This window comes from Hyla sarda, chromosome 12 (genome assembly GCF_029499605.1).
Source record: "Hyla sarda isolate aHylSar1 chromosome 12, aHylSar1.hap1, whole genome shotgun sequence".
NCBI classification, from domain to species: domain Eukaryota; kingdom Metazoa; phylum Chordata; class Amphibia; order Anura; family Hylidae; genus Hyla; species Hyla sarda.
Genome location: NC_079200.1, coordinates 65017113 through 65161291, shown reverse-complemented (window position 1 = coordinate 65161291; position 144179 = coordinate 65017113). Strand labels below are relative to the sequence as shown.

Here is a 144179-nt window from a genome sequence, read left to right as displayed (position 1 = left end):
TTCTTGTGGTTGACGCACCACATTGTGGCTCAGCTTATTACTGACCATATCGACAGTGTGACGTACTGGTCTCTGGCACCAGAAAGAAGACCAGGGCTGGGGCACAATACATTACACTGTCACTCAGCCCTTTACTGGCCATGACGGGACATTGCTGCAGCTGACCACTACCTGAGCCACAGTGTGACCCAGTGACCACAAGAAAAAGAGAGAGAATCTATGGGGATTCTGGAGGCCGCGGAGTGCGGCAGGAGGTAAGTCTAGTTTGTTTTTTTAATTGCCGGCATTCTTGGCAAGTTTTTTAGTTTTTTTTTATCCCGCAGTACTCCTTTAAGATCCGATTTGCCTTAGTTAAGCTGTACAATGATCTTGTTTCTCACAGATTATTTTTATTTGTAATGAATTTGCGATTGGAACAAGAATTTTATCAACTATTCCTGGCCAATGGAAACCAGCTCCATCATAGCAAATTGTTTTCAGATATATTGTTGATTTTCCCCAGGACATTACCAGAAAGTCAAAATCCACAGGCAACTTTATTGCTGTAGAATATCCATAAAACTGCAGAAAAATCTGTAATTGTAGATTGTTTTATAACTTTTTGTTTTATTTTTTAAGGACATCCACAGGTAAAAATGTTGTGGCAAATCTGCATAACTTTGTTTAGGGGATTATCATATGCATTTTAGTCATAATTGCTGTGGAAGTTTTTGCAGGAATTTGGACATGTTTGTTTACATACTATATTTCTAATGTGCTAAAAACAACTTCTAAATGATATTAACAGGAAACCTGTTGCTGTCTAAACAGCACAATTTTGTTGCGCACAAATTTGAAATCCGTGTTAGGCTGGGTTCACACCATGTTTTGTTAAATACGGTGCCCGTATATGGCTGGGAGGAGGGGGGCGGGGCTTAATCGCGGCGCCCGCACTCAGCCGTATTCGGAAACAGTATTTAATGTATGTCTATGAGCAGACCGGAGTGAACCGCAGCCTCCGGTCGGCTTCGTTTTCGGCCGTATGCGGTTTCCCGACCGTAGGCAAAAACGCGGTCGACCATGTTTTTGCCTGTGGTAGGGAAACCACATACGGCCGAAAACTAAGCCGACCGGAGGCTGCAGTTCACTCCGGTCGGCTCATAGACATACAATAAATACGGTTCCCGAATACGGCTGAGTGCGGGCGCCGCGATTAAGCCCCGCCCCCCTCCTCCCAGCCGTATACGGGAACCGTATTTAACAAAACGTGGTGTGAACCCAGCCTTATACAGATAAAAAGAGTATCAGGTCGCTCATTGAAGCCAAAACTATGTTTGGTAGCCAAAAACTCAATGGGCTAAGAGGCAGCATATCAAACTATAAATCTCTGCAGAAATCCTATAGTCAGCTTTGATTTTCTGCCATGGATTATCATGCAAATCCAAGTAAGATTCATTTTCCCCATAAATCTGTTGTGTGAACATGGTTTTACCATTCCCAATTCAAGTGGAAAGGCTAAAAAAATCACAGTTTAGTTAACCATTCTTCAAAAAGAAATAAAGGGGGGACGGACAGAGTAAATGTGTGTTATTTTACATTATAGAAAATAATCTTTTCATGTTAGTAACCATACCGACGGGCATTCCAATTAAACAAAAATTGGAATGCCCATGGCCAAATCTTTATGTTTCTGTCCAGCTTTACATATGAATGAGGCAGGCTCCTGATGCTTGGTTTATCTCTTTGTTTTGTAAGTGATTTGGCAGTGATGATCTTGTCATGGTCCCTCCATTCATATATCTGGAGCAGCTGTTGCTTCCATTTTGTAAACAGTTGTCAGGAGCATTGACTGTTTGGTTTTGGGGTTTGGTTATGGCTCTATGTTACAGCCTGTGGGCCAGAGATAAGCAGGTTGTATACTATAGACATGTATTGGTCACACCAGCAGGAGGTTAGTGACTATCCCCTATATAACTAGATGCCAGTTCACCCAGGGTTTGGTATCATGGTAGATATCTTTGTTATTATCTATTTCCCCACTTAAATAAAGGTCTCTGTTGACCACAATCAGTCTCATCTCTCTCTTTACCCACTCCTCTTTACAACCTCTCTTGGGTTTTTTGCTGTGTGAACAAACTCTATCAGATAAGGGGATAGTTATGTTTAGAAAGGCCTCACTGTATGGCACCGCCAAGCTGCACCTGCTGCCTCATACAACACAACGCTGGGGCCTCCACACAGGACATAAGCATCTCCCCTCAGCACGGCTGCAAGAAAGGAAATTTTGGCCTCTGGACAGTTCTGAAAACATTTTGCATAATTTAGCTTTGGCTAGACCCCCAAGCCTTTCTTCCACCCAGACTCCTCTATGCCTCGGTCAATGCCTCTTTTCATTCACTCATTTTTTATTTGAGGTGTCTGTGGCAAGTCGGAAAAAAAGATCTTTATTCTTTGGCTACTTCGCAGTGTCGGCAGAAGGCACATAACTTTACAGAAGCAACTTCCTTAGCTTCTGTGTGGGCTTTTAACCTGTTAAAAGAAGTCATTGTTGTCGCGCCTTTTAGGACAAATGATTCTCTTCTTTTTATTCTGTGGTTTGTAGGTGAAAGTTCTTCAGACACCGGGAAAGAGTCATAACACAGGGTGATTCAAAAAGGTTGGTGCAAAATATATTCTCAGTATTCATAACTAAGAGAGCATTACACAAATGTTTTAACATGGAAAGACACAGCATCTATCTAACTATCCAAGTTTTATCCATATACTACAAATGTACAAGGTAATTTACAATGGTGACACGGCAGCTGTCAAGGTGGTAGACTGACATGTGTCTTATTCAGTGATGGGTTGTCTCAGGTCATTCAGATCCTGTGGCTGAGGGGAGGGGGACGGTCAGATGCACTGATGCCGTGATGTAGCCCCACAGAAAGAAGTTACAGGGGTTATATCTGGTGATCGTGGAGGCAAGTGCAACAATGGTGAATCATTGTTTCTAGGAAGGCCAAACATTTGGTAGTGTTTCATTCAGGTATAGGCAAACATTCAAATTTGGAGGTACACCATCATGCTGATAGACTACATTTGGCTGACCTTCCTCTATCTGTGGCATAAGGCATACCTTTAACATGTCCAGGTAGGAACAACCAGTGACAGTATTCTCAGCAAAAGAAGAGACCCTAGACTTTGCACCTTCTCCCTGCACTGAATATGTTCCCTCATGTGCCCGATAAGGGCAACAGTTTTTTCTTGGTCCCAAATTCAATCGTTAAGGTAATTGACCTTCCCACTGAGGTGAATGGTAGCCTCATAGCTGAACACCAGCCTGTCAGCAAATTCATCCTCTTCCAATCGGCCCTGCAAGTCAATGTAAAAGTCACAGCATTTTTTATATTTTTTTTGTCTGGTTTGTTCTTCTGAAGATGATGTAATCTGGACTACGGCCTAGACATCTGCTGTGTCACCAGTGAAAATTACTTTGAACATTTGTAGTGTATTGAAAAAACTTGGATGGAATGTCTTTTAATGTTAATACATTTGTGTTATGTTTTTTTTAGTTATGAATACTGAGGCTACAAATTTGTATCATCCTATTTGAATCACCCATATTTATGTCTTTTCGGGCCTCTGAACAAACAATTTTATAGCCCATAAAATCAGATTTGTCCTATAGGGGTATTCTGGGCAAAAGTTTTTATCACCTATTCACTGGATAGGTAATTAATGCTAGATCGATGGGGTCCAATCACTGAGACCCTCACTGTTGGCCAGAATGGGGAAAGAGTCACTAGAAGCCACATTTACTAAGGCTTTTCCGAGCAGATTTTGTGGGGGTTTTGTGTCACATGTGTTGTGCGCCAGAATTTCCGACAAAAATTCCAAAAAACCCTACTAACTCTCCACTTTACTCAGTAAACCCTATAAATGGGCATGGCCATCAGGGAAAATGGCTGCAGCTCCCTACATTTTCACATTTTCAGTACAAATTTATTAATGTTTCCACATAAAATATGGTGGATTTGAGCTCTGTAAAACACGACAGCTCATAGCATGTATAAAAAAACGCAAAATGTGGGAAAAATTGCCAAATACAAGATAGAATAGTAAATACCATAGAAAAATTCCTTTCGGAAACAAGACGCACAAAGAAAACTACAGTCCACTCTTAGTACATGAGGCCCAATATTTCTCTTTTAGGACCTCTAAACTAAAAAGTTGGTTGCATTGTTACATAGTTTATAAGGTTGAAAAAAAGACCAGAGTCCATCAAAGTCCCTGCTGAGTTGATCCAGAGGAAGGCAAAAAACCCTCATACTAGAGGTTGCCCATGAACACTTTAAGACGGAAGTGTTTATTTCATATCCACTGTATGGCTATATAGTGGTGGTCTGAGCACTGGGACCTCAGTCGCTCAAGCTGCAAGACTGCGATCAATTGAAATCTGAATAGAATTGTGGTTGTCCATGCCTTTTTTTCCACTCTATTTAAAGTATATGGCACTAATGGAAACCAGTGTATAGGTGTTTATATATGGAATACCCCTTTAACTTTTAACCTTCTTCAACCAGAAAATTGATTACTGATGATTCTACAGAAATAAGCAGTTCTGAAGTGAATGGAGCCATGTTGTATCTCACACACAACCTGAGGACAGAAGGGAACTGCTGGAAAGAGGGCAGCCTGGCAGGGTTGACCTCTGGACCCGGGGAGAATCTGACTGTTTGGCTCAAAAGGTGCACTCCCGGAGACTTCAGATTTGTAAATCAATGGACCTGAAGAAGAATGTGTAGCCTTTGAAATGCAACAATAGAAATAGAGTCGGCACTGTAGTGTGGTCTAACGGTCCCCAGGGGCGTGACCAAGTGGAGAACCCGCGAAATGGGACCGTCGTTCCAAGAGCTTGGCCAAGCTCTACCTCCTTCCTCTTCCGGACCTTTACCTCTGTGTTCCATGTGTATCCTGGAATAAAGAAACCTATTCTTTGGCATGAAACCGGGTGAGTGCATAATATGTACTTTCTTCCTTTTACCTTTGAAACGCGTTGTCCTTGCTGTTAACTGCCAATCTTGAACCAATAAAGACGACATTGATTTACAAATCTGAAGTCTCCGGGAGTGCGCCTTTTGAGCCAAACAGTCGGATTCTCCCCTGGTCCAGAGGTCAGCCCTTCCAGGCTGCCCTCTTTCCAGCTGTACCCTTCTGCATCTGCACCGCTGCCTCAGCGGGACCGATGGCTGGCTGCCTCCCGATATTGAAGCATTTTCACAAGCGCTAATCAGTGTTATGCCTGCCCGCACAACACATTTAGGTGAGCATAATGTACATACATTTAAATAGCATCCCATATCATCTGGAATTAACTGCACTATCAGCACCACTTCTTCTTTTTTCTCTTCTCTTCTTCTTCTCGACAACCTGAGGACAGAGATGGAGCTATTTTTTGAAGAAATTAGCAGTTTTTTCCTAATCCTGGAAAACCCTGAAGGGTTTATTCTAATTACAAAAAAAGTTCAATACTAATCATTGAATGCAAATGGTTCACAGAAAAGAATCGTTTTAATGTTTTTGATGTTCAATGACGGGTAATGCAGTCTTGAAGAGAAGGAGACGGTAAAGTCCTGAGAGGCAGTCAACCATGATCAAGAATGGCGGTAACTGAATAAATGGTTAAAGAAAACTGGAGAATCAGAAAGAAATTGATACTCATCCAGGAAGACATTATACAGTCAGAGACATTGGACTCCAAATAAGTTAAGGTCATATTGTAAAAGCAGATTGAGGAGATCGAACAAACTTTATTCTACTTATGGCCCATCCTGGCTTTAGGTGATTTTCAATTGTTTTTAAAAGTAAAGGAAGAACCGGACATTTTTCTCTAATAAAGAATGCATTTTTTGAAGAAGAAGAAAAAAAGAAGTCTTTTTGCCAACTTTACAGGGATCCAGCATTGTTATCAGTGTTAGGAGAATAAAATTATTTTTTTTTTTTGCAGAAAGGAGGGCTATTGAGAAATCTTACAAGTAGCATTCCTTTGAATTTTGATAATAGACCCAAGGTTTGTTTGACTGGTTACATAGTTAGTACGGTCGAAAAAAGACATATGTCCATCAAGTTCAACCAGGGAATTGAAGGGTAGGGGTGTGGCGCGATATTGAGGAAGGGATGGGATTTTATATTTCTTCATAAGCATTAATTTTGTTCCAGGAATGTATCTAATCCTGTTTTAAAGCTGTTAATTTTTCCTTCTGTGACCAGTTCCTGAGATAGACTGTTCTCAGTTCACAGTTCTCATGGTAAAGAAGGCGTGTCGCCCCTTGAGACTAAACTTTTTTTCTCCAGACGGAGGGAGTGCCCCCTCGTCCTTTTGGGGGGTTTAACCTGGAACAGTTTTTCTCCATATTTTTTGTATGGGCCATTAATATACTTATATACGTTTATCATATCCCCCCTTAAACGTCTCTTCTCAAGACTAAACAATTGTAACTCCTTTAATCGCTCCTCATAGCTAAGATGTTCCATGCCCCATATTAGTTTAGTCACGCGTCTCTGCACCCTTTCCAGCTCCACAGTGTCCCTTTTATGTACAGGAAACCAAAACTGAACAGCATATTCCAGGTGAGGCCGTACCAATGCTTTATAAAGGGGGAGTATTATGTCCCTGTCCCTCGAGTTCATGCCTCTTGTGATACATGACAATATCCTGCCGGCCTTGGAAGCAGCAGCCTGACATTGCATGCTGTTCTGAAGTCTGTGATCTACAAGTACACCCAGATCCTTCTCTACCAGTGACTCTGCCAGTTTAATCCCCCCTAAGACATACGATGCATGCATGTTATTAGTCCCCAGATGCATAACTTTACATTTATCCACATTGAACCTCATTTGCCAAGTGGATGCCCAGACACTTAGTCTATCCAAGTCATCTTGTAACCTATACACATCCTCTATAGACTGTACTGTGCTACAAAGCTTGGTGTCATCTGCAAAGATAGAAACAGAGCTGTTAATGCCATCCTCTATATCATTGATAAATAAATTAAACAACAACGGTCCCAGTACAGAACCTTGGGGTACACCACTAATTACAAGGGACCAATCAGAGTACGAATCATTGACCACCACTCTCTGGGTACGATCCATGAGCAAGTGTTCAATCCAGTTACAAACTAAAGTTTCCAAGCCCAAAGACCTTAACTTACCTGTCAGACGACTATGAGGGACAGTATCAAATGCTTTAGCAAAATCCAGAAACACTATATCCACAGCCATTCCTCTGTCAAGGCTTCTACTCACCTCTTCATAAAAGCAAATTAGATTGGTTTGACAACTTCTATCCTTAGTAAACCCATGCTGGCTATCACTGTAAATAGGTTTGTGATAACTTACACCTAAATGCATAAAGAAAACGTTCATTCTGTCCAATGCAAACCCGAGTATGTTTTGCTATTTTGCATGAAATCTTAAGTCTTACTAAATGTGTGTGTGGGCGACCAAACCATTTCATTATTTCTGAATATATTAATTTTGCAAAATCAACCTTCCCCATTTAAACACACAAATCAGTGCTCTTTGCGCCAGTGTGGGAACAGATCTGCATAGACAGTGAATAGGAGAACGTTTACAGAATTTAATTGGTGCAATAATTGTAATAGCAATGCTTACTGTGAATACATAAGTGATTTAAGATTTTTGTTGAAAGAACATCAAGTATAAGGAGTTTAAGGGTATATAGTGTATAAGGGGTTCTAAGTAAAATGTACTTTCTTTCCCCAGTATTACTGGCTAAAACCAAACTGGTATACTGATCCTATGCACAAGAATATACCTACTATAATATTGCCTCTATGTACAACAATATAACTACTATAATACTGTTCTCTATATACAAGAATATAGCAACTATAATACTGCCTCCTATGTGCAAGAATTTAACTGCTATAATACTGCCCTCTATGTACAAGAATATAACTACTATAATATTGACTTCTATGTACAAGAATATAACTATTATATTACTGCCTCCTATGTACTAGAATATAACTACAATACTACTGCCCCTATGTACAAAAATATAACTACGATAATAATGCATTCTATTTACAAGAATACAACTACTGTACTACTGCCTCCTATGTCCTAGAATATAACTACAATAATACCGCGCCAAGAATATAAAGTGGGGCAACAAAGTATCTAGTCAGCCACCAATTGTGCAGGTTTTCCCACTTAAAAAAATGAGAGAGGCCTGTAATTTTCATCACAGGTATACCTCAACTATGAGAGGCATAATGAGAAAAAAAACTAATCCATAATATAACATTCACTGATTTTTAAAGAATTTATTTGCAAATTATGGTGGAAAATAAGTATTTGGTAAATAACAAAAGTTCATCTCAATACTTTGTTATGAACCCTTTGATGGCAATGACAGAGGTCAAATGTTTTCTGTAAGTCTTCACAAGGTTTTCAATAGAAGATGAAGGCCACTGTTGCTGGTATTTTGGCCCATTCCTTCATGCAGATCTCCTCTAGAGTAGTGATGTTTTGGGGCTGTCGCTGGGCAACACGGACTTTCAACTCCCTCCAAAGGTTTTCTATGGGGTTGAGATCTGGAGACTGGCTAGGCCACTCCAGGACCTTGCAATACTTCTTATGAATCCACTCCTTCATTGCCCAGGCAGGGTGTTTGGGATCATTGTCATGCTGAAAGACCCAGCTACGTTTCATCTTCAATGCCCTTGCTGATGGAAGGAGGTTTTCATGCAAAATCTCACTATACATGGCCCCATTTATTCTTTCCTTTACACAGGTCAGTCGTCCTGGTCTCTTAGCTGAAAAACAGCCCCAAAGCATGATGTTTCCACCCCCATGCTTCACAGTAGATATGGTGTTCTTTGGATGCAGCTCAGCATTCTTTCTCCTCCAAACACGACGAGTTGAGTTTTTAACAGAAAGTTCTACTTTGGTTTTATCTGACCATATGACATTCTCCCAATACTCTTCTGGATCATCCAGATGCTCTCTAGCAAACTTAAGATAAGCCCATTCGCCGAATTTTCCCCAAAAATTTGTTTCGGCCTGAATTTATTTCCGACAAATCAAGATGCTGGCCAGATTAAAAACGGCTATTTCTAAGGGGTCTATGATCAATGGGGAAGCTGATTCCCTAGTCCGTAATGGGGACAATTCATCAGACAGCACAGAAAGGATTCTGAGCAAGCTCGACTGGAAGGCAATAGAAGACATGGTGGCCAGCATCAGCAGTTCCCAAATGTAGCTGGCAAAGGGGAGGGAGATCTGCACTTTATTTTATCCATTTGAACTTTGTGCCTTAGAAAGCCACACCAGATAAAATGGATGCATTGTGATCAGTCAGACCATGACCAGGAGAGTCATATGGGGAAATTAAAAAAAAATTGCCAAAACCAACACAGAAATCATTAGAAAATTCCCTCTATAGTCCTTGTAGGAGATTTATTGAAACTTGTGTGGAGGAAAAGTTGATCATAGCAACGTATCAGATTGCTTCTTTTATTTTCAAAAGGCCTCTGAAGGGTGGGGGAGGCGATCTGATTGGTTGCTATGGGCAACTGGTCAGCTTTTGCTAATGTTTTATTTTTCTAAAAGTATTTTATTTTATATTTTTACCTTTCTTGTCAGTAATTTATATTTTATGTAAATACTGAATAAAGCAAACATTTTACAGATAAAAAAAAAAAATGCTATTTCTAGCCAGAGAGCCTCAATAGGGGTGTAGAACACTTTGCCTTGCTGTAACATGCATATTGTGTATGCTGGGTTAGTGAAATAATACTGTTATTCTGTATGACAAGCAGAGGTGTCATTATTAGAATCACTGTCGCAGAGCTGCACAATGACAGAGCCTGGAGATGGCATCAGTATGAGGAGACCATATAGTGGCTGAATGACACAGCGTGGAGGTGGCAGCAGCATGAGGAAAACATAAAGTGGTGAAATGACACAGCCTGGAGTTGGTGGCAGCATATAGTGGCTGAATGACACAGCCTGGAGTTTGCAGCAGCATGAGGAGAACATATAGTGGCAGAAGGACACAGCCTGGAGTTGGCGGAAGCATGAGAAGAACATATAGTGGCTGAATGACACAGCGTGGAGGTGGCGACAGCATGAGAAGAATATATAGTGGCTGATTAACACAGCCTGGAGTTTGCAGCAGCATGAGGAGAACATATAGTGGCAGAATGACACAGCCTGGAGTTGGCGGCAGTATGAGGAGAACATATAATGGCTGAATGACATGGCGTGGACGTGGCGGCAGCATGAGGAAACCATATAGTGGGTGAATGACACAGCCTGGAGTTGGCAGCAGCATGAGGAGACCATATAGTGGCTTAATGACACAGCCTGGAGAGGGCAGAAGCATGAGAAGACCATATAATGGCTGAATGACACAGCGTGGAGGTGGCGGCAGCATGATGAGACCATATAGCGGCTTAATGACATGGCGTGGAGGTGGCGGCAGCATGAGGAGAACATATAGTGACTGAATAACACAGCCTGGAGTTGGCAGCAGTGTGAGGAGAATATATGGTGGCTTAATGACACAGCCTGGAATTGGCGGCAGCATGAGGAGACCATATAGTTGCTCAATGACACAGCCAGGAGTTGGCAGAAGCATGAGGAGAACTTAAAGTGGCTGAATGACACAGCCTGGCGTTGGCGGCATACATGAGTCAAACATATAGTGGCTGAATGACACAGCCTGGAGTGGGTGGCAGCATATAGTGGCTGAATGACACAGCCTGGAGTTTGCAGCAACATGAGGAGAACATATAGTGGCAGAATAACACAGCCTGGAGTTGGCGGAAACATGAGGAGACCATATAGTGGCTGAATGACACAGCATGGAGGTGGTGGCAGCATGAGGAGAACATATAGTGGCTAAATGACACAGCCTGGAGTTCGCGGCAGCATGAGGAGACCATATAGTGGCTGAACGACACAGCCTGGAGTTGGCAGCAGCATAAGGAGACCATATAGGGCTTAAAGACCCAGCCTGGAGTTGGAAGCAGCATGAGGAGAACATATAGTGGCTGAATGACACAGCCTGGAGGTAGCGGAAGCATGAGGAGACCATATAGTGGCCTAATGACACAGCCTGGAGTTGGTGGCAGCATGAGGAGACCATAAAGTGGCTGAATGACATAGCGCGGAGGTGGCGGCAGCATGAGGAGACCATAAAGTGGCTGAATGACACAGCCTGGAGTTGGCGGCAGCATGAGGAGAACTATAGTAGCTTAATGACACAGCTTGGAGTTGGCGGCAGCATGAGAACATATAGTGGCTGACTGACAGCCTGGAGTTGGAGGCAGCATGGAGAGACCATAAGGTAGCTGAATGACACAGCCTGGAGGTGTCGGAAGCATGAGGAGACCATGTAGTGGCTGAATGACACAGCCTGGAGGTGGCGGCAGCATGGGGAGACCATAAAGTTGCTGAATGACACAGCCTGGAGGTGGCAGAAGCATGAGGAGACCATATAGTGGCTTAATGACACAGCCTGGAGTTGGAGTCAGCATGAGGAGAACATATAGTGGCTGAATGACACAGCCTGGAGGTGGCAGCAGCATTAGGAGAACATATGTGGCAGTATGAGACAGCTTGGAGCTGGCATCGGCATGAGAACATATGGTGGCAGAATGAGACAGCCTAGAGGTGGCATCAGCATGGGGAGAACATATGGTGGCAGAATGAGATAGCCTAGAGGTGGCAGCAGCAGCAGCATCAGGAGTCCTGAAAGTGACCCGGTGACAGAGTGGTGAAGTGGGTGACAATACCAGTACTCAGTGACAAAGGTGGGTGAAAAAAGAACTTGGCATCAGATGTGTGGCATCAGGCGGGTGGCAGGATCAGAATAGTAGCTGAGGCATGTAGGCAGAAGAAAACGGTCTCCTTTGTAAAAGTGTTAGTGTGCAGAAGTAAGTATTGAGGATATGCATTACGTAAAACTTAACTTTTAATAATTAACACCATGTGCCACCTACACCACCAAGTATTGATGTGATGCAAAGACCTCTAAAAGGTGGAAGGGAACAACGGATTGTCCATTGAAACCGGTAGGGGTAAAAACTTCCCCTGTAAGGCCCTACTCTCCCATTATTAATTCCCTTCTTGGCATGTGTTACTCTCCCTAAAAAGGGGGGCCCACACAGGAACCTGTCCCTATTTCCACCTACAAATACTGCCATTTCCCAATGGAAATAGGGATTGGTTCCTGTGTGGGCCTGCCTTTTTAAGATGACTATCACTTTCCTCGAAAATGTGGAAGGGAGCAACGTATTGTCCATTGTAACAGGTAGTGGTAAAACCTTCCCCTGTAAGGCCCTACTTTCGCCCTATTAATTCCTTTCTTGGCAATTGTTACTCACTCTAAAAAGGGCGGCCCCACACAGGAAACACTCTATTTCCTCCTAAAAACCCTAGGAAATGGCAGTGTTTGTAGGGGGTAATAGGGAGAGGTTTCTGTGTGGGGCCACCCTTTTTAGGGCGAGTAACACTTGCCGAGAAGAGAATTAATAATGCAAGAGTAGGGCCTTACAGGGGAAGTTTTTACCCCTATCGGTTACAATGGACAATATATTGTTCCCTTCCACCTTTATGAGGTCTTTGCATCACATCAATACTTGGTAGTGTAGGTGGCACATGGTGTTTTTTGCACACCTTTCCTTTTGTTTGATAAAAAAAAAAAATTGGGTACATATATTTTATCCTAAGAATACAGTAACCCCCCGACATGAGATGGCCCCGACATATGATCAAATCGACACACGATGGCCTCTCGGAGGCCATCGCATGTCGATGTCAGCATCGACATACGATGCTTTTATATGTCGGGGCCATCGCATTAACTGCTATCAGACAGCGCAAAATGCTTAAGCTGCTGTCGGATAGCAGTTTAAGCATCCCGGACAGGTTCACTTACCTATCCCCGCTGCTCCGGGTCCACTTCGCGATCCTCCGGCGTTTTCTGCATCTTCTCCGGGGTCCAGGCCTCGCTTTCCGGCGTCGTTATTGCGTCGCTGCACACGCCATCCCGGCGCCGCAACGTAATAACGTCACCAGAAAGCAAGGCCCGGACACCGGAGAAGATGTGGAAAAAGCCAGAGGATCCCGAAAAAGACGCCGGAACAGCGGGACAGCATCGGGAGCCCCTGGGACAGCATCGGGAGCGGTGAGGACGCGGTCCGGAGCGGCGGGGACAGGTAAGTATAACTTCCTATACTTTACATTGCACAAATCCCTCAACATACGATGGATTCGACAAACGATGGGGCGTTTGGAACGAATTACCATCGTATGTTGAGGGACCACTGTATTATTAAAAGTAAATTTTTACATAATGCATATCCTCAATACTTACTTGTGGTCTAATGCGGATGAATGTCTGTAACTGGGGAGCAGTGCCTTAAATCTGTTTTGCACTATCCATATTTGTGAAGTGTTGGTGTGGCACCATGGTCAATCTACTCTGATGCATCAAGTATTGGTGGGTGGAAATCCTGGCTGATCCATGCCTGATTCATCTTCACAAAGGTCAGTCTCTCCACATTTTTCATGGACAGATGAGTTCTCCTTGGGGTTACTATGGCCCCCACCACACGAAACACCCGCTCTGATTGCACACTACTGGCCGGGCAGGATAGCTTTTCCAGGGCAAACCCTGCTAGTTGTGGCCACAAATCCAGTTTGGCTGCCCCCACCTGCTGGTTCAGGTCCTGCTCCAGGTCTACCTGCTGCTGATGAGTTGCTTCACTATGCGGGTGAAGAAAGCTACTCATCAGTGACTGTAGACTCAGGCTGCTGCTGATGGAGTTGGTACTGCTCCTTCCACCCCACCCCTCTCCAGCAGCCATGGCAGTGGAAGGTGAGTGCAAAGGGCCCCCCAAGTCAGACCTGCGAGAGGATGGACGATGGCGCAGATAGGCATCGGCCAACTGACTGCGTAGGATGTCTCTGTAGTAGGTCAGTTTGTCCTCCCTCTAAGTGGGTGTAAAAAAGGTCCCCATTTTGTGCCAGTAACAAGGGTCCAATAAGGCGAAGAGCCAGTAGTCCTCTCGCTACCAAATGGTGACAATTCAGTGGTCACTACGCAAGCAAGTGAGCATGCATTGTGCCATTTGTGCAAGTGACTCGGAGGGACTCCCTGCCTCCATCTCCATACACTGCCACGGTGTGTCTGGGTCCTCCTTCCTCATAACCCTCTGGCTCCTCTAGCTGCTACTTCTCCTACTCTCCTGTCAGATGACTAAAAAAACGGCCCATCTTGCGAAACCTAAACTGTGCTCCACTGTGCCCCTCCCCCTCCTCCTCCAGTTCAGCCCCCACATGGCTCATGTTGCCGTGAGATGTGGGCACCATGTCTCCAGTGCTCTGAGCAGCCATTGTTCTCAACACGCATTGTAGTAGATGAAGCAGTGGAATGACGTTGTTCATCCCATAATCCTGGCGATTGACTAATAATGTGGCTTCCTCAAAGGGCCTGAGCAAACGGCAGGTGTCACGTATGAGCTGCCACTGACATTGAAGTTACACAAGGGAGTCCCCTTATCCACTTGGATCATCAAGAAATTGGTGACGGGTTTTCTCTGTTCGCATAGTCGGTCCAACATATGGAAGGTGGAATTCCAACATGTGGAAACGTCGTAAATCAGACTATGTTAGGGGTATGCAGTTCTGATGCTGCAGCTCAAGGAGGGTGTGCTTTGTGGTGTACAAGTGGCTAAAGTGCAACGTTTCCTTCCCATTGTTAGGATGTCTTGTAGATGGGGGGAATACTTCAGGAGCCGCTTGATAACCAGATTAAACACTTGTGCTATGCAGGACGCATGAAATGAATAAGGAAGAAAAGAACAAAAAAGGGGGGGCAGCGCCTTTGCTTAATTCTGTGCAGTAGGATCCCAAAGTTCCCTTACATAGGTGTTGTGCTCACCTGAGGTGAACCTTGGGTTCATGTATATAACCCCTCCGTAATGGGGTACAGATGTGGGATCTTGAGCTTCAGCCTGCAATTTCTGGACTGGTCTCCTTAAAGGGGATCGGTATGGCATGAAGACAACTTGTATGGCAGAAGAAAATTTTCTTTGCACTGGCGCTGCTCTCTAACGATCGCTTTCAGACATCAATCCAGTATTCATGTATCAAATGAATTTTATTGACACATTAAAACAATAAAAAGCAATAAAAACTGTGCAAGACGCATTTCAGGAGTAACTTCTCTCTTTTCCATTGCGGAGGGAGGGAAAACTTGAATATTTTTTGAATGGGTGATCACGCACTCACGAGTATATATTCAAGTTTTCCCTCCCTCCATGGTCTCAAAGGTGCCTTTCTGATTGGCCAGGATTTAATAGCTGGCTCCCTCCTGATTGGCCAAACCAATATAGAGACATCATACGCGACCGTACATACGGTAATTGGCCAGTTTAATGTTTCAAACACATCCCGGGTAAACTACCATTGGCTGACTCCCGAACATGTGATCCAACAAAGCCAAAGCGGGTTCACGTACTACCATAGATGACGTCAGCTGCAAGCAAGCATCGTGATCGATCTCTTATTTTCATGAATGAAATAGCGGACAATTCAAAACACATTACAGAGTGCAACACGTCCAAGCCTCGGCTTCATCCCTGAATATTCAAGCCTCGTTTGGATTTTACTTAGTGATCTCTGATAGGTTTTTTTATGCTTCTATATTTTTTTGAAAGTATATGAATTGTGCATATATATATATATATATATATATATATATATATATATATATATGTGGTTTAATTATATTTATGTGCAAATACTCTGCAAAAGTGCTTTTTAAACCATTACATCAGTATCATCACATTGTTCATTTTGACCCCTGACCACCTCATTTAGCGCCAGAAATGACTGTATTTTAAATAGTCTTTTAATGGTATACTTTAGACAGCCTCTTTTACAATTGAAAAAAGGAGAAGTTACTCCTGAAACACGTCTTGCACACTGTCTTTTTATTGCTTTTTATTGTTTTAATGTGTCAATAAAATTCATTTGATACATAAATACCGGATTGATGTCAGAAAGCGATCGCTAGAGAGCAGCACCAGTGCAAAGAAAATTTTCTCCTGCCATACAAGTTGTTTTCATGCTAGCTGATACCGGGAGCTCAGGCCTCTCTCTGCAACTCCTGCTGCCACTCGCCCCTACTCTGCTGCAACTTCTGCCTGATGAATTTAGGCCTCTGCCACTCCTCTGTGCACATCCTGGCACTTATATGCCTGAAATACTTAGTGCGTATATGAGGGGAGTACAGTACGCTCCACTACTCTTAAAACAGTATTTGTGAACAACACCAGCTGGTGGGTACTTTTGCCTGGCCTTTAACAGTTTCTAGGCCCTTAAGACATTAACAGGAACAAAATAGCACACCACTTAGATGTATGTATGTGGTATGCACTTATGAGGGGAGGACATTGCGCTCCAGTACGCGTAAAACAGTATTTGTCTACAGCACCAGCAGGTGTGTACAGTTAGCTGGCCTTTCCCAGTATCTAAGCCCTTAAGACTTTAACAGGAACACAATAGTACACCACTTAGATATACGTATGTGGTATGCACTTATGAGGGGAGGACAATGCCCTCCAGTATGCTTAAAACAGTATTTGTCTAGAACACCAGACAGTGTGTACTTTTAGCTGGCCTTTCAAAGTATTTAGGCCCATAAGACTTTAACAGGAACAAAATAGTACACCACTTTGATGTACGTATGTGGTGTGCACTTATGAGGGGAGGACAGTGCGCTCCAGTACGCTTAAAACAGTATTTGTGTACAACACCAGCAGTACACACCAGTGCTGCATCACACAGTCGCTGTATACTACACCCAAAATTGCACTTTCTCTCTCAATCTCACTCCCTTCCCTATCAGTGCTTCTAGGCAGGATTTGGGCTTGAGGTGAATTGCTGCTGTTCTGGCGAAGGAGGGCAGAGGAACTTCTTGGTGCAGAGCGAAGTGAAGGGATGTTCGGGACTTGCATGCAGGGGCGTCCCACATAGCGAGTCCTGGAGCCGCCGTGGGCATAGGATGGGGAGTGCTCATGGCCGGACGGAACTTCTTCTTTTGTCCGCTTGAGACTTCCTTTGGGAGGAAGCAGATAGCAACGAGCATCTAGTCTCCTACCAAATGGACACAAAATCTCTGATTAGGGTATCCACAGCCAGCACTCTAGAGGAATCTGGTAGCGGAAGAGGTGGATGAGGATGAAGACCGTAGACAATAAAAAAAGGTAGAAGTCTTTGTGGAGTCTTTCTGGTTGTAGGAAAATTCATCCCAAGGCAGAAGATCAACCCAATTGTCCTGCTGGGCAGAAACAAAATGTCGCAGGTAGCCTTCCAGGACCTGATTAACTCTCTCCACTTGCCCATTGGATTGAGGGTGGTAGGCAGTCCAGATACATTTTTAAAAGAAAACAAAGGGCACACCAGAATTTGGAGACAAATTGCACCCCACAATGACAAATTTGTTGGAGAAAATGGCCAACTGAGGAGCTGAAGAAAATCCTGGCAAAGGAATGAAATGTGCCATCATGGAAAACCGATCAACGACCACCCAGATGAGAGTATTGTTACTGGAAGGAGGAAGATCGGTGATGAAATCCATTGCAATATGAGTCCAAGGGGCATCTTGAAAAGGCAAGGGCTGTAAGAGTCCAACAGGTCTTAACTGAGGAGTCTTGTTTCAAGCACCACAGCAGGTACAAGAACTGACAAAATCTGTGACATCTTGTTTGAGATGAGGCCACCAATAGTGATTAACAGAAAAGATTTCTTGATCCCAGAGTGACCAGCCAACAACGAGGAATGTCCCCAACAGAGGACACTACATCTGGGGCGAGGAGGCACGAACGTCTTTCCAGGAGGAACTTGAAGAAGAAGCTGGAGCTGCAGTAATAAGGCATTCAGGAGGAATGATATGACAAGGAGTGATATCCTGACCAACAACATCAGAGGAACGAAAAAGAGAATCGGCTCTAACATTTTGCTCTCCGGGACAAAAACGAATGAAGAAGTTGAATCAAGAGAAGAAGAGCGATCATCTTGCTTGACAAGGATTCAGCCCTCTAAAAGATGTTGCCATTCTTCTAAGGCAAGTTTAATGGCGAGGAGTTCCCGGTCACCAATAGAATAGTTTCTCTCCACAGGAGAAAAGGTCTTGGAAAAATAACTGCAAGTGATGTTTTGTCCTTTAGAAGATTTTTAGGTAAGAACTGCGACAGCTCCCACTGAAGAAGCAGAACAGAACGGTTTTCCACGATCTGGTCTAGAAAGAAGTGGTGTAGAAGCGAAGGCAGACTTCAACTGAGAAAAGCCCTCTTCAGCCTCGGGAGACCAATTTTAGCTGTTATTATTTTTTGGGGGTAAGGGCAACAATTGGGGCAATCAGTGAAGAAAAATGTGAACTAAACTGACGGTAGTAGTTGGCGAACCCCAAAAATCATTGAATTGCCCAAAGGCCTGAAGGACTTGGCCAGTCCAAAACAGCAGAAAGCTTAGCAGGATCCATCTGAAGACCTTGATAGGAGACTATGTAACCCAAAAAAGGAAGGCTCGTTCTCTCAAAGAGATATTTCTCCAGCTTGGCAAATAGACGATTCTCCCGTAGATGTTGCAGGACCTGGCGGACATGAACACAATGAAGTTTTAAATTGGAAGAGAAGACCAGGATATCGACCAGATAGACCACCACACAGGTATACAATAAATCACGGAAGATGTCATTAACAAATTCTTGGAAGACTGCTGGAGCATTGCATAGACCAGATGGTATCACTAGGTACTCAAAATGGCCGTCTCGGATGTTAAAAGCCGTCTTCCATTCGTCAACCTCACAAATGTGAATTAGATTGTATGCTCCGCGGAGATCTTATTTAGTGAAGATTCTGGCTCCACGTAGACGATCAAAGAGTTCTGAGATCTTATTGTAATTTTATTAAGTCCCCAGTAGTCAATGCAGGGATTAAGTGAATCATCCTTTTTACCAACAAAGAAGAAACCATCTCTGGCAGGAGAGGTAGATTTCTGGATAAACCCCTTTTGTAGGTTCTCTTGAATATATTTTTCCATATCTTCCTGTAAGGGCTGTTCACGGCCAGACGGAATGGCCCGAGCATTGGCCCTAGCAACGCCCGGGACACGTGTGTGGGCGTGCCCCGCACTGCGAGTCCCGGGACGGGCAGAAACAGGGGAGCGCTCACGGCCAGGATGGATGGCTGGAGCACTGCCCCTAACATACCTTAGTGGTGCAGTGTATTATACCAGTAATCTGCTGATCGCTGTCAAATTCTCTTTGTAAGGAAGTTGAAAAAAGTTAAAAGAATAATAAAAATAACATATAATAAAAAATTCAACCACCCGCCTCCAAAATGATAAATATATTTTTCCTTTAAATTCCCCTTTTCTACAGAAAACATGAAAAAAATATATATACACATATTTCGTATCGCCACACCGTCTCTACCCACACAATAAAATAGTTTCTATTATTTATCCAGCACGTTAAACAAAAAAAAAGTTTTTTGATTTATTTTGTCATTCAAACTCCCAAAAAATGGAAAATAAAACAATCAAAAAGCCATGTGTACTCAATAATAGGGAGAATAAAACAAGATTTCCAAAAAGATGTATGGACCTCAAAAGTGTGGCATTAAAAAGGACAAGTAAAACAAGCCCTCCATTAATGGAAAAATAAAAAAATAATGGTACTCGGCAACAACAGAAAAATGAAAACAAATAGTTTGGTCATTAAAGCCCTGAATATAGACCGGGGAAGGGGGTTAATGTAAAATTTAGAAAATAGAATGCCACCACTGAATGGTTGTGAAATTCTTCTTATGGCGTGTCAAGAACATCGACAGCCGTTTCCAATAGGGGTTGCCCCTTTAAAAAAAAAAAAAAAAAGGTTTTCCCGTGCTGACCCCCATTCTGCCTATGGTTGGTGCTCTGGTGATACATGCCCAGTGGATGCCGAGGCTGCTGATTGGCTGTGTTGGTCATGTGACACAGTGGGAGATGAGATGACATTACTGTGACACGGGGAGATGAGGGAACACTAATGACTGTGACATAAGGGGATTTGAGGGGACATTAATGACTGTGACACAGGGGGAGATGCTGGAGCACTAATGACTGTGACATAAGGGGAGTTGAGGGGACATTTATGACTGTGATACAGGGGGAGATGCTGTAACACTAATGACTGTGACATAAGGGGAGATGAGGGGACACTAATGACTGTAACACATGGGGGGAGATGAGTGGACACTAATAAATGTGACACATGGGGAGATGAGGGGACAGTGACCATATGACATCACGTAACATCTGGTTGTGGGAGGTCACGTGACGGACGGCATCATGGCTCCTAACTTTTTTTTTGCTAGCTCCTAGATTCTTAAATATTTCAAGCACTGACATAAGTCACCAATAACAATACCGGGTGGGAAAAGCTCCAGACATCCATTAGTGACAGTATGAAGTAATATGCACAGGGAAGATTTTGTTGTTTCAATATCCAGGTCCACCACTGTTTGCTCAAAAACACTGCTAGAAACTTCTCTTGACCTGCATACTGGGAAGGGAGTAACAGCCATTTCAAGATCACCAATGAACTTAAATAGGCATTGTCACTTGCAAAAAGTTTTTATATGATGTAGATAATAACATTATATGTACAGTATATTTGTAATATACACTGGTTAAAAAATTAAAACAAATATCTTTATTATAACTTTAAAAAATACACAGTACTTGAAATACTTGTAAAATTGGCAGAAATCTGGGTGGCCAGCAGAAGTTGCATATAATAATATAATGAAATTAATATAAGAAGGTATACCAAACTTGGGGTATGCAAGAAAGATAACAGTAACAATATATGCAAACAATTGTATTATCACACACTATAATAAACCTTCATAGTAGAGACAGTGTGTATATAAGAGTAATCCTATGTAGCATATATAATGGAAGTAATCAAGGGTGAATTCTCACCCTCCTCGCACACTCACCCATGCTGTGTAAAGTGCAATGCCTGCCGAAGTGCCCCGAGCGACCGCTTTCGTCTCTTCGAAAGTGGTCGCTCGGGGCACTTCGGCAGGCATTGCACTTTACACAGCATGGGTGAGTGTGCGAGGAGGGTGAGAATTCACCCTTGATTACTTCCATTATATATGCTACATAGGATTACTCTTATATACACACTGTCTCTACTATGAAGGTTTATTATAGTGTGTGATAATACAATTGTTTGCATATATTGTTACTGTTATCTTTCTTGCATACCCCAAGTTTGGTATACCTTCTTATATTAATTTCATTATATTATTATATGCAACTTCTGCTGGCCACCCAGATTTCTGCCAATTTTACAAGTATTTCAAGTACTGTGTATTTTTAAAAGTTACAATAAAGATATTTGTTTTAATATTATTGTGGTAGTTGACTCATCTCTCGGTATACAAGTAAAGTAGGAGTCACCCTAAATATATAGTGTCCAATGATTTAGTGGCATGTTATAGTGGGGCATGAATATGTATATAGCCTCACATCAACTGGAGTTTGTTCTAATGGTTAAAAAAGGTTTATATTTTTTTGGGTGAAAAGATGCTCTCTTGTCCCTGCGGCTATTGCCTGTTTGTCTCTCTGTTGAGACAAAAAACAGGAAGTGTGGGCTGGACAAGCAGGGCTCTGTGCAGAATACTGTCAATCAATCATCCTGTTGTGTGAGCTGGGGGCGTGTCACAGTGCCTCACTACACAGAAGCCTGCTTATGTACATTATATAAAAGGTTTTTGAAAATGACAATTTATAGGAGTTGTCCAGAAAAAAAAAATCAAAGACCGCTACCTTTCTGTCTCCACTTCGGGTAAGGTAATACAACTTGGCTCCATTCACTTCAATGGAACTGAGCTGCAGAATCACACCCAACCTAGAGACAGACAGGGAGCGGTCTTTGAAAGAAAATAGGTCTGTTTTACGATTCCTGGAAACCCCTTTAAACCTATTGACATAGATAAAAGAACGGATTTTTTAGACCACCAGTATACCAGCAAAAGCTCAGGGGGAATGCCATATAAACAATGTTTTACCATATACTCACAGCGGGCAATAAAAATAAAATATGAATGGGACCATAGCAATCCCAAGAGTTCTGCTGTGCAATGCTTAGCAAGGGGGTCATGAGACTTGAGTTCAACATTCAACCTTTAGACCACTCAAGACACAGCTTTTTTCAACTTCCCCATTTAAGATAGTGGACTGAATGTGATGTCAACACGTAGTCTAGAACTAGTCGATGAGGTTTTGTAGTTTGTAAGTTTATTTTTTCATCTTGGATACACAGACACTTCTGCATTGCTCTTATAATCTTCTGTAGCTGGCAGTATAATTAGCCTTCTCTGAAGATCCATACACACCATAGTCAACACTCCAGGGTGACTTTTTAGAAGATAGTGCTGAAATGATCCAACTAAGAACCTTAATAACTAACAGTTTCTAATGTATCGGTCATTATGGCAATGGGAATTCCTCCTGTACAAGCAGAGCACTTCCTATCACTGCAAAGAGTGGAGATGTCACAAAGAACATGCTTTCACTCGCTACAAACATTAAGTAGAGAGCAGAACACCGGAGAGTTTCATTGTACTAATATTGTTTATTGTGTTCTGTACAACATTTAGCCTTACCACTGTCTACCCATAAGCTGTAATAATTCCTAGAAACTCTACTCTAGCTGACATCATATAACCTCCAATTTATCTGTGATCCTAGCTTGTTATACATGACTTTAACCCCTCCATCTCAGGTTACAGTATATCAAGATGTACAGGGTATTTTTTAAAGGGGTACTATACAAAGGATAGGGGATAAGATTCCTGATCGCTGGTGTCCTGCGCTGGGGAGCCCCCTGATTTTTCATGCAGCACCCAGTTACCATCAGCCCCCGTTACGATCAGCCCCCGGAGCATGCTCCGGGTCTGATGACTGCCGATCACGGGGCTGGAGTATTGTGATGTCACGGCTTTGCCCCATGTGATGTCATGCTCCACCCCCTCAATGCAAGCCTATGGGAGAGGGCGTGACAGCTGTCATGCCCCCTCCCATAGGCTTGCATTGAGGGGGTGGAGTGTTACATCACATGGGGCGGAGCCGTGATGTCACAATACTCCAGCGCCGTGATCGGCAGTCATCAGACCCGGAGCGAACATGCTCCGGGGGCTGATGGTAACGGGGTGCTGTGTGAAAGATCACAGGGGTCCATAGGACCCCCGTGATCAGGCATCTTATCCCCAATCCTTTGGATAGGGGATAAGATGTCTTAGCGCCAGAGTACCCCTTTAAAATACTGTACATTTTTCATAACTTTTCATCTAGAATCATCAGAACTGTGTAAATACCTGTTGCTTAGCTCTCAAAATCTTGCATTCTTTTGTCCAGGATTATCACATTTCCTTACTTATTGTAATTCCAAGTTACAAAAAGATATTTGTGTCAAGTGGATGTTATATTGTGGTTATCTCTTGCATCATATTACTGGACTACTTATCAATGGATTTATGTTGCATATTTTAACCCAGGCAAATTTTAATTTGCATTTTTTTTTTGTTCCTCCTCGCCTTTTAATAGCTTCCTTCATTTCTCCATAATCTATACTGCGAAACTGAAAAAAAAAATTTTTGAGGTAAAATCTTAAAAAAAAAAAAATGCAATTTAGCAAATTTAGGTGGCTTCTTTTTTTACGCTATTCACCCTGCAGGCAAACTGACATATTGGCCCTGATTTAGTAAGAGTGAAGTGTAGTTTTCTTTGTGGGTTCTAATTCCCTACAAGGATTTTTCCATGGTATTTACCACTGCTTCCTCCTTCTTTTTCCTACATTTTGCATTTTTTACACATGTTCTGAACTGTAGGGTTTACCAGAGCTCAAATCCACAAAATTTTCTGTGAAAAAATAAAAATGTTGGGATTTCATGAAAATGTCAGCAACACACCCCTTTTTTGGGGCCACACCCCTTTCCCGGAAGTCACAGCCCCCTGTTTAGGGTCTTCAGGGTAAAATGGAGAGTTGGTTACGTTTTTAAATTTTTGGGCGCAAATTCTGGTGCATACACAATTTGTGGCACAATACACCAAATTCTTGTGCACAACCGACAAAACAGGTCAGGTTAGCAATGGTAAATCAGGGCCATTATCTTGATTCTTTAGATTGATACGATAACAACAATATCCAATTTGTATAGTTTCTGTCCTGTTTTACTTCTTATTAAAAAAAAAAATAAATTTAATTTCCATTTTCTGACCCTCAGAACTTTTATATTTTTCCTTATACCGGGCTGTTTGAGGGCACAGACTTTCTTATTGCTTTTTAATAAAAAAAAAAATGGAATGTTTGGTATTTTGGTGTTTGGTATTTTTTTTTATCATCATACATTTATCATTAGATGGCTCATACAGATATGATCCTACCTATGTACGGCATTGATCCATGAAATCTGTGGTCTATTGGTAAAGCCTGCCCTAGACAGGCTTTATTAATAATAGCAGATCGGCAGCCACAGAGGCTTAGGTAAAGCAATGAATTTCCTGGGTGCAATATCGGTACGGCCAGAAGATCTGACCCGCTGTACCACCAACGATGTTTGTAACCTGCTTGTAAATTACAGCAGCATGTTGGTTATTACTTGTGGCCCCTAACTACTGAAATCAGCTGGGGTGGCAGGGTATGGAGCAGGCTCGAGTCATGAGCCCGATCCATACACCCTTAGTGCCACCATGACAGAATTGAACTGCCATGGGTCATCAATAGTGTTGCTCGCGAATATTCGCAATTCGAATATTATTAGCGAATATCGCATATTCGCGAATTCGCGAATTTCGCGAATATAGCGCTATATATTCGTAATTACGAATATTCGTTTTTTTTTTTTTTTCTTCACAGTACACATTACAGTGATCACCCCTCTCTGCTTCCAGCTTGTGTGGTGTAAAGAAGGCTGTAATACTACTGTGAGACTGGCGTGCGGAAATTCGCATATGCGAAAATTCGCATATGCGAATTTTCGTGTATGGTAATTTTGTATAGGCTAATTTTCACATCTGTAAATTTTCGTATACGCGAATTTTCGCATATGCGAAAATAAAACGAGGATATGACGAATATGCGAATATTCGCGAATATATGACGAATATTCGTCCATATATTCGCGAATATTCGCGAATTCGAATATGGCCTATGCCGCTCAACACTAGTCATCAAGGTTAAAATCTTGTGTTGCAAAATAAAGTAGTGGTGCTCATTAGAGATGAGCGAATCGAAGCTGACGAACTCGAATTCATTATGGATTTCACGAAATATTCAATTTGCAACTGATGTGAATATCGCCGCGATTCTGTTGCGCAAATCGCTTCATTAAATTACATTTACTGCGTTCCAGGCTCCAGGGCATCTAAAATGGTAGATCCACATGTCGGTACATGGGCAAGGAACGCTGGGAAGGCGGGAAGGCAAGGCGGGAAGGGAAGTTGGTGGGATGCCCCTGAATCACATGCAGGATGCAGCCTATCAGCAGCCAGTCACTCCTGTAATGTCACAGCCCTATATATTCGGCAGCCATTTTATGGCTTGTCATATGCTCCATTACACTGCATAGAGATAGGATGGACATTGCTGTGAGTGTGTTATACAGAAAAGCTCATTCCAGCAGCATTTCACCTCCTAGTCACATCAGTGTTTCTGGTGGAAAGAGAGCAGTTTTTTTTTTTTTCGCTAAAAAGGATTTTATTGCAGCCATTAACCTCGCAGTCAGAAAGAAAGCTTCAGCATTGCATTACAGAGAGGGACAAATAGCTGTGTGTTGCCTCATACATTTCAATAAGCTGCCTCAACTTCATAAACCTTAGCAGAGGAGGCAGGAATAATTTTAAGCACAATGCTGTTTCTTTGTTCTACAACAACTCATCTGCAGATTATATTAGTCTGTAGATGGTATAATACCCAGCAGTCCATTCCTAATAGTCATTGACAGAGTGCCATTTTGTGTTTAGTACACAGCTTTTTTATGCTGCAGCACTGTTGTGTACTGCTGGTGTTTTGCTGCTGGTGCAAAAATACGTAGTTTTTTTAAGCGTACTGTACCACATTTTTCTGCCCTCATAAGTGCATACCACATACGTACATCTGAGTGGTGTACTATTTTGTGCCTGTTAATCTGTCAAGGGTATACATACTGTGAAAGGACAGCCAAAAGTAATTACTGGCTGGTGTTTTACTCAAATAATTTTTGAAGTGTACAGTAGCGTGTTTTTCTGCCTTCATATGTGCATACCACACACCTACATCTAAGTAGCTTACTATTTTGTACCTGTTAATCTGTCAAGGGCCTACATACTGTGAAAGTCCAGGCAAAAGTACTCACCGGCTAGTGTTATACTCAGATTCTTTTTTAAGCGTACTGTAGCGGATTTTTCAGCCCTCATAAGTGCATACCACATATGTACATCTAAGTAGTGTATTATTTTGTACCTGTTAATCTGTCGTGGGCCTACATACTGTGAAAGTCCAGGCAAAAGTAATCACAGACTGGTGTTTTGCTAAAATAAGTTTTTTTAATTAAGCGTACTGTACCACATTTTTCTGCCCTCATAAGTGCATACCACATACGTACATCTGAGTGGTGTACTATTTTGTGCCTGTTAATCTGTCAAGGGTATACATACTGTGAAAGGACAGCCAAAAGTAATCACTGGCTGATGTTTTACTCAAATAATTTTTGAAGTGTACAGTAGCGTGTTTTTCTGCCTTCATATGTGCATACCACACACCTACATCTAAGTAGCGTACTATTTTGTACCTGTTAATCTGTCAAGGGCCTACATACTGTGAAAGTCCAGGCAAAAGTACTCACCGGCTGGTGTTGTACTCAGATTCTTTTTTAAGCGTACTGTAGCGGATTTTTCAGCCCTCATAAGTGCATACCACATATGTACATCTAAGTAGTGTATTATTTTGTACCTGTTAATCTGTCGTGGGCCTACATACTGTGAAAGTCCAGGCAAAAGTAATCACAGACTGGTGTTTTGCTAAAATAAGTTTTTTTAATTAAGCGTACTGTACCGCATTTTTCTGCCCTCATAAGTGCATACCACATACGTACATCTGAGTGGTGTACTATTTTGTGCCTGTTAATCTGTCAAGGGTATACATACTGTGAAAGGACAGCCAAAAGTAATCACTGGCTGATGTTTTACTCAAATAATTTTTGAAGCGTACAGTAGCGTGTTTTTCTGCCTTCATAAGTGCATACCACACACCTACATCTAAGTACTATTTTGTACCTGTTAATCTGTCAATGGCCTACATACTGTGAAAGTCCAGGCAAAAGTACTCACCGGCTGGTGTTGTACTCAGATTCTTTTTTAAGCGTACTGTAGTGCATTTTTCTGCCCTCATAATTCCGTTCATCTAAGTAGTGTACTATTTTAAGCCTGTTAATCTATCAAGGGCCTAGATACTGTGAAAGTCCAGGCAAAAGTACTCAGCGGCTTGTGTTTTTACTCAGAATTTTTTTTAAGTGTACTGTAGCGCATTTTTTCGGCCATCATAAGTGCATAACTGCATACCACATACGTACATCTAAGTAGTGTACTATTTTGTACCTGTTAATCTGCCAAGGGCCTAGATACTGTGAAATTCCAGGCAAAAGTAATCACCGGCTGGTGTTTTACTAAAATACGTTAATTAGGCGTACTGTAGCGCATTTTTCTGCCCTCATAAGTGCATACCACATACGTACATCTAAGTAGTGTACTATTTTGTACCTGTTAATCTGTCAAGGACCTACATACTGTGAAAGTCCAGGCAAAAGTACTCACCGGCTGGTGTTGTACTCAGATTCTTTTTTAAGCGTACTGCAGCGGATTTTTCAGCCCTCATAAGTGCATACCACATATGTACATCTAAGTAGTGTATTATTTTGTACCTGTTAATCTGTCGTGGGCCTACATACTGTGAAAGTCCAGGCAAAAGTAATCACAGACTGGTGTTTTGCTAAAATAAGTTTTTTTTAATTAAGGGTACTGTACCGCATTTTTCTGCCCTCATAAGTGCATACCTGATACCACATTCCTACATCTAAGTAGTGTACTATTTTGTACCTATTAATCTGTCAAGGGCCTACATACTGTGATAGTCCAGCCAAAAGTACTCACCGGCTGGTGTTCTAGACAAATACTGTTTTAACATAGTGAAGCGTATTGTACTCCCCTGATATACACAATAAGTATGTCAGGCAGAGTAGTGCCAGGACATGCACAGTGGAGTGGCAGAGGCCTAAATTCATCAGACGCAGGCCGAGGTCGCAGCAAAGTAGGGGCGTGTGGCAGCCAGTGACGCAGTGAGAGGTCTGAGCTCCCAGTTTCAGCCAGCAGTCGTGTCACATCCGACACCCCCAGTCAACAGTCGGTGGGTTCCTCAGACTCAACCCTCACCTGGCATGGCCCTCATGCTTCTGCTGCCACCTCAATGCTCTGTCATTGTGCTGCTCTATGGTCTCCTCATGCTAATGCTACCACCTCCAGGCTCTGTCATTGTGCCGCCATATGGTCTCTTCATGTTGATGCTGCCACCTCCAGGCTCTCTCATTGTGCTGCTCTATGGTGTTCTCATGCTAATGCTAACTCCTTCACGCTTTGTCATTATGCCACCATATGGTCTCCTCATGCTGATGCTGCCACCTCCAAGCTCTCTAATTGTGCTGCTCTATGGTCTCCTCATGCTGATGCTGCCACCTCCAGGCTCTCTCATTGTGCTACTTTATGGTCTCCTCATGCTGATGCTACCGCCTCCACGCTCTGTCATTGTGCCACCATATGGTATCCTTATGCGGATGCTACCACCTCCAGGCACTGTCATTGTGCGCCATATGGTCTCCTCATGTTGATGCTGTCACCTCCAGGCTCTCTAATTGTGCTGCTCTATGGTCTCTTCATGCTGATTCTGCCACCTCCAGGCTCTCTAATTGTGCTGCTCTATGGTGTCCTCATGCTGATGCTACCATCTCCAGGCTCTCTCATTGTACTGCCATGGATACTGCAAAACATAATTAAGGTGCTGGTCCCCAGTTTCAGAAATTCCTCTGCATTAGGGTCTCTTTCAGGACTCCTGATCCTGCTGCTGCTACCACCTCCAGGCTGTCTCATTCAGCCACTATATGGTATCCTCATGCTTCAGCCACCTCCAGGCTGTGCCATTCAGCCACTATATGAACTCTTCAAGCTGCTCAAACTCCAGACAGTCATTCAGCCACTATATGGTCTTCTCATACTGATGCCCCCTGCAGGCTCTGTCATTGTGCTGCAATGTGACATGTGACTCCTTGTTAAATTTGGTCCTTTGTGCCCACACGCCGTGGCCCTGGACACAATAAAACTTGGGACTTAAAATATCAATTTCAAAATCCTCAATTTCAATATCTTAAATTTAAATAAAAAAAATCATCAATTTCAATGGTCTCCTCATGCTTCTGACAACTCACAAGGCTGTGCCATTCAGACATTATATGGTTTTCTCATGCTTCAGCCAACTCCAGGTTGTGCCATTCATCCACTATATGGTCTCTTCATGATTCAGCCACCTCCAAACTGTGTCATTCAGCCAATATGTGGTTTACTGATGCTGCTGGGCCTGGGCCTAAAAAAAAATTATGCTAGCACTAGCTACCATAAATCTTCAATTTAAATTTCAAAATTCATCTTTTAATCTTAGGGATTGTGAAGCCCTAGTTTCTACTCATGCTGCTGCCACCTCCAGGCTGGGTCATTCAACAACTATATGGTCTCCTTATGCTGCCAACACCTCCACGCTGTGTCATTCATCCAATATATGAATTCCTGATGCTTCAGCCACCTACAGGCTGTGCCATTCATCCAATATATGGTTTACTGATGCTTCAGCCACCTCCAGGCTGTGCCATTCATCCAATATATGGTTTACAGATGTTTAGTCACCTGCAGGCTGTGCCATCCATCCAATATATGGTTTACAGATGCTTCAGCCACCTCAAGGCTGTGCCATTCATCCAATATTTGTTTTACTGATGCTTCAGCCCCCTCCAGACTGTGCCATTCATCCAATATATGGTTTACTGATGCTTAAGCCAGCTCCAGTCTGTGTCATTCAGCAACTACATGGTGATGCTGCTGGGCATAGGACATTACCTATATATGTTTATGGTAGCACTACATCTTCAATATAAATGTCAAAATTTATCTTTTATTCTTAGAGATTTTGAGGCCCTATTGTCTCCTCATCTGCCTCCAACTCCAGGCTGTGTCATTCAGCCACTATATGGTTTATTGATGCTGCTGGGACTGGGACATTACCTTAAATTCCAATTCCAGGCTGTGTAATTCTGCCAGATTATGGTCTCCTCATGCTTCCAACAACTCCACGCTGTGCCATTCAGCCACTATATGGTCTCTCCAAATGCTTCAGTCACCACCAGGCTGTGCAATTCAGCCACTGTATGGTCTCCTCATGCTTCAGCCACCTCCAGGCTGTGCCATTTAGCCACTATAAGGTCTCCTCATGATTCAGCCACCTCCAGGCTGTGTTATTCAGCCAATATATGGTTTACTTATGCTGCTGGGCCTGGGCCTAAAAAATGTATGGTAGCACCATAAATCATAAATCTTTAATTTAAATTTCAAAATTAATCTTTTAATCTTAGGGATTGTGAAACCCTAGTGTCTACTCATGCTGCTGCCAGCTCCAGGCTGTGTCATTCAGCAACTATATGGTTTAGTGATGCTGTAGGGCCTGGAACATTACCTTAAAAGGTTTATGGTAGCACTAGCTACCATACAGCTTCAATTTAAATGTCAAAATTCATCTTTTAATCTTAGAGATTGTGAGGCCCTATTCTCTCCTCCTTCTTCCAACTCCAGGCTGTGTCATTCCGCCACTATATGGTCTCCTCATTCTTCAGCCACAACCAAGCTGTGTCATTCAGCCACTATATGGTCTCCTCATGCTGCTAACACCTCCATGCTGTGTCATTCAGCCACTATATGGTCTCCTCGTGCTGCCAACACCTCCACGCTGTGTCCTTCAGCCACTATATGGTCTCCTCATGCTGCCAACACCTCCACGCTGTGTCATTCAGCCACTATATGGTCTCCTCATGCTTCAGCCACATCCAAGCTGTGTTATTCAGCCACTATATGGTCTCCTCATGCTGCCAACACCTCCATGCTGTGTCATTCAGCCACTATATGGTCTCCTCATGCTGCCAACACCTCCAGGCTGTGCAATTCGGCCACTATATGGTTTCCTCATAATGATGCCACCTCCAGGCTCTGTCATTGTGCTGCCATGTGACTTGTGACTCCTTGTTAGATTTGGTCCTTTGTATCCACACACCGGGGCCCAGGACACTAAAACTTGGGAGTTAAAATTTCAATTTCAAAATCCTCAATTTCAATTTCAAAATCTTACATTTCAATGGTCTCCTGATGCTTCTGCCAACTCCAGGCTGTGCCATTCAGACACTATATGGTCTCTTCATGCTTTAGTCAACTCCAGGCTGTGTCATTCAGCCACTATATGGTCTCCTCATGCTTCAGCCACTTTCAGGCTGTGTCATTCAGCCAATATATGGTTTACTGATGCTGCTGGGCCTGGGCCTACAAATTTTTATGGTAGGACTAGCTACCAAAAATCTTCAATTAATTTTCAAAATTCATCTTTTAATCTTAGGGATTGTGAAGCTCTAGTGTCTACTCATGCTGCTGCCAGTTCCAGGCTGTGTCATTCAGCAACTATATGGTCTCCTCATGTTGCCAACACCTTCACGCTGTGTCATTCAGCCACTATATGGTCTCCTCATGCTTCAGCCACCTCCAAGCTTTGTCATTCAGCCACTATATGGTCTCCTCATATTGATGCCACCTCCAGGCTCTGTCATTGTGCCGTTCTGCGGCAATGATTCTAAAAGTGATGCCTGCATGTCATATTGAATAACAATGTTATTTCACTACCCCAGCACACTCCATATGCGTGTTAGAACAAAGCAAAGTGTTCTAAAACCCTATTGAGGCTCTCTGTAGGCCAGAAATAGATGTTTTTAATATAGATTTACTGTAAATAAATTCAAATCGAATCAAATCTTTTTGAAAAATTCAGCTGAATTACATTTTTCAAATGTTCTCTCATCTCTAGTGTCCATTGCATACAATCTGATTTTATATTTTTATGTTGGAGATGTATACTGCACCCATGGGTATAACTATATCCGAAGTCTTAACAGCTGCTACAGAGTTTGGGGTCGGAGGGCTGCTACTCAGGTGCAGGAACATTCAATTGAATTTACCACAGTCCCCAGACAAATATTTGGAGATGACTACACATTTTTTTATATGAGCAACACATTAATTATTGTTAAGTGCCTAACAATTCTACTGTTTCTGAATGATACATATTGTTTTGTATCCACCTATGAGTTCTAGTTTCAGACACATATATTAAGTGTGTGGTCAAAAATTGTAAGGTATTTTATGGCACACAATACACAAAAAAAAACTGGTGTTAAAATTAGTTATTGACAAAGTTTGGCACACGACCTGACAGGATAAATTTATCAAACAGCTTACACCAACTTAATAAATTTATCTAAAAATACATCTTGTTTGTCTGAAACAATGAATTTAAAAGGACTGGTAAATTCCCCCATTGTCCCTTTTAGTGGTGAGCAAACAAGCATCACTATATAATAAAGGACTACATTGGGATTGGGTTCCCGTGGGCCTTGCAGGACCCCTTAAAAAACTTGCAGGTGAGGGCGATAGTAAGTGTGTTGTGGGTGAGAGCACAACACTGCAGAGTGCTTAGCATACTCTGGCCTATTTCTTTTTATATTTATCAGCAAAAACATCCTTTAAAGTGGTACTCCATTGGAAACCTCTTATCCCCTATTCAAAGGATAGGGGATAACATGTTAGATTGTGGGGGTCCCGCCTCTGAGGACCTCTGGGCTTGCAGCTTCCGCGTTTGTGACATCATGCCCCCTCCATTCATGTCTATGGGAGGGGGCATGATGGCTAGTACATAGCCATCACGCCTCCTCCCATAGATGTGAATGGAAGGGGCGTGGTGGCTTGCATCGCCAGTCATTGGGCATGGAGTGGAGTTCGCTCCACGCACCAAATTACAGGAGTGCCGCAGCGGAGATCGTGGGGGTCCCCAGCGATGGGACCCCCGCGATCTAACATCTCATCCCCTATCCTTTGGATAGGGGATAAGATGTTTCTAGTGGAGTACCTCTTTAACCTGAAGAAACTTTTACTAAAAGTCATCTCACCCGACATTCGGTGCACGGCAAAGCTCATTGGGAGGAGTAGGGCACTAGAGTCATGCTGTGTGTAGCCTCTAGTGTCTGATGCCTGGCTATGCTCTCACTGATTCATCCTCTCACCATAAGTGTATATCTTAATGATAAGCTGGGTGCAGTGGTATAGTGACTGGTCAGTGACAGTGCTGCTCATGTAACCCTAAAGGTTAGGAGGACTTTTGACGTCAGTCAACTCATGGACCAGGCACACTACACAGATGCCTTAGGGGTGCACTATGCACTGCTTGACTGTACTCCTTATAGTGCCTAACAGTGCCCTGTGCAAAAATAATGGCATGCTACGTGTACTATACTTACTCCTGTATGATACTTGAGGATACCATCATATACAGTCTGAATCAAGTCCATAGTGCCCAACAGTGCCCTGTGCACACATAATGACAAGTATGTTATTGCGTGACTTATATAAATAACCTGAAATAGCAAATATGCAATTCAGGACCATAGAAAAGCTAGGTTTCACCTAGCTTTCCCTTCTCCTGAATGGCATATCTGCTTAGTAGAGAAACTACATACTACTATGACTAGCTCAGAATGGATGCTAGAATCGGACAAGATTGGACACACATGTAATGTGTAATGGGCTGCAATGGTCACAAATTCATCAGGAGCAGAAAGTAGCAGAGAGGATAAAAAAAAAAAAACTGTTCCGTGTAGGGCTCTACTGTATGGATTATTCTGTGTCCACAACATTATATATATATGCTACTATTATGCAACTCAAGTAAATAGTTTGCAATCCTACAGTTTAGTTTACAGTGATCATGGTAAGGTTATTTATGACTTTGTTATCGGATCCTGTAAATCTCAGTAATGCCCTTGATTTGATACCATAGTCATTGTTAGGTAACATTACATATTCTCACTGCACTGTAGTACCCACTGTAAAAGTAAATCATAAATAGCAGATGGTGACCTACTCCACATTCCCATAGGGAAATCATAGGAAATTTTATTTTGTTTGTGGATCCTTCTGAATATACCATCACCATGTAACAAAAAAGTACTTGAGAAGTTCTCATAGTCTATTGATCAGATGTAGTTATATATATATATATATATATATATATATATATATATATAAATTGAACCAATGTTCCATTCATTTTATTTGCTGCTCATCCATCTTCGAAGTATCCCTGTTTTTTTTTTCTTTCTTTTTTTGGCACTTAAATACTTTTTCCTATGTGTTCAAGTGAAAGCTTCTGAAAGCCATGCATGTAAATAATGAGTAGAGTACCTTAAAGAGTAAGGGATTTCTACAGAAAGATGTCAGAAAGGCAGCTTTTTGTCTATGCACACTCCAGATTTAAAGCATTATTTATTTTTCGTGACTACATTTATTTTTTATTAAAACCACAGGAAGCCCCATTGGCAAAGGGATATTGCATTCTTCACTAATCTTAAAATATATATCTTTAAAGGAAAATGCATGGAGCACCAGAGTAATGGAAAAGTTGAAAAAAAAGTTATTAGTTTCAGAACGGTCTACAAAAGTGACAGAAAAGAGAAAGTAGGTTCTAATAGAAGCAATATGGTGATGTGTTGTTCTCTGACATATTATGAGACAGGAAGGGTTTTATTTTGCAAAACTTTATTCTGGACAACAGAACACCCACAATGTCAGAAGCTGGGATGATAAGTTGGCTCTATTCTCAGAGTGCTCCGCCTTGTCAAGCCCATTTTTCATGGTGTAAGCTGTAAAACTCGCTTGCAGCAGATTGCATTAAAAGGTTTAAAGTGGCTGAGATTCCTGTGATAGGCAAGGGAGTGACTTGATTCACAGGACACTACTCCACACACCATCTGCTGCAGTTATCACTTGCCCCGTCCTCCATTCTTATTGCCAGTATTTCCCCAGGGCCCAGATCAGTCATAGATTGTCCCTCTAAATTATATTGTTAGCAAGAGGCTCAGACTGGATTGCTTCATGTAAGCTTTGGTCTACAAGCCATGGTGACCTCTGGACTGTGAAAAGAAAAACTTATACAGGAATTAGATCCAGAATAGTAAAAATGTTAACACGGAGGTAGCAACCCTTAAGGCATGTTAAACCTTAGACTGAACACTTAGTGTGCATGGACAAAAAATAAACAAAAAACTTTATTTATATATATATATATATATATATATATATATTTATATTTATATATATATATAATTTTTTTATTTATTTCTATCTGTTCTATGATATGTAGAACTGAGAACTTACAATTGAGGAAATTTGTCACATCAAACCTGTGCATTTAGATAGCACGTCATTAGAACAACCAAGCCGTTTCTATGGAGCCCTAATTACTGTATAAGGGTAGGGTTGCATGTGTCGTTTTTTGCTGCGTATTTGCTGCTGCATATTATCCTACCCATTCAAGCGGTAGCAAAATATGCAGCTGATTTTACTAAGAAAATACGCAGCAGTAAATAGACAGCAAAATACAGCACATCACCCTACCCTAAGGCTGTATTTCCACTTGCCAGTTTTTTAGGATACTGCCATTGCAGTTTCTGGGCCAAATCCATAAGTGGATCCAGTAGGAGAAGTATAAGTCCTTTCTGCATATTTCTCATTCCTTTTAAATACACTTCTGGCTTTGGCTCAAAAACTGGAGTGGCAGTATCCCCAAAAACCTGTGTGGAAACTTAGCCTAAGACTGTGTTTCCACTTGCCATTTTTTTTGTCATTTTTTTAAATTGCCACAGAATTTTTTTTAACCTAAGCTGGATGGATTTATACTTCCCCTTCTTCTAGATTCGCTTCTGGATTTAGCTCAAAAACTGCAGTGGCAGTTTTCCCCCCAAAAAAACACCAGAGAAGAATCTACATGGAAACCTAGCCTAAGGCTGCCATCATATGTGCCAATTTTATTGTAAAACTGCCACTGAAGTTTTTGAGCCAAAGACAGACCTGGATCCATAAGTTAGGAGAAGTATAAGTCCTTCCTTTATATTTCCCTTTCCTTTTGAATCCACTTCAGGCTTTGGCACAAAAACAGGAAACAAAAACTGCTGTGTGTTACAGAAGCTTTAGTAGATGAAATTGCTAAATAATGGGACTGGAGGGGAGGGGGTGAAAAACACAACACACAGCAGCACTGACGTATGAACACCCTTTGCACTGCTGACTAGCACTGTGGATTTACTTTGTAGGTTCTTTTACATAGTTTATATGGCGCAGCCGATAATGTTGATTTGGAGAAGCAAATGACTCCATCTTATTTCTGGTTTTACCACCAACATCATGGCCATGGTGCATCCCTACAAATTGCAATGAATGCACTGAGAAATAGGCATACTTTGATGAGGCAGAGACACATGCTAGTGTGAAACAGAAAAACAGGTCAACAGGTAGTATTTTTTGCATATGCCGTGACATCATATTTAGTGGCATGTGACTTGGCACAGAGCTTGAATACATACAATCTAAACAAAACATCCTGTATAGACCCATATTGAACCAAATGGTGGCATACAACATCATTGGTCCTATCTTGGCAGGTGCGGCTATAGCTTTTACGAGCTTTCACATCAAAGATTAGAATCCTCAGAATTTACCTATTGCCACCAAATCATATGTCTGCTTTCGGAAATCCTACTGCACTGGTTTCCAGTCCCTGTTTTACAAAAAATTGCTAAATTGTTAAACCTATTTTTTTGTAAGAAAACGTGGACCATCTAGGTTTGGCTTAAGACAAGTTAGCAAAGTTTTACATGAAAGTGAATGATTTCTTTACACGTCCATACTGGTAGTTCATGGAGAACATCTGAACATCTTTGTATTGTCTACAGTTGTCCTTGAGTTTGTCATCTGCTCTATAGACACACTATCGTAGGATGCAGAGAGTATCTTCCATTTGTCAACGTAAGGATCGGAATATAATAAAGGGCACTGATCTCTGTGTAGCATCTTAATTTCTGGCCATAAGAACACATCACCCAGAATGCCTAAACCATTGATACCAGGAACAAGAGGAATTAAAAGAGGGCTTATCAGACCTCCACAAACTTAGAATCCCACCCCAGACATGCCCACTGCCCTATTATCTCCCGTTCGTCTTTTCAACCCAAGGCCTGCTGAGCCAAATGACTGCATTCTCCATTCTTGCATTAATAGCTTAGCTTTGTTCCAATCAGCTATTACTTCAGCCACCTGTCTCCCCCTACAAAAACTTTTTTTTCTGCCTTTTTCCCCTATTTTATAAGAACAGGCAAGCAATCTGTAGAGATTGTTAGTTGCTCTCTTTACCATGAACTGTAAGAGTGCACTGAATGGCGCAAATGCCTTTTTTTTTCTTTTTCTTTTTTCTAACTTATTTGACATGGTCTGTATTTTTGGGTTCACAAATTCCAGCAATTTAATGTACTTTTCTTCAACTCTGTGTTGTACGTTTCTGCCATAAACTAATGCATCGTCAAAAGAGTAACACACAAAATACATATCGAATAAAAATAGAAAGTAAGATAAAAAATACAAAAAAATCCAAATACATTTCTAATATGCATTTTTACAATAAATGATTAGCAATTATTTTGTTTTGTAAACAAAAGTTTTTAGAATTGTAAAGAAAAGTCATAAATTATCATATATGTAAAATAAAAATAAATTATGTAGCAAAGTAGAATTTTTTAATGCAGTAAAAAAAAAGAAGCAATTGGTTATTACTGCGCCGATTTAACAACATCTGTTCAAGGAAGATATTGGCGTCTTAAATTAGTAATAAGCTCGATAAATAGGACAAGTTTTCTCCCTTTCAATTGCACCAAGTTGAAGTCTTTGTTCCATACATTCCTCGGTAACCCAGCCCCCAATCTCACTCCATATGGGAGGCTGGTGAAAGTGGTTCTCACAGAATTTTAGCCAGTTCACCCCAGCTGTGATTGAGATTTGGCAATGCATCCATCTGCCCTCTCAATTCAAAGGCCAAGCCCGACTGCTGCTTTTGATTCTCACCCCATAGATATATTTTCATTTTGTTTTTTCACCCCTTACTGCCTTCCATTACAGCAGCGTGGGACAGCACTCACTATTCTGATCTTTGACATGTTTCTGTCAACGGTTAGGTTTGGAAGGAACAGTCTGCTGGTTATTGCAATTGTGAATGTACAGTGCCCTGGAAAAAAAAAGTTTTGCCCCTCCCTCCAGATGTCCACTATTGTATGTTGTCACAATTAGTGATTTTGCCATTTTTTTGCTGATTTTACCTATTGACTTCAATGGGTAGAAAAATACTCGGCAGCAAATATGGCACATGTGTCCCTACCCTTAGGGAACATCAGTTCACACGTGCACATTCTGCTGCAGATTTTTCTACTCAATGGAAAGGAAATTCAGCAGCTGAAAAAAAAATTGCTGCAAAATACACACATCTGAATGTACCCTAATACATATAAGGGATAAATAAAACAAATGATGAAATTGTCAAAAAAAAAAAAGGGAATATTAGTAAATGTATACAGGTATAAGGTCAAATTTTTCCGTTTGTAGAATTTATACCAATTATCCCAGCAAACTGTTATATTTCCTTAATAAATATAAGGCTAGGTTCACACAGTGTATTTTCAAGCCATTGTAAAAATGCATCTATAAAATAATGGAAAGTTTCATGAGTATTTTTTAACATCAATGTGCTCTCTGTAAGTCTATGGAAAAGTGGTTCTCTGTGCACACAATGGGGGGAATTTTGTCACACCTTTTGTATAATAATATAATGTATATAATATAATACATAGCGTGTGACTTTTCTATGCATTAAATTGTTTATGCTGTTATCCATACCAAACTGTGTTTTGACTAAATATAGCCTTGTTTTTGCAGTAGGCACGAATTCATCACGTGCGACAAACGCATATAGTCCTTTGTTTTGTAGCACCATTAGTTTCTTTGTCGCATTTCTACACCATGTATTTTATGGTGTAGAAAAAAGTCTGTCCACAGAATACCGGTCATCACCTCATATTCAAAATACCGGGCATCCCCACACATAATCAGAATACCGGTCATCACCGCAACCTTCTAAGGACGCAGGCCGTACCTGTACACCTTGCTCCCACTCCCATACTATAATGTGGGGTCACGCGATGGCTCCGCATCATAGCGGGTCTGTCCTGGCACCTAGCTATTGCCAGGACCTGTGGCTAATACTGGACATCACCATTCATGGTGATGCTCGTTATTAACCCTTTAGACGTGAGGATCCAAATTGGTCACCGCGTCTAACAGGTTTACAAAACGTGATGTCCCGATCAGCTTAGGGCATGTGAGGAGGGTCCCTACCTTCCTCCTTGGCGTCCGATTGGCGATTTACTGCCCCATGCTCCATCCCTGAGATCCAGGCTGGAGAAGCAGAGCACCGATAACACTACCGACCCACCAATCACTACCCTGCTGGGGGGTGATTGTGGTGGCGATCGGGGCCAGCGGGGATCTCCTATCTTTGCCTGGCCCGGCAGGGGTCCCATCATGAGCGGGAGCGGATGCGGACAGGAGCGGTGGCAGCGTCAGAAGCAGCGGCGGCGGTGCATGCGGCAGGATTCAGCAGGAGGTGAGGCCTGTTCACCTCCTGCAGTTGCTTATCAACAACTCTCAACATGTACAGCCAAAGGGCATGCTGGGAGTTGTAGCAGTGTGCCTCCAGCTGTTGCAAAACTACAACTCTCAGCATGCCCTTTGGCTGTCAATGCATGCGGAGAGTTGTAGTTTTGCAACAGCTTAAGGCACACTGGTTGTGTATCACTGTCACGAACCAGCAGGACTGGTAGTGGATCCTCTGGACCAGAGAGGCGATGGCGCGGGCTGTACTGGAGGACCGGTTCTAAGCAGTTACTGTTCTTCACCAGAGCCCGCCGCAAAGCGGGATGGATTTGCTGCGGCGGTAACTACCAGGTTGTGTCCCCCAGTAACAACTCGACCTCTCTGGCTGCTGATATGGCATGGTACACAGGGAGAAGGCAAGAGCATAGTCGGACGTAGCAGAGGTCAGGGCAGGCGGCAAGGGTTCACAGGTGAGGAGACGGTAGCAACGGGTATGGCAACTGGCAAGGCAAACAACACAGTAGGGAACACTTTCTCAGAGGCACAAGGCACAAAGATCCGGCAAGGCAGGAAGGGGAAGGCAACTTATGTAAGAACGACAGGTGAGGAACCAGCGCACCAATTACCGGTGCGCTGGCCCTTTAAATTTACTGAAGCCGGCACGCGCGCGCCCTAGAGAGCGGGGTGCAGAGATGAAGGAGTGACGAGAGCCGCGCGCCGAGGAACAGGTGAGTCGGGCAGGGACGCGTCGCGTGAGCGGGACCCAGCCGCCACGCCAGCCGCGTCCCTGAAACTGTGGAACCCGTGCTCCCGGTCAGTGCATCTGACCGAGAGACGCCGGGATCCCGGGACTGAGGGCTGAGGCAGCGGGCGCTCCGGTCCGGAGGTAATGACCGGAGTGCTCGCTGTGACAATCACTAAGAGTTGGTTACCTAAGTGTTTCGCAACCAGTGTGCCTCCAACTGTTGCAAAAATACAACTACCAGCATGCAGGGGGTTCTAGTTTTGCAACAGCTGGAGGCACACGGGTTGCAAAACCCTGAGTTAAGTAACAAACTCTCAGTGTTATGCAACCAATGTGCCTCCAGCTGTGGCATAACTTAAACCCCCAGCATGTATGGTCTGTCAGTACATGCTGATAGTTGTAGTTTTGCAACAACTTGAGATTGGGCTCAATTGTCTATGGGTAATGAAGTTTATATTACCAATACTTGGATAGTTGCCTCAACCAGTTAGCATATGTTTTCATAGCAGGGGGAACTAGCTGGGTAGGGTCTTGATATGGTAGTGAGTCTTCCATCATCATTTGGATTTAATATGTTGTGCAGGGAAAGATGAGACATACGATAAAATATTTGCATACGTACATATATGTATTTATGTGTTTGTTTATTTTATACCTACTATATCCCGTATTAGGTATAATCAAAGACAGTGGGCCTCATGTACTATTGTGTTTCCCTAAATTATGTTAAAAAGGGATTTCACTCTATCTTTTAACAGCATGCGCATAACAAAGTTTGGCTTTTTTTTCCTGACCAATCAGTCAAATCCTTCTGCTCTTTTTCAAAAATGTAGGCGTGTTTTTTCACAATGCAATTTTCATCCTGTTGGCACGTTTGCAGGTTGTGATTTATCATGTTCAGGAGAGAGGTTTAAAAAGTTGGTGTACTTTGGCACATTTGCAATGCACCAGAGTTTAAAGATGTATTGTATTCATGCATATGATAGAAAAGAGAAAAAAAAAGGAGAGAAAGTTCATGAAGCCCTGTACACAACAGGAAACCACTAAGCTCTGCCCATGCTCCAAGTCGGGCCCGGAACAGAAGATACCAAAGAGGATAGCCAGAGAACCACAGAATGGAATAGGACCAGGTAAGTATTGTTGTCATCAGTGACACCTGCACTACCTGTTTGTAAGGAGAGGTTAGTGCAGGTGATACTGATGACAGATTTCCTATAAAAGGGTTTTCCCATGGACAAAAAAGATAGCTCCCCAGCAATCTCCAACCAGAGATGGCCTGGACGCTGAAATCAGCCAAGTCAGCTGTCTTATGCAATTTGAGTAGCTCCTATTTAAATTACTGGTTGTTGAGTAAATGGTGCAAGCCCCCAGAGTTACATAAACAACGTAGCTCCCAGGGCTATGCTATTTGCGCATCTCCCATTAATTTTGATGGAAGTTACGTAAATTGTATAAGACAGCTGACTTGGCTGTTTCAGGTTTCCAGATACTGTCCGGCAGTCGTAAGCAAGCTGGAGATGAATGGAAAGCCTTCTTTTTTGTCAACTGGAAAACACTTGTAATTGAAAACCCATAAATCCATAATCTATAATAATTCAAAGATTGTGTTTATTGGAGATCTGATTGTGTAAAGTTTTTCTCCTTTAAACTGGGAACTATCTCTTCTGGTCCCTCGAAACATGAATGTTTAACCAAATGTTCATGTGTTCTGAATGGAGATAGGGGGGTAAGCTGTTCCCTGGAAGAAAGAAAGAAAAAAGTTCAAGCTGTTGAAATAGAACATGTCAGATCCTCCTCTACCCCATCATCAAAGGTCAGGAGGCTTTGATACACATTAAATAATTGGTTGGGATTAAGCAGTCTAGTCCATGTTCCAAGTGAAATAGTGTTTTTTTTCCATTAAACAGACATACGTGAAAAGAGTGTGTGAGGGAGTGTGATTAGCGGTTTCCATATCCCCCATAGTTTTTAATGCAGAGAGTGACTACAAACATGGCCACTTATTCACTGGAAATGGGAATAAGGAATGTCCTCTCTTGCGATTAGTCCAGCTTAATCCCAATACTGGAAAGTTATAGGACTCTCCATGCAACCCTGGTATCATAATCATTGGAGCCCTAAGGAACAGGCACTTATGACTTATCTAGTTAAAGGGGTTGTCTGATTGAGAGATAGATAGGTAGATAGATAGATAGATAGATAGATAGATAGATAGATAGATAGAAATTGTTGCCTGCTAGGGTTTTAAAATACAGTGGTCCCTCAACATACAATGGTAATCCGTTCCAAACAGACCATCGTTTGTTGAAACCATCGTATTTTGAGGGATCCATGCAATGTAAAGTATGGGACAGTCGTCTACAACCTGCGGACCTCCAGATGTTTCAAAACTACAACACCCAGCATGTTGGCTGTCGGGCATGCTGGGAGTTGAAGTTTTGCAACATCTGGAGGTCCGCAAGTTGAAGACCACTGTTAGAGGAAGTTGTACTCACCTGTCCCCGCCGCACCGGACCGTCAGCGCTCGTCACCGCTGCCCGGGATGTCGCCATCCATCGCTGTTGCCACGTCCCCGGGGTGTCCCCGACACACCGGCAAGGCCTCTGCTTCCCCGGCATCCTTGCTCTCAGTCGCCGCCATCACGTCGCTATGCACGCCGCTCCTATTGGATGATGGGACGGCGTGCGCAGCAATGTGATGACGTCGATGGAGAGCGCTGACAATGCAGGGGATCCCGAAGAGGACGCGCTAGAGCCCCGAGGACAGGTAAGTGATCATCATCGGACCACAAGGGGCACCGTAAACGGCCATCCGGTGGCAGTTGAAGCAGTCTGCTCTGCCGGATAGCCATTTATGCGATGGCCCCGACATACAAAAGCATCATATGTTGATGCTGCCTTCAACATGCGATGGCCTCTGAGAGGCCATCGCATGTTGAAATTATCGTATGTCTGGGCCAACGTAGGTGGGGGGTCACTGTACATTAGACACTATACTCACCTATTTTATGTTTGCCAAGTTCAGCAATGCCGCTTTGGTCCTCCTTGCCACCTCTGTTTCCCACATATTCTCACCCTCTTCTACTGATGATGTCCTTGGGCACCCTGCATCCAATCAACTGGCCTCAGAAGTTGTCAGCACAAAACCAACACAATTGGCTGCAGCTTTGCTGAAGGGAAGTAAACTGAGGCAGCCGGAAGGACTGGACAACCCTTTAATATTTCATAAACGAGAAGGAAATAGTGTCTGTCAGACACATCTGGTGCTGCTTTTCATTTAGGACCATTTAGGACCATCCCATCACAATTTGTGTTCCTCAGGTAAACATATTTCTTTGGTTTACTTATGTGTGACATTTTTAATTATTTTTAAAAACTCAACCAACTGCACTCAAAGCCATTAACCCTGGATATACCCTGACTGTGGATATGGCACCATTCCGCTATCCCAGACACATATCCTAGCATCCCTTAATTGGAACATGTGCCTTTCGTAATCTAGGAAAGCAAACATTGATTAAATTCTCATGACAGCCCCCAAAAAATGAAAACAACGTATCTAGTGTGAGCTTCGGAAGACACAGGACAGAGGCCCTCTGAGACTATTACCATGCATCTGCTGAGTGTCTCCAGTAATGACATCTCTGGCCTATGTCACGTCCCTGCAACCCTACAGCTGCCATTCAACTTCTCCCATTCATCCCTCAGAAGTTTCTGCTCACAAAACAGATTGTGTGATATAAGCAGCATGACAGGGCCATAAGCACTGTAGCTGGAGCCGATCTGTGTTTACAGAAGCGCCGACTGGATATTTATATCTAATAATGGACCCTGGAGGATGTCATCTCACATCTGCTGGTGGGAGTCTATAAGACCTTCTCTAAAAACTGCAACCTCATGTAGCAGGTGTGGAACCTCCCAATGTGCAACCTGTTACAGCGCAGCATTTTGAAGTCTCAAGCATGTTAGTGTGGATGTGCCCTCTCCAGATGGAAAATGTTCACTGTTTCAGCTATAAAAACAACCATAAATGCAAAGACTTAACCCCAATCAGATAGGCCTTATGATTTTTATCCAGTTCCAATACTTATTCATGAGCCATGGAAAAATGTTAAACTAACAAAATCAGAAACAATTTCTGCCAGTGCTGCAACAGAGGAACTTTCTTATAGTTTCGGATACTTCAGATAGTTTCTCTGCCAAGCTTAAAGCACACGGCTACCCAAAAAGTGAAATTTCAGGCTTCGACTTTCAATCTCCTACCTCTACCTTTTCACCAGGAAATGTAGATCTATACTCCTGTACCCAGCCTACATGCTATATGGAGGGGGGGGGGGAGGGGGTATGTAGTCTCCAGAAAATAAATTTCACCATGAAATGCTGGCATAGTGCTGAGACAAGAATGGCCCTGTTTCTAGAAAAAAAAATTTTACCTCTATGATTATTTGGCCCTCTCCATGCCAAAGCTGTAGGCTCAAAAACAGTATAAAAATCCTTCAATGTAGATACCTTCAAGACAGTACCATACAGTAGATCCCATCTTTCTGAATCTCCATGGAGTAAAGTGGACCATTGGTATTTATGAAAAAGTAGGGGAGGGGTTGTCCAGGGGTAAACAGGAAGAAGACTAGCTACTGGGTGCTGTCAGAACGGAAGTGGTAGGGGATCAGGTACAGGTAATTATGTTGTTGTTTTTGCTGTTAGTCTTGGAATATACTCTTTAGGGTAGGGTCACACATGCCATATTTTACTGCGTTATTTGCTGCTGCATAAATCAGCAGGAAAATACCCAGCAGCAAAATACAGAATGTGTGACCCTACCCTTAAAGGGTACCTCTCATCAAATAAACTTTTGATATATTTTAGATTAATGAATGTTGAATAACTTTCCAATAGCATGTTAATGAAAAATAAGCTTCTTTCTATTGTATTTTTCCCGATCAGTCCTGTCAGCAAGCATTTCTGACTTATGCTGGAGTCCTAAACACTTAGAGCTGCCAGCCTGCTTTGTTCACAGCCAAACAGGCTGTGAACAAAGCAGGCTGGAAGCTCTGAGTGTTCTCCTTTGTGAACAAAGCAGACTGGCAGCTCGTAGTGTTTAGGACTCCAGCATGAGTCTGAAATGCTTGCTGCCAGGACTGATAGGGAGACCCCTAGTGGTAATTTCTTCAAAGTAGAAAATTAAATAGAAAGAAGCATATTTTTTAATAACATGCAATTGTAAAGTTATTCTGCATACATTAATCTATAATATATCAAAAGTTTTTTTGATGAGAGGTACCCTTTAAGCTGTCCATACACTGAGCAATGTCTCCTAGATACCTTTGATAATTGAAGCATCTCCTATTTTTTTGCTTCCTGAAAGGGGTACTCTGCCCTAGACATCTTATCCCCTATCCAAAGAATAGGGGATAAGATGTCTGATCCTGCCGCTGGGGACTTTGGCAATCTCTCCTGCAGCCCCTCGAGTCATCACTGCACGGAGCTAAGTTTGCTCCTTCTGTGATGACTCACGATAGTATTGGGACGTCATGGCTCCGCCCCCTCACTGTAAGCCTATGGGGGGCGTGGCGTGACTTGCATTGAGGGGGCAGAGCGTGACATCACAAGGGGCCGGAACCATGAAGTCCTGATAATCCGGTCCCTGTATCCTGAATCATGCATGACCCCCCCACGATCAGAATTTTTTTTCCCATATCTTTTGGATAGGGGATAAGATGTCTAGGGCTGAGTACCCCTTTAATGTGTCATGTTGTCGCCAGCATACACAGTTCTTATCACTTGGTTTTATTGTTGAAAATGATGAAAGTTTCTTCTTGAGACACTAGGTACTTCGAGCTACTAGAAATATCCAGTAACTCATCCTGCACAGAGTGAGTCTCAACCTGATTGCTGCTTTAAGTCTTGATATTGATAGTTTCTAAAAACTATTCAATAATTTATTAATTCTCACCAATAATAGTTCAATAATTCTCACCAAGTTGTTGAAACAAAAATTAGGTGAACAACTTATCTTTCGGGGACACCAGGGTTGAAGTCCTGAAAAATTTATTATTTCCAAGATTTCCACTCAATGGCTGGTCATGCAGGACTCCTGCTAATGGAAAAAGTGTTCCTGCTGTGGAAAAGGCGCAGGAACTCAGTCCCCACGCATTGCTGCAGGACTTGAGTCCTGGGGGACACATATCACCAAATGGGAGTTCCCATTGGCTGTTGCGGTCAACTTCAGACCAGCCCCCCAGCGGGATGGACTTACCAGAAGACAGAGCTGCCTCACCCTCATACATAGGAAGGATTTGTAACAAGCTGAACATCTTCGCCAGCTCAGCATCTTCTAATGCGGCAGGCCTCAGTCTGTATCAGCCAAAGTTAGCTGATGCTGATGGAAGATGTCTCTGCTTCCTCGTCAGATGATGCTAAGCTAGCAACGATGTTTAGCTTGTTGAATCCTACTTATGTGTGAGCATGAGGCAGCTCTCTCTTTTGGTAAGTCTGCTTCCCTTCTAGAGAAGTAATGTCCTACACTTTGATCAAAGTTGGTGGGTCCGTAGTCACCACTTCTTGATAAAAATGGCCTTGGGCCGTGTTTTCCTAGTTAAAGGTACAGGGCTGGGTTGAATATCTACACTGCCACTCTATTCAAACTGAATAAACCAAAGAGATATCTTTGGCAGTTCCTTTGAATTGTGCATAAACTGTTTCATCTTAGCAGGTGTCAATACCTGTGCTCCGGCCACGCATGGTGGCCGTGAGCGCACGGTCTCTGCTCCCGGCGGGTGCCGGGATTCGCATTGCGGGATGCGCCCGCATGCGAGTCCCGGCCCGTCACTTACCTCGCTCCTCTGCTGCCCCCTGCTCTTTCTCTCAGCTCCAGCGCGTGTGTCCCCATCTCCTAGGGTGCGTGCTGGTGCTCTAAGATTTAAAGGGCCAGTACGCCCATAATTAGTATGCACCTGAACAGCACATTATAAAGTTGTTGCACACACCACACCCCCTGCCGGATCTTCAGTGCCATTTGCCTGAGAGAAAGTGTACCCAATTGCCTGTTTGCCATACCCGTGTACCCAGACCTTTCCGCTACATTTACTGACTACGAACCTTTGCCGCCTGCCTTGACTTTTTGCTACGTTGACTACGCCTCTGTCTCATCCTCCTGTACCTCGCCTTGCCCAGTTACCTGTGTGGTCGAGCCGTATTGGGGGTAGCGACATGGGTGTTGCCTGCTGCAGCAAATCCATCCTGCTTTGCGGTGGGCTCTGGTGAAGACCAGCGGCACCTTAGACTCTGCTCCCCGATACCGTCCGAGCCATCAGCCACACAGGTAGAGGATCCACATCTTGTTCCATAACGCCCGCATCCAGGTGCGTGACAGCAGAGGCATTTGGGACCCCTTTTCTTGTGATTTACAGAGGTCCCAGAAGTCAGACCCCCAACAATCAGACATTATGGGCGCAGAGTTTGAAGGCTGTACCTGACAGCTACGAAGTACTGGGGACAGTTTATAAACAATAAGGGAGCTGACTGGTTCCCTTCAATGAATCTACATCTGAAGCTGGCGCCCAGAGCCCTGCACTTAGAAATCTATGCTAGCTCCAAGCTAGTGTCCATTTCTACTACAGTTCACACCTGTTATTAGCGTGAACTATAAAAAAAACATCTGGTGGGCTGTGAGGGCCCCACCCCTTTTATGCTAAGCCCTGCCTTCAATGTGGTGCAGGCAACGTAAACCTTAGCAGAAAATCACAGATTTTTGCGCAAATAGACTTTTCATATGCCAAACAAGTGGTGTAAATTGTTTAAAGGTGTTATTCACAATTCAGAAAACAGGGATGATTTGTTAAAAAAAAAACAGTGCCACCCCTGTCCTCAGGTTGTATGTGTTTTTGCAGCTCAGGTTCAATGAAGTGAATAGAACCAAGTTCTACCAAGGTGGGGCACTGTTTTTGGAAGAAATGAACGTTTGAAAAAAATAAAAATCTGGATAAATTTAATAAATTCCCCCATACTATTTTTGTGTAGGACTTGTGTGGTAGACAACCCCTTCGAGTGCCGCACAGAAGCAGATATGTTGTGTAATTCATAGGATTAATTAGAGCATTTACAAAACATTAACCCAAACATATACAGTTTTGAATAAAGAATCATCATGCCTATGACCAGCATCACTAAATATATATACAACAGTATCCATGTATATAGGAAACCGTGACTACTGCTTACTAGAGTTTATGAATCCATCTTTCAATCTTTAAACAGGTGAATCAATTTGTAGATTTTGTTAGCGGACTTTAAAATTCAACATGATACGTCCATCTGATAGTAGGGTCGATCATAGCATCTATACTTCCCATTGATGTAGCTGTCAAAATAGTCTGATCACGTTTGGTGCTATACCATATGGTATTTACTTTTTACAAACTTTTTCTTCATACTAAGGTGGTCAGGGGAGTTGCACAGTCTTCTAAGTTCTAGCAAGCAATTACTATTGAATGGCCCTTGGAAGGAGGAGGGGGGGGGATGTTGAAGCTGCAGCAGCAGCAGCAGCTTGTCATTGTTCTCCTGGTCCACAGCAACTATATGTGTGTACAGAAGTTGGATTGGTTGCCTGCACAGGCTATTGTTGTGTAATTATCCTAAGCCGCCTGTGATTGGAGCGGACAGGGCCTGGGCTAGGCTCCTGGGCACATAAGCTTTTGGTACTTGCTGCAACTTTTCAGGAATGAAGTAACTTCTGACTTGAGCAGTGGATCCCGGGATAAAGATAACAAGCCAAGATGACGTTGTGCGAAACTTTTCTAGGTTAGTCAATTCTTTGCAAACTTTTGTGTGTCTGCTTGTGGGGGGTTCAGTGACACTAAGGTTGAGTTCATTGAGTTTGTAACATCTGATGTTTGGTTGGGATCATGAGTTTTATACACAGTTATATTCTATTTTCTGCTTTGCCTTGCTGTAATGTTGTGTCTAATGTAAACATTGGCTTCATTGAAGATTGTGATAGTGTTTGTGAATGTATGTGAAATACACAAACACACACACACACATACACATATATATATATATATATATATATCTGTAGACACACACTTTTATGTGCTGTCACATGTTAATTTTTATCTTCTTTAGCATTTGCTATATTGATCCCCTTGTCATAGTCTAAAACACCTTATGAAAATCATATTGTTGGGGTACACCTGGCGTTTATATTACATGAAACACTCCGTAATAAAGCAGAGATGTGACATGAAACTTATAGTAACTTTTTAAATTTGTTTTGTGTTGCGATACTTAAATCTAGAACACAAAGGAGAGAGCAGACAGGCTAAATGGCTGCCAATTGATAGTATACAGCACACTAACCCAGCTTCACAATTTGCCTAACGTAAAAAAAAAAAAAAAAAGTTGAATGCAAATCTGTCGTCCCATTGAGAAAGAAAACTTTAGACTTGTACTTTCTTTACAGACAAAGCAATTGTATGTCCTGAGGGGTGGGGTATAGAGAGGGGGAGGGGTGTCATTATGACAATGTTAGCCTCAGGCCTTATTAAAACTTTTTTTTTTGTTTCCTCCATCTGCCAGGGGTCTCCCCTTGCCGGTATATCCAGCCCTTCAGCTGTTCTATATACAATATTAATGCAGGCCCATTTAAATTCATCAAATACAACAGCATTAATTGTAGTCTGTGGTATTAAGGATGTCCATCTGCATAGGAACATAGAATAAGGGGTAGGCAAATCTTCACCCAGCTGCTAACCGAGAAAACTGGTGCCAATTAGACAAAGTGCAGTCTGAAGTTGGCTGCATTTTAGTGTCTTTTTCTTTTTTTTTTTTTTTTATATTTTTTCTGCAATCTCAAGTCATTGAGTCTATTCAGAAAATGCTGCCTCAGCTTTGCAATCAGTGGATCTCAATCATTTATACCGAATGCATCAACTTACATAGGATCCAGCAAGGAGAAATGAGATATTTATGGGTTCAACAAAGCAACACTGTTATAGATTATATTACTTTTGACACATGTGCATTGCTTAAGATAACTTTTGGCATGTGCAAATTTTTTTTATATTACTTTTAATACATGTGCAGATACAAATATACTTTAGCAAACATAAAACTGACAAAAGGACAGACAAAAGGAGAATTTATCATGCATTTTACACATCATTTTGGTTTGTAAAAAAAAAAAAAAAGTGCGAACTTGACGCATGGATGGTTTTACAAGACTTTGTCCTAAAGTGATTTTTTGCCAAACTCGCTTACTTGAATGATTCTGCCCTTTGGCTTTGCAGTGGTTGTGAATTTATCATGTGCGACTTTTCCCCTATTATGGCATATTTTGGTACACACCAATACCAGCAATCTTTTTACTTACAAAACTTGCTTCCAACAAAAAAAAATTCCCACAAGTGCATGTGCGACTTTTGATAAATTAGGTGCACGTACACATAAATAAGCCTGGTAACTTAGTTTTAAAAACATGTATAGCTAAACACACAGTTATAAATCTCCCTTATAGACTTCTGTGTACGCACAGTCACACCCACATAATCTGTATACACAATACATATACATAGGCAGATATGTACTCATTAAACCAATACATTGATAGAGACACATATGATCACACAAACACAGACAGATATGTTTTATGCAGATACACACACACACACATATATATATATATTATATACACACACACACACACACACATATATATATATATATATTGTGAAGAAAGTGGTGTCTTTATTCACTCCAAACGAGCGACGTTTCAGTCGGCTCACCCAGCCATTATCAAGCATATTACCAGCCATAATGTTAATATATATATATAGATCTTGTCCTGCCTATTGCGTTTTCAATAAAGACATACACAAGTTTTACCTGCCATTTCCTGAGTGCCGGACGTCTTCTTTTGTGGTCTCTATTGAACCGGGAGTGGTACCGGTGTCCGTGGCACGAGGACGTGCAGTAGACGCAGGAGCAGTGAGCGGTTCTACCTTGTTTGCATATATATATATATATATATATATATATATATATATATACATGAAAGGAGCTGGAAAATCCGGCACTCAGTAAAACTCCAACTTTATTGCTGATAAAACAGGATAGAGGACAAAATTAAGCACTGCTGCTGTTTTATCTGCAATAAAGTTGGAATTTTACTGAGTGGCAGCTTTTCCAGTTCCTTTCCTGTTGCAAAAGAGAGTCTGTGCGCACCCACCTGTGTGAGCTGACGTTCACCTTTCTTCATATATGTATATATAATATATATAATATATATAATATATATACACATGTATTATACACATGCGCACACACACATATATATACATATATATATGTATATTAAAGATAGATATGAGATAGATAGATAATATGAGATAGATAGATAGATAGATAGATAGATGTGAGATAGATAGATAGATAGATATGAGATAGATATAGATAGATAGATATAAGAGAGAGATAGATAGATATGAGAGAGATAGATAGATAGATAAATAGATATGAGAGAGATAGATAGATAGATATGAGATAGATAGATATGAGATAGATAGATAGATATGAAAGAGAGAGATAGATAGATAGATATGAGATAGATAGATATGAGATAGATATGAGATAGATAGATAGATATGAGATAGATAGATATGAGATAGATAGATAGATATGAGATAGATATGAGATAGATATGAGATAGATAGATAGATAGATAGATATGAGATAGATAGATATGAGATAGATAGATAGATAGATATGAGATAGATAGATAGATAGATAGATATGAGATAGATATGAGATAGATAGATAGATAGATAGATAGATAGATAGATAGTTATGAGATAGATAGATATGAGATAGATAGATAGATAGATATGAGAGAGAGAGAGATGAGAGAGATATGAGATAGATAGATAGATAGATAGATATGAGATAGATAGATAGATAGATAGATAGATATGAGATAGATAGATAGATAGATAATCCAAGATGCAGAAAATATAGCAGCACACCCAGTAGTAAAGTGCAAAAATTGGGATTTATTGACCCATATCAAATGCGACGTTTCGACGGCATCCCGCCATCTTTTTCAAGCAATACATAGATAGATAGATAGATAGATATGAGATAGATAGATAGATATGAGAGAGAGAGAGATGAGAGAGATATGAGATAGATAGATATGAGATAGATAGATAGATAGATAGATAGATATGAGATAGATAGATAGATAGATAGATATGAGATAGATAGATAGATAGATAGATAGATAGATATGAGATAGATAGATAGATAGATAGATAGATAGATATACACACACACACATATGTACACATACAGAAACAAACACAGATATGTACACACAAGAACAAACAGAAACAAACAATTATTAACATCCACACACACATAAATAAAAATATATAGTTATTCACACAATCTGTGGGACAATTTGGGCCCCTGGGGGCTAGTGGTGTATTTATTGAGCAGCTCTGCCATGAAAGAAGGACCAGGTCGCTCCTTTGTGACCAGTAGGCAGGGTCCTAGTGTGGGGGTCCTGTGCTCAGAGGAGCTGTCCGGAGCCGGAGGTGCTGAATCCTCTGCTCAGATTCCAGGAGAGCTCAGGCTGCCCCGATGGCTTCAGTGGTTTTTCTTAGCTGAACTTTGTAAAAATCCCTTTGTTGGGCCTGATATTGCTTATACAATGCAAACAGGTATCTATCAGCTCCACACCCTCCCAACCAGGGGGCCTCCAGCTGTTGCAAAACTACAACTCCCAGTATGCCCAGAAAGCCATCTGGAGGCACCCTGGTTGGGAAATACTAAAGCAGACGCTTTGATCATAACACTATACAGGAGGCTGCCCCTACACCTTAATGGAGATATAAAGGGTGTCTTATAAAGGACTGTATTGTTACCACTTTATTACATCTAATAGCAGCTTCTTTATGTGCATTTTAAGGGCCTTTATTAATCTTAGGTGGGCATAAAACTTTAGTAAAGCTATCCTTAATATATACAGTGGTCCCTCAACATACGATGGTAATCCGTTCCAAACGGACCATCGTTTGTTGAAACCATCGTATGTTGAGGGATCCGTGTAATGTAAAGTATAGGACAGTGGTCTACAACCTGCGAACCTCCAGATGTTGCAAAACTACAACACCCAGCATGCCCGGACAGCCGTTGGCTGTCCGGGCATGCTGGGTGTTGTAGTTTTGCAACATCTGGAGGTCCGCAGGTTGTAGACCACTGTTAGTGGAAGTTGTACTCACCTGTGCCCGTCGCTCCGGACCGTCACTGCTGCCCGAGATGTCGCCGTCCATCGCTGTCGCCGCGTCCCCGCCGCTCCGGCAAAGCCTCTGCTTCCCCGACATCCGCGCTCTCCGTCGCTGCCATCGCGTCGCTACGCACGCCGCTCCTATTGGATGACGGGACGGCGTGCGCAGCGACGTGATGACGACGATGGAGAGCGCCGACGATGCAGGGGATCCCGAAGAGGACGCGCCGGAGCCCCGAGGACAGGTAAGTGATTCATCAGCGGACCACATGGGGGCACCGTAAACGGCTATCCGGTGGCAACTGAAGCAGTTTGCACTGCCGGGTAGCCCTTTATGCAATGGCCCCAACATACAAAAGCATCGTATGTTGAAATGATCGTATGTCGGGGCCATCGTAGGTCGAGGGGTCACTGTATATCTATATCTATATATCTATATATCTATCTATATATATATATATATATATACACACACACATATGAGACAGGACTGTATAAAACAGTTTCTTGCATGCAGAAGAGTGGTGCCATGCTGCAGTGGATTTACCCGCATAGAAAAGCATGTCCCATCTCTATACATACATGTACATCTCAGTATGTGACCTTTCTTGGAGGAGAAGGTGAACACACAATGACTTTAGTGTAGCATTGATTTCTTTTCTTTCTGTATGTATCTGTTTAGGTTGATCTGTGTAGTACAGCCCATTGTTTGCCTCGGTGGTTGTCTAATTTGGTGGATTCTCTCTCTCTCTCTCTCTCTCTCTTTCTCTCTCTCTCTCTCTCTCTCTCTCTCTTTCTCTCTCTCTCTTTCTCTCTCTCTCTCTCTCTCTCTCTCTCTCTCTCTCTCTTTCTCTCTTTCTCTCTTTCTCTCTCTCTCTCTCTCTCTTTCTCTCTCTCTCTCTCTCTCTCTCTTTCTCTCTCTCTCTTTCTCTCTCTCTCTCTCTCTCTCTCTCTCTCTCTCTCTCTCTCTCTCTCTCTCTCTCTCTCTCTCTCTCTCTCTCTCTTCTCTGTCCATTATGGCAGGGTGGGCTCCTACATGCTGATCTGTGCAGGAATCCTGCTGCATTTGCTTTTCTTTTTTTTAACATTGCACCTATATGACTGAACTAAAGTGTAGCATGCAGGATCATAATACAAATTTCTGCAAATAAATAAAAAATAAAAAATAAAATAAATATGCTGGCAGGGGTGCTCAGAGTCCTCAGCCTTGACCAAAAAAATCCCTGGAGTAAGACTGGTTGCAAGGGTGTGACCCTCAAAGAGTTAAATACTCCATTTTCTTGCTGCTGCTGCTGACATGTGTAGTTGTTTACTGTGCTGCTAGGACTTTAAGGGGCTGCTGGGAAGGCAGTGGGGGGGGGGGGGGGGGGGGTCATGGAGGAGAAGTGCAAAGTTGGATATAGGTTTCAGGGGGAGGGGAGGGAAGGTCACCCCTGCCTGGCAGATATGGACCGTGAGTAGAACTTTCCCTTGGTCGTGGTATACACAAGGCATCTATCATCCGCTGAGTCTTTCTATTAGAAATTATTGGACTGTACCAAAAGCTGTCATGGCACAGGGGTGGTGACAGTGACAGTTGTGCTATGCACACACCCCCCTGGGTGCCCTCCCCACTGAAGAAGCTCCAACGATCTTGCATATTAATTATTAATCAGCTTGGTTGATCCGGGCACCTTCTGTTGAGTGGAGCACAGGCTGTAATAGGTGGATGTGAGGAGCTGGGCCGGCCCACTCTCCCCGGAGGAAGTCAGCTGCTCCATCTTTTTTGATGCTGTACTGTAAATTTCCTTCACCTCGGAGAGTAAACAGATACATTGCAAGGCTGGAGTTCTGGAGACCCCCACCCTACGTGAGCCCGGGCTGCCCATGAGCTTGGTCAATAAAGGAATGAGCCCCCAGCCTGCAGAACTGCTCAGAGGAAGGGCAAGGAGGCTTTAAGGGGGAGCCACAAAAACATCCTAATATCAGAGAGAGGACTGGTCTCCATCGCAGCCCTGTAAGCATGCACAGCCTCTGACTGCTCCCCATGATGTCATTGTGAAGAAGGTAAGTCCCAGTGTGTTGGGTGCTCCACACAATGCGCTGCAGCATTTCAGCACCGTGGACAGCTCCGGGTTGTTGCCGACCTCCTCTATGACCTAGGACTCTGTATGGGGGAGCACTCTTGTTATTTTCATAGGAATCCCCTCCACACCCCTTCAGCCAGGACTTTTACTTGAGGAAACTCTATGGATGAGTTGCAGGAAGGGGGGCTTGATGTTGTCTTTTTGGGGGCCCTGAGTGATTTTCTGGGTCAGGCAAATCCTGATGTAACTAATGGAGATGTTTAGAGCAACAACACAAATGGAGAAAGACTTCCAGGGAGACAAAGCCACCTCCCATGCCTCTGACATTGCTGCTTTGCCTGTGTATGTATGTAGTGTGGGACATGAATTCTCCTCACCTGCTCTGCAGCTCATCCAGTAGAGTTTACTGGACCAGGATTCACTTCTTTTATTTTACAATGTAAAGTTTATGTACCAGGAACACCTTAATGAGGACAATGCACACTGTGGGGGGAGGGGAGATGAGAGGTGAGGAATGGGAGTGATACATTGTTATATTGTGTATGCAGAGTATGTCGGGTGAAGATGTGTTGTCATTTGGTTTATTGTGCATTTATGCTTGTGGATGTTTATTGGTGTGGATATTTTATGGAGTCTATTGGGCCGTCCTAGTGGTCACTATTTCTTCTCCACCAGTTGTAGTGTTGAACCAGCTAGGTTGTTCCCGAGTGCCAGCAAGTTGTCATCTGTGTGATCGCCTCTAGAACAATATCTGACATCCATTGTCAGACCCCCTCCCCCCAGCCCATGTTTAAATCTTCATAGACCTACACAATCCTTTTCAGGACAGTTTTCCTGCTCCAAATTCATTTTTCCCCTCTCCTCTGGATCATCTGCTTCCATTATCAGCTTGCTCCATATGGTCACTTTAATTAATGGCAAACAAAGAACCTGGAATCCGGGAATCAGAGGTTTGCACTCTGAGCCTTCTACGCTGTCATAGAAACCAAAGCTGGGAGCAGCCTCCCTGCCCCATAATGCCATAATGCTTTGTATCCTGTGATTATTGTGGGATGAGAGGCAAGCACTACAAGCAACAAGGCCACCATTTGCCTATGCGTGTGTATGTGTGGAAAGGACACAATGGCCCGACCCCTGCATTACTACCTCCTATTAAGTTTGACAGACTATAAAACAATGTGCCAGTTATGTAGAGTGTATACAGTGATCCCTCAACTTACAATGGCCTCAACATACAATAGTTTCAACATACAATGGTCTTTTCTGGACCATCGTAAGTTGAAACCAGACTCAACATACAATGTACAGACAGTCCAGATCTGTGAAACGTGTCAACCGACCAATCAGAATGGGCATTTGCTGGTAAAACCCCTGTATTACTGAACTGTATGCACTGACTGGTGCCTGGTAGCGCCCCCTACAGTACAGGGAGGTATTACATGTTCTGTACTCTTTACCTGTATTACAGAAGTGTATGCACTGACTGGTGCCTGGTAGCGCCCCCTACAGTACAGGGAGGTATTACATGTTCTGTACTCTTTACCTGTATTACTGAAGTGTATGCACTGATTGGTTTCTGGTAGCACCCCCTACAGTACAGGGAGGTATTACATGTTCTGTACTCTTTACCTGTATTACTGAAGTGTATGCACTGACTGGTGTCTGGTAGCGCCCCCTACAGTACAGGGAGGTATTACATGTTCTGTACTCTTTACCTGTATTACTGAAGTGCATGCACTGACTGGTATCTGGTAGCTCCCCCTACAGTATAGGGAGGTATTACATGTTCTGTACTCTTTACCTGTATTACTGAAGTGTATGCACTGACTGGTGTCTGGTAGCGCCCCCTACAGTACAGGGAGGTATTACATGTTCTGTACTCTTTACCTGTATTACTGAAGTGCATGCACTGACTGGTATCTGGTAGCGCACCCTACAGTACAGGGAGGTATTACATGTTCTGTACTCTTTACCTGTACCAGGGTTAGCTGCTCCTTTAGACACCAGGTGAGGGCGACTCCATTACTTTTTTAGTACACTGTGTACTGTACAGGACGCTGAAGAAGCTCCTGTCCTGTACATAGACCAGTGTTTCCCAAGCAGGGTGCCCCCAGTTGTTGCAAAACTACAACTCCCAGCATGCCCGGACAGCCTTTGGCTGTCCGGGCATGCTGGGAGTTGTAGTTTTGCAACAGCAGCTGGAGGCTCCCTGCTTGGTAAACACTGACATAGACAGTGATTTACAGCTTCCAGCAGATCTTTCTTACTTTTATATTGAAGGATTTGCTTTATCTATATTAGTTATCTACTTATTTTTCTTTAATTCTCACTGTTTTCCTATTTTTGGATGACATTTTGGTGCCTTTAGAACCAATTACCAGGTTTCCATAGAGTTCTGGTCTCAACATACAATGGTTTCAGCATACAATGGTCGTCCTGGAACCAATTAATATTGTAACTTGAGGGGCCACTGTATAGGCCCAGATATCACATGACGGGATTATATATTATTTCCTATCTGCGGTCTTTACAACACGTCTTGAGGTGTCCTAATGGATTACTTACAGTAAAACTGTTTTATGGGCTCAACTCCTTTTGGTTGTACTTATGGTTTATTTCACTTTTTTTATGCCTATGTATTTTGTGAACTTTTTTTCTGTTTATGCTACACAAAGATTTCCTATAAACACCCTTTGTACATAATCGCAGACTCATTATATGTACTTATTACTTAATATCATATTTTATTCATAGACATTGTGCTACTTTTTATGTTGCTTTAGGGGATTACTAGGTGACACATGGCTCTGTTGGTTTTGTCTATCATTGTATTTATTACCGTATTTTTCGCCATATAAGACGCACTTTTTCCTCCCCAAAACTGGGGGGGGAAAGTTGGTGCGTCTTATACAGAGAATACAGACCTATCGCGGCGGTCCCTGCGGCCATCAACGGCCGGGACCCGCGGCTAATACAGGACATCACCGATCGCGGTGATGTCCTGTATTAACCCTTCAGACGCGGCGATCAAAGCTGACCGCCGCGTCTGAAGTGAAAGTGACCCTAACCTGGCTGCTCAGTTGGGCTGTTCGGGACCGCTGCTGTGAAATCGCAGCGTCCCGAACAGCTTACAGGACACCGGGAGGGACCTTACATGCCTCCTCGGTGTCTGCTCCGTGCCGGGATCCTTCGTCGTCATCACGTCGTCGCGCGCGCTGTCTCGTCATCCAATAGGAGTGGCGTGCGCAGCGACGTGATGACAGTGTCGTGATGACGGAGAGAGCGTGGATCCCGGGGAAGAAGACGTCCAGAGCGTCGGGGACACCACGGGGACGCGGCGACAGCGATGGAGCGACATCCAGGGCAGCGGTGACGAGCGGTGACGGGACACGTGAGTATTACCTCCTATACCAGTGGCCTTCAACCTACGGACCTCCAGATGTTGCAAAACTACAACTCCCAGCATGCTGGGAGTTGCAGTTTTGCAACATCTGTAGGTCCGCAGGTTGAACATCACTGTTGGGTTCAGAATCTTTTTTTTCTAGATTTTGCACCTTTAAAATTGGGTGCGTCTTATATGCCGGTGCGTCCTATAGGGCGAAAAATACGGTATATTTAAGAAAACTGTAGAACGCTAAAAGTCCAAATGATATATTAATAACGCTAAAAGGAAAGTTTAATAGAGATGCAGTAGGGGTGGTCATCTAGATGAGAATTTGTGTGCTTGTGCAGCAGTGCTTAGTTTTCTTTTGGCATTGTATAGTTTGAAGATAGTAACATTTCTTCGATAGAGGCTAACCTCTGTTATGTTTTATGTGAGGCATTCCATAAATGTGATGTCGAATTTATCCACGCCACACTGCCCAGGGCAAAAGAAGGGTACCGTCCCCCTCCCACCTACATGTACAGAGCCCCAGGCTAAGCCTTTAACTTTGCCTGACCAATCAGAGCAACTCCCTTGGGAGCACTGAATCCCTGCTTTATAGGGATTGCAACCCTCATTACAATACTATAAACTGTTTGGCCATATTGTCCATGGAATCCCTCATCACAAACAAGCAAATCATGATCCCTCAGTACCTTGAGGGATCTGGAATATTCGAATGCATTTATTTTTCTCCCACGATTCCTTCTTTGTGTCAGTAGAAGCAGGGTACCAGCAAATTACCATAGAAGTCTTGCAAACAAATGGTGCGTTAGTGTTGCCGATTTGGTGGATTTTACTTTTATATATTTTTAATTTAGACAGGATGCAATTTGGACAGGATGGGAGTCTTGTAGTCAGTGGTATGTCCTATATACAGTCCTATAGTCATCCACTTACCCACTCACTCATTCACTTTCTTACTAAGCTTACAGATGTCTTTTGTCTACCAGTTCTAGTTCTCTTTATTCTTTAAATTACCCCCACAGCGAAACAATATTTACTCGGAAAGATCAACTTTTAAGACTTTAATAAAAAAACACCCCTTAAAAGAAAGGAACAAAGACATTTTAATTTGAGAAAATAAATCAGGGCTTTTTAAATGTTAAATCTTGTAAGAACCAACATATAGGCCAATACTTTGTTTAGTGTTGTTTGTCTATGAGAATAGAAACTTACTTTGTAGGAAAGTTGCACAAAATACATAGCCTTTCCATAAAAATAAATCGGTTCCAGTGAGGAATATATTGGGGAAGATTTCTTAAAGGGGTATTCCAGGAAAAAACTTTTATACATATATATATATATATATATATATATATATATATATATATATATATATATATATCAACTGGCTCCAGAAAGTTAAACAGATTTGTAAATTACTTCTATTAAAAAATCTCAATCCTTCTAATAATTATTAGCTGCTGAAGTTGAGTTGTTCTTTTCTGTCTGGCAACAGTGCTCTCTGCTGACATCTCTGCTTGTCTCGGGAACTGCACAGAGTAGAATAGGTTTGCTATGGGGATTTGCTTCTACTCTGGACAGTTCCCGAGACAGGTGTCATCAGAGAGTACTTACACAGAAAAGAACAACTCAACTTCAGCAGCTCATAAGTACTGAAAGGATTAAGATTTTTTAATAGAAGTAATTTACAAATCTGTTTAACTTTCTAGAGCCATTTGGTATATATATAAAAAAGTTTTTTTCAGGGATAACCCCTTTAAACGGACCAGTCTAAGCTCCCAGAGATTCTGCTTGCAGCATCTTCCCATTGCCTTCAATGGGAATTCTGCTGCTGTGTTCACATATTGAAAGTTACGTGACAGAACTTCCAGATAGGAATTGGATTCTCACAGAAGTGTTGTATGTCAATAGGACAGCGCCTATGTCCATAGCAGATTGACCCAGACAATAAATGCCGATCTGGACCATTTTAAATGGCGCACGCAGATCCACTGAGGAAATGTCTTGCTGACGTTCCTCACTGTAAATGGGCCCTATAAATGCTCCAAATTTATTGCAGTGGCTTGTGGAATTTGATAAATCTTGTGCAACGTGACCCCACCCATTGGCTTACTTTATGCCAAAATGTTGTGTCAAACTTTTCTAGCCACACCCCCTTTCTGCTAAACTGTCCCTCCTTTTCTGCTACGTCATCCTCCTTTGTTGAGGCACAGACAGTCTTTAATTTACATATGGGGAGATTTATCAAAACCTGTGCAAAGGAAAAGTTGACCAGTTGACCATAACAACCAATCAGTTTGCTTCTTTTATTTTTCAAAAGGCCTTTATAAAATAGAAAGAAGCGATCTGATTGGTTGCTACAGACAACTGCTTAACTTTTCCTCTGTGCAGATTTTGATAAATCTCCCCCACAAGAAGGTAGAAAGCATGTACACCAGTTTTTGGCACAAAATTAAACCAGACTTTTGGAATAGTAAATCTGACCTACTGTCTTCATTGTCGTTGGTTTTCTTTCCCATGCTGATGTGGTATTTGTTGGTAGTATCATGCCTTGATGTAGATGATGTTACTAGTTACTGATAAGTCAATCATTAGTTGACGCCGCAAAAATGCTCCTGTTGTTGTTTGTGGATACCAGCTCCACCTTAATGCTTTATTCAGTGGTTTTCCATTAGAGGCATGTTATTTGACTTACTAGCTTTTGCTTTTAGATACTTTGAGAAATGATAGACCTCTTTGAGAGTCTTGAGCGATGAAAATACAGAGGCTTCATTCTTTAGTCTTATATCTATACAAACTTATGCAAGAGGTTCTGAGGTGGCACCGCTTATCAGTCTGATGCCCCTTTGTGAATAGTAGTCACTAGTGGGACGGCAAACAGACAGGTGTTCTATGATGTATGATAAGAGCTGTGTGCGGTGGTGCTGGGAAAAGATAAAGGGAAGTACCATTCAGTGTAAAGATAATGACACAAAGGCCACACAGTACCCGCACTCACCGCACATATAGCGTCTTCAGGTTCCAAAAGTGGACATCACCCGACGGGATCCTCGGCAGGAACAGGGGGCGCTCTGGGAGGAGGCGACTGCCGGCGGTTTCGCGCTAAGAAAATCACTTCATCCGGCCTCAGAGGCCGGATGAAGCGCTTTTCTTAGCGCGAAATAGCCAGCAGTCGCCTCCTCCATGAGCGCTCCCTGTTCCTGCCGAGGATCCCGTCGGGTGATGTCCACGTTTGGAACCTGAAGACGCTATATGTGCAGTGAGTGCTGGTACTGTGTGGCCTTTGTGTCATTATCTTTACACTGAATTATATCTATATAAGTTTCTATGACCATAAGCCTCACTGTATCAGTGCTAATGGGTGGTAAGTAAGAAGATTATTTTCAGCTGTATCCTAGTTTCATTCATATTAGTTATGCCCTCTTATGTCATTATTGACCTATGAGAAGGAATCATAGGAACATGTGTTTTATGTGTTCATGGTTCATGTATGTGGACATTCCTATGTCACGAAGACATATTGACTGATACACAAAGTAACAAATCTCTATTACTTTCCAACCAATGATACCAAAGTGAAATTTGTATAATATATATAACGTGGAGAAATATGAGCTTAATGTGAAGTAATCGTTCTTTCAGCTTGTTCATATCACTAATATACAAGAGAGTATAAGAAAACTCTGGAGCACCGCTGTGGGTTAAGTGTCTTTCTTTGGAGCTCTACTTGTGTCTTCATTATGTTGGCGTAAAGGACAAATGCCTGACAATCTCAATCTCCCTTTGTTGCCTGATACATTCATAAGCTTTTTATAGTTTTCCAGGCTCTGCTTTCCATTGTTTTACAAATGAACTCGCCAGGAGCTGATTTTCACAGCTCATCACTCGAAGCGAGGTTACGGGGGGCTGGGAGGTGGCTTGTAGGACCAGGTGACTTTTCACCAGACGTTTCAAGCTATCCATAATTACTGGGAATTAAACAGCTGAGACTTCACCAGAGACCAATAAACAGAAAGCAGCAAGAGAAGAAGGAGGCTGGGGTTTCAGAGAAAGAACAATCTTTGATGGAACCATGAGGCTCGAGCCTCCATGGAAAGCAGAATCCATTGATATCAGTTCAATGAAAACATTGCTTCTAGATTGTAAGAAAGAAAAAAGGTCCTTTCACTGTCACCATTTCATGTTGTTGTAAAAGTTAGAGTAGCTCCTGAAATTACAAGGTGACAATGTGGGCACTTTCCATTCTTATGGGTAGGATACTCTCATCAAATATGACTGACTCATGATGACAAGTAAGGAATTACAGAAACTCGTCGGTGAACTGAGAGGCAGTATTACTCATCGGCTATGCATATCAAGGCTTTCTGGCCACTCGGAATTGTGCAATCAGTGACTCAGCAGCAATGGCCCCCAAAGTGCATCATGTTCTTTCCTTATAAGTGGGATGCTGAATGGATCATCTGTTATTCTGGTATACTGAAATTGCCATTTAAGTACTAGCAAAGAATGTTTTGGAATCAGTGAGCCGCATTAAAATGACATTTTCAGTCATCTCCATATTTTTATTATTGTTTCGACTTCATCCTAGGATATAGCATGAAATAACTGTTGTGTCATCTAGAGATACACCACAGCTCCCAGCATGCTGTGCCAAATACAGCTATTAAACCTAAGTAAATCATCTTGATATACATCATATTATTCTTACTGGTGACAGATAAGACCCTATTTAGCTAAGAGTTTTATGCTGAAAACAAAGCTGAATCAGCTACAATGCATTTTCCGGATAGCGAACCAGAGAGAACTTTTCTTCCTGCTAAGAAATATCTGCCAGGCAATGGACTGCTGAATATCTTCTGGATGGGAAAAAAATCAATTTTCCTCCTTCCTCATTTCAGTTCAGCTTTTTAATGCTGGTTTGAAAAGAAAGAAATCCAATGGCAGCTCTGTTATTAGATAGGGGTGAATTAGCACTAGATGCTTTTGAATTATTGCTGGAAGTCACATGATCCTCAGAGGTAGCTGAGTCTGCAGAATCCCGCCCCTTACTCAGTGCACACACTTTCCAGCTTTACACATCTTCCATGCTTAACCCCTTTTTCTTTTGATCCCTTCACTGTAATTTATTTAAAAGCCAGCATTTACTGGATCAGCAGCCCCTCTCCTGCCTCAATTGCCATTACATTTATAATCAGCTTGTCCAGATTGCACAATGAACACATCTGCTTCTCATTTCCTGCTTGGTTTTGCTCTTCCAAGCCCTGTTGTTGTCCATAGAAAAACAAAATAGGTCCTCTGGCTATGGATTTTAAGGTATACCCCTCATTGGTACAACTGTGTTAGCGTTATCCCAAAAAATGTTTACAGCAGCACAGAGTATTTCAGGGAATGAGTAAGCAGTTATTTGGCAAAACAGTGGCTTGATGCCAAGAGGTAGATGAAGTAGGAGATCAAAAGTTTTGAGGTATAGTTTAAAGAACAGGAAGGAGTGTGCTGATTTTGGGAAAGATGATGACTCATCTTTTAATCAGTTTGTGAGAGTAGGAAGAGTTAAAGGGGTACTTCTGAACATTTCGGAACATGCTGGGTGCAGGCTGGGGAATCGCAACTTCACAGCCACGTCCCCTTGTGAAGTCACATCACGCCCACTCAATTCAAGTCTACGGGAGGCAGCAGCCACGCCCTCTCCCATAGACTTGCATTGAGGGGACGTGGCGTGACATCACGACCCCCGCAGCCTGCATCCAGCGTTCAGAACAAAATGTTCCAAACGCTGGGGCAGTGCAGTACCCCTTTGAAGGCTATGGACAACTTTAGAATATTGAAAATAAATTTTACATATGCCACTGGTTATCTTGAGTGAAAAATGTTGAACTAAGTTTCAGTCTGTAGTCGTCACTCCTTAAATTATTTTCAGACCACCTGGTGTCAAGTTTCAAATAGGAGTGTCCTTCTAGTAATATTTGCTGGATGTGAGGTCCGAATTTGTTCAGATATCTACAGTTTGCCCTTTGAGTTTGTTTTTTTCTCTGCACTTGTACATAGCCCACGTAAGTTACACTGCAAACTGCCTTTTGTGTGCATTACTCTCTATCTACAGCCTGTGTGAGCTGCCCTCCATGTATTCTCCCCCAACTGTCTACACTTTTCCCCCAACTGTCTACACTCTTCCCTGCTTCTATCTCAGAGAGCAGAAATTCTAACCGATTTTTCTTATCAATCTCTCTTAACAAATTAAAGGAAATTTGCTTAATACAGGAAGCAACTAAATGGAGTGCAAAGGTGTCCTTTCTTCTTAGCCTTTACCCTAATAAACTGCAGCTTAAGCAATTGATTTAATTGTTTAAAGGAAGTTCTACTCATCTTCTGGATATAATTCTTAAGCTAAAAGTGATGGACTTTGAAAACACTCAACAGCAAGTGTTTTTTTTATTTTACAGATTATTTAACTTGTTAATGATGTAATAGGATGTAAGGTGTTATGTGTTAAACAAACATGGAAAAAAAATGTATACTGAATTCTGACAGATTACTTTACGGATACAGGCCATCCGTTACCCATAGACTCCCATATAAAAAATGTATAAATAAATAAAAATGTTTGGTTGATGACATATTATAGATGTTGTATATCAGATCTTTCTATGAAAGTAACTGAGATTGTCCCCTACACTATATCTCCTCCCATTAAATATTTAAAGCACATTAATGACTAGAGAGTCTCCACATTGAATATCATTTCCATATCATTTCCACTGTATATTTAATATATCAAGCAATTGTTCCGCCTATGGCTGTATACTCATCATTTTTCATGTGCACACATGTCATGGCTGCGTGGAAGTGATCAAATCTTAATGATATGTTTTTAATGTCAAAGAATGGAGGTATACATAATTTTTTTGAAGGGAGACCCAACCCAGGTTAAATTCTATTTTGGTAGACTCATGTACACTGCTCAAAAAAAATAAAGGGAACAATAAGAGAACACAGCCTAGACCTGAATGAATGAACTAATCGTATGAAATACTTTCGTCTTTACATAGTTGAATGTGCTGACAACAAAATCACACAACAATTATCAATGGAAATCAAATTTATTAACCCATGGAGGTCTGGATATGGAGTCACACTCAAAATCAAAGTGGAAAACAACACTACAGGCTGATCCAACTTTGATGTAATGCCCTCAAAATAAGTCAAAAGGAGGCTTAGTAGTATGTGTGGCCTCCACGTGCCCGTATGACCTCCCTACAACCCCTGGGCATGTTCCTGATGGGGAGGAGGATGGTCTCCTTAGGGATGTCCTCCCAGACCTGGACTAAAGCATCCGCCAACTCCTGGACAGTCTGTGGTGCAATGTGGCGTTGGTGGATGGAGCGAGACATGATGTCCCAGATGTGCTCAATCGGATTCAGGTCTGGGGAATGGGTGGGCCAGTCCTTAGCATCAATGCCTTCCTCTTGCAGGAACTGCTGACACACTCCAGCCACATGAGGACTAGCATTGTCTTGCATTAGGAGGAACCCAGGGCCAACCGCACCAGCATATGGTCTCACAAGGGGTCTGAGGACCTCATCTCGGTACCTAATGGCAGTCAGGCTACCTCTGGCAAGCACATGGAGGGCTGTGTGCCCCCCCACCCCAAATAAATGCCACCCACACCATTACTGACCCACCGCCGAAATCGGTCATGCAGCAGAACGTTCTCCATGGCGTCTCCAAACTCTGTCACATGCTCAGTGTGAACCTGCTTTCATCTGTGAAGAGCACAGGGCGCCAGTGTCGAATTTGCCAATCTTGGTGTCCTCTGGAAAATGTCAAACGTCCTGCACGGTGTTGGGCTGTAAGCATAACCCCCACCTGTGGACATCGGGCCCTCATACCACCCTCATGGAATCTGTTTCTGACCGTTTGAGTGGACACATGCCCATTTGTGGCCTGCTGGAGGTCATTTTGCAGGGCTCTGGCAGTGCTCCTCCTTGCACAAAGGCGGAGGTAGTTGTCCTGCTGCTGGGTTGTTGCTCTTCTACGGCTTCCCCCCACATCTCCTGATGTACTGGCTTGTCTCCTGGTAGTGCCTCCATGCTCTGGACACTATGCTGACAGACACAGCAAACTTTCTTGTCACAGCTCGCATTGATGTGCCATCCTGCATGAGTTGTACTACCGGAGCCACTTATGTGGGTTGTAGACTCCGTCTCATGCTACCACTAGAGTGAAAGCACAGCCAGCATTTAAAAGTGACCAAAACATTAGCCAGGAAGCATAGGAACTGAGAAGTGGACTGTGGTCACCACCTGCAGAACCACTCCTTTATTGGGGGTGTCTTGCTAATTGCCTATAATTTCCACCTGTTGTCTGTTCCATTTGCACAACAGCATGTGAAATTGATTGTCAATCAGTGTTGCTTCCTGAGTGGAAAGTGTGATTTCACAGAAGTGTGATTGACTAGGAGTTAAATTGTGTTGTTTAAGTGTTCTCTTAATTTTTTTGAGCAGTGTATATGGTGTCTGTGTAGACAACAAGGTAAACCATAGTGCACAAACTTCACTGGATAAAATGACAGAACTGGTAGATACCAATCAAATATCCGTGCATACAAATGATCAGACTGAAACTTCATCTTAGTTTTGGGCACATTATGAGAAGATCCTGATCCTTGGCAATGACAGTTATGTGTGCAAAAGTGTAATGAATAAGAGAACAACCATAGACAAGCTGGAAGTTTCGACAGTCCTCAAAATCATAAACCAGTGGGTCAACCCAAGTGGAAGTTGAAGCAATGTGTATAAATACTATTCATATGTGGTGACAAGGCAAAAAAAAGACTTGACATTACATCATATCAGTTGAAAATAACAACAAATCATGTTACCATAGTCGATAAGAACGGCTTTTAAATAAACTCTTGATACAAATAGGAAAAACTACTTTAGAAAATGATAGTATAAAATTGTGGATACAAATTACTGTGATGAGAATTATTATCATTATTATTATTATTGTTATAGGGCTATTGCCAACTACATGTTTCTATAAGGCTAGGTTTCCGCTTGTTTTTTTTCTGGCAGTTTTTGGAATACTGCCACTGCAGTTTTTGAGCCAAATTCAGAAGTGGATCCATAAGGAAGGAGAAGTATAAGTCCTTCCTTTATATGTCCTATTCCTTTTGAATACATTTCTGGCTTTGGCTCAAAAACTGCAGTGGCAGTTTTCCGAAAACTGCCAGAAAAAAAAAAACAAGTGGAAACCTAGCCTAAATTCTCATAAATTTTGGTTCAACTTACACAATAGCCACTTCTCCTGTGTGAGATTCACTCTAAATTCTCTTTAGCAGTAGCCTGGAAGTTAGAATCATATATATATATATATATATATATATATATATATATATATATATACAGAGTATTGTTTTTAAATTCAAAAGATCACTAAACTTTTTGCATGAAGAGTTATAAACTGATACCAGTGACATAATTGGACATAATGTCACACCAAACTCCAACGAGGGTCTGGACAAAATTATTGGCACCCTTTCAAAATTGGGGAAAAATAAGATTGTTTCAAGCATGTGATGCTCCTTTAAACTCACCTGGGGCAATTAACAGGCGTGGGCAATTTATAAATCACACCTGAAAGCAGATAAAAAGGAGAGAAGTTCACTTAGTCTTTGCATTGTGTGTCTGTGTGTGTGCCACACTAAGCATGGATAACAGAAAGAGGAAAAGAGAACTGTCTGAGGACTCGAGAACCAAAATTGTGGAAAAACATCAACACACTCAAGTTCATCTCCAGAGATCTAGATTTGCCTTTGTCCACAGTGTGCAACATTATCAAAAAGTTTGCAACCCATTGCACTGTAGCTAATCTCCCTGGGTGTGGACAGAAGAGAAAAATCTATGAAAGATGTCAACGCAGGATAGTCTGGATGGTGGATAAGCAGCCCCAAACAAGTTCCAAAGATATTCAAGCTGTCCTGCAGGCTCAGGGAGCATCAGTGTCAGCGCAACTATCCATCGACATTTAGAAGAAATGAAGCGCTATGGTAGGAGACCCAGGAGGACCCCACTGCTGACATAAAAAAAAGAAATACTAGATTTTGCCAAAATGAACTTGAGTAAGCCAAAATCCTTCTGGGAAAACGTCTTGTGGACAGATGAGACCAAGATAAAGCTTTTTGGTAAAGCACACCATTCTACTGTTTACTGAAAATGGAATGAGGCCTACAAAGAAAAGAACACAGTACCTACAGTGAAATATGGTGGAGGTTCAATTATGTTTCTGGGGTTATTTCGCTGCTTCTGGCACTGGGTGCCTTGAATGTGCGTAAGGCATCATGAAATCTGAGGATTACCAACGGATTTTGGGTCGCACTGTACAGACCAGTGTTAGAAAGCTGGGTTTGTGTCTGTGATCTTAGGTCTTCCAGCAGGACAATGACCCCAAACATACATCAAAAAGCACCCAGAAATGGATGGCAACAAAGCACTGGAGAGTTCTGAAGTAGCCAGCAATGAGTCCAGATCTAAATCCCATTGAACACCTGTGGAAAGATCTTAAAATTGCTGTTGGGGAAAGGCATCCTTCCAATAAGAGGGACCTGGAGCAGTTTGCAAAGGAAGAGTGGTCCAACATTCCGGCTGAGAGGTGTAAGAAGCTTATTGATGGTTATAGGAAGTGACTGATTTCAGTAATTTTTTTCCAAAGGCTGTACAACTAAATATTACATTAAGGGTGCCAATAATTTTGTCCAGCCCATTTTTGGAGTTTGGTATGTCCAATTTACTTTTTTTCTCTCCCTTTTTTTGGTTTAGTTCCAATACACACAAAGGGAATAAACGTGTGTATAGCAAAACATGTGTTACTGCAATCCTTTTCTGTGAGAAATACTTAATTTTCTTGAAAAATTCAGGGGTGCCAACATTTACGGCCATGACTGTATATACAGACAGACTCTTGGAGAAAGTGAGAATGAAAGATGAAGTTTTATCTGGAAAGTGACAGTAGTAGGTACAGCTTTGTTATAATTTACCCTCCATAGACCTGCCTTATACAGCTGTCATTTGTGGGATAAGTAAAACTACCAAATTGTATGACAGGTCAGTGTCCTGGTTTCTGGCCGCAGGGTACTGCACACAAATCATTTCCTATTTAATTTATGTTTTACTTGTTGTCACTTAGGAAACAGTTGACATTTGAAGGCTGTGGATTCTGAACGCACTTACATAGTAGTACTGGGCAGATTTCAGTCTTCGTATTACAATTAGCAATGGAGGGGGTTCTTAGGTAAGCAATCTTAAAAGGGCATACATGGTGACTGGATGAGATGCGTTAGGTCAGAAATGTACAGTACTGTATAAAATGTCAGAGGATTCTTTGACACTCATTCCAACAGCTGCCTACGTCATCATTGTATACAATGACAGGGCTGCAACAAAGTCATGGACCGGTTAACCAGAGATAAAGGAGCTCTGTATTTGTAGTGCTCCAACTTAATATATCTGGATCAAGCACCTATTAGGGCAGTTTTGTCCAACATGTGGCTCATAGCTGTTGCGAAACTGCAACACTTGGCAGCTGTTGGCTGTCAGGGCATGCTAAGAGTTGTAGTTTCACAACAGCTAGAGAGCCACAGGATGGAGATCACCATATTAGACTGTCTTACAGGTACGCTATTAATGTTGAACTAGTGCTCCAGGTACGCTATTGATGTTGAACAACATGCCCAATAGAGGGTTAGAGCATACCCTCCCTCCTGGCTATATGATCCTAAGCGCAGGCAAGGCAACTCTAGTTCTGAAGCAGAATGGTCACTAATTCAATTTTAGAACATAATCTAAAGATGACGCAATTGCCAAGAAACCTCTCCTGGTGATATGTTATCTTTATGAACTCATATGGGCACTTGTGTGGTACTTAAATTCTGTTCTCTGGTAGTACAGGAGGGCTTTATTCATAGGCAGTCTAGGCCTTATGTACAGTGGTCCCTCAACATACGATGGTAATCCGTTCCAAATGGACCATCGTTTATTGAAACCATCGTATGTTGAGCGATCCGTGCAATGTAATGTATAGGACAGTGGTCTACAACCTGCGAACCTCTAGATGTTGCAAAACTACAACCCGGGCATGCTGGGAGTTGTAGTTTTGCAACATCTGGAGGTCCGCAGATTGAAGACCACTGGTATTAAAGGTTGTACTCACGTGTCCCCGCCGCTCCGGACCATCACCGCTCGTCACCGCTGCCCTGGATGTCGCCATCCATCGCTGTCGCCGCGTCCCCGGGGTGTCCCCAACGCTCCGGCAAGGCCTCCGCTTCCCCGATATCATCGCTCTCCGTCGCCGCCATCACATTGTTACTCCTATTGGATGACGGGACAGCGTGCGCAGCGACGTGATGATGTTGGAGGAGAGCGCCGACGATGCAGGGGATCCCGAAGAGGACGCGCCGGAGCCCTGAGGACAGGTAAGTGATCATCGGTGCACCACACGGGGCACCGTAAACGGCTATCCGGTGGCAGCTGAAGCAGTCTGCGCTGCCGGATAGCCGTTTATGCGATGGCCCCGACATACAAAATCATCGTATGTTGATGCTGCCTTCATGCGATAGCCTCTGAGATGCCATCGTATGTTGAAATGATCGTATGTCGGGGCCATCGTAGGTCGGGGGGTCACTGTACTATACATAATCCTTTGCTATATACACGGTCTAGCAGGAAGTGCATGCAAACATATAGAGTGAAGTAAAAAATTATTTGATCCCCTGCTGATTTTGTATGTTTGCCTACTGACAAACGAAGGATCAGTCTATTATTTTATTGGTTTTATGGTTCATTTTACCAGTGAGAGACAGAATAACAACAAAAAATCCAGAAACACATATTTCAGATAAATTACAAATTGATTTGCATTTTAGTCTGTATTTGACCCCTTAGCAAAACTCTTGTTGGCAATAACAGAGGTCAGGCATTTCATGTAGTTGGCCACTAGGTTTCTTGGGGTCATAGGCAGCATTAATGCCAAAGAGCTCAATTTTAGTCTCATCTGAACACAACACATTCTTCCGGTTATCCTCTGAATCATTTACATGTTTATTAACAGACTTCTGCGTGCCTGTACATGAGCTTTCTTGTGCAGAAGGGGATTTTGCAGGCACTTCAGGATTTCAGTCCTTCTTGGTGTAGTGTTTGACTACAGTTCCAGTTGCCTTGATATCACTGACATGATTCTCCAGTGTAGTTCTGTGCCTATACCTTGCGGTTTTCATGATTGAAACTCCATGAGGTGAGATTTTACATGGACAGGCCTGGGGCAAGGATTTTTGCCACCCTAGGTGAAAGTAAATTTTGCCACCCCTTGACCCCACCCATAGGCTCAGTCCTTTGACACGCCCCACCTGAGGTGACACACAGCAACTAACCCCCTCCTCATGTAATCTCCTTACTACTGGGGGACACACTGTAACAAACCTCCTCCTCATGTAATCACCATACTACTGGGGTGGCAGGGTTTAGCTGGGTGGGCGGGTGCTTCGGATGCTGGCTAACTTTATTGCCGTGGGCAGAGTGGTGCCCCCATCAAGAGTGCACTCTAGGCGGCTGCCTATTTCGCCTATAGGCAGAGCCGGCCCTGTACATGGAGCCCCCAACCAAGGGAGATTGACTGTTATTTTGTATTTCTTCCATGCGAACAATCACACCAACTGTTGTAAACTTTTCACCAAGCTGCATGGCGATGGCTTTGTAGCCCATTTTGACCTTGTGTAGGTCTAGAGTCTTGTCCCTCACATCCTTGGACAGCTCTTCGGTCTTGGCCATGGTGAAAAGTTTGGAATCTGATAGATTGATTGTTTCTGGGGACAGGTGTCTTTTATACCTTTAGGAGAGTGCGCCTATTCTCAGCTTGTTACCAGTATAAAAGACACCTGGGAGGCAGAAATCTTGATGATTAATATGGGATCAAATACTTAAAGGGAACCAATCATCAGATTTTACCCTATATAATGCTTGGCAAAGCGTTATATAGGGTAAAATTGTTGTCCTCACCATCCCCGGGGGACGCTCCTGCCCCAGGGATGGTGAAGATATGAAGTTATAAACTAGTCACCGCCGCCGCCGTAAGTAGTCACCTGGGTGGGGGGAGCTCCTCTCACCTACTCCCATTCTTTGGCCAGGAGCGACGCCCCCTCCGCTTGATTGATGGGCCGCGTCATTGTTCCGCTCACTGAACAGACGGAGCAGAGTGATGACGCTGCCCATCAATCAAGCGGAGGGGGCGTCGCTTCCGGCCGAAGAACGGGAGTAGGTGAGAAGAGCTCCCCGCCCAGGTGACTACTTACGGCGGCGGCGGTGACTAGTTTATAACTTCATATCTTCACCATCCCTGGGGGCAGGAGCATCCCCCGGGAATGGTGAAAAAAAAGATTTTACCCTATATAACGCTTTGCCAAGCATTATATAGGGTCAAATCTGATGATTGGTTCCTTTTAAATGCAAATCAATTTATAACTTTATTTAAAATGCATTTTCTGAATTTTTTTTTGTTATTATTCTGTGGCTGTTCAAATAAACCTACCATCAAAATTATAGACTGATCATTTCTTTGTCAGTGGGCAAACATATAATAATCATTAGGGGATCAAATAATTTTTCTGTCAGATTTATGAATAAGATATAGATTATTATAAAGAGTTATAGATATATGAAACATATATACATAAACTACTGATAAACTACTCAAATAAATCCCATCTTTATGCTGCGCCACTTCCATTTACGTAGCCGCACCAATGGTCATTATTAAAATCAACACAAATATTAAACACAGCTGCTCCATTTCCTAGAAATAAAACTGGACAAAGCGCTCTTGCTTCTACAGCAGCTTCATAACTAACACACAGAAGGCAATACAGATGAGAGCTCTTTTCTATAGATGCTGGGATTCATAAAAATAATTATTGCTGCCATCTACGCTTAGCCCTTCGTACACTCGGAAAGAGTGAGAGGGAAAAAAAAGAGATAAAACATTGGAGGAGGGTAAAATGACTGCATGCTTTTATTTGCATTTTTAGGAAAATTCTTCGTGTAGCCAGCTGGGGTGAAAGGTCAGCATTTGCATATAAATGGAAAAGGATGGGGGCATGCAATGCCAGGGAGCGGAGTGTGTATGATTTTCACAGCAGTGTGCCTGTGTTTGGAAGATTAAAGTACACAGCTTGCATTTGGTTATTACTAAATGTGAAAGGGTTCAGATGCTAAATCAGAGACAAAGTAATGAAGGAGAGTGCTAGGGGAGAAAAATAACTAAACAGTGGCAGTAAAGGGACTGATGATAACCCATGATGTGGTGGCGTTGGTGGGGAAGGGAGGGTTATCCTTACATCTCGAGAGTGGGTAGGTACAACTGTGATACGACTGCAAAGGAAGCCACGTCTGATAATGAAATGATTATTTCACTTGTGTCTGTGTGCATGTCATTACCAATCTGGCCTGCACATAACTCTTTATATTGGAAGCTGTTAGGCCTGTTGGTTATGCTCATTTAGCACAAGCTAAAGCAGGAGACATTATATTTATAGGCAAGTTTAAAGCCTCCACAGCAATATAAAAGATTTCCGTTGGTCAAATACAATTGTTCTCTTCTGTTTATTCTTATCAACAAACAAATATGTCTCACAATTTATCGCAGGATTTTCCCATCTTGCAAGTTCTGATAATCCAAGAACTACCTCCGCAATAAATAGATAGAATAGCGCAAATCTTATCCCAGTGGCAGTATTGCAACCTTAGGGAGTTTTAATAGGTGCAATTAGCTTTAGTATTATTGGCGGGTCCTGTGTGTTGTAACATGAGGTCTGTTGGTAATTGTAGGACTTGTAATAAGAAAGGGTAATTATTCTTCACCACCTGCCCCTGCCATGTGTCAGTACTGGCCAGAGGGTACCAGTAGCTACCCCCCTCCCCCTCTTGAATAAACTACAAAACTTCTATTGCATGTTATGAATGAGCATAGTAGACAGCTAAAGTTACTCATGGAACAAGAAGAAGAATGTATGCACAAGTACAGTGGATAAGATTTATTTAGGACAGGACAGGTGCCTTTAACGTAATGGGATAATAGAACATTTCCAGGTGACAGGAAAGCTTCTTTACTCATGTTTGCATTTCGGCAGCTTTCTGAAAGTTGAGCGCACTTAATGTTTGATGGAAGTGAGATCTTTCCTATTCCATAAGCATATTGTTTTCGTTTCTACACTGTGGGGGATGGCAGATGGACAGATAATTCTCGGGGGAGCTAGGTCGAGCCAGGTAGGGAAGGTGTGGCTGCAGAATGGAAGTTTCTTTGTCATCCCAGTAGTAAGTTAATTCCCCTTTGTCACCTTTACTTTGTCATCAGGGGACAGAGGGATGCTTAATGTCTGTTGTCTGCTCCCTGGTAACAGAGGCATAAAGTGACAGGAGATAAAGACCACTTGACCCACCTGCCTATTCCTCAATTCCCAACCTGCTGTCAGAGGCTGCTCTGCTCCTTCTGTCCCGTCCTCCCTCCCCTCTGAGCAGATAACATATTTCTTGTGCCATGTATTCCCAGTGACAATAAAGAAGAAAGACATTTACAGGCTGAATATACACCCGAAGGTGACCTGTTATTTATTTTCATTACAACATTAACTTCATCTTCACCGCATGCCTCACAATAGGACATCAAAAAAAGAAAGAAAGAAAGGAAAATATTCATAAATTCATTGCATTGTTCCTAATGTATCCACAAATATTTGTTTATATAGTAGATAACACATTTATAATTATTATTATTTACAATTGTTTCAAAGATGTTTTTTAATACACCGATTGGCAAATATTCAGTTAAATATATTAAACAATATGCTACTTTGCTACTTTTAATAAAATTAACTATACTCAACGATACTAATAACAAAAAACTGCATTCACCATAGGCTTAGGCCTGCACTGAGGCATAAGGTGCCCCATGGCTCTTTGATTTCCTTAGTTCCCTTATATCTGTTTAAACTACCATTGTATGTAGAGTAGTTTAGTGCCACTATAAAGACTTATTCCCTATCCTAGGGAATAAGTGTATAGTCACTTGGGGTCTGAGTGCAGTTCTCAGCTATCTCGCAGTAGTCCCTTAGACAGTGCCTACTCGACCACCAGTCAGAAGTCTTCAGAAGTCTTTTCAAGATCGCAGCGAGGACCCCACAACCCTACACCAATCCCCTATGTTTTGTATATTTCTACAACACAGGATTCACGTTCCTCTATGGTATATATCAGATTTTCCAGATTTTCCACTGTATAAGCACATGGTGGTATTGGTTCCCATTGTAAAAGAATATACATACAGTATAAAACAACAATAGAAAACGTAGGTGCACTCACCGCAAGGTAACGATTGTCGCATCTCGGTGTCCGGTATCGGGTAGCCGGGTCACGGCATTCGGGGCTGGTGTATGGTGGCACTCAGAGGCAACGCCGGCAGTTTCGCACGATAGTGCGTGCTTCTTTCGGCCAGGAAGAAGCACGCACTATCGTGCGAAACTGCCGGCGTTGCCTCTGAGCGCCACCATACACCAGTGCCGAATGCCGTGACCCGGCTACCCGATACCGGACACCGAGATGCGACAGTCGTTACCTTGCGGTGAGTGCACCTACGTTTTCTATTTTTATTTTATTTGATACTTCATCTCTTGTACGTGCACCCCGCAGGAGACTGTTATTGGAGGTCACCGCAGACCTCGCTGCAGGCGCCATCAGGGTGATATAGTTCCCCCATGTGTGCTCTCCCTACACTTTCAAATTTGATACATACAGTATATTTAATTTTTTTATGATGCCTCTCTATAGAATAATGCAGTTTCCTGTGCTATCCCATTCTGAAAACAATTATAGTCATATATACCAGCCTGAAGAAAGCCAAAAGAACATTTATGGCCTCTGCTGGTTGAATGGGGGTATACTCATATGTTTGCCCTACACACAATGATTTAACTGCATAAAGCAAATGGTCAATGCAAAATGTAGCGTGAAAGTATCCTTACATATCAGAGCATTAGTCATTTGTATATTTATAAAAATATCTGTTTGCTAGTACAAGCTGGAAATCCGGTTTCTGTGGCTAAGATGTGAAGAGCAGTCTCTAGAAGGACATTATTTTCAATAACTGCAAACATAATAAGGAGAAACCTCTTTTCCCTCTCCCCCATCTGCATGCTAACAATGCATTTTCTACCTAATTTGCCTGCAGGCCACAAATATCAGCGAAGAAGTAGGTAGAGGAATATGGAGTAATAATTTATTGTTACAATGCGCTAGATTGTAAGGCGCCCCCTCCTATTGGTGCTTTTACGCCTTCCTGCATCAATTTTCTTTCCTCTTTTTTTTTTTACTGCATGCAGAATAATAATAGAACAAGCAAGTGTGGAAAATATATTCCAGGGAAGGATGGATGTGTGCACACGGAGAGTGACTGAGAAAATCTATTTCTGCACTTTGATGATTAATATTATGGCCTCATGAGGTTTGATTCACTCCTGCATAAAGCACACATTGATGCATGACTCCAGCATTTAGCTGAAAGGCTAAATTGATACACTGTTCTTTTAGTACTGATCTGGGCCTATTGTATCCTATGAATTTCAGGACACTAAAGAGCAACAATAGTCCATCCTCCCCTATCTGGTGAAATGAAAGCTACTGTGATGTTACATTGCTCAGATCAAACTATCACTGTATACATACACCAATCAGCCATAATATTATCACCATTGAGAGGTAAAGGGAATAACATGGATTATCAGGTACTATTGGTGCCTGTCAGGGATTGGGATTTATTAGGCAGCAAGTGATCAGTCAGTTCCCAGGTGGGGTTTTCCCAGTATGTAGTGGTTAGTACTTACCTACCACAAATGCTCCAAGAAAGGAGAACTGGTAACCAGGGACAGGATCAAGGATGCGTTTGGGGAGTGCAGGCTAGCCCACCTAGGCTGAGGAGCTGCTGTAGAGCTAACTGCTCAAAAAACTTCTTGCTGTCTATGATAGAAATTTATCGGATTTCACAAAATATTTTAGCTTGCTGTGTAAGGGGTGGTGTACCCGCAGATCATTCAGGATGCCCATACTGACCTCTGTACGCCACCAAAAGTGCTTCCATTGGGCACATGAGTATCAGAACTGGAGCATAAAGCAGTGGAAAGTATGTTATGGTTTGGTGACTTGCATTTTCCCTCATGTAGATGGCTGAGGGTGTTTGCGTCATTTACTTGGGAAAGAAATGGCACCAGGATGCCCTATGGAAAGAAGTCGGCAGAGCAGTGTGATAGGCAAAGTTGGGTATTGGCATCATGTGGATGTCACTGTGACATGTACCATCTACCTAAAACATTGTACAGACAAAACCGATGCACAGAGCAATTAAGCCATTATCTATAACAAACAAACAGCTTTTAGAAAAAAATAAATAAATAAAATTGTATAAAAAGAGTAGAAATCTCTTAGGCATTTTGGCATTCCACCAGTTTTGGTAAATCTTTCCTTCTTGAGATGACATACGGACTACATACCTATACATCATATAATAACACGGGTAGCAGGAAAAATATTTTTATGATTTCTTATACTATACTGTAAAAAAAAGTTGTGCACCAGTGTACGGAAACCATTGTCACACACTGAGCTGAACGCATTGTTCTTTCTCTGCTCCTAATTCCTGCAGGTCAGATGAAATGAGATCTTTATGTAACTGAATATCTGCATATTGCTTTACATTGACAGCCGAATTCCACTAGTTTTCTTTTAACTCTATATACACTATACATGTAAGACATGTTAGCTTTGGCGTGTTCCAGGTTTATATTGGCCCTTGGGTGTTGAGCTCACATTGGAGCCTCCTGATGCCTTTTTTTCTTCGCCTAGTACACTATTTACCATTATTGGAAACAATGGTGCTTTAGTCATTTAGTCTTTTTTGTGTATGTGTTTAGTAAACAAAGATGACGAATATATTTTTATGTCATCTGTATCAAGGAACATTGAAAAAAATCCATCACATCTGAATGTATCCTAAAAAGGAGAGATGCAGCAGTTTGCCGCATAGTTTGTAATATAATTCTTTTTACTGCCAAAAATGTGGCGACTGCACTTTAGACATCCATAAGCATGGCAATAGCAACCTTCAGTTTGTATTTTTTTTTTTCTACGTAAACATCTCAACATGAGATCTTGTTTTAAGACGAGATGTAGTTTTCTTCCTAGGCAACATTATCCCATAAATGTAATGTGTTAAATGCACAAAAAAAGCTATTGTGCCATATTTATTTACATTATCAAACACAACAAATATTGTATTCACTGTATGGGCAGTCATGGTTACTAGGATACAAAATATGACTTTAATATAAGGATTTGTAATGTTTATTTAATACAGTGTAGTAAGAAATGCATTTAGTGTAATTGTAATTTGCCTTTTTGTTTAGTAACTTTTCCATTAAAAAAAAAGAGAAGCTACACAGGGCAGTTAAAGGGGTACTCCGGTGAAAAACTTTTTTTTTTTTTTTTTTTAAATCAACTGGTGCCAGAGAGTTAAACAGCTTTGTAAATTACTTCTATTAAAAAAAATCTTAATTCTTCCTGAACTTATTAGCTGCTGAATACTACAGTGGAAATTATTTTCCATTTGAAACACAGAGCTCTCTGCTGACATCATGAGCACAGGGCTCTCTGCTGACATCTCTGTCCATTTTAGGAACTGTCCAGAGTAAAAGGAAATCCCCATAGCAAACATATGCTGCTCTGGACAGTTCCTAAAATGGACAGAGATGTCAGCAGAGAGCACTGTGCTCATGATGTCAGCAGACAGCTCAGTGTTTCAAAAAGAAAAGAATTTCCACTGTAGTATTCAGCAGCTAATAAGTACAGGAAGGATTAAGATTTTTTAATAGAAGTAATTTACAAATCTGTTTAACTTTCTGGCACCAGTTAATTAAAAAAAAAAAAAAAAAAAGTTTTTCACCGGAGTACCCTTTTAACCCCTTAAGGACTCAGCCCATTTTGGCCTTAAGGACTCAGACAATTAAATTTTTACGTTTTCATTTTTTCCTCCTCGCCTTCTAAAAATCATAACTCTTTTATATTTTCATCCACAGACTAGTATGAGGGCTTGTTTTTTGCGAGACAAGTTGTCCTTTGTAATGACATAACTCATTATATCATAAAATGTATGGCGCAACCAAAAAACACTATTTTTGTGGGGAAATTAAAACGAAAAACGCAATTTTGCTAATTTTGGAAGGTTTCGTTTTCACGCCGTACAATTTATGGTAAAAATGACGTGTTTTCTTTATTCTGAGGGTCAATACGATTAAAATGATACCCATTATTACATACTTTTATATTATTGTTGCGCTTAAAAAAAATCACAAACTTTATAACCAAATTAGTACGTTTATAATCCCTTTATTTTGATGACCTATAACTTTTTTATTTTTCCGTATAAGCGGCGGTATGGGGGCTCATTTCTTGCGCCATGATCTGTACTTTTTTATGATACCACATTTGCATATAAAAAACTTTTAATACATTTTTTATAATTTTTTTTTTAATAAAATGTATTAAAAAAGTAGGAATTTGGGACTTTTTTTTTTTTCGTTCACGCCGTTAACCGTACGGGATCATTAACATTTTATTTTTAGAGTTTGGACATTTACGCACGCGGCGATACCAAATATGTCTATAAAAAAAAAATTTACGCTTTTTGGGGGTAAAATAGGAAAAAACTGACGTTTTACTTTTTTATTGGGGGAGGGGATTTTTCAATTTTTTTTTACTTTTACTTTTACATTTTTTAACATTTTTTTTTTTACACTTGAATAGTCCCCATAGGGGACTATTCATAGCAATACCATGATTGCTAATACTGATCTGTTCTATGTATAGGACATAGAACAGATCAGTATTATCGGTCATCTTCTGCTCTGGTCTGCTCGATCACAGACCAGAGCAGGAGACGCCGGGAGCCGCACAGAGGAAGGAGAGGGGACCTCCGTGCGGCATTATGAATGATCGGATCCCCGCAGCAGCTCTGCGGGCGATCCGATCATTCATTCAAATCGCGCACTGCCGCAGATGCCGGGATCTGTATTGATCCCGGCACCTGAGGGGTTAATGGCGGACGCCCGCGAGATCGCGGGCGTCGGCCATTGCCGGGGGGTCCCTGGCTGCGATCAGCAGCCGGGATCAGCCGCGCATGACACGGGCATCGCTCGTTAAGTACCACCGCACCAGGACGTACATTTACGTCCTGCGTCCTTAAGGGGTTAAAGCAAAAAGTAGTAATAGGCCCTCCCTCCTCCAGGGGACAGCAGTCATTGCAGACCTTGGGTGTTCATGCCATTATTATCTTATGATTTGAGTTCTAGTAAGACTTATTTGTTGGACACTATCCTTGTGCAGTATTTACCCAGCATTATGGTATATGCCACCTACAAAGACTCACCAGCCAGTTTCTGTCAGTTATACAGAATATCCTGTTCCATCTACAGATTAGATTTCTAACTTGGAAAATGGACAGTGGAAAATGTAGGTGAGAATCAGGTGATTTATTTAGGCTTTTAAATGCTAGGGCCTAGACTTGATCTGTTCCTATAGATGCTCAAATCACCAGCTGGACAATATTCAGATGTAAATGTAGACGATCTGAAATGATTTCTGTAGTTATCTGGTAAGGAAATATAAGATGATGCTTTTATCTGATATATTTCATCTATGCTTGACAAAATTTTAAGACTGAATATAGAATAATAGAATACATTGCCAGCTCCTATATCTCTAAAGGGGTACTCCACCCCAAACATCTTATTCCCTATCCAAAGGATAGGGGATAAGAATATGTCAGATCGCGGGGGTCCCGCCGCTGGGGATCTCGGCTGCTGCACCCACCTGATGCGGCTTCTGGAAACGCCGGAGGCTTTGGCTCCCGACCATGGTGACGTGAGATCGTGACGTCACGACTCCGCCCCCGTGTGATGTCACGCCCCGCCCCTCAATGCAAGTCTATGGGAGGGGGCGTGGCAGCCGTCACGCCCCCTCCCATAGACTTGCATTGAGGGGGCAGGTCGTGACATCACACGGGGGCGGAGTCGTGACGTCACGATTTCTCGCCACCATGGTTGTGAGGTGTTAGGATGTGCTGCCGGAAGCCGCAACAGGTGGGTGCAGCAGCCGAGATCCTGGACCCAGCAGCGGGACCCCACGATCTGACATCTTATCTCCTATCCTTTCGATAGGGGATAAGATGTCTAGGGGCGGAGTACCCCTTTAAGGTAGGCCTGGGAGTTGGGATTCTCCAGGAATGGAAATGTTTTTTGAGGCTGTCCTCGTGAGGTTGCGAATCACGACATTGGACACATACAGCATATGTGGGATCTAATCTGGTTATTTCTAGCGCATTCTTGTATTTCATATATATATATATATATATATATATATATATATATATATATATATTTTTGGCAATAATACGGTAAGTGCAGAAAGATAACGGAACATACTTATGAGCGATCGCACACTATGGATTTCCTCTGATACATATATCAGTGACTGTAGCTTTATTCCACAGGAGATTGTCACACTCGGATGCACTATATGAATAAAGCTTCACGGCAGATGAAGGATGTAAACATTACTACTAATTTCTACGAGTAGGAAGTCATTGTAAATATTTCATTCACACATCCACCCGCCCACCCGCAGGCTGATGAACAATACTGTTATCTGCAGGATTCAGCTTTATGATCAATTCATCATCACGCTGTGGATAGCTATGCTGCAAAGTGTAATGTAGAGAAAGAGAGAGATCAGCAGTGGAGAAGACTTGGACACCTTATATGCGGGTACTGCGTGGATAGTTAGAAAAAGATTTACAACTAAAGAATTGTAAGTTGTAAATCTTTTTCTAAGTGTCCACTGTTGTACAAAAAATGAAGTACAAAAAAAAAAAATTATTGTACTGTAAGTACAAAAGAATAATGGCTGAAACAGGAAATCCTTGTACGCAGTTGTGGACTCCAGCTAAAACTGTTGGTGGCAATATACTGTCTGTAGATGGCTTGTTTAAAGGGGTTATCCAGGAAAAAACTTTTTTTTAAATATCAACTGGCTCCAGAAAGTTAAACAGATTTGTAAATTACTTCTATTAAAAAATCTTAATCCTTTTAGTACTTATGAGCTTCTGAAGTTAAGGTTGTTCTTTTCTGTCTAAGTCCTCTCTGATGACACGTGTCTCGTGAACTGCCCAGTTTAGAAGCAAATCCCCATAGCAAACCTCTACTGGGTGGTTCCCGAGACAGGTGTCATCAGAGTGCACTTAGACAGAAAAGAACAACTCAACTTCAGTAGCTCATAAGTACTGAAAGGATTAAGATTTTTTAATAGAAGTAATTTACAAATCTGTTTAACTTTCTGGAGCCAGTTGATATTTAAAAAAAAGGTTTTTTTTCCAGGATAACCCCTTTAAGCAGAACTACAGTTTCATAGTCACTGTGTTTGATCCTGAAAAGTCTATGGCCACACTGAGGTTATGGTGTATATACCAATTTGAAGGGTAACACAGACATGGTTGTAGTTTAATTGTTTTCGTTTTCTTAGTTTTTTGGGGAAAATATGTTATTTAAGTAATTGTAAAAAAAAAAAAAATAATAATTATTATTATTGAAAAATGTTATAAAAAAATATATATATATATATATTTTTTATTTTTTTTGTCACTGCACCTGCACTCACATTTAAACTCAGAAATGTTTTATTTATGCAGTTATCTCTAGTAACCATGGAATATTTTGTGAGATGTTTCCGCCAGAATTTTCTGGGATGTAAAATTTGGTGCAAAAATCAGCAATTTTGATGCCAAAATTGCCAATTTTGGTGCCAAACTTTGAAATTTTGCCGCAAAAAAATCCAATATGGCTGCAACAAAAAAAATTGGCGCAAAAAAATAATAATAAAGTGGTGCGAAAATGAATTTTCACATATTTTCATATTTTCAAAGCAGCACAAAAGACCTTTGAAAATGTGAGGGGGAAAAAAAAAGGTGTGAATAATATCGCTGGAACAGAAATGACAGTAGTTTTTGAGAATCTCCCCCACTGTCTTTAAACCCCCATTACCAGCTATTCTGTTTATTTATGGTGACATCATTGCAAGGTTGTCATATCCTTTTTTTTTGCGCTTGACTAGTGCTACTGTATCGCAAAAACAATCTTCCTCTGCAGCGCCAAACCTGTAACGATGTATGTGTAATGCCATTCAAAATACTCATCATGATGAGGGTAGAGAAAACGAGTCGTATACCAGGATATTTTATTCTAGGCATTCTGCTCTATGCAGAATTATAGGAACGGTATAAAAATTCATCATGACAAAAGACAAGTTACCGTTTGATACTGAGATAAAGGTTTGAGCGTCGCATTTGGAGTCGCTGATTCATTTCTGACTGGCATTAGCTGAGGCTTGCCAGCGCCCGTCATGTAAAAGAGCTGTCAATCACAGGCACTTTCTGTTTGTCAGCAGTGAAAATTCACAATTAGCATTAAAAACCTGCAACATTCCCTTTTCCTGGGTGACTGGCGTGTTGTGATATCTCATCACCCGACAAAACACTTGATGTTGTGAGAACAGTGAGAGGAGGAGAGAGAGGCCGCCTGGCACTCAGGGACCATAGAGAAGAAAATACCATTTTTACTGCAGGCAAGATTCATTACAGCGAATGCAGAAGAAGGAGTGAAGAGCAGAATAATAGCAGAGCCCCTACCCCACCCCCAGCTGCACTATGATCCATCAGGTCTTTTAAATACAGCTGGGGAAAGATTTGTTTGCAAGAAAATCACTGTGCATAACTCAGAATTCAGTATGAGCAACCCCCAACCATTGCGCCAATGTCACTTTACAGCATTATTCTGTCCTTTTAGCCTTTATAAATAACCCCTAGTGCATGAGAATGGCTGATGTTTACAGCTCCCTCTCGCACCTGATTCTGTTCCATTTTGTAATGGAAACAAAGAAGATTGATGGCAGAAAAAGAGCAAGTGCTTCTTGTAGCCGCCATTAGTTGTTCGGCTCACAATGCCGCCGGTATCATTAAGTCTATGAGCACAGTTGGGATGCTATGGCACTTCTATACAATGTCATCGTATGATGTGCATGCACTATATATGCCGCTTTGTAGCCTAGGAGTTAAAGACAATCTGTCACCAGATTTAATGCAAACATGGAAGAAATTGAAAACGGAGCACTCACACTACTGCTGGAGGTCTTCAATTCAGGCTGTGTTCACGGAGGTCCCAGCATTGGTGACCTCTGCAGGGAGACGCGGATGGAATAGGGGGGGAAGCTCGGACGGCGGCCACAGTCCCGTATCGCGCCAATGGGCGCTTCATCAGGCCGTATCCGGCCTGACGAAGCGCCCATTGGCGCGATACGGGACCATGGCCGCCGTCCGAACTTCCCCCCTATTCCATCCGCGTCTCCCTGTAGAGGTCACCAATGCCGGGACCTCCGTGAACACAGCCGTATTTTGCCTGACGAAGCGCCCATTGGCGCGATACGGGACCGTGGCCGCCGTCCGAACTTCCCACCTATTCCATCCGCGTCTCCCTGCAGAGGTCACCATTGCCGGGACCTCCGTGAACACAGCCGTATCCAGCCTGACGAAGCGCCCATTGGCGTGATACGGGACCGTGGCCGCCGTCCGAGCTTCCCCCCTATTCCATCTGCGTCTCCCTGCAGAGGTCACCAATGCCGGGACCTCCGCGAACACAGCCGGATCCGGCCTGATGAAGCGCCCATTGGCGCGATACGGGACCGTGGCCGCCGTCCGAGCTTCCCCCCTATTCCATCCGCGTCTCCCTGCAGAGGTCACCAATGCCGGGACCTCCGTGAGCACAACCGGATCCGGCCTGACGAAGCGCCCATTGGCGCGATACGGGACCGTGGCCGCCGTCCGAGCTTCCCCCCTATTCCATCCGCGTCTCCCTGCAGAGGTCACCAATGCCGGGACCTCCGTGAACACAGCCTGAATTGAAGACCTCCAGCAGTAGTGTGAGTGCTCCGTTTTCAATTTCTTCCATGTTTGCAGTATATTTTTGAGTTCTATACGTGATGCACCATCAGTGAACACACGCTGGGTCATTGACCTCCTCTCCCTCCACCTGGATGTAGCTTCCAAATTGCCGGTGCCGATTTTTTTCACTACCTTTTTTCTGTGCTTTTTTCTGGTAGTTAGAGTTGTCACCTGATTTATTTTGCCTTAGCAGAGGGCAGCATAAATCTGATGACTGGGACCCTGAACTAATCGCTATATTAGTTTTTTTAGGTGCCATACCCATGATGCAATATCCGTGAACTACCACTTTGCAGCCATCCCTCCCCACCCGCTAGTGATTGACAGCTTTGTGTCTATGCTTAGTATTGGCAGAACACTGTCAATCATTGGGGGGGTAGGCAATCCAAAGAAGCATCTCATGAATATCACAGACTCCTGAGAAGGCATGCGTTCTGTAGTCCGCAGTAATAAACACTGGGACAGATTTACTAAAATAGTCTTGTTTGTGTGCATGCGCACATTTGGTCAGTAATGACAAACGTTAAGCACATTTGAGCATTTTCAGCATTTTCGGTGTGACATCTTAAGCCACAACTCTTTTACGGAGGCCAAGTCCCTTTTGATAGATGCTGGAGTGCAAGTCATTTAAGACAGTTTTTGGCACAAATCTGCCCCAGTAATTTAAACCTATGTAAATAATAAAACGAATATAGCATATAATTCGGGGTCCCTGTCACCAGATTTATACTGCTCTTAGATAGGACAACTTAAACTTAGAGACAGAATCTCTGTAATTTGCTTACTGGTTTTACACCTGCAGATACATCGGTAGATATGAGATAGATAGAGAGATAGATAGATAGATATGAGATAGATAGATATGAGATAGATAGATAGATAGATATGAGATAGATAGAGAGATAGATAGATAGATATGAGATAGATATGAGATAGATAGATAGATAGATATGAGATAGATAGATAGATAGATAGATATGAGATAGAAAGATAGATAGATATGAGATAGATAGATAAATAGATACAATCAAAAAAAGGATAATTCCGCAGCACACAGGATAAAGTGCAAAAAAAATAGGTGGTTTATTCCATATTAAAAAAGTGTTTTCACAAAGTGCTTGCTGTGAAAACACTTTTTAATATGGAATAAACCACCTATTTTTTTGCACTTTATCCTGTGTGCTGCGTAATTATCCTTTTTATGATTGTATCGATGGTGAGCTCTTGACCACAGCTCCAGATCTGCATACAACGACATCACTCCTTCTACAAGCCTGGTGTGCTGTTCTTTCTCCCTATTATAGATAGATATGAGATAGATAGATAGATAGATAGATAGATAGATAGATAGATAGATAGATATGAGATAGATAGATAGATATGAGAGATAGATAGATAGATAGATAGATAGATAGATATTCAAAGCTTTAAAGGCAGCACAACCCAGTAAAATTGCAGATGCAGTGGGTGCCAGCATGATATACAGTCCAAGTCACGGTCTGTTTGTTCAACTAATAGCAAAGAGGTTCTGCAGCACTCCAAAGGTGAATTCAAAAAGTAATTTATTTTCCCATGTAGGATACAACGTTTCACCGGTCTCACACCGCCTTTTTCAAGCATACTTGAAAAAGCCGGTGTGAGACCGGTGAAACGTTGTATCCTACATGGGAAAATAAATTACTTTTTGAATTCACCTTTGGAGTGCTGCAGAACCTCTTTGCTATTAGATAGATATGTGATAAATAGATTGATATAGATATGAGATAAATAGATGATAGATAGATATGAGAGAAATAGATAGATAGATAGATATGAGATAGATAGATAGATAGATATGAGATAAATAGATAGATATGAGATAGATAGATAGATATGAGATAGATAGATAGGTATGAGATATATAGATAGATAGATGTGAGATAGATAGATAGATAGATAGATACAAGTAGAAAGCATCCCACAGCACTCCAATATATGGTGAAAAGCAGTGTAGTTTATTTCCTCATATGTGGCAAGCAACGTTTCAACTGTCTGCACAGTCTTTATCAAGCATCAGATAGATAGATAGATAGATAGATAGATAGATATGAGATAGATAGATATGAGATTGATAGAAAGCTAGATATGAGATAGATAGATAGGAGATAGATAGCAAGATAGACATATAGATAGATATGAGATAGATAGATAGATATGAGATAAATAAATAGATAGATAGATATGAGAGATAGATAGATATGAGATAGATAGATAGATAGATATGAGATAAATAGATAGATAGATATGAGATAGATAGATAGATATGAGATAGAAAGATAGACATATAGATAGATATGAGATAAATAGATAGAAATAATGTTGTTTAGAAGACTATGTGAATTGCGGTCTACCTTCATAAACTAAACTCTGCCTTCCTTGTTTCTCTAGAAAATGAGTTCCGAGGTGAACTGCTGAGCCAAAGGTGGACCCGTGGCGAGAAAATTAACAGCTGTCACACAAAGCAAAGATTAACCAGCAGAAACTGCAAGGTATGAGCAACTTATAGGCCTAGGTCTAGGAAGAGAGAAGGGATATTTGAAAAAAATAATAATTTACATACCCACTACTCTATTAGATTCTTTTATTAATAGACCAGCTCTCAAAGTCTACTTCTCTATTAAATTCTTGTGTCCTGAGTCTAGAGAGTCTATAGAAATTACCAATATTTATAATATCATCTCTAGAAGAAGTTTACCAGGAATGGAAGAACTAAGTTAGTTTCCTCCAGAAACAGGCCCACACCTGTCCTGAGGTTCTTTGTGGTATTACAACTTGGCTTCTTTGACTTCAATGGAACTGAGCTGCAATATCATATACAACCTGAGAAGAGGTGTGGTGCTGTTTTTGGAAGAAATCAGCTCCAAATATCTTTGTATATTTTTATTGAGTCAAACACGTGGTGCATGTGTATGGAGGTTTTGGCAGTGACATGATGATAATGAGTGTGCACACACACACACACACTTGAGTATCACGTGAAGCGAGCAGCAATCCTTGGTGCCGGCCGATCAGGATGTAACTCCTGTTTATTTGTCTCCTTAAGACAGAGCTAACAATGGCTTCGCTGTCAGGAGTATTTAAATCAAGCAGCGGGGAGGACACCCCTGGAGGGAATACAAACAAAACAAGTCATGGTTACAGCCGTCAGATACTTGGTGCCGCTAGATTTAAAACAAATCTGTAAAATGATAACCCAGGAACAAATGAGAAAATAACATATGTCAATCCAGTTCAATCCATTATCATTTAGTATTCATCCATCTCATATCTATCTATCTATCTATCTATCTATCTATCTTTCTATCTAACTCCTATCTATCTATCTAAAATCTATGTATCTATCTATCTCATATCTATCCAACTCATGTCTATCTATCTATCTAACTCATATCTATTTATCTATCTCATATCTATCTATCTATCTATCTATCTCACATCTATCTATCTATCTCATATCTATCTATCTAACTCCTATCTATCTATCTCATATCTATCTATCTATCTATCTATGTACCTCATATCTATCTATCTATCTACCTAACTCATGTCTATCTATCCATCTATCTAACTCATATCTATTTATCTATCTATCTCATATCTATCTATCTATCTATCTAACTAACTCATATCTATCAATATATCTATTTATCTCCGATCTATCTCATATCTATCTATCTCATATCTATCAATATATCTATTTATCTCCTATCTATCTCCTATCTATCTATATATCTATCTAACTCATATCTATCTATGTATCTCATAGCTATCTATCTATCTATCTTATATCTATCTATTTATATCCTATCTATCTATCTATCTATCTCATATCTATCTATCTATCTATCTATCTCATATCTATCTATTTATCTCACATCTATCTATCTATCTATCTATCTAACTCATATCTATCTATCTATCTAACTCATATCTATCTATGTACCTCATATCTATCAATCTATCTATTTATCTCTTATCTATCTATCTGTCTATCTAACTAACTCATATCTATCTATCTAACTCATATCTATCTAACTCATATCTATCTATCTATCTATCTCATATCTATCTATCTAACTAACTCATATCTGTCTATGTATCTCATATCTATCTATCCATCTCATATCTATCTATCTCATATCTATCTATCTTATATCGCTCTATCTCATATCTATCTTCTATCTATCTATCTATCTATCTATCTACCTATCTCATATTTATCTTCTATCTATCTCATATCTATCTATCATTAATCTCATGTCTATCAACCGATGCATTTTTCTTGTGTCTATCTTATATCTACCTATGTATCATTCAGCTTTCCCAAATTCCCAATTCTAACTTACAAATTATATAGTAGCAGCTGGATGTATCACTCCAGATAACACACCAGTGAGTCCAAAAATCTGTGTGACAACCTCTGTGGTAGGAAACCCAGCTTTCCCAGAAACAACTATGACTGGGATATGGATGACTTAAGTGGACACCTCAAGTTTATATATTAACAAGGGTTTCTTATGAAAAAATATTCATTTACAATTATTAAAGAAAGATGTTACACAGTCCTATGGATGAAGATGTGTTATATACAGATAGGCTTATTAGATCTAAAGCCAAAATAGGCAACTGCCCAAGGCCACAATCTCAGTAATAGCAGCACAATACATCCTCCCCAGCAGGAATTAATGACTAATGAACTGAGCATCCTAGGAATAATTAAATTACAGCCATAGACTTAATGCTTAGAGGGAGGGAGGCTTACAGAGGTGGCTGATCCTTGTACATGGACCACCAACTTATCATGAATCACATTCAAATTACAATTGTCTGTAATGACCCCACATCTTCTGGGTGTACAGAGAAGATGCAGGACTGTGAGCCCTCTACATCCTTCTCCTTAGCCAACGTATTGTTTACTGATAAGCAGGCACATGGGATGCAGAGCAATGGATGTAGCTATGGAGTATACACAATAATTAGAAAGCAGATCTCTCAGAAGGATTTTTTCCCCAGGAAATGGAAGAGCCCACAGAGCATCCATGTAGAATAAATTGAATGGAAAGTGTTCTGCTCTGCAAACACATACAATGCAGAATTCAGCGCCTGTGCCCTGAAGGAAGCAATAGGGACACTAAACAACATACATATTCTCTCTCAAAAAGGAAGGTTGTCATTAAAAGTTATAGTATATTTGCCCTTTCTAAGAGGGTTATATGGTTCCACATGCAAAAACAATGTTGTTTCAGTGACAAGCCTGGCCAAAAAAGGTCTTTCCAATAGTCACATATTGATGACTTAAAGGGGTTCTCCGGTGCTTAGACATCTTATCCCCTATCGAAAGGATAGGGGATAAGATGCCTGATCGCTGGGGTCCCGCCGCTGGGGACCCCCGTGATCTTGCACACCACACCCCGTTAGAATCAGTCCCCGGAGTGTGTTTGCTCTGGGTCTGATTGCTGTCGATCACGGGGACGGAGCATTGTGATGTCATGGCTCCGCCCCCGTGTGATGTCATGTTCTGCCCCTCAATGCAAGCCTATGGGTGGGGGCATGACAGCTATCACGCCCCCCCCCCCCCCCCCCCATAGGCTTGCATTGAGGCTTGCATCCCCGTGATCGACAGTAATCAGACCCGGAGCGAACACACTTCGGGGACTGATTCTAACGGGGTGCGGCGTGCAAGTTCACGGGAGTCCCCAGCGGCGGGACACCCGCGATCAGGCATCTTATCCCCTATCCTTTGGATAGGGGATATGATGTCTAAGCACCGGAGTACCCCTTTGAGGGACAGCTTCTCCGGACCATCTCAATAATGCAGGAATATAACAAGGGCTGTACCAAGCCATAGCAAAAATCCAAACTACCATTCTTAGACAGGATACTTTCACTCTAAGGTGACATGGTCTCAAGGCCCTTTTCCTCCCAATTGCTATTATTGCATTGCCTATTGAAACCTATAATGACCTATAATGCCTCGCCACATTTGAAGAAGAGAGATAATTTAGACTTGAGTTTGGACCCCTTCGTACATTGCCCCCACCTAGCAGTTGCATATGCATATACATCCCTTCACTCATGCAGTTAACAAGGCAAACTCAGTCACTGGGGAATGAGAACATAAAAGACAGTGCTACAATGGTTTTTTAACGTTTCCTTGAAATTTCTTATGCTTCAGATGAATGTAGAAAATGACGACAAAAGGGCGCGCACACGATCCAAAATCCGAGGTGAGATATTGCCCTTCCTTGCTCCATTATCTCCATGACATCACACTCCAGCAGGTTCATTCACAGAATGTACCAACCCTGATGTATAATTAATATTATCTATGTGAACCTTAGAAAGCTCTTAATTACTTACAATAGTACAGAGCCGAGGCAGCTGAGAGCGCAGTGTAGGAAAGGGGTCTCTGGGGGCCGGAGCAAACAGTGTAACTAGTATGAGGTACAGGGACGCGCACATGATGCCGCTGTGAAGAGAACAGAAAGATCAGATCCGCTGGAATCTTAGCGAAACTCATAGGGAGGTCGGAAGACAACTACAATGTTAAGAGGGTATCAAAGCACCAGGTAGTCTTTATATCTCATCAAGACACATAGAAATGGATTATTTCCTTCCTGTTACCATTTATCTCTGGTACGATTTAACATCTAATAAGGACCTTGTCATATACAGGGCCACACTTAATAAGTCTTGATATTACAAATGTATACTATATGTAGACTTGCTTTGAGCAAGGCTTGAGCTACATGGTGGTGTTACTAACGCACACCCTAGTATCCTTTGGCTATCATAGAAGAGAATCTGTGTGAATATACCTCATTTAGCTGTACAGACTCTCTTTAGATATCCATCAAGGCAGCCTGTAGAGGGCAGAATAGACGTATAGTGAAACCTCTTTGAGATGACCACACAAAATGGCTCTAAAAAATGAACTTCTGGGGGCTGATCTTCTCAGAGAGGATGACCAGTATGTAATATATGGTGAATCTGAAATTGTCAAGGTTGCCATTTGCACTGTGTATTGTGCATTGTGGTTGCCCATTCACCTGAGAGCAACATAACAAGGTCACAAGTTTTACACGTGTACTCTAGAGTGTGCCCACATTATGATCCCCCAAGTTATGGCTGTATTCATTTCATAGATAAGACAACAAGATTGGATAGATAGATTTTCTTTGTTTGCTAGCAACAAGGAGTGCCACATGCTTCAATATGTCGCCAATTTTGCATGTATGTAACCAATTCATTCATTTTCAATTTCCTTTGTCTCTCTGTAGGTATCCCAGTCGAGCTTATCGGACAAGAAGTGAGGTAAGTTCATAGAATCTGATCATATAAAATACATTTTTTATCATTTCCCATGTGTGATTATAGTTACTATAACTACCCAGCCACAGCAACAGGACAAGCCACCTGTAACATTTCAGGCTGTAACCCACTCTTCCACTCTTAGCACAAATGTAATGAATTTTCTATAGGCTGTGAAGGCTTTAAACGCTGATCAGTTTGATGCTTCCCATGCCCGGATCCGCCGCGCCGTTCGGCCCTAATCGTCTATTTTTGGGATATGCTAATGAGGTGCTAACTGGCATTGGCCGGGCTAACTGGCATTCTGACGTCAGTGCCGCTGGCCGCAGCGACGCCCAGCTCATCAATATTTCTCCCCTCTCTCTTCATTACAGAGCAGGGAGAAGAGGGGGAGGCGGAGGGAGGGGAGGAATATTGATGAGCTGGGTGGTTCTGCGGCCGGCGGCATTGACGTCAGAGTGCCAGTTAGACCGGCCGATGCCAGTTAGCACCCCATTAGCATATCCTGAAAATAGAAGATTGGGGCCGAACGGCGTGGCGGATCTGGGCATGGTAAGCATCAAACTGATCAGCGTCCCCCGCACTACCAGCCAGTACCGCTGGTTAGTGCAGGGGGAGAAAACTGACAATTTTCCTTTAATAAATTGTTATATACAGCTACTTTTAGAAACCAGTGAATCGGTAGGTTCTATTCTCATAAATATAAGTTCAGACCATAATTGGCAGCTTCCACTGTGTTGCCATCATATGCTCTTAAAGATAAAATTATACATTAGCACTGAGGTTTTTTTTTTGTTTTCTTAGCTATAATGCCCTGCTTCTAACACATATTACCTATACTACCATCACAAGCAATTATCTTGCTCCATTTACAGTCTATTGTAATGAACTGCTTGGTTTGATTGATGTCTGCGGTCTTGCAAATACTGAAGGTAGTTGATTATGCTGAAACATTGATGCTCTTAGCTACAATGTCACAACACCATGACTTCACTACGGCAGATCCGAACCATGGTTTTTATTATACATAAATTAGTTTTTCTCTATACAATTTGATATTCTGGTAGCTATATGCATGACTTGAACCTCTGAGCTCTAGCTGTAATCCTTTCTGACCAATGTCAAGTAGCATTCTTTAAAGGTTTCCTTTTTTTTTGAGTCGCAGAGTTATTGTAAAAAGTGAAGGTGTCGTACTCTGTAGCTGCGCACATACAAATCTTTAATTAAGCATACGCTATAAAAGTATAATGAAGCGCTCAATTAATTACGGGAGGTGAAGTGTTTCATTAGTATTGAAGCACTTGGAGGCCAGGTTATATGGTTCATCATCCAAATGAGATAGGGAATGAGTTGGAATAGAGAAACACTGGTAAACTATTGCATATCACTATAAAATAATAGTGTTTTTGTATCTCATTTATGCCCTTTAAAGCTGTCCCACCCCAGGCTGTATTGGCTCAGGACACATCAGTGGAAAGTATGCAAGACATAGAAGGTAACTTGGTAAAGTTCTTGCATTAGACATTAGTCTTCATCACTTCTCTTACATGGCCATATTAGGTGGACAAGTCAAATACATTGTAGAGTATTTTAAATGTTTGCTTTTGTCCTTCTCCAGTTTACTGAACTGCCCCTTGGCCCGTAAACGCAAGGTGCAAGATACAGATACGGAACAGCCAGCATCAAAGAGGAAGTCGCACCCTCTCAAACTGGCCTTAGACGAGGGCTACAATATGGATAGTGATGGTAGCGAAGACACAGAGTTGAAAGATGAGGAGTCTGGCACTGAAGACTCTGAAGAAACCTTGGTGGAGACCGAAGAGGAATCTGAGAACCCTGATCTTAAAGAGTCTTCAAGCCCAGAGCCCAGAGAAGGTAGGAATAAAAATACATATTATAGGCTGGTTTCCATAATTGGAGTTAGTTGACCTAAGTGGCAATTGACATTTGTCATGGGCCTAAAGGATATTCAGGTCTTTGGTTTCCAGTCCAAACACAACCTTATGCCAGATAACCCATTGGTGTCACTTTTCTGTTGTACAATACATTGTAAGGTTTGTCCTTTAAATAGTACAACAGGCCCTTAAGTAGGTAAAGTATCTTACCAATATAATTATAATAATTCCTGTCTGTGCTTTCCAACAACATCAAGATGTTACAAGATGTTTTTTTCACAGAACCCAAGGAACAAAAATAAATGTTGTTGTCTCTTTTTTCCCTCTTAATCATAGCTGAAAGCTCTCCTAATAAAACAACCTATGAAGAACTTCCAACAAGTGACGAGACTCCCACAAAAGCCACTTACAGCAGTTATCAAGAAATCATTGCCAATTCTCTTTTAAATTTGGGCCAAATAGCAAAAGAAACATTGGTCTCAGAGGGACATTTGCCAGAAAGTGAACTGGAGACTCCCAAACCAAGCTCTGGGGTTGTGCAAATAGTCCAACCAGAAGTAGAGGAAGCAGCAGTGGAAGAGGTGTGTGACAAGGAGATCATCATACAGACAGAAGATGCTGAGGAAGTAATTGAGGTCACCAGCGAGCCCAGTAGTGAGTCATGTCTTGAACCCAGAGATGACATACACTGTGAGGAGGCTTGCAAGAAGAACATGGAGGATGAAGATGATGACGAAGATGATGATGATGATGATGATGTTGATGAGGATGATGAAGACGATGATGATCTGGATGATGATGAGGAAGCAGAAGAACACTCCTCTGAAATGATGAGGCACAATGCCCCCCATGCTTCTCAGGACTCCCCTAAAATCCACTGTGAAGGACAATTTAGCCCCAAACCTGAATATTCTGTCATTGTGGAGGTCAGGTCAGATGATGATAAAGATGATGATAATCATTCTCAAAAATCAGCTGTAACAGATGAATCTGAAATGTATGACATGATGACACGGGGCAACCTTGGGCTTTTAGAACAAGCGATAGCTCTGAAGGCTGAACAGGTGAAAGTTGTTCGGGAACAAAGCAGGACGACAACAGACAACATCAAAAATTACCAAACTGAAGAGAAGCAAAATCGGTCAATAGACACAATGAGAAAAAGCTTTTACGGTAAATGTGTTTTCTTGTCTTATGTTGCCTCCTCTCATAAATATTTGTAGCCACATACAAAATTTGTAAGGCCTGATATTTAGATCTGTAGCTATGAAGAACGTCCTACACAGGTCTATTACATGTACAGTTGTGGCCAAAAGTTCAGTGTTTCAGTGTTTTTAGATCTTTTAGTCAGATGTTTATTTGGTATATTGAAGTACAATTATAAGCATTTCTTTTATCAAGAAATATATTAAAGGAATACTGTAGTGGAATATAACTTATCCTCTGGGACCCCCGGGATCTCCTGAATGGGTCCCGGCAGTCCGCATGAGCCAACATGCCCCCTCCATGTATCCCATAAAGGTTCTTAGAGGGGGTGTGTCTGCTGCGGCTTCCTGCCGGGGTTGGCACAGCTCTTTCTTCGGACTGCTGCAGCCCCGTTCAGGAGACCGCGGGGGGGTCCCAGAGGTCGGACACCCCCCCACCCTCTGCAATCCATAACTTATCCCCTATACTTCGCATATTCTACTAAAGTATTCCTTTAACTTTATGCAAAACCTCAATATTAACAGTGTTGACCCTTCTTTTTTTCAAGACTTTGCTCTGGCATACTGGATATACATTTCTGGGGCAAAGTTTATGTTTGTCCACTCGCTTTTTGAGAATTGACAACAGGTTCTAAATGGAATGGAGATCTTGGGAGTTTTCTGGCCCAAATTGTTTTAATGTTTTGGTCACTGAGCCAATTATTCATCTTTTGCCTTGTGACATGGTACTCCACCATGCTGGAAAAAACATTGTTCCTCGCCAACCCACTTCTGGATTATTGGGAGAAGTTGTACTTTAGTATAACATAGAAACATCTGACTAAAGATGTAAAAACACTGAAGCAGAAAACTTTGGGAAAAATTTTAATTTATGTCAGTCTCCAAACTTTTGGAGTTGTTTTTAAGGGGTCATCTGGTTTAAACTATTTTATTAGAAGGAGGTCCCTAGGCAGATTTAGACTTCATGCATTCCATGACTACTCGGAGATTCACTCAGCTTTTTTCCATTTAAAAGAGAGTACTTGCCATTAAGAAAAAAAAAAAAAACATTAAAATCCCTATGTGGTAGAAATATTGAAAAGTTCAGCAAAATGTAAAACTGCTTCTAGGATGAACAAAGACAGCTGTGGTAGAAGTTATGTATTTTTGGATATGTTACATAAATCTGGCAATGAATATCTAGTGCAGTCTAAAAAGTAAGTACAATTATAATTGAATGCTGTACTTCAATTGGAACAGCTTGAAACCAAAATTGCAAAAATATGTCCTAGAAAATCATGTTTCCTATCTGTAGATGTTAACATATTTTGCAAATAGTAAAAAAAAAAAAGTACATTGCGTATTTCTGCAGATTGAAGTTCATTATGCTGTTGCCAAGGGTGATAAGCAAAATTTTCTGCTTCATAAGCAATTTACAAGCTAGTTCTCCCTCCCCGCTTCCTCTCCTTTATCCATCTGAAAGCTTTAAGAATATGACTCTCCCAGCAGTGTTGCGACAGTGTAAAATAATCTCTTTGTGGCTGTCTGCTGGTTTACCGGAAACAGATAAGCCGAACGTGAAAGAGAAAACGATCTCACCCATTGATTCTCTCTGTCATTTTCAGCTTTGTCCTGAAATTTTGCTATGTCTCGGTACAGAAAATTTACTATTTGACTCATTGTCGGAAAGATGGGAGGGCGGCAATATTGCTGAAACAGAATAAACATAACTTTTTTTTTAAAGGGGTTCTCCGGTGCTTAAACATCTTATCCCCTATCCAAAGGATAGGGGATAAGATGCCTGTTCGCGGGAGTTCCGCCGCTGGGGACCCCCGGGATCATGCACGCAGCACCCAGTTTGTAATCAGTCCCCGGAGCGTGTTCGCTCCGGGACTGATTACCGGCGACTACAGGGCGACTGTCGCGACTGTCACGCCTGCGCCGGCGTGTGACATCACACTCCACCCCGCAATGCAAGCCTACGGGAGGGGGCGTGACGTCACACGCCGCCCGCCCTGTAGTCGCCGGTAATCAGTCCCGGAGCGTGTTAAAGATTTTTAATTGTTTCTTCAGCAGTATTGTTCCGAACACTTTGTGCGGGCTTCTGTGTTCAGGGCCTCCCCTCGTGACGTCACGCCGATCCCCTCGTGACACCACGCCCGCCCCCTCAACGAAAGTCTATGGGAAGGGGGCGCGACAGCCGTCGCGCCCCCTTCCCATAGACTTTCGTTGAGGGGGCGGGCGTGACGTCACGAGGGGCGGCCCTGAACTCGGAAGCCCGCACACAGCGTTCGGAACAATACACTTCCGGACGCTGGGGAGCGGAGCTCCGGAAGCAGGGCAGCGGAGTACCCCTTTAAACTGCATTAAAAAAAACTGCTAAGGCTAGGTTTCCACACACATTTTTTTCTGGCGTTTTTTGGAAAACTGTCACTACAGTTTTTGTGTCAAAGCCAGAAGGAGATTCAAAAGGAATAGAAAATATAAAAGGAAGGACTAATACTTCTCCTCCATACTTGATCCACTGCTGGCTTTAGCTCAAAAACTGCAGTGACAGTTTTCCAAATAACGCCTGAGACCAGTCTTGCACACAGTTTTTTGACTATTTTTGGCAGTTTTAACCACGCATTTTTTTAATGCACTGCATGTAAAATATTTTTCACAGTAACTTTTTTGCATTGCATTTGTGCATTTTTTGTGTTCTGGGCGTTTTTTTTTTTTTTTTTTTTTTTTGCTTTCTTTTTAGGTATGTCATTTCTTCTGATGTTTTTCAAAAAGAGCTGGGGGGGGGGACAAAAACTGAAAACAGTAATAAAAAAAAAAATGTAATTGCAAAACGTGCCTGGCGTTGTATTGTGGCTAATGCACAAGGCTTAAGACAGGTTACTGCAGTACAATGTGATATTTGTGTGGATATTTAGAAACCTGATAAAACATAAACAGGTGAACAGATTAACTAGGGAAAAAAATAAGAAAAACTTTTTCATGGACTAATTATCTTGTCACAAGGGGAATAGGCATTTTGTACAATTCTCGTCACAGAGACATTGTGGTGACAGATGGCTGATTCATACAAACAGTCGGTTTATTTGCTAATGTATAAACAAAGACCCTATAATCTTTCACCTGCCAAGCTGTTCGATCCTGACCCAACAGTCAAGGGCAGGACCCATAATGCATGTTAAGTGCCAAAACTAGGAAATATTGCAATAAGAAAGAAAATACTGAATTGAAATGCTCAATTAATCATATATTTGTTGTATTTTCTATTATAAGATGCAGCAAGACCTGAAAAAAGAGAGATCAAATGTCCAACCCCTGGCTGTGATGGTACCGGACATGTAACTGGACTTTATCCTCATCACAGGAGCCTCTCAGGATGCCCACACAAGGACAGGATCCCTCCAGAGAGTAAGACACATCATCATATCCTGAAGCCCAAGGCTGTCTATTTGGTGATCCACATTCCCCATGGCTTACTGCCATCCCCTTTGAAGAAATGTTATTTCTATGCACCGTTATCAAGGGTTGGGGAAGAAGAGTGACAGCTCTGTGAACTCATTTTCGCCTTTTTTTTTTAATAAAAAAAAAGGTTGTCACTTCACAGGCACATTAAGCCAATGATGCAACATAGAATCTTCACTACAGCAGCCATTATGAATGATAACATAGCAGGAATATTCTACTATGTTTACAATTGGTTAACCCCAGCCAATATACCATATTGAAATAGCTAATGTCATCATTTCTATTTTTTACAGTTCTGGCCATGCACGAGAATGTACTCAAGTGTCCAACCCCCGGCTGCACAGGACAGGGCCATGTTAACAGCAATAGGAACACACACAGGAGGTACTGGACCGTTAACAGCGGCTCAGTAATTCATTTCCATTAGATAAGATATGATCTAAGTTTTTGCATTGGTTTCTAGTTTATCTGGATGCCCCATTGCTGCAGCTGAAAAATTGGCCAGATCCCACGAGAAACAGCAACAGCCTGGAGATCTCACCAAAAATAATACAAACTCAGACAGGATACTCAGGTATGATCGAGCATATGACTTCACTGGGTGTAGTACACCTGATGCATCCTGAATTGCATGTCAGGTAGCCAAACAGTGGTGCAATCCTAATAGTATACAGCACTCACCGGAGATGAAATGCATGGAGTTTTATTGTATACACAAAGTAATGGACGTCAACAGGGTGACAGCCGTTTCATGCAATGTTCTGCACTTCTTCTGGCTCCTATGTTGCAGAGGACCAAAGAAAGTGCAGAAGGTTGTGTAAAACAGCTGTCACCCTGTCTGTTACCTTGTGAATACAAGAAACTCCTTGTATTTTCATCTCAAGTGCAGCACACTTATTTAGATGTGACTGTAACTATAGAAGACCTTGACCTTGTTATGTACACTAAGCACCATACAGTGAAAAGAAGACATGACAAAGTTTTAAGGGAGAGGGGTTACCCATTGGAGATAGAATGAGCTGGCATCTCTATAGCATGGGTACCCAAATCTGGCATACATGCATTGCAATGCCTTGATCGACAAAGATACCCAACTTAGTAGGTTATGGGTATGGTCTAACTTAGTAGGTTATGGGTATGGTCTAAATGTGACAGTAAGCCATCTAATAATTGGTCTACACTTAGACTAGACATGTAGCTAGTCTAAAGATGCGCCAATTGCATCAAACAGCCTGAGCCTTTGTAATAAATCTGCCACATTTTTAGACTATCCAGTCTAAGGACGTTTTACACAGGATGACTATGAGCTGAATTAGTGTACTGTGTAAAAAAAAAAAAAAACAGAGATCGGCCAACGAATGAGCCTCTACATCATCTGATTGCTAGGACTATGCTACCTACAAATTCTTGTTGGTTGGCTGCACACCTACCTGTGTTAATGGCATCTTTGATCAAAACTGAGGTAACAAAAAACCATACAGCAATTGTGGGCAACCCAGGCCACATAATTATTTAGCTGTATAAAAGGCTCAATAAACAAGCGCCGTGCTGCTAGATTGATGCATATATCAGGCCTGAGTCTGCCCATTTAACGAGACTTTGTTTCCATACAGTATGAGTAAATATGTCTGACCATTTTGCCTTATTTTTTTTTTATCACTGTGTACATAAGAAATATTTCTCTAACATACTTAGCTCTAATATATTGATAATACTTAATTATACTCACAGGCCCATGTGCTTCGTGAAGCAGCTGGAGATTCCGCAGTATGGCAGCTATAGGCCCAACATGGTTCCTGCAACGCCACGAGCCAACTTAGCCAAGGAGCTGGAGAAATACTCCAAGGTTACATTTGATTATGCAAGTTTTGATGCTCAGGTTTTCGGCAAACGCTTGCTTGCCCCAAAGATTCAGACAAGCGAAACCTCACCCAAAGCCTTTAAATGTAAGTATGGGTCACCATGTCATGCATTGGTCCACTTATTAACTAGGATACCAAGAGATAGTCAACAGAATTTTCAAAATGCTATTAGAGCTGCTTTTTGAAGTGTTGACTATGTAGATTTGTAATTCAAGACTTTGGAAATGAGCCGTGACCAACTGTATGTTGGGGCTGTTATGGTGGTCATATTAGTTGTCTCTAGAAAAATATGTTGTAGAAAAAGCGCAATTTATGGCAACTAGGCACTATAGGACAACTCAAGGACGTTTGCTGTTTAATAATAGGAGAATTTACAAATAAGATAACATTTGAGAAGAAAAAAGGTGCATTTTAAAAGGATAAGGTAATGCATTGTAATCTGCAGCCAGAATCTCTTTCTAGAGTACTGCAAAAATATGAGGAGGTTTAGGAAAACTGCTTGTAGATCTCAGTAGCCTCGAGAGGGCTTTCCCTCATAACTAATCCTACTTTCCAAGATCCTTATGTAATCCTGACACAGCTGCTCAGTAAAAAGCGTTCATGCTTCAGAGACGACTCAGCTATTGCAGCACAATGGGACTTACTCCTTTATTGCTGAACCCACACAGTACACAGAATGATGACGTTGGCTACAGGCCAAATTGGAGAAGTAGCGCTGACAGCCTGCGTTAGGACTGACGGAAAAGTCATTTGTTTCACAGCAAAAATAATTCTCCCGCTGAATAAGATCGCCTCATTTGCAATATTTGCAGAGCATTTTTCTGGGTAATTGTAGTGACAAAATAAATTCCTGCAAAGCAGCGAGGGTGACGAACCATCCCAGCACTGCTCTTCTCCTCTAATTCACTGACTGAAAATCCATCTGAGCTGGAAAGATTAAATGTAAAACTTCATGGAGGAGGTAGAAGCAAATTGAAGATGAATCTTCCCACTGTTTAAATTTCCCACAGGAGGAGATTTAAAGTAGTCACATAGCAGCCAAGGTAGCTCATAATGCCATTCATTAGGTTTTTGTCAGAGTTTCTTCTTGAGGATATATTGTATTTAGTGAACTATTTTTAGGTGTAAAATGTAATGCAACAATAAAATTGTCACTTTTCTGAGTATCAGGTATAATAAATGTACCTATATAATATACCATAAGGACCATATGAGGCAATATAAAACAGTTAAATGCTTAAAGAGTTTGGACAATCCCTTCTGTTGGCACATGCTCATTCTACACACCTGCTTCCTAACATGGTTACCTGTTTATCCTTCTACAGCTAAACCATTTCCAAAGGCCTCATCTCCTAATCACAGCCCATCCAGCAGTTATGTTAAAAGCACTTCCTCTTCCTCCTCTGGTTTTGATTACACCCATGACGCAGAGGCTGCCCACATGGCAGCAACGGCCATCTTGAATCTTTCCACGCGATGCTGGGAGATGCCGGAGAATCTCAGTACAAAGCAGCAGGACCTGCCAAGTAAAGTAAGTATCTTCTTCTTCATCTGATAAACCCATGGTGCTAACAGTGTTATCATATGCTGTAATTTATTGCACAGAATCATGATCCTGTTGGAAGCCATTATGTTCTTTTCACCTTATAAGTTGTTGTGCACATCCATTAAGGTTTTCTAAAGTCCACAAAACGGTCTAAAGAGATCAAAGTCACATGTCCAATCATAGGTTCATCTATATAAACCATTCTTCCATCCTGCTTGTTTTCCTCATTCTTAACTGTTGAATGTGTAACTCCTTTACAAATGATCTTATCCAACATCTTCTGTCCTTGTCTGTGGTTGCAGTCTATGGACATTGAAGTAGATGAAAATGGCACTTTGGACTTGAGTATGAACAAGCATCGTAAAAGGGAGAACACGTTTCCTAGCAGCAGCAGTTGCAGCAGTAGTCCTAGCGTGAAGTCTCCAGACCAGTCCCAACGCCAAAACTGCACCAGTGCCACAAGTAGCACTATGACCTCACCCCAGTCCAGCCAAACTTCTCGGCAAGATGATTGGGATGGGCCTATTGACTATACCAAACCAAATCGCCAACGTGAAGAGGAGCCTGAAGAAGTAAGTTACTGGTGGATGGCACTCCCTCCACTTGTTTAATTTACAATGTTTAACTTTAAGCAATGTATACTAGTAACTTGGAGTAGAGTCTTCTGTAGAGTCGTCTCAACCTGTGGCTCTCCAGCTGTTGCAAAGCTACAACTCCCATCATGAATTTTACAACAACCAGGGAGTCACAGATTAAGGATCACTGCTGCAGAGAATGATGCACCAAGCACAATTGTATTCCTAATTTATGATCTATGACTGCAGTTAAAGAGAGGTCCTAAGATTGGACAGTCTTAAGTAAGTTAAGTAATATATATTTAAAGAATTAAAACCTGAACTCTACTTTTATTTTTTTTCAAAGTCTGAACCTGCTGGAGCTTCGTTTGCTTCATCAGAAGCTGACGACCAAGAGATGCAAGAAGAGAACTTTGAAGACCGTAAATACCCCGGAGACGTGACGCTCAGCAATTTCAAACTGAAATTTCTCTCCAAGGACAGCAAGAAAGAGCTGCTGACGTAAGTAAAATGGAATATAATGTAAATTATTAACGTACGTGAGACACAATAGCTTAGCTTGAGCCCCAGACACATTTCGACAGGTAGGGGAATCTGTTCAACGTTACTGAAGAACCCAGTTTTTACATGACATACTCTTGTTGGGAGGGCAGGTAAGTGGGTGTACAGGCAACACTGGCGTTCCACTCATTGTCTATGCTGCTTTTGTTTAATAGTTGTGTATCAGTAGAGGTGACATCTAGAGGCAAACAAGTTTTTGTAGTTCACTGCACAGTTAACATACAGTCACTGGGGCTACAGTATAATGTTTTTTTGTTTCTTAGAATACATACATAAGCTCTAGGCTGGAGAGCGGAGCTGAGAAAATATTCTATTTTCTCAGACCCCTTCTCCAGCGTAGAACACTTTAGAGGTAAGTCAGTATCTTTGTGTCCCCATTTTGCTCAGATGTACCCCTGCATTTAAGTGTACTCATTGTCTCCACACTGTGTAGGCAGCCATTTTGTGCAGTCAATCAATACTAAGTACTCTCGCAATCCCATGCATATTAGTTCAGTCTACAAAGTTGCCACTTCAACTGTGTGCAGACAATGGGTAAACCTTAAGTCTGTCAGAGCATGGCCCTCCCGTTGGACTTACTTGAAACCAATATTTTCCCAGATATTTTGCTGCACAACGGGATATTCGGCCAATACGTGATGGGGGGTGCGCAAGTCCAAAAGGGGGCGATGGAGGAAAAAAAGCAGGAACCCTCCTGAATGAGTAAGTTCTATATTAAGCCTTCGCTTAGCATACCAAAATAAAGTAGCAACTTTGGGGATGTATCTTGAGACCAAGAGAATCACTGATTTTGGAAAGCTGAGCTAAGATAAGATAACTGTAGTTTTAGAGCTTTTCTAAAAGCAAGTGAAAACTTTTGGTTTTATGGTACATTCCCCAGAAATGTATAAATTGCAGTGCACCTTGAAAACAGAGGTATTTACCAGAGTAGAAGTTTCTTGTTTGTTAGGACTCAACTATTACAGGACTAGTAGATTTAGGTGAAGCATTGCCAGGGAAAAAAAGTCAAACATCAAGTTGGGCCTTATACATGTATACAAAACAGAAGGGCCAGGTATTTTAGTAGGAATATGACTTTGGTGCTTTCGCACATGAATATGAATGTGTCTAACGCTGATATAGACAACTCTCTAATACCCTAGATTATTGTCCTAATTACTGGAGCAAACTGAATTAGAATCTTATGGGGATGACTGTGGTAAAAGGGGCTGTAGAACCCCACGTCAGTCACTGGTGGTACACTGTGACACAACACTTTAGGAAGTGTATTCAGGTAGAGTTCCCCATCTTAACGGGTGAGCAGTTGTCCGACCAGAGGCAAATACAAGATTGTGAGGGTGATAAGGCCCTTGTACACCTTGCGAATACCTTTAAGAAAGTTACAAAGAGCAGAACAGTCCTCACAGCTAGGCCCAGGCTTGACTTGATTAAATACTGGTCTAGTTACTATGTGGCCTATTAGATGGAGGTATGCTTGACATAGCTTCTGGTTCTGGTTTCAGCTGTACAAGAAAATGTGCAATGTGCAATTAGTTTAACCCTCTGAATGCTAGAGGACTCAATGTATGCATGTTATGACAGAAAAAATACACATATGCAATGTCTATTCACCCAACTAGTCTTTATCATGACCTCTCCTTTTTTCTATATTGTCAAACCAGTATAAGGTTCATCAAAATAACAACTGAAATACCACCCAAAATAACTGCCTTTTAGCCATTGTTTAAGGAAATATTTATAGGTTGCTCAGTGGATTACTGATGTTTCCTTCTCCATCTGCCTTTTTGTCAATGAAATGTAGTTCTTTCTAGAACTTTAATATAAAGAATCTGTATGTATGATCGTAGACATTTTACAGTTTCTGGTCTTGGTACTCTCTGGAATTGTTCCTTTTAAGGACCTAAGAAATCTAAGAACATTATGCCTTTTGAAATAGTAATTTCAGTTCATGAACGCCACCTGCCTTGCCCTCCCCCCATGAGTAGATTACAAACATCCTTATGTGTTTGTTGTCTTGATCTCTAGTGTTGTGTATGTTTTTTATTGTGTAATTTGTCACTTTTTGGTGTGTGTGGAGATGAACCCCTAATGACTAAGTGGCTTTAATTATATGGCCCTTGTCTACTTTTGCAGTGATGGTGTCTTAATTTATTGCTTTATAAAAGCATGTCAGCAAAGCAAACAAGACAGAGCTATAGAGTACCGATTAACGCTCTCATTCTACACCTGGAAAACGGTCAATGACAGTCAATGGCCCTGGTCGGCTGTTTGACCTAGATAGATGCATAGAAGTAGTTTTGGTTGCAACTGAAGAATGAATGAGTTATTCCAAATTGCTTGTATTACCCTTCACTCTTACTATTTGCCTTTAAAGATCTCTTGATATTGTAAACCTGCTCACTAAAGCAGGATATACATGGAAGATCTGAGACAAACAATCATAGCCAATACTTTCTCATTACACACATCATATGTCTGTCTCAGAAACTGCAAAGGTATAATAGATGTGTGCAAAATGCTTTGAACTACAAAGAACAAGCACTTGTAAAGCTGGAATATACAGTGACATTAAAAGCCTGACATCCCACCGAGGATATATTCAACATATTGAAAAATGTTTGTTGTGGTTTCTGCATTCTAGTTCCCATAGAATAATAACAATGGTATTGCTACCAATGGTAGCCAAAGATAGGTGTCGGTAAGACATTTTCCTATGTATAGCCAAAGATAGATAGATAGGTCTCTGATATACATATGCTTGGCATGCAGAATTAAGAATATACATTTTTCTTGTTGAAACCTCTAGTGCCTTCTATTGACTTTGCATTTTCTCTGCATGCAGCTGCCCAACGCCAGGATGTGATGGAAGCGGACACATTACTGGAAATTATGCCTCTCACCGCAGGTTAGACCTCTCTTCACTGCTCCTTTGTGCTTTGGCTTGCAGGCTGTTTAGTACTTTCCCGCACACCCCTTTTTTTTATTTTGGCTTATCCAGTTATCTATCTGTTCTCTTTCAGTCTTTCTGGTTGCCCTCTTGCTGACAAGAGTCTCAGAAACCTCATGGCTGCACACTCTGCTGATCTCAAGTATGTTTGCGCTGAGATGAACTGCTACTCCTGCCTTTTTCCACTTAACCCCTCTTCTCTGCCTCCTGCTTGTCAAAATCTGCTGAGGCTTACCAAATGCTGCAGTGGGTCATTTAAAAAGGGTGGGGAAAAAAAACATAGATATGTCGCGTATTGACTACCAACAGTGTCTGTCATTTGAGCTCTAAGCAGATTTTGCATCTTTAGGGCTAATCTTTACACCCCTTGCCCCCCTTGCTTATTCTTATTTGCAACAGAATGGATGTCAAATATTTAACAATTTTGTAAACAATGGCAAGCCAATTTAGAGCATGCCTATCTGACTGCCTCCTGCTGGCTGCTATCAGCATTGCAAAGCTGACATTTGTATTAAAGTAAACCTGTCGCATAATGGAGATTATCAACTTGTGTGATATAGACTGTATTGGCACCTTGAAAGTGCTCACCATCACTCCTGATATATATAAGATAGATAGATAGATACATAGATAGATAGATAGATAGCGTTCTCATGTATATGGAGAACGGTCAACAAAATATCCACTTCCACTATGAACATAAAACAGATATACCTTAAAACAGATGTCAGCTTAACCATTCTACGATGAAATGTTCTACATCTTTCTGATGTTGTGTTTAATTTCCTCACCGGCGCCAAAACCGGACCTATACAGACCTAGTGCTTCTCATAGCTGATGGCTTGCTACAATTATGCTGTATATACAGTTGTCAAGATAATGCTCTTCGAGCTAAACATTCGAGCTAAACAATGTTATATGCTGATACATCAGGACAGAAAAGAGCTATGTATTACTGATGTGTTTAGCTCACAGGGGATCGTCTACACCAGTATTCTCCAAACTGCGGCCCTTCATATGTTGCTAAACTACAACTCGCTTATTGGGAGTTGTTGTTTTGAAACATCTAGAGGGCCGCAGTTTGGAGACCACTGATCTAGACCAATTGTAGCAAACACTAAGCTGTGAGATGTATAAGGTCAATATACATTTTCAAGTTGAATAGAAATGTCTATTATAAAGTTGCAGAACTTTTTCCTTATACAATGATTAATCATTAAGTGAATACATGACACAATGCCAGTTATACATGTCTAACACTATTTTCTTTTGGATGCTCATAAAGGACAGCAGTAATATTAGAATATCTCTATAATTTCTTCTCCAATTTTCATATTTTCTTTCTTCCTTTTTTCTCCAGGTGCCCTACCCCAGGATGCGATGGCTCCGGACACATTACAGGGAATTATGCGTCTCATCGGAGGTGAGAGCCCCAGGGAATTAATTATTCCGTTTATTTTTATAGCTTCCATTGTGTTTTTAAGGCCCATCCTGATGCTAAATCACACAGGACAAGGTCTTTCTGTGACTTGCATCATGAACCGTGTACTAGAAATGCCAAGGTAAAGATGTTAAAGGGAAAGTGTTTATTTGTCAGAAATTTTTAGACGCGGAATATTAATCAATGCTTGTGCAAAAGACCATTGCTCCACTGAGTACTAGGGGATAAGTTTCAGTTCGGGGGGTCCAATTCCCTAGGACCCATAAGGATCTCCCGTATGGGGCCCCTGCTCTCCGGCCAAATAGCGTGTGTCGACCACCGCACAATGCGGCGACTGACAGACCCTCTCAAAGCAGCTCTATGGCACAGCCAGAGAATGCCGAATGAAGCGCTCTGGCTCTCCCATAAAGTTGAATTGAGGGGGCATGTCAGCCGTCACTTTGTGCGGTGGTCAAACACGCCCCCTTCCTGTGAACTGCCAGGGCCCCGTACAGGAGATTTGGGGGGGGGGGGGGTCCCAGCAGGTGGACCTCCTGCGATCTAACACTTATCCCCTATCCTAAGGCTGGGGGATAAGATTTTATATACCACAATACTCCTTTAATTCTCCCCGTAATGAATCAGACTATAAGTTTAGAAAATATTACAGAAAGAAGTGCAGAATAAACAATGAATTTAAAAGTGGTATCTGGAAGCTAATTTATTATTATTATCTGGAAGCTAACTTATTATTAATAATAATAATCTTACAACAGGAAATAAAATGAAATTACAGATAACAAATGTAATCAATAGGTTTTATGGTATATGTGTCTGTGACTGACCAAACATATGCAAATAATAGTACAGAATTCTCATGAAGACTTTGCTGCTATTTTTGATGCGGCTTTCCCAGTGTGACCTTTATTAAAGCTGTCATTGATTTCAATGGGAGTTCAGTGAAAGTGGAATCACGTGGCAGAAGTAACATGCCATTTATTTTTTTCTGTGTAGAAGAAACCATTATGTAGTTTTGGGAAATCCCACATTTGTTTCCACGTGCGCCACTGGAGATGGTTTTCATGGTAAAACCATGCTATTTTTAATGTAGAATTCAGTGCGGCTTCTGAATCAGAAACAATGCAGGTTTTACCCACGTGAGCTAAGATGCTGCAGTTTATTAGTGCGGGTTATAAAAGCCGAAGAGATCAAATCCTTCCAAGTAACATCTTTATAAATGTATGTTGTTCCTAGAAATAGCATAATTCTGGGCATAATTGTTTTCCATAGAGGAATGTGTATAATTGCCCCAGGGGACATGGCAGTGCCTCATTCTCTGGGTTTGTTTGCCATCACACTCTCTATATAGCGTCACAGAGGCCAATCAGGTGAACAGTCTGGGAATAGGTTGTACGGTGTATTCGAACTGAACATATGGCAGTAATTACATCCTCTTCTATAAATTTATAGCTTGTCAGGCTGTCCTCGTGCCAAGAAAAGCGGAATGAAAGTTACACCCACTAAGGATGACAAGGACGACCCGGAGCTAATGAAGTGAGTAGAACCTGAACACGTGATGGAAAGAATATAAGAATCTATTTGAGCAAAAAAATAAAAATGTGTACAATGATTGCAAGTGAAAAGTGTTTGTAATGGCTTATGCGCATATTAATGAGAAGCCCTTGAGGCAGCCATTGTGAGAGCTGCATCGAACACATCAGAACGAATCAATGAAATCATTGAAAAAAGATTTTATAGGAAATAAAACTGAATGTTAGCAAACTAAAAGCAGATGTTACTAGGCCTGCCTACTAAACCACCCCAATGGTGCCAATATACTTTACTATTAGTGCCCCTATATGTGCTACAATATTTTCAAAGAGATAACTATGTACGCATGCGTCACATGTTGTGGCCACAGGTTGAGTTGTTGTGTTTTTTTTTGACAAGTATATAAAAATCAAATGCTTAACCTGTACTTGCTGCAAGTCTCATGAAAGTGTACCTGTCATCAACAAAAACTTTTTATATAATGTAGATAATACCAGTATATGTATATTTGTAATATACATTAGCTTACAAAAATGTGTATATTTTTGGGTGAAAAAATGCTGTCCCTGCAGCTATTGAATGTGTGTCTCTATGAGGAGTCCAAATACAGGAAGTGAGGGCAGGACAAGCAGGGGCTCTGTGCAGACTCCTGGTTTGTCAAGCATCTTGCTGTGTGAGCCTGGAGTGTGTCATAGAGCCTCAGTACACAGAGCCCTGCTTGTCCTCAGTACACAGAGCCCTGCTTCTCCTCACTGCACAGAGTCCTGCTTGTCCCCACTGCACAGAGCCCTGCTTGTCCTCAGTGCACAGAGCCCTGCTTGTCTTCAGTGTATAGAGCCCTGCTTGTCCTCAGTGTACAGAGCCCTGCTTGTCCTCAATGTACAGAGCCCTGCTTGTCCTCAGTGTACAGAGCCCTGCTTGTCCTCACTGCACAGAGCCCTGCTTGTCCTCAGTGCACAGAGCCCTGCTTGTCTTCAGTGTACAGAGCCCTGCTTGTCCTCAGTGCACAGAACCCTGCTTGTCCTCACTCCACAGAGCCCTGCTTGTCCTCAGTGCACAGAGCCCTGCTTGTCCTGAGTACAGAGCCCTGCTTGTCTTCAGTGTACAGAGCCCTGCTTGTCCTCAGTGTACAGAGCCCTGCTTGTCCTCAGTGTACAGAGCCCTGCTTGTCCTCAGTGCACAGAGCCCTGCTTGTCCTCACTGCACAGAACCCTGCTTGTCCTCAGTGCACAGAACCCTGCTTGTCCTTACTGCACAGAGCCCTGCTTGTCCTCACTGCACAGAACCTTGCTTGTCCTCAGTGCATAGAGCCCTGCTTGTCCTCAGTGTACAGAGCCCTGCTTGTCCTCAGTGCATAGAACCCTGCTTGTCCTCACTGCACAGAGCCCTGTTTGTGTCAGTGCACAGAGCCCTGCTTGTCCTGAGTACAGAGCCCTGCTTATCCTCAATGTACAGAGCCCTGCTTGTCCTCAGTGTACAGAGCCCTGATTGTCCTCAGTGTACAGAGCCCTGCTTGTCCTCAGTGTACAGAGCCCTGCTTGTCCTCAGTGCACAGAGCCCTGCTTGTCCTCACTGCACAGAACCCTGCTTGTCCTCACTGCACAGAACCTTGCTTGTCCTCAGTGCACAGAGCCCTGCTTGTCCTCAGTGTACAGAGCCCTGCTTGTCTTCAGTGCATGGAGCCCTGCTTGACCTCAGTGCACGGAGCCCTGCTTGTCCTCAGTGCACAGAGCCCTGCTTGTCCTACATATACAGAGCCCTGCTTGTCCTCAGTGCACAGCACCCTGCTTGTCCTCACTGCACAGAGCCCTGCTTGTCCTCAGTGTACAGCACCCTGCTTGTCCTCCATGCATAGAGCCCTGCTTGTCCTCAGTGTACAGAGCCCTGCTTGTCCTCAGTGCATAGTGCCCTGCTTGTCCTCACTGTACAGAGCCCTGCTTGTCCTCAGTGCACAGAGCCCTGCTTGTCCTCAGTGTACAGAGCCCTGCTTGTCCTCACTGCACAGAGCCCTGCTTTTCCTCAGTGCATAGTGCCCTGCTTGTCCTCACTGTACAGAGCCCTGCTTGTCCTCACTGTACAGAGCCCTGCTTGTCCTCAGTGTACAGAGCCCTGATTGTCCTCCATGCATAGAGCCCTGCTTGTCCTCAGTGTACAGAGCCCTGCTTGTCCTCAGTGCATAGTGCCCTGCTTGTCCTCACTGTACAGAGCCCTGCTTGTCCTCACTGCACAGAGCACTGCTTGTCCTCACTGCACAGAGCCCTGCTTGTCACCAGTGTACAGAGCCCTGCTTGTCCTCAGTGCATAGAGTCCTGCTTGTCCTCAGTGTACAGAGCCCTGCTTGTCCTCAGTGCACAGAGCCCTGCTTGTCCTCACTGTACAGAGCCCTGCTTGTCCTCAATGGATAGAGCCCTGCTTGTCCTCAGTGTACAGAGCCCTGCTTGTACTCAGTGCATAGAGCCCTGCTTGTCCTCAGTGCACAGAGCTCTGCTTGTCCTCAGTGCACAGAGCCCTGCTTATCCTCACTGCACAGAACCCTGCTTGTCCTCACTGCGCAGTACCCTGCTTGTCCTCACTGCACAGAGCCCTGCTTGTCCTCAGTGTACAGAGCCCTGCTTGTCCTCAGTGCATAGAGCCCTGCTTGTCCTCACTGTACAAAGCCCTGCTTGTCCTCAGTGCACAGCACCCTGCTTGTCCTCACTGCACAGAGCCCTGCTTGTCCTCAGTGTACAGAGCCCTGCTTGTCCTCCATGCATAGAGCCCTGCATGTCCTCAGTGTACAGAGCCCTGCTTGTCCTCAGTGCATAGTGCCCTGCTTGTCCTCACTATACAGAGCCCTGCTTGTCCTCACTGCACAGAGCCCTGCTTGTCCTCAGTGCACAGAGCCCTGCTTGTCTTCAGTGTAGAGAACCCTGCTTGTCCTCACTGCACAGAGCCCTGCTTTTCCTCAGTACATAGTGCCCTGCTTGTCCTCACTGTACAGATCCCTGCTTGTCCTCAGTGTACAGAGCCCTGCTTGTCCTCCATGCATAGAGCCCTGCTTGTCCTCAGTGTACAGAGCCCTGCTTGTCCTCAGTGCACAGAGCCCTGCTTGTCCTCACTGTACAGAGCCCTGCTTGTCCTCAGTGGATAGAGCCCTGCTTGTCCTCAGTGCATAGAGCCCTGCTTGTCCTCACTGTACAAAGCCCTGCTTGTCCTCAGTGCACAGCACCCTGCTTGTCCTCACTGCACAGAGCCCTGCTTGTCCTCAGTGTACAGAGCCCTGCTTGTCCTCCATGCATAGAGCCCTGCTTGTCCTCAGTGTACAGAGCCCTGCTTGTCCTCAGTGCATAGTGCCCTGCTTGTCCTCACTATACAGAGCCCTGCTTGTCCTCACTGCACAGAGCCCTGCTTGTCCTCAGTGCACAGAGCCCTGCTTGTCTTCAGTGTAGAGAACCCTGCTTGTCCTCACTGCACAGAGCCCTGCTTTTCCTCAGTACATAGTGCCCTGCTTGTCCTCACTGTACAGATCCCTGCTTGTCCTCAGTGTACAGAGCCCTGCTTGTCCTCCATGCATAGAGCCCTGCTTGTCCTCAGTGTACAGAGCCCTGCTTGTCCTCAGTGCACAGAGCCCTGCTTGTCCTCACTGTACAGAGCCCTGCTTGTCCTCAGTGGATAGAGCCCTGCTTGTCCTCAGTGTACAGAGATCTGCTTGTCCTCACTGCACAGTACCCTGCTTCTCCTCAGTGTACAGAGCCCTGCTTGTCCTCAGTGCATAGAGCCCTGCTTGTCCTCAGTGTACAGAGCCCTGTTTGTCCTCAGTGTACAGAGCCCTGCTTGTCCTCAGTGCACAGAGCCCTGCTTGTCCTCACTGCACAGAGCCCTGCTTGTCCTCACTGCACAGAGCCCTGCTTGTCCACCCACACTTCCTGCATTTGGACGCCTCACAGAGACACACAGACAATAGCTGCAGGGACAAAAGTATACTCATTTTTTAACCAATGTATAGTACCAACATACATATAATGGTATTATCTACATTATATAAAAAGTTGTTGTTGATAACAGATATTTTACACTTTAAGCTGACAATAGCCAGTTAGCCAGGTAAAGTATTTTTCATGAGTGTGGGAAGAGGAAACGCAAGCTGACAAAGAGAGGACTTACATGGTCCACATAAATGACACCTCTTGAAGTCTTCATCATACTAACATTTAAACATTTAATACTGCCTGGCCTTGGAGCTTGAAGTCAAAACTACCATTATATTATTACAAATAGTTCTCTAGATGTGAGATGATAAAACATCATCTTCCATTGTTGGCGGAAAGTGGATGGGCCTTTGAAAAGTGCCAGGGTTACTTAGTCAGTAAAATTAATATTAAAGCATTATAGAAAGAAAAAAGAATCTCTATGAGTGTTTATTTTTGTACTAGCTGAGTACCCAGCGCTGCCCAGTTTTTCCTACTTATCCTTGTGGGGGAGGAAAAGCAAATCCTGACCCCATATCTCCTCCTCATATCCTAACCCCAAATCCCCTCCTCATATTCTGTCCTCATATCCCATCCCTATATCCTGTCCCCATATCCTGTCCTGATATTCCGACTTCATATCCCAACCTCATATCCCAAACTCATATTTCGTCCCAATATCCTGTTCTCATATCTAATCCCCATTTCTAATCCTCATATCCCGCCCTCAGGTGGGGCTGAGTTGTGATGAAGATATTGTAAACTGAAAATAAAAGGGTGCGGCTTAAAGGGTTGGGGTGTCTTTGCAAGATGGGGCATGGAATGCGTGGACGGTGTGGCTTGCCAGCCAGACTGATGCATTCACCAGGAGATGTAGAACGGAGCTTGTGGAGTATGGTACCGGAAGTCCCATATGGTTTTATGGGACTTGAAACAAAAACCCATCCTTCACATACATAAATACACACATTGAGTTTTATATATATATATATATATATATATATATATATATATATATATTAAGAGGGATATGAAATAGATTGATCGATATAATCATGAATATATTTATCTTATTCCTACAAGTGATACCTAACAATATAGCAAGTCCTGTAGAGTATTCAGTTTATTCGTAACCTATTCTCCGAACCTTCAAGGGGGGGTGTTACCTTGAAAAGTACGGCAAACTGTGTACACCAAGGGCGATCAGAGACGAAAATGAAAAATAAAATGCACTTAAATGGCATCTCCCATCGGCATCGAGCGACAGTAACTATGGTAAAAAGTGTTGCGCAACAGCGAAATATTTATAATCTCCCGTGGCTGCAAAGTGCATATTGTCACTGGGTGGTAGGCAACTGGTCTTCTATCAATAGTTACCCCCAGCAGCTGAGCTAAGCATTCTGGAATGGAAGCTATTCTGTAGCTCTGTCAGGGTATTACCGTCTGCTTGGAACAAGGCTGAGCTCTGCTGCCACCCACTGAGAGAAGAGCAATTCAGGATCCATCACTGTGTTAATCATTCTTCAAATAAACTACGGCAGATGTTAAACCAAATCCCACTCTTTACAATTATTGCAAATGGCAGAAACCAACGACAAGCGGCCTTTCCACTTTTATTGGCATGCTCATCCTCTAAGGGGTTAATGTAGAGCAGACAGATGTTTGACACTGTTTAATACTATTGCAAAGACGTAATGAAAGCTGTATTAACCACATAAGGCAGGTAGCATAAGGGCCATAAAGGTGTGATAGAGAAGCAGGCCTTCTCTCAAGAGGATTCACTAATTTGCTTCTTGATGTAGAAACACACGGTTTTCTTATGAATTTTTGGTGGTTCCTGCTGGTGAGGATATTAGGAGAAAATTGTGCTGCATTTACAGACAATTAAAATCAAGATCAGCGTTTCTGCTAGACAGAAATTACATCAGGTCTGTTCTTTAGCTTCAGAGAAGAATTTTTATACAGTAAATAATACAACCATGTTCAGCATGTAAGACGAGATGCAAAGTGGAACCATCACTTAGAAGACATCATTGGTTTTTTCAAACAACTGACATGGCAAAAGTCAATGGTAAAAAACAAATCTGTTAGCCGAGACCCCACCATCCCTCTTAATTAATATATATATATATATATATATATATATATATATATATATATATATATATATATAACTCAATGTGTGTATTTATGTCCCATACAACCATAATGGTTCCATTCATTCAATTAGAATTCACAGAAATCCATGTTCCTGCCACTGAAACATCGTCATTAATGATTTCTACAACTAAATCTGCCATGTGTGAATCCACCACCACCCTTACAATCCTATTTGAGAAGTATATCAGTATATTAATCTCTGAAGTCCATCAAAAGAGCACTGATTGACTGCGCACAGCATCACATTGGACGCCGACCCAAATGCCCATTTCTCAATACCACACTAATTTAATAAACCAGGCACATTTTGCAAATTTTTTGTACCCAATGCATAATACTCTACAATTCTTTTGCAGCTACAATAGTAAATCTGGGCAATAGTGTTTGCTTCTAGAGATGAGCGAATTTACAGTGATTTGATTCGTCACAAACTTCTCAGCTCGGAGGTTGCTGACTTTAGCCTGCATAAATTAGTTCAGCTTGGAGAGTGATGTATATGTGATGTAACTCAAGATCAAGTTATGCAAAGTATTCGTAAAATCACTCAAAATGCAAAAAACTATAAATCATTAAGTTACAATTTAATTCTAAATATACACAATAATATGCTGTTAGAAATATAGCCAAACTTTCTGTTTTTTGCTTAGGTGCCCAGTTCCAGGCTGCGATGGACTTGGACACATAAGTGGTAAATACGCATCTCACCGCAGTGCGTCCGGCTGTCCTCTGGCTGCTCGGAGACAAAAAGAAGGCACTTTGAATGGATCTGCATTCTCCTGGAAATCTCTGAAAAATGAAGGTCCAACATGCCCAACCCCAGGCTGTGATGGATCGGGTCATGCCAACGGAAGCTTCTTAACTCACAGGAGGTAAAAACATAGCTTTTTTTTTTTTTCTTTAATCATCCACCTTTATTTATAAAACATCTATCATGGTTTATTAAAGCTTTCTGAATCTGGTCTGCCTATAGACTGTTACTTAAATAATGTATTTTAATCTATAATATCTTTAACCTATAATAAGAACTTTTCTTTAGTCTGTCAGGTTGTCCACGGGCCTCTTTTGCTGGTAAAAAGGGAAAACTCTCAGGGGATGAGCTTCTTGGAACAAAATTTAAGACCAGTGATGGTAAGTGACTATGAGTACATTGTTCATTAGAATGAAAGGGCAGTACTGTTAGTCCAATAGGCATGTCACTGCAGAAAGTTACACTGCTTATAGGTATCATCTGTGTTTCTGCAGTGTTAGAAAATGATGAGGAAATCAAACAGCTCAATAAGGAAATCAATGAGCTCACAGAATCCAACTCAGAGATGGAGGCAGACATGGTGAACCTACAATCTCAGGTCAGTGCTTTCATATTTTTTGACAAAATATTTAGATGGAGATTTGTCAAAACCTGTTCAGAGAAAAAGTTGCTAACTTGCCTATAGCAACCAATCAGATTGCTTCTTTCATTTTTCAGAGAAGCAATCTGATTGGTTGCTATGGGCAACTCAGTGACTTTTCCTCTGGATAAGTTTTGATAAATCTTCCTATTAATCTCTCCACAGTAATGTGCTATAGGTACACCAAACTTTACTGTATTAGGGTTTGTATGATGATACCTATATACTGTATTACATTAGACCAGGAATCAAATATACTGTCTGGTGGGGTCCTTTGTGAGAGATCTCTCCAGGGCCATTTTCTTTGAACAAGCATGATATTATCTTTAAAGCAGAAAAGGCTTTAAGTTATGAAGGATCACACGTATCGTATTTTGCTATGTATTTGCTGCTGCGTGTTTTCCTACCCATTGGAAACAATGGGTAGCAAAATACGTAGATGATTTTGCTACCCATTGAGTAGCAGTGGGTAAGAAAGTATGCAGCAGCAAATACGCAGCAAAATACGGCATGTGTGACCCTACCCTTAGGCTGGAAATATGCAACATGTAGATTGTAGTGTCCAGTGTCAATATTATTGTCAATGTGGCTGTGTTGTTGCAAACAACATAACACATGACACAACAGTCACTCAAAGTCCAGATATGATAGAATTTTGGTCGCATGTCACAAGTCGTGCATAATTTTGCCAGCTTGAATCCTAATTTAAGTCGCATAAGGGTGCGTTCACACGGGCGTATTTGTCAGCGGATCCACTGACAAAGGCCCCTAAAATGCTGCCCTCTTTATGCCTGCTAATATTGGCAATCCGCCGCTACCAGCAGACACACTGCGATGTGCGAGTTACCCTGCAGTGTACTCGCACACATCTCGGCCGCTCTCTGTGTAGCTCAGGGAGCCGGGGGAGCGGCTGCAATGTGCGGATACACTGCGACTCGCACTTCACAGTGTGTCTGTTGGTAGCGGCGGATTGCCGCTATTAGCAGGCACAAAGAGGGCAGCATTTCAGGGGCCTTTGTCAGCGGATCCGCAGTTGCGGATCTGCTGACAAATACGCCCGTGTGAATGCACCCTAAAAATGTGCTCTATGTGCAACTTCTCTGCAAATTGTCTACAATTTTACAAGTTGCTCAAAAATGTTTGGTCGAACTACTTAGATTAGATGTGATTAGCTGTCACGTGACATTGCATCATGTAGCCCTAGCCTCCTAAGAGTACCATTATCTATAATACTATACCTGTGATCAATTTCTTAATGCTGAATACATTTTCCGTAAAACCAGATAACAACAATGGAGAAGAACCTAAAGAACATTGAAGAGGAGAATAAGGTCATAGAAGAACAGAATGAGGCTCTGTTTGTAGAACTCTCTGGGCTAAGCCAAGCACTCATACGAAGTCTTACCAATATCCGCCTTCCACACATGGTAAGTTTTAGATTATAACATCTGTCTGCATGGTTGCTGTGTGGTAATATCTCAGGGCATGCGCAGGCATTTGCCGATAAATCATGCACCCCTTGGCCACCGTATGCAAGCGTGTGCATGTGGCTGCTAAAACATGTGGCTTTAACATTATAGTCTGGGGATATTTGTTGTTAAAGGAGGTTAAGATTAGAAAAACATGTAGGGTTTTTTCAAAAAGAGTGTCACTCTTGTCAATAGCTGGGTGTGGTATTGCAGCTTAGTTATATCTAAGTTCCAATACTGCAAACAACCCTGGGCAAGAGCAATTATTTTTTTTTTTTTTGGTGATTTTTTTTAAAATCACACAATTTCACAATTTCCTAAACAATCGGGGGACTATTGAACCATGAGGTATTCATAACCCTGCCTCCTCAAAAATTTCCTTTTATGTAAAAAAATATTTAGATTTTTATCCTTATCAGATGTGCAGAAAAAAGACCCACATTAGTACAGTTTTGTCTTGCAGTTTTAATATATATTTCTTTACATGCAATTTTTATTTTGTTCCAGGAACCAATCAGTGAACAGAATTTTGATGCCTATGTGACTACCCTGACTGATATGTACAGTAACCAAGAGTGTTACCAAAACCCAGAGAACAAAGCTTTGCTAGAAAGTATCAAACAGGCAGTCAAAGGTATCCAGGTGTAAAGAAGGGGTATGAGGACACTCCCATCTAGTATTCAGGTTCACAAGCCTTGTGCTCTGTGCATTGAATCACAAACTTTATGGACCAAAATGAATTGAGTAAATATAGCCCAAAAAATAGCTGGACAAAGACTGAACATACAAATGTATATGGAAGCCAGACAGGAAGTTTGGATGCATCCAAAAATAAAGAGGTTTTACCTACCTGTAATTGGCAGCAGAAAATGACTGTGAATTGACCCAAGTTGTCCAACTATGCTCTGTAAAGACACAAAGGAATCAATTCTCTGCAGCATATCCCTGAGGTTTGTACATGGACCAAACTAAACCAGAAGCCAAAATGGAAGCTTTATCTCTGCTGACTCTCTGTCTGGGCCATTTCACTCCTTGTGTCTTTTAAAAATCACCTGGCGGGGGAAGACAAAAGACAAGTATTATGAAAAGAGCCGTAACTATTTTTATTTTCTTCTTTTGTTTTTCACAAGAAACATTCAAAGAGCAGTTCTTTAATTCCAACAGAAGCGCAAAGGATTAAAGGATCTCAGGGAAAGCTTTTGGAGTTACCAACTGCATAGTCCAAATTTTTTTTTTTTTTTTGTGTCTTAACCCTAGTGTAAGCAGTTGAAGGTCAGAAACTTGCTGTAAAACGCGTAAAAAATTTGCTATGAAAGTGGTTGCTGACCACTCTGGCAGTAAATGTGAGATGGCCAGCTTGTGTCATGTTACAGTGTCTAGAATTTTTTGCAATTGTGTTATGTCTTCGTCCCTGGTGTGCTGCAGTGCAAGAAATGTAAAGCAGAAAGATTTATACGCCCTTCAGGAATGGTGGTGTGCCTTCTTGGGTTGGCAATTGGCCGATCCTATCCAAAATTTGGCATGACCATGATTCGTGACCACCTTCAATGTGAGGCTGTATACTTTTAACTGCAATTGACATGCTGAAGTCTCACGTGCTGAAATATACATTTATTTTTGGGAACATTTTTATTGTGAACACAGGGAATATTTTATGTATTTATTAATTTATCAATTGAAAAAAAAAAAAAAACAATACAGACTATTTTTTAAAGTCCCATAGTAGAGTTATAATCCAAGCATAAAAAGCCCCAACACAAAAAAAATATACAAAGCAGATATATTCAGGCACCCTACGTCATGACATAGATCAAAGTTATGACATTATGTTATTAGTTATGGTGGATCAAAGTTCTGAACTGGACTCAATCATTTTTAACATAGAATTTTTTAAATTTATTTATTAATTAATTTATATATTTGTGCTTCAGAAATCAATAAACAAGACCACGATATAGGCAGAAAACGTACCTATTTTCCCAGATTGCACTATCCCAAACCACAAAGTTTCAAAGTATCATTGTGGAATAATAAGTTCAATGCTTTTGACCATATGTCTTACCCTTTTTTATCATTTCTGGAATTTTTCTGAGTAATCGGTTGCTTGACATAAAGCACTAAAAGGGTTCGGAATACTATTCAATTTCTCATTGTGCACTTTAAGACCTTTGTGGATTCCAATAGCCTTTAAAAGAAATCAACTTGTGCACTGAGGCTTTCCGTGGAAATTCTGTACGTAATTGATTTTAGAGCAGAATACTAGCAGGGAATACTTTAAATACATAGCACTGGGTGCATAGGACTTAAATTCTAGAAAAACCCTTTCTGGATTACATGGTGTTAAAGATTAGATGTATTGTGGAAATTCATACCACAGCCCTGCTTTTGTAAATAAACCCTATCCTGTTTGAGAATGCAAACTAGTTTAGTACATTACCTGTAGAACAGCTGCACTTCCACGGAAACACTATAGATATAGGTTTAATTATTATGTAAATTATTTAATTTTGGCAAGTTCTGTTGTAATTTATTCATTCATTCATGTTAACATTTGATATTTATTTAAAGTTTCTGTTAATTTATTATTATTATTGTTTTTTCTTTTGTAACTGGACACCACATGGTAATAAGGGGAAAGAGCAAAAAAAATAAAAATAAAAAGGAAAAAAAATAGAAAAATGTGAAAAATAAAAACTTTTGAAAAATTATATTCCATGGGAAAATAATAAGAAATAAAATCGCTATCTACAGCTACTAGTTTTGATGAAACTTAGTTATTTTTTATATATTTTGTTATTTATTCTTTTAAACAATGGGAATTTTTTAAAAAATATTTTATAAACAGGAGTTTTGATATTTTTGTTTATTTTAATTTTATTGGGCAAAGGGGTAAAAAAAAGATTTTTTTTGTTTTGTTGTAATTGCTTTTTTTAATTTATGTAACCCCTTTTGTGCTCGGGAAGACTTCATCGATTAGTTGCTTGCAGTCTTCTCTACCACAAAAGGCCACAATATTGCAGGCACTGATGACAGTATATAAAATGCTGTATTTATTTATTAAGTAAAAAAATAAGAAAATGAACATGTGAACTTGTTGTATATTTATTTTGTCATGTTTGTGAGTCTGTTATGTGATTGTTTATGTGAAGAAATTCCTGTTAATATTTAAAGTAAAATAACAAAAAATAATATTAATAATAATAAGAATAATAAGAATAATAAAAGGTTGCATTGAAGGCTGATGCAGACTAGCTGTTGTTCTGTGATAATCTTTCAAATACTGTGAATCCGGCCTCAGGGAACTTTCAAAAACCAACCTGACTTCACTTCACAAATAAAACTCACGTTCTACTTGTGGATATCTGTCTTTTTATTGTTCTTTCTGTAAACAATATACGGTACATATTATGTATCAAAGCCTTACCTGTGTTTATACTTTCATATCACAAAACACTGAATATGGGCTTACAGTGTCTACCAATGCACAGAATATGGACAGTTTCAGATGGTCATAATACAGCTGAATTTTTACAGATTCTGACTACAATATCTGGTCAACCCACAGTTCTACAGAATCCCAGCTAGATCAACAAAGGTGTAGACAGTAATATAAGTGAGGTTCTGTAGATCTAGGGGAGTCCAGGTGTTATGTTAGGGCTCATTCACATCAAAATACTGTGACTCTCAGTATATGCCGTTCCTATAAAACTGGAATCAGTAATAGAAAAGGTGTGTTAGGGTGCATTCACTCCACCGGATCTGGCTGGGGGATGTCAAAACCGTTCCCATATCTGATTCATTTGAACATTTCTGCATAGTATCCAGTTTTGTGGCCGGACTGAAAACCATAGCATACCACGGGACAAAAATGAGCCGACCGGAGTCACTAGTTCAGGGAGGACAGAAACCTCCCATGTATCAAAATACTCAAGTGATATGAATGTGCGCTACATCAAGGTACAGTGGGGCAAAAAAAGTATTTAGTCAGCCACCAATTGTGCAAGTTCTCCCACATAAAAAGATGAGAGGCCTGTAATTTTCATCATAGGTATACCTCAACTATGAGAGGCATAATGAGGAAACAAAATCCATAAAATAACATTGTCTGATTTTTAAAGAATTTGTTTGCAAATTATGGTGGAAAATAAGTATTTGGTCACCTACAAACAAGCAAGATTTCTGGCTCTCAAAGACCTGTAACTTCTTCTTTAAGAGTCTCCTCTGTCCTCTACTTGTTACCTGTATTAATGGCACCTGGTTGAACTTGTTATCAGTATAAAAGACCCCTGTCCACAACTTCAAACAGTCACACTCTAATCTCCGCTATGGCCAAGACCAAAGAGCTGTCGAAGTACACCAGAAACAAAATTGTAGACCTGCACCAGGCTGGGAAGACCAAATCTGCAATAGGCAAGCTGCTTAGTGTGAAGAAATCAACTGTGGGAGCAATTATTAGAAAATGGAAGACATACAAGACCACTGATAATCTCCCTCGATCTGGGGCTCCACACAAGATCTGACCCCGTGGTGTCAAAATGATCATTAGAACAGTGAGCAAAAATCCAAGAAGCACACAGGGAGACCTAGTGAATGACCTGTGAAGAGCTGGGACCAAAGTAACAAAGTCTACCATCAGTAACACACTACACTGCCAGGGACTCAAATCATGCAGTGCCAGACGTGTCCCCTGGTTAAGCCAGTACATGTTCAGGCCCATCTGAAGTTTGCTAGAGAGCATTTGGATGATCCAGGAGAGTATTCGGAGAATGTCATATGGTCAGATGAAACCAAAGTAGAACTTTTTCGTAAAAACTCAACTAATCGTGTTTGGAGGAAAAAGAATGCTTAGTTGCATCCAAAGAACACCATACCTGCTGTGAAGCATGGGGGTGGAAACATCATGGTTTGGGGCTGTTTTTCTGCTATGGGACCAGGACGTCTGGTCCGTGTAAAGGAAAGAATGAATGGGGCCCTCTATCGTGAGATTTTGAGTGAAAACCTCTGTCCATCAGCAAGGGCATTGAAGATGAAACGTGGCTGGGTCTTTCAGCATGACAATGATCCCAAACACACCACCCGGGCAAAGAAGGAGTGGCTTCGTAAGAAGCATTTCAAGGTCCTGGAGTGGCCTAGCCAGTCTCCAGATCTCAACCCTATAGAAAACCTTTGAAGGGAGTTGAAAGTCCGTGTTGCCCAGCGACAGCCCCAAAACATCACTGATCTAGAGGAGATCTGCATGGAGGAATGGGCCAAAATACCAGCAACAGTGGCCCTCATCTTCTATTGCAAACCCAACATGTTTTGTCGGGTTGTGCACCAGATTCTGGCACATTGTGCCAGAAAATCTGCGCAAGAATTGAAAAAAAAAAAACAACTAAGGGCGTGGCCGTCTGGAAAAGGTTGTGTGGTCACCACAAAAGGGGCGTGGTCCTAACATATTTACTAAGGTTTCCACCAAAAATGTGGTGGATTTGATCTGAGGAAAACCCGACAGATCAGAGCATCTGTAAAAAAAAAAAAAAAAAAAGCAAATGTAGGGAAACCTTAGTAAATACCATGGAAAAAAATTTTTAGGAAATTAAAACCCACAAAGAAACCTACACTCCATTCTTAGTAAATCAGAGCCAGTGTGTGAAGTATGTACCAAAGGGTATATAACAAAGTATTGAGATAAACTTTAGTTATATATCAGACAGGAGGCTCATATCTTGCATTAATCTTTCTTTAATTAATGCCCATAGCAGAAAAATCTTTATACAAACGTATTTAATAAAATCTTTTTTTTAAAACTACATATCCCAGCAGTCCCCTGTGAACTCCTCCTCCTATCCCAGCATGCTGGCTGCTATATAAGGGACTGCTTGAAGATCCTCTTCCTCTTTCTTTCTGCTCATGGCAGCAAGTTAAGTATATTCTCTGTGTATTCATTGTATATTAATGTGTATTAATTGTGATTCCGGGTGTATTCAGGGTATCTAGGATTATGCCCTGTATACTCCGGCTGTTATTTTCTCTGTTGTTCTAATATTACTAATTTTTCGGGGTATATATATTTATATATATACCTATTTTTCTCTTGATACCTAGTTTTTCTTCATACTCTGTATTTTCTAAGCTTTCGCTACCTCTAACAGCGATTCCTGTCATATCTCTGTATTTGCCTCTATAGTATTGTCCCTCTATAGGCGCCATCTTACTTTCTATTCGCGCCGTCTTCTTACCTTCTTCCCGCCGCTCGACACCTTCGCGGGCTTCGCGATTTCAGGGGGCGTGTCCGGGTGACGCGCACCCTGCGACACGCCTTTCGGGATTCCGTGCGACCTATCACAGGTCTTACAGCCGTAGTCTCGCGAGATTACGGCTGTAAGCGCTGGTTGCTGGATCCCTCCTCCTCTCCCAGTCGCCAGTGTTGTGCGAGCGGTGAGAGGAGCGCCAGCATTATAGGTCCGGTCCCAGTTTTAGTACCTTCAGGTAGTTTATTATTAATAATAGCTAGTAGCATTAGCTCCTATAAACAGAACTACTATTATTTTACAGTCACTCTGTCTATCATGGATGGTGAAAAACCCTCAGTCCCTTTCTCTACTCTGCCTGGCCAGACTAATGAGGGCATAGAGATTGAGGCTTCTCAGATCATGTCTGCGACCCAAATACAGGACTTGATTAACAAGTCCATTCAGGCAGCTCTGGCTGCAAATATGAGTTGTGATAATCCTTTAGCCTCTACCTCTAGAGAGGTGCCCGTGAGGGGTAAGGTCTCACATAAAAGAAAACATGTCTCTGGACATTCCGACTCCCCGGCAGGGGAAGCTTACAATGTGCCCCAGACAGAACCTGAACCGGTCTGTCGCACCCCGCATCCTAATGTACATTCTCGACCCTTGGGCCCCAAGGAGGAAACTTGTAAGGGGCAGAAGTCCGCCCGGCGGACGAAACCGGACTCATATGTCACGTCTACCGACGAGTCGTCCGGCGAGTCTGATGTGGCTGAGGCCACAGGCTCTGATTCTGATGAGGAAGATGCGGGGTTTACGGCTGATTATCCTGATGCCGAACCAGAGACGCCAAATGAGGCGATCCTAGATTCTCTGGGCCAACCTCTTTTCAGCCCGGATGCGATCACACACCCACGCTCCGGAGACTGGGCACCGCTACCACACGTAGCACAATATGTAGAATATTGGACTAGACGGGCTTTGGACCGCACGAACCGTAACAAATTGAGGGCTGAGTGCCCCAGACCCTGTGTAACCAAGAAGATTGCGGTCACGCCGGAGATAGATCCGGTTCTCCTCAAGTACCTGACACGATCAGGAAAGTATTCAAAGAAGGGGATTGAGAGATCATTTAAGTTGATCCAAGACCGCATTCTTGATCTTCTCGGCCCGCTCACAAAGATATTAAATCTTTCAGAGCAAGCGGCATCCACCGCCCAACCAGTAGACCTAGAGCAACTGAGAGGCTGGGCCCAACGTGCTATATGCATGCTGGGCAGTGCGAACACGGCCTGTTCTACTGAACGGAGATGGTCCATCCTGATGAAACTGGAGCCGCAGCTCTCCCACTTAGCGGAGAATGAGCCGGGTCCCTCCGCTGAAGGTCTCTTATTTGGAGATGACCTCATTAAAAATATTAACAAATTTGTCAGCCTGTTTTCCAGCCTAGATAAGGCGCAAAATTCTCTAAAAAAGACGGGCCAACCTGGTAAGGTTTTCGGCAAGGCCGGTAGAAGCAGAGGCCGATCTGCCGGCCGCAATGCCCCATATAGGCCCTACATTAGACCGGCACAGCAACAATTTGCTCCTGCTCAACCACAATATGCTCTGCCCGTGGTCCAACCGGCCCCTTTCTTTCCCCCTCGAGGGCGACCATGGAGAGGACGTGGAGGTCGCGGATTCCCCAGATCTCGCCCACCGACCGGTGAGTACTTTTTCAATTCCATACACATTGGTGGGGGGCAGGCTAAGATATTTTTTCCACGTCTGGTCCACGATTACAGCAGACGTTTGGATCCTCAATACGGTAGCTGGCTACCGGATAGAATTCCAATCTCTTCCCGAGTTGAATGTTATACCTCAACCCATACGATTCTCCGCGCAGAACGTAGCGCTCATAGACAACGAGCTCCAGGAGCTCTTGTCAAAACAAGCAGTACAAGAAGTAGACCCATTCTCCCCCGGATTTGTCAGCAACATCTTCTTGGTCAAGAAGAAAGATGGCGGTTACCGCCCGGTGATAAATCTGAGAGGTTTGAATCAACACGTGACTTACCGTCACTTCAAGATGGAAGGGATCCATCTGTTACGCGACCTCCTCTGGCCAGGAGACTGGTTAGTAAAAATCGATCTGAAGGACGCATATCTTACCGTCCCCATTCATCACACCTCTCAAAGATTCCTACGATTTCTATGGAGGGACCGAATGTGGCAGTTCACCTGCCTTCCATTCGGATTGTCATCGGCCCCCTGGTGTTTCACCAAGTTACTGAAACCGGTGATAGCGGCTCTTCGGAGCAGGGGGGTACGACTTATTATTTACTTGGACGATCTACTAATCATGGCCCGGTCCAGGGCACAGGCTGTGACTCACAGCCAATGGGCCCTTTCGTTGATGGAGGAATTGGGATTCCTCATCAATCACAAAAAATCGGTTCTGTCTCCCGCGCAGGAGATGGAGTTCCTGGGTTTCCTAGTGGATACCCAACGAGCCATCTTGATGTTACCAACATCCAAGTTGGCTTTGATTCGCAAGGAAATCAGAGCGACTTTGCGCAAAGGTCGAGTATCACTGAGGGTGATTGCACGCATTGTGGGCCTATTATCGGCCTCTATTCAAGCGATTTTTCCGGCCCCTCTTCACTATCGGGCCCTTCAGCGGCTCAAAGCTCTTCACCTTCGCCGGGGTCTTCGCTATGCGGACGAAGTTACCATCGGTCCGGAAGTTGTAGAGGAATTGCAGTGGTGGCTTCGACACGCTGTCGAATGGAACGGCAGGACTATCTTCAATGCCTGCCCGGACGTCATAATAGAGTCCGATGCGAGCCGCCACGGTTGGGGAGCTCGCTGCGGGCAAGACACCACAGGAGGGAGATGGTCCGCAGAGGAGTCTTCTCTCCACATCAATGCCTTGGAACTCTTGGCAGCATTCTTCGCTATCAGGAGCTTTCTCCCTCACCATTCCAATTGTTGCGTACTTGTACGCATGGACAATGTGGCGGCGGTTCAATATGTCAACCGCCTGGGAGGTACGAGGTCCAGAGTGCTGGCGGACATCGCGTCCACGTTCTGGCATTTCTGTTTATCCCGGGACATCATCCCGATTGCAGAATACCTTCCTGGTGTGTCCAACATCGTAGCAGATTGGAATTCTCGCTATTTGAAGGATTCCAGCGATTGGACGTTGGAACGATCTATTTTTCAGACTTTGAGGTCTCTTTGGGGTCCGTTACACACGGACCTCTTCGCATCCCGGCTCAATCGACAACTGCCTCGCTTTTACAGCTGGAGGCCGGATCCGGAAGCATCCGCAGTGGACGCATTCCGTCAGATATGGGAATTGGGGACGCACTATGCGTTTCCCCCATTCAATATGATAACCAGAGTTCTTCTCCAAGTACTGAGTCAGAAGGCGACTGTGGTGTTGGTCACCCCTTGGTGGCCAACGCAACCATGGTTCCCCCTTCTTTTAGGGATGGCGATCGACTATCCTCGTTTGATTCCTCACTCGCCTCACCTTCTCACGAACCCAACCAAGGGTCCTCATCCCCTGATATTGGAGGGCAACCTTCCACTCCTCGCGTGGTTGGTTTCGGGGTCCCGGATGCCGGTGGTGACCTTTCGCAATCGGCTAGAGACCTCCTTGCCTTGGCCTGGGCCCCAGGGACTAGATCGGCATATCGATCAGCCTGGGCATTGTGGGTTCGTTGGTGTGATAGACGGCAAGTTGATGCCGTTCATGCACCTGTTTCAGTGATAGTGAATTATTTAGCAGACTCTTTTGAGTCTGGGAAATCCTACAGTTCACTAAACGTTTACAGATCCGCTATATCGGCGTATCATTGCCCGGTGGACGCGTTACCGGTGGGCAAACATCCTTTGGTATGTAGACTCTTACGAGGCGTAAGATTTAAACGTCCTCCCCGTCCTAGGTACCAGTCTACTTGGGATGTCTCCCTTGTGTTGGATTTATTTTCCTCCTGGGAGGATAATGACACACTCGCTTTAAAGTTGCTATCCATCAAGCTTACTACACTGTTATGTTTAGTATCCATAAAACGGGTGTCGGATATAAAGGCGCTGGATATTTCCAGGCGACAATTTTCGCCGGAAGGGGTACGGTTTTCGGTGGTTCGTAGGACTAAGACGGGACTTCAATCCGTCTTCTATCCCCTTTTTTCCTGATCACCCACGTCTGTGTGTAGTACGCTGTCTACAATCGTATGAGTCGCGGACCGCGACTTTGAGACCTGAATCTTACAATCAGTTGTTGATATCATATGTCAAACCTCATCTTCCGGTATCCTCGGCCACTTTGGCCAGGTGGGTGAGGTCGGCCATGGAAATGGCTGGGATCGATATCTCTCTTTTTGGGGCCCACTCTTCTAGAGGGGCTATGGCCACCAAGGTGGTCACTTCAGGAGGTTCACTTTCGGATCTTCTATTGGCCGCTGATTGGTCGTCCGAGACGACTTTTCGGCAATTTTATTTTAGACCTCAAACACACGTCTCTGTGTCTGTTCTATGACATATTTGTTATTATTTCTGTATGTAAGCACTGTTAGCTTTAAACTTGCAAGATATGAGCCTCCTGTCTGATATATAAATAGAGATTTTCCTAGCTAACGTGACGGAAAATATAAGTTATATGAAGACAGGAGGCGAGTATCTTCCCTCCCTACCCTCCCTGTTATGGTGTTTTTGTTTTCCTTCCAGGGTATTGAAAGGAGAAGACGAAGACAGCGGTGTTTCGGTGCAGCCTGATATGTTCTGTTGCAATTGTTCCTTAACAGTTTCGTTCCCGGTTTTCGGTCCTGTTGGCCGGAGGTTCGGAGATACCGAGGAGGAGCTGTCCCGGATTCCGGCGTTCCGTGGTTCTGGTGACGGTCATGCAATTCGCATAAAGAAAGAGGAAGAGGATCTTCAAGCAGTCCCTTATATAGCAGCCAGCATGCTGGGATAGGAGGAGGAGTTCACAGGGGACTGCTGGGATATGTAGTTTTTAAAAAAAGATTTTATTAAATACGTTTGTATAAAGATTTTTCTGCTATGGGCATTAATTAAAGAAAGATTAATGCAAGATACTCGCCTCCTGTCTTCATATAACTTATATTTTCCGTCACGTTAGCTAGGAAAATCTCTATTTATTGACCACATTTTTATTTTCCACCATAATTTGCTAATAAATTCTTCAACTGGTGCCGGAAAGTTAAACATATTTGTAAATTTCTTCTATTAAAAAATATTAATCCTTCCAGTACTTATCAGCTGCTGTATGCTCCAGATGAAGTTGTATAGTTCTTTTCAGTTTGACCACAGTGCTCTCTGCTGACATCTCTGTCAATGTCAGGAACTGTCCAGAGCAGTAGAGGTTTGCTATGGGGATTTGCTCCTACTCTGGACAGTTCTTTACATAGACAGAGGTGTCAGCAGAGAGCACTGTGGTCAGACAAAAAAGAACAACACAACAGCAGCAGCTGATAAATCCTGGAAGGATTAAGATTTTTTAATTAGAAGTAATTTACAAATCTGTTTCTGGGGCCTGTTCATATGAAAAAAAATGGCTTGCCACCGGAGTACCCCTTTAACCCCTTAAGGACGCAGGACGTAAATGTACGTCCTGGTGAGGTGGTACTTAACGCACCAGGACGTACATTTACGTCCTGTGCATAACCGCGGGCATCGGAGCGATGCCCGTGTCATGCGCGGCTGATCCCGGCTGCTGATCGCAGCCAGGGACCCGCCGGCAATGGGCGACGCCCGCGATCTCGCGAGTGTCCGCCATTAACCCCTCAGGTGCCGGGATCAATACAGATCCCGGCATCTGCGGCAGTTCGCGATTTAAATGAACGATCGGATCTCCCGCAGTGCTGCTGCGGGGATCCGATCATTCAGAACGCCGGACGGAGGTCCCCTCTCCTTCCTCCGTCCGGCTCCCGGCGTCTCCTGCTCTGGTCTGTGATCGAGCAGACCAGAGCAGGAGATGACCGATAATACTGATCTGTTCTATGTCCTATACATAGAACAGATCAGTATTAGCAATCATGGTATTGCTATGAATAGTCCCCTATGGGGACTATTCAAGTGTAAAAAAAAAATGTAAAAAAGTAAAACGTCCGTTTTTTCCTATTTTACCCCCAAAAAGCGTAAAAAGCGTTATAGACATATTTGGTATCGCCGCGTGCGTAAATGTCCGAACTATTAAAATAAAATGTTAATGATCCCGTACGGTGAACGGCGTGAACGAAAAAAAAAAAGTCCAAAATTCCTACTTTTTTAATACATTTTATTTAAAAAAAATTATAAAAAATGTATTAAAAGTTTTTTATATGCAAATGTGGTATCAAAAAAAAGTACAGATCATGGCGCAAAAAATGAGCCCCCATAGCGCCACTTATACGGAAAAATAAAAAAGTTAGAGGTCATCAAAATAAAGGGATTATAAACGTACTAATTTGGTTAAAAAGTTTGTGATTTTTTTTAAGCGCAACAATAATATAAAAGTATATAATAATGGGTATCATTTTAATCGTATTGACCCTCAGAATAAAGAACACATGTCATTTTTACCATAAATTGTACGGCGTGAAAACAAAACCTTCCAAAATTAGCAAAATTGCGTTTTTCTTTTAATTTCCCCACAAAAATAGTGTTTTTTGGTTGTGCCATACATTTTATGATATAATGAATGATGTCATTACAAAGGACAACTGGTCGCGCAAAAAACAAGCCCTCATACTAGTCTGTGGATGGAAATATAAAAGAGTTATAATTTTTAGAAGGCGAGGAGGAAAAAATTAAAACGTAAAAATGTAATTGTCTGAGTCCTTAAGGGGGTTAAAAGAATTAGTAAATAGGCCCTACATTTTCCACTTTCCCTACACTTTGCTTTTTTTTTACCCATGCTCTGATCTTTAGGGTTTACCTCAGCTCAAATCCACCACATTTTATGTGGAAACCTTAGTAAATATGTTGGGTTTTTGTGAAAATGCCGGGAACACGCAATTTTTCAGAGACCACGCCCCCTTTTCCAGGCAGTCACGCCCCTTTTTCGGGTTTTGTTCGTAAAATGGAGAGTTAGTCAGGGTTTTTTCAATTCTGGCGCAAAATCTGAGACAGAATTTCTGTTGCAATGCGACAGAATCTGGCGCACAACCCGACAAAACATATCAGGTTTGCAATTATAAATGAGGGCCAATGACTAGATTGGAAACCGCAAGATTTCAGGATTATTTTAAAATTTAAAAAAAAAAAAAATTAAAAAAAAAAAATTATTTTAAAATTTAAAAAAAATGATACTAAATGGTGTAGATTCACCATAAGACTAAGTTTCTACTTGTTTTTATTTTTTTTAAATGCCAAGAAAAATGCCAAAATGCCAACGCTGCGGCCAGATGTTAGCTGTAAATCAATGAAAAATTGCAAAATTCTTATTTCATTTGGCGTTTTTCACTTTGGCGTTTTTTTTTTTTTTTTTATCCTTTTGGCATTTTTTTTACTCTATTTTGGTGTTTTTCAGCTCCTTGGTGGTTTTCCAAAATCGCAGCATGTTGAACCACTGGCGATTTTTTTGTCAAAATTGTGGCGTTTTTTCAGGTGTTTTTATTCTTTTTTGGACTTTAGTGATCCAAAAAAAGTGATGGAGATACCTTTTTTAATAGTATTTCATAGGGTACCATTAAAAAAAAAATAAGATACTTTAGTGAAGGAAAACATTTTATCTAACGAAATGTATCTTTTTTATAACAACATTTTTATTAATTTTTAAACAGGGGTCAAATTATGTGGGCGGGCAGGGACCTAAAAATGTAGCCAACAATAATAAAAATGTAGTGTGTGTGTGTGTTTTCCACTTTTTTTCTTTATTCTTTTACATTTTTTTAGGTAGTACTACTACTCCCAGCATGTAACACACTGTTCCATGATGGGAGTAGTAGTACCTGTACTAATTGACAGATCGCCCGTTGCGATCCTCCTGTATAATGTATAGATGCGGCGGCCGCTCTTCTATGGTCCCCTGCACTGACGTACATATACACATATTCATATTTCCTGCAAAGAGCTGTGATTGGCCAGATGGTTCCAGCCAATCACAACTCTCTGTGGGAAATAGGAATATGTGTATATATACGTCAGTGCAGGGGACCATAGAAGAGTGGCCGGCCGCATCTATACATTATACAGGAGGATCACAGCGGGTGTCAGGAGTGACATTCGCTGTGATCTTTCCTTAACTGCAGGTACTACTACTCACAACATGGAGCACACTCTGCTCCATGCTGGGAGCTGTAGTACCTGCATTAATAGGCAGATCGCAGCCGGTATCACTACTGACACCCAATGCGATCGTCCTGTCTGTTGCAGAGATGGAGCGGCTGTATACAGCGCTCGCATCTCTGCACTATTCTCCGGCCGGCCACTCACTCATTCATACTTTCCTAAGAGCTATGATTGGCTGCAACCATCCTGCCAATCACAGCTTTGGGCAGAAGATATGAATGAGTGACGTTCTATTCACATCACTGGCTGGAGTATAGTGCAGAGATGTGAGCGCTTGCATCTCTGCTATATTATGGACGATATGTCTATTAGTACAAGTACTACTACTCCAATCATGGATCAGTCTGTTCCATGCTGAGAGTAGTATTACTACCTAAACAATGTAAAAAATTGAGAAAAAAGTGAAATACACACACTTTATTAAAAAATATAAAAATTGTTGTAATAAAATATATACATTTCGTTAAATAAAATTTTTAACAACACTACTGCACCTTTTTTTTTTTTTTTTTTTTGGTACCCAACAAATTGCTGGGTAACAAAAAAAAAAAAAAAAAGCGCCAAAGGGTGCCAAAAATGCCATCTCCACACAAATGAAAAAACGGCAGAAAAAAACGCCAGATGCAGGGAATTGCACTGGCGTTTTTTCAGACATTTTTTTCAACACAAAAAATGCAGGACAAAAAAACAAGTAGAAACTTAGCCTAAGGGTATATTAACATTGGGGGAAAAAACTGCTCTGAAAATAATACCTAAAAATCAGACATTCTTTTTTTTTTTTTTTTTTTTTCTAGCTCCCATTAATTTCAATAGGATATTTTTATGCAGATTTGCACTAAAAATGGTATCTCCTTTTTCATGCAGAACAATGTTTGTATGTTTGTTTTTTGCTTTTGTTTTAACAATTTTATTAATATCAATGGGAGATAGTTTTGTGTGAACAAGCCCCTACATTGTTTATCGCAGATCTGCTCTATCCTACTGTGAATTCTAGAGCTGCCTTTTCCTACTGATATTACAAGCACTTAGCTCTCTGTACTTTTTTTTTATGGCCGTACATATCTTTAATCTTGCGCAGGTTGAGTGATGAGTGAAATGAATGATTCTGCAACAATACATGCTTGTTCTGCTACAAATGCAGAGTAACTATGGAAACTAGGACGGCTGATGGAGAGAGTTCTGTTGGCAGAGGATGTGTCAGGGAGAATAGATGTGTCCATTTGATATTTACACTGCATACTGGATGGGGAGGAGAGAACCTCTGTTATGTGACTCACCTGGTTAGAATTTGAGATATATACACACTGTATCACATATCTCATATTTATACATCTATATGTTATATCCATCCATCTATGTATAATGTCTAGGTTTCTCTCTTTCATGTCTGTCTTTCTATCTATCCCATAGAAACTCTCTTCTAGCTATCTATTCATTTTATAGAAACTCTCATATCTATCCCATCGCTCTGCAACATCAATTCTACAGCTCTACCATATCTGTCTGTCTAATATTGCGTATTGTTACTGCAGGTGGTAGTGGATGCTCTGGACCTGTGTGGAAGATGATGTGAGCCGTACCAGGGAGCGGAGTCTAAGGCGCCGCTGGTTTTCACCAGAGCCCACTGCAAAGCGGGATGGTCTTGCTGCGGCAGGCAACACCCAGGTCACTACCCCTGGCACGACTAGACCACACAGGCTACTAGGTGTATCCATACTCAGGAGGGATGACACGTAGAGAGGCTGGCAGGAAGGCAGGACAGATAGTACAGAAGCGTAGTCAGGACATAGCAAGGTCAGTAGGCTGGTGGCACAGGAGTGTAGTCAGGTTGTTAAGGATTGGTTAATGTTCGGCCTTAATCTGTGTATGACTACCGCTGTACTATTTTTGCCGAGTGTCGACTTAAGAAAATTCACACCAGGCCAGGTTGATATGAGTTTCCTCCTCGGTATCTCAGGGAGTTCTCTTTTAATTCAGGAAAAATAATTGGTTTTTACATTGTGCAAAGAAGGAGGTTTAGGGAGGGTTAGTTATGACATTACAATTAATATGTTACAGTTTGATTGGTTGTTCAAATATTGTGTCCGTATATATTAGCATATCTAGTGTCCATTAATTTCTTGGCAAAAGTTCTCTGTTCGTCAGATGTTTAGTCTTTCTACTCGTGCATGGAGTCGTCTCAAGGCCTCTATTCGGAGTCAGGAGCAGATAGCATTCTGATGGGTTGAAGGGTAAAACTATGCATCATTCTATATGCTGATTAGTCATTTGAGCACGGCGTAGCATAAGTCTTTATTTTGCAAGCCCTCTAGCTTGAGATTTCTGCATTTTTCCCCAAACCCAATGTTTAGACTTCTTGCCTCCATAATCTCCATCTCAAGGTTCAAGGTTTGATTACGTGTAAAGAGCAGCTGAAATGTTTTGAATTAAGGAAAGCAAAGTTCTTCTGTAATATTTAGCAATAGCATATAGCATTTTAGCAAAGGCATATGGGTATAGATATAGCGATCAACATATCAATATATTATAAACCCAACAAGGTCACAAGCGGAGTAGTCAGGAACACAGAAAGGCAAACATAAAGACTCCTTTCTCTGAGGCATTAGGCACAAAGATCCGGCAAGGGGGTGTGGGAGGTGAACACACTTATAGACAAGGGGCAGGTGAAAGCAACAATCAAGGACGCATTAAATCTTAAAGCACAGGGGCGCATGTGCCCTAGGAGGTGGGGACACGCGCGCCAGCGATGCAAGACTACAGGAGGAATAGCAGGGAAGGTGAGTGATGGCCCAAAATTTGCAAGCGGGCCCGCCAGAAGAAGTGTACTGAGCAGGGGAGACATTGGTTTTCCCCCTCTTTTTGGGTCTTAAATTTTTTTTAACCAAATTGTGGTCTAGGATATTCTCCTCTGGCTCCCAGGATCTTTCTTCAGGACCAAAACCTTTCCAAATAACCAAAAAATAACATCTTAGTCACCAGGATCTCTTTGACCACAAAGATGTCAAAAGCCCCAGACACAGGAGTAGAGACAATTATGGACATTTATTAATGGGTTTAGTCAGGTTTTCTTTGCTATAATTGTGGCAAAATTGTCGCAACTGCGACTACGTGATTTTTCGTGCTACATTTTGACTGGAAAGCGAGAAAAGCAAGTTTTCCAAAAATTAACTACGTAGTAATAATTTTAAAATGGACTACGGGTAGTCAGGTATTTATTAACTGCGACAGTCGCAACTGCACAAGAAAAAGTTGCAACAGGGTTAAAAATTGACTAAATGTACTGCAGCTCAAACATGGAGCAGAAAAAGCTACTACCAAAGTAAAAAAGAAAAAATTGCTTACGTGAAAGAAAATTATCAACAGGCTGAAACCAGTTGATAAATAAGTCACACATAAGCAAAAAAAAAAGTAAGGAAACAATTACTAAAAAAAAGAATACATAAGCAAACATTGATAAATGTCCCTCAATATGCTTTTGTGAAAACCTGTTGATGATAAATGGCTTGAGGAGGGAGACATGGAAAGAATTAGGGATGCGTAAAGAAGATGGCAAACGGAGCTTATAGGAGACTGGATTAATTTTCTGCAAGAACTCGAACAATCCAAGGTAGCGAGGACCCAACTTTTAACTGGGGATCCTGAAACGAATATACTTAGAAGAAAGCCAGACCCTGTTACCAGGGAAAAAAATCGGAGGATACCTTGTCTTCTTATCCGCCGCCTGAGACTTCGTACGGGAAGAGGCGTGCTCCAAAGCGTGCCGGGTTTCTTGCCAAATGGGGATGAAGGACATCGCCGAAACGTACGTTGGGGTTGCGTCACTCCTGCTGCACTGTTTCTTCATTATTCTGAGGCCGGCACTGTATCTTATGCACTTTAAAGACTTATGTCTTCATACTACTATGCACAGTTTACCCATTGTCTTTTATTGTATCTGCTAATTATGTTCACATGTGCTGGCAGCAGTGACGCCATTTGTTTGTCCTATTCCCCTGCTGTGTTGGCTTCCCCCATCTATTGCTTTTAAATTGTAATCAATAAAAATATTTTTTATTAATCTTAAATGACTCCATTTCCCTATTTTTGATTACATTCATGTAAGGAGTTCATACATGAAGCCCTTAGATACCAGGTTCCTCATTTTCTGAGTATTACATACATTTTTTTTTTTCGTTTTCTCTTTTTAATTTTTACTACTCTTGTTAGGACCGATTAGGTACTGTGCTATTTACTTATTATTTATTTTTCGAGTTTGGCATAAAGATGGTTATTTCGGAGGTGCCGTAGAACTTGGCGGACATGAGAGCGATGAACCCCCAAATTGGGCAAGAAGACCAAGACACCACTACACACGTATAAAGCAGATCTCGCAAGATGTAGTTGACAAATTCTTGGACGACAGCCGGGGCATTACAGAGACCAAAAGGCATCACGAGGTACTCAAAGTGTCCATCCCCGCTATTAAAGGCTGTCTTCCATTCATCTCCCTCACGAATTAGGTTATTGTCAGGATTCGGCAGGCTGGAGGTGGATCCTCTGTGTCAGAGAGGGATTGGCGTGGACTGTACCGGTGGAACGGTTCTAAGTTGCTACTGGTATTCACCAGAGCCTGCTGCAAAGCGGGATGGTCTTGCTGCGGTGGTAGCAACCAGGTCGTGTCCACCAGTAACGGCTCAACCTCACTGACTGCTGAGAGTGGTGTGGGACAGGAGGACTAGACAGAGGCGAGGTCAGACGTAGCAGAAGGTCAGGGCAGGCGGCAAGGTTCGTAGTCAAGGGCAACGGCAGAAGGTCTGGTAACACTGGTAAGGCAAACACAGAAATGCTTTCACTAGGCACTGAGGCAACAAGATCCGGCAATGCTGGGAAGGGGAAGTGAGGTTTTATAGGCATGGAGCAGATGGGAGCTAATTACACTGATTGGGCCAGGCACCAATTAGTGGTGCACTGGCCCTTTAAATCTTAGAGAGCCGGCGCTCGCGCGCCCTAGAGAGCGGAGGCGCGCACGCCAGGACGTGACAGCCGGGGAACGGGACAGGTAAGTAGATTGGGATGCGACCCGCGAGCGGGCACGTCCCGCTATGCGAATCGCATCCCCGCCGGCAGTGACAGTGCAGCGCTCCCGGTCAGCGGGTCTGACCGGGGCGCTGCAGAGAGGAGAATGCCGCGAGCGCTCCGGGGAGGAGCAGGGACCCGGAGCGCTCGGCGTAACAGTTATATGCTCCCCGTATATCCAGCTTGGAGAAGACCTTGGAACCACGTAGGCGATCAGAAAGTTCAGAAATTAAAGGAAGAGTATAGCAATTCTTGATGATCGTGATCTTGTTTAATTCCTGGTAGTGAATACAAGGACGAAGAGAACCATTCTCCTTCCCGACAAAGAAGAAAACAGCTCCAGTAGGAGAGGTGGACTTACAAATAAAGCCCTTTCGGAGATTCTCTTGAATGTATTTTGCCATAGCTTGTGTCTCTGGAACAGACAAAGATAAATTCTTCCCCGAGAAGGAGTAGTTCCAGACTGTAGGTCATTAGGACAGTTATAGGGACGATGTGGTGGAAGAGTCTCAACCTGCTTTTCACTGAATACATCAGAATAGTCTTGATAATATTTAAATATTATTTATTAATTTACAATATCACACTATGGAGCGCTTTCCTTTGTTTTAGCTGTTGTCACAAGGTCCTCCCCTTGATTCCATAGGAATCGTTTGGATCAAGCTGCACAGCCGATGTGATTTTTATAATTAATGCTTAAAGGGGTACTCCTGTGGAAAACCTTTTTTTAAATAAACTGGTTCCAGAAAGTTAAACAGATTTGCAAATCACTTCTATTAAAAAATCTTAATCCTTCCAGTACTTTTTAGGGGCTCTATACTAAAGAGAAATCAAAAAAAGAAATGCATTTCCTCAGATGTCATGACCACAGTGCTGTCTGCTGACCTCTGCTGTCCATTTTAGGAACTGTCCAGAGCAGGAGAAAATCCCCATAGCAAACATATGCTGCTCTGGACAGTCCCTAAAATGGACAGCAGAGGTCAGCAGAGAGCACTGTGGTCATGACATCAGAGGAAATGCATTTCTTTTTTGGATTTCTCTTTAGTATACAGCCCCTAAAAAGTACTGGAAGATTAAGATTTTTTAATAGAAGTGATTTACAAACCTGTTTAACTTTCTGGCACCAGTTGATTAAAAAAAAAAAAAGTTTTTCATGGGAGTACCCCTTTAATGTGAAAGCTTTTACATCTTGAGACCACTGCGGTTTTTATTGTATTCATTTTTCTTTTCTTTACTGTATAATTTATTGATGGTATTTTATCTTATTTACTACCATGGAATTTGTACTAGACCGTGAATCTACTCGGGACAATATTATTTCCCAACTAATTGGTAGCACTACATCTGATCTACCCATGGCTGTGGATACTAAGCAGAGTCCCTTGTCTGAACTGGATTTAAAACAATTGAATGAACTGTTTAAACAATATGAAGATACCTGCAAACTTGGGATTCAGAATAGCATTGATGTGCTATTTTTAACCAAGTATTTTGAGTATCATATCTCACCAAGGGGATTATCTTGAGTTCTGTTCACAAGGCATGATCGAGCACCTCCGTAAAAAGAGGAGTGCTCTTTCAGTACAGTACAAACATACAGCTCGCAATATTAGAGATTCTCTTTTGAAATTTAGTCAGTGTAAGGTTTTTAAAAAAAAATATACCAATGATTTTAAATCGCTTGAAAAAACTTGAGCTTGATACTATCAATAAAAAAGCTCATAAATTTAACAGGGACCTTAATGATTATGCGTGTGGTCAGGTTCGTAAATGGCCTAAATATAACCAACATAAAATGGGATTGAATATTTCCACCAATATAGATCATAACGTTATGTTAGAGGATACTAACAATTTTCGAAAATCCATTTCCTCTGTTTCTAATGTGAGTTCACATCAACTTAAAACCAGTCTATCTGATTCAGGTGTGAATAAACTGAATAGTGTTACTACACCTGTTGAAGTTAATTTAAGACCACAATCATTGGGAGCCATTCCCAAAAATGATAATTACATAAAACATGAAAACAATAACAAGTTTCAATACAACCGCTAAATCGAATGGTAGTCGAATGATTTATAATTCCAGATTTCATAATAATAAGAATTCAAAGGAGCGTGATAGTTCCACTATATCCAATAAACTAGTAACCTATCCCAAAGGTCCTGCTTCCATTTCCACTTTGCAACCAGCAATAAATGTATCTACACGAGTCGAAAATATTGTTTCAGCTGATATCACATCAGCCATACCGTCTCAATATTCAAATATATGTTTATCCCCTATTGTTAGATCCTCTGAGATAGGAGTCATGCAGTCAGTTACCGCACCATTACTGCATAATGTTCTACCCACAAGGTCAAATGGACTCCCTGCGGCCCCCGGAGGACCCCAGTTCCCAAGACCCTTCCCAAGTCCCCCCCCCAGCCTTCTTTTACTGACTTATAGGTGCACTTCCATTACTATGTTTCCTGCGAGCTTTGAAGCTCATGGTGTTGCCAATATTTATGGCATTTTATCCTGTTGTTGCCTATGGCATATGGCATATTGCTACCACCATAGGGGAGGGGGAAGTTTGTTCGCCACAGTGTCAAACTGAGACACCGAGGCGTACAAATTTCCCCCTCTTGTATGAAGCAAGTAAGGTGTGTGTAGAAACCCAACACATTATATAGATTACACACCTTGCTACCACCATAGGGGAGGGGGAAGTTTGTTCGCCACAGTGTCAAACTGAGACACCGAGGCGTACAAACTTCCCCCTCTCGTATGAAGCAAGCAAGATGTGTGTAGAAACCCAACACAATATATAGATTACACACCTTGCTACCACCATAGGGGAGGGGGAAGTTTGTTCACCACAGTGTCAAATCCTGATAAAGCGGTCTTCCGTGAAACACATTGCATTGTGGGTAATAAACATTTTTACTCGAGATCCACGTGCCTTGCTTGATCCTGTGGTTTCCTCGGAAGTCTTTGTGTGTTTGCTGTATCATCCCAGGAGCGGCTGCTGGATCTGAGATTCATTTATCTCCACTACTTATACATTCATTGTACATGGTTCAGTACAACCACGAGGGTGAGCACCTGAACTTGTGTTCAATTCCCCTATTTATTTATTTACAATATCACACTATGGAACGCTTTCCTTTGTTTTAGTTGATAAAGAAGAGGCAGACCTGGCAGAGAAGAAGGCGAAGAGACAGACTTAGCCTGGATAGACACAAGACAGTGATTTTTGGCAAAAAGTTCCCAAGCGGGTGACCTCACCAGATTTCGAGTCGAGAAGTGGAGTGTGACGTTGAAGCCAAGGAATACCAAGAAGAATCTCCGAAGTACAATCAGGAAGCACATAGAACTCAATCTTTTCCTTATGTAACACACCCACTTGCATAATGAGAGGTTCAGTGCGGAATACTGTAGCACCTTAAAGTTCAGGATTTCTCCATTGACAGAAGAAATGTACAAAGGCTTAGGAAGCCGAGTCATTGGGAGATGATGTTTATGGACCAGGGAAGCTTCAATAAAATCTCCAGCGGAACCAGAGTCCAAAAAGGCAAAAGCATAGAAAGATATCTTGGCAGGAGTATAAACTAGAACCAGTATGGTCAAACGAGGAGAAGTAGTATGCACACCCAGGGACGCCTTTCCCACGTGTCCTAGGTGCGAGCGTTTCACGGATGCTGAGGACGTATAGAACAGTCTTTGATCCACCTGCATTGCCTCTTCGGCAGGAGGCAAAGGAGACGGTAGAGGTGGACGTTGGAGCATGTGTGCCAGACGAGGAAATCGCCGTGTTTGGACAGGTTCTCATTCCAGGCGAAGTTCCTCCTGACTCTCGGCAAAATGCACATCAATTTGAGTGGACAAATTGATAAGCTCACTCAGGGTAGACGGAGGATCACGAGCAGCGAGAGCATCCTTGATTCTACTAGACAGTCCTTTTTTTAAAAGTAGCACACAAGGCCTCATCATTCCAAGCCAGTTCAGAGGCAAGAGTGCGGAATTGAACCTTTTAGTTACCAACAGAGGAATTCCCTTGGCTGAGGTTCAGAAGTGCCGTCTCAGACGAGGAGGCCCGTGCAGGTTCTTCAAAGACATTGCCGAATTCTGAGAGAAAGGCCTGCAGGTTTGAAGACACCAGATGATTACGATCCCAGAGGGGAGTAGCCCAGGCCAGGGCTTTACCAGACAATAAACTGACCACGGGTACTTTAGCTCTCTCCGTAGGAAACTGATCCGCCATGAGCTCCAAATGTATGGAGCACTGAGTCACGAAGCCTCTACACAACTTAGGATGCCCTTCATACTTTGTGAGCAAGGATAAACAAAACATGGATCCGGAAGGAGCTGCTGGTACAGGAGGAGACAGAGGAGCAGGTTGTGACTGCAGTTGTTGTTGTTGCTGCTGGGCGGCAAGAAGCTGTTGCATCATGGCAGACAATTTATTCAGTTGTTGCGCCTCATGAGAAAACTGCTGCGACTGTTGAGCCACGATGGTAGAAAGATCCATAACATTTGGCAGAGGCACCCCAGATCCATGGCCGGATCTAACTGTTAAGGCAGGTGGTAGTGGATCCTCTGGACCTGTGTGGAAGATGACGTGAGCCGTACTAGGGAGTGGAGTCTAAGGTGCCACTGTTTCTCACCAGAGCCCGCTGCAAAGCGGGATGGTCTTACTGCGGCAGGTTGCTACCCCTGGCATGACTCCA

At 42.1% G+C, this 144179-nt stretch overlaps 1 protein-coding gene across 2 annotated transcripts; it reads left to right on the top strand.

The window, feature by feature from the left end:
- Positions 1 to 55543: 55543 nt before the first annotated feature.
- On the top strand, positions 55544 to 123275 carry MYT1 (myelin transcription factor 1). Of its 2 annotated transcripts, XM_056548348.1 has the most exons (24): positions 55544 to 56050; positions 89021 to 89121; positions 92808 to 92859; positions 93913 to 93946; positions 95376 to 95438; positions 95562 to 95818; positions 96175 to 97011; positions 100299 to 100433; positions 100784 to 100874; positions 100954 to 101064; positions 102222 to 102436; positions 103678 to 103883; positions 104201 to 104470; positions 104820 to 104974; positions 105635 to 105736; positions 107877 to 107939; positions 108055 to 108123; positions 109342 to 109404; positions 110872 to 110955; positions 117707 to 117928; positions 118096 to 118187; positions 118302 to 118405; positions 119731 to 119874; positions 120424 to 123275. In XM_056548348.1, the coding sequence occupies exons 3-24, from the start codon at positions 92808 to 92810 to the stop codon at positions 120562 to 120564; spliced, it is 3510 nt and encodes a 1169-aa protein (XP_056404323.1). In that variant the 5' UTR covers positions 55544 to 56050; positions 89021 to 89121; the 3' UTR covers positions 120565 to 123275. The 2 variants fall into 2 exon arrangements, with proteins under 2 accessions (XP_056404323.1, XP_056404324.1); XM_056548349.1 differs by lacking the exon at positions 108055 to 108123.
- The last annotated feature ends 20904 nt before the right edge of the window (positions 123276 to 144179 follow it).

Bases quoted from the DNA above. Each gene is read 5' to 3' on its own strand.
- MYT1 (XM_056548348.1), top strand. From the start codon at position 92,808: ATGAATGTAGAAAATGACGACAAAAGGGCGCGCACACGATCCAAAATC. The intron at 100,434-100,783 runs GTAAGACACATC...TATTTTTTACAG, and splicing joins GGACAGGATCCCTCCAGAGA to TTCTGGCCATGCACGAGAAT. The intron at 104,471-104,819 runs GTAAGTTACTGG...TTTTTTTCAAAG, and splicing joins GTGAAGAGGAGCCTGAAGAA to TCTGAACCTGCTGGAGCTTC.